The following is a 120264-nucleotide window of genomic DNA, read 5'->3' on the forward strand; positions in this document are numbered from 1 at the left end:
CGCTCTAATGCGGCACGCCATAGCCCCATTCAGACATTGCTGAGTGCAGCAGCACTCATAGTTCGGGCTCCAAAAGCAGGGGAAGTCCCGCCCCTCTGCTGTCACTCACCCCCTCCTGCCAGGCATTTATGGTTATGGCACCATTGGTGTGAAGGGGGAAGTGACATAACCATCATGGCTGGCGCTTCTGTGAGCAGCAGCCTGCATCGCCCAAGGTTGCCAATCATGGAAATGCTGGCCATTGTGGTTATGGTGCTTCCCCCTTTACACAAATGGTGCTGTAAGTGTGAGTGCCCAGCAGCGGGTGAGTGACAGTGGCAGCATGGGTCTTCTCTCTTTCAGAGCCTGCCCTCCTTCCCTTACACTCTGTTCAGATGCCATGCAGGGACTTCACACAATATTTGCGGTGCAACCTGCTTTGCTTTCTGAAAGTAGCCAGCTTTTTCCTTCATTCATTCAAACAACACTACAGCCATCCCTTGCCAACCACGAGGGTTCTGTTCTGGGAAAACCTTGTGGTTTGCCAATTCGCGGCTGGTGAGCCAATGAAAATTATTTGAAATGGGGTTAGGGGAATCGCGGTCGCGAAAGTCTGAAAGATAAAGAAAAAATGCAAAGAAAATTGCCCCAAATCACCCAGAATCTCTTGAAATCACCAAGAATCAGCAAGAAGTGAGGGGGAACCTCCCAATCACCCCCAATCACCCTGGAACCCCCCCAATCACCCTAGAACCCCCCAAAATAATGAACCCCACCAAATCACAAACGATCTCATCAAACTGCGGATACTCAGATTGGGACTGGTGAGACCTGTCACAATTTCCCAGTTGTGGATACCCAAAACTGCGATTGGGAAAACTGTGGTTGGCAAGGGGTGACTATACTGAAAAGTAGTGGGTTATTCTCTGAAAGAAAGAGCTGGCCAGCAGGTGGAACTGCAAAATTCGCATGAGGTCCTTGCTTGGAATCTGAACACTGAGATTGTGCTGGGAACGAGGACAGAAACTGTGCAGGAGTGTATGGAAGTTGAGTAAACGTGCTTTGAATCTGCATGCATGTTTTTCACATAGCAGTTTATTGCCATCTGAAAATGGCCTAGGTCTTCCCGTACTCTGTGATCCTTTTCAAATGGATTGCATATACTCATTTGTGGTGACTGGTGGATTGATGCTTTGGGCAAAGGCAGAACACGTTCAAAGATCTAATACAATCAAATGTAAGCTGTTTCTGGGCTGTGCCACAAAAGAACCTCCCTGTTTATTGAAAACCAGATGTGTCAGGTATACCTTTCTCTCTGGGATGTTCTCTTTCTGGATGTTGGGAGGTGTTTTTTTGGTGTATGTGTGTGACTGTGTGTGTAGAATCACCCACACATATCTTCTCTGCCTATCCCTTAGCCTGAAGTGGTACAGTCTAAAAAAACCACTTTAGCACTTGATTCTACTCATTGAATAAACTGGTCCATATAAAGAGGTGAAAAGGTGTGGTTAGCACCCCTGCTAAGCAGAGGCACCTTTTAAAAGTGATGATTCTCTTTATTATTAAGCAGAGGGAGAGCAACTGGCCCTATCCATCCCCAGCACATCATCCCTCCAGTGGCTGTTGCTGGTATCTGTCTTTTTATATTGTGAGTTCTTTGTGGATAGGGGTCCTATCTATCTATCTATCTATCTATCTATCTATCTATCTATCTATCTATCTATCTAATTTCTATGTAAACCACTTTGGAACTTTTGTTGAAAAGCAGTATTTAAATATTCATCATTGTAGTGGTAGTAGTAGTTTTCCACTCAACTCTGGCAAGCAGAATTTGCTTTTGAAAACCAGATTAGTGGCAAGTTGCGAGTGTCAATATTCTTCTAGTTACTGCCTCTCTCTCTTCTATTGCTCTCTCGCTCTCTTAGGGCCAGGGCAGGTTAAATCACTATCTTGCTTCTTTCCCCTCTCTGTACAAGTAATGCAGCCAGGGTATTTGGGCTGCTTGCCCCGTTATAAAGGGCAGTTTTATGATGGCAGCACTGAGTGGCGAAGATGATTTGGGCATAAAGGAGGGAAGGAAAGCGTTCTGTTGAGCATCTGGCTGATCTATAAATATTTGCCATTCTGGAGTAAACTCATAAAACATGGGCCATTAATAGGGGGTTTAACAATGTTTTATGAGCATAGATAAAAATGAAGACATGAAAATCCTCTTAGACAGACAAGTTACTGCTTGATGAGGCCTTTGGAACTGTTCCAGTGGTTCCAGAGAGCCTAAAGGCAGCAAATTAATGACGTGTGTGAACAGATAGCAAAAGGATAGGCTCTAGTTTCTAAAATATCATTATGCACATCAGGGCCTGTTTTGACAATGCCGGTTCAGGAATCCCTTATCTTTGGGAGTTCTTGATGCAGAGGAGGCAAGATGTAAGCCCGTTCAGTCTGACCTTTCATCCTCATTCACACGCAACATGCATTCTCCTTGTGCATCGCTATCTACAAGAGTTGTTTCAGAGATGACACAGCCAACAAATATCCCTCGTATGTACATGATGATTAGCAGGTGAAAGAAAGAATGGCCATTTTCAAGAGTGTTGCAGCTTGCAGTGTAAGGGGTGGTGTGATGGTTAGGGGAGGGGTTCCCAGCTTGGGGCCCCAGATGTTGTTGGACTACAATTTCCTTTTTTTAATTAATTTTTTTATTGACATAAGAAAATAATACAGAAATACAGAATACAGAAAAAGAAGAGAACTCGAGTACAGTAGATACCATCTCATATATATTTTGTACATCAAACTGGAAAACAACACTTCTTCCTAACCACCTATCAGCATCTCCTCCTAACCACACATTTTCTAATTAGAACTTTCAACCACCAATCTTAAATCTTCAAACAGAACATTCAACTGAATAACTAAATATCAAAATTAAACAGTATCAAAATTAAAAGAAACCCGTTCAAGGATTCATTAGCAGAGAAAATCCAAATCTTGGATGAGGTATCCGACCCTGTGACAGATTATAACATATAAAGGGTTCCCAAGTACAGGTAACTTGGAAAATTAGAATATCGTGCAAAAGTCCATTAATTTCAGTAATGCAAATTAAAAGGTGAAACTGATATATGAGACAGACGCATTACATGCAAAGCGAGATTTGTTATAATTGTGATGATCATGGCGTACAGCTCATGAAAACCCCAAATCCACAATCCCAGAAAATTAGAATATTACATGGAACCACCCATTACATGGGTGTCAGATGTTTGGGCAGAGGGTGCAATTTCAGTGTTTGCCCTAGGTGCTATTTTCCCTAGATACGCCTCTGGCCAGGTGAGTGGTGGAAGCAATTCCCCGCCACAGGGGCTGCTGGGCGGCATGGAGCACCAGCTCCGTTTACACTTAAAGAAGCCGCCCGCCGCCCCTCCGGAAGCGCGTTCATGGCCCGCGCCTGAGAACGATATAGACTTCTCTGAGCTCTTTCAAGGAAAGACAGGTGTACACATGTAGGAACTACTATATGTAAAATGTTAAAATGGAATTTAATAATGGTGATTAAGAGCCAGCATAGTGTAGTGGTTAGAGTGTTGGACTAGGACCGGGAGAAGACCCGAGTTGAAATCCCCATTCAACCATGAAACTCACTGGATGACTCTGGGCCAGTCATGTATCTCTCATCCTAACCTACCATAGAGGGTTGTTGTGAGGATAAAAATAAACATGTACACCACTCTGAGTTCCTTAGAGGAAGAGCGAGATATAAATGTAAATAAATAAATAAATAGAATAAACCTCTGAGTTTGGGTCCTCGGTTTCATCATGCATGGACCTGTGCTACATCCTACAGCCAATGTCTGGCATTCAGCTTCCTACTGGCCTTCAGTGGGTCTTACTTTCCTCCATCAAGTGGGATGCCAAGAGAACCAGTCATCCCAACTGTTATCGCCCTGTGGAAGTTTCAGGATGAGTGCCAGTTGACCATGGCACTTGCTCTAGGTAAGCAGCTGCGGTTACCCCTCAAAAGGAGCTATTGTTTCATTACATCACAAAACTGGCTCATGGAACGCCAGGGTGAGCAGAATATGTTTGCGGTATAGAAGAAATGACTCGTTATGTAACAATTTCAGTATCCCGTGCAAACAATACTCAGCAGGACAGCATAGCAGCCTGACAATAGAGTTAAAGACCTTTTGCCAAATAATTTAATCCTAAAGAGTTTGTAGGCTTAAGCACTTCCTGGTACATTTGGTCTGTGGGAAATGGAACACCTCATACTTACATTTCTAAATGATGGAATAGTTCTTAGTGTAGGGGAAGGAAAGCTTGTAGGGTGTGGGAAGGCAGCAAAATTAACCATGAGAAGAGAAGCAACATATACATAACACATTTATATCCCACTCTTCCTCCAAGGAGCTCAGTGCGATATACATGGTTATCTTTATCCTCACAACAACCCTGTCAAGTAGGTTTGGCTGAAGGGTACATGACTGGCTCGGAGTCACCCAGTGAGTTTCATGGTTGTATGGGGATTCAAATTTGGGTCTTCTCAGTCCTAGTCCAACACTCTAACCACTACACCAAAGGAATAATCCTTATCAAAGCGTGTGAGTGAACTGGCATTATAAATAGCTATTGTGGCCAGAATTTCGTACACAAAACACTGAAGACAACCTATAATTTCAAAAATAAAGGAATGGCTCAAGAAAACATAAGATTTGGTTCTTACTACTCAATTAGCATAACATTTTGCAAGTCAAAGAGAGAGAAAATAAAAAGGGGACAAGTTTGTCAATAATTCAGGACCTGCTATTAATTTCTGCAAACTCAATCAGTTACAGATATAACAACTTCTTGTTTTTATGTTATTATAGTTACTTTTAAAAAATTGTAATTGTTTTGATTATTGTATTTCTCCTTTATTGTCATAGTAAAAACCCCTGCAGGACTTTAATAAATAACATGGGGCAAGCTTGAATGATAAAGAGGACTTTTAAAATATAGATGATTCAGGCTTTAATTGTTTTGAAAAAGTTGTCTTTAAGTAAGGTAAAGTAAAGGGAAAGTGTGCCGTCAAGTCGATTTTGACTCCTGGCGCCCACAGAGCCCTGTGGTTTTCTTTTGGTAGAATTCATGAGATCTGAATTCTATCCTCTGCTATCTAGGCAAAGAAGCACCTTTCAAATGTAAGATTCTCTTACGTTTCACAGCAGGAGAGCAAATGGTCCTATTCAACCCCAGCACAGCAACTCTCCAGCAGCTGTTTCTGGTGTCTGCTTTGTGGTTCGTTTTAGATTGGGAGCCCTTACTGGGGACAGGGTGTCATCTTCTTCTAATTCTTCTTTTTCTGTGTAGACCACTTTGAGAACTTCTCATTGAAAAGTGGTATATAAATAATATTAGTAAGTAAGTAGTAAGTATCCTGTCTCTTTGGGATTATGGCCTAACCACTGAGGCTCAGTCTATACATACAGAAAAATGAGGCAAGAGATAGAATGGGCCTGTAGGTAATGGATTATATCTTTCAATGCTCCCTGTGTTTAAAAAAAAATGCCCTGAAAGTACACAACGATCACAACAGAGAACAGGTTGGACTCGGATCTTCTCTAAAGTGTTGAAGGTTTGTTTCCTTGCATGGAGGGTTGCGTCTTCCAACATGGCAAAGCATTCAAAAATGGTGTCCGCCTACCTGAAGCTTAAAGTGGTACAGGGTATGCTACTACCTCAACATTTCACCACACCCTCTTAGGGCGACCTTAACCCCCACCGCAGCTCTTTACTTGTAAAGGGGAATCCTTGCCATATTGCCCTTTATGAGTATAGCTGTCGAGCCCCTTGAGCTGGCTCAGTAGCAGAACTGGAACGGGCTGGACTTGATCAAGCCTGAGCCTGAGCTGCCCATGGCAGCTCAAATCTGGTCTGGATTCAAGCTGGACCAGGCAATCTGGTCACATGCACATCGCTACATCCTCTGTCTTGAGCCCTCTTCAAGGCATTTTAAAAACAACAGCACTGCACAGGGTTACGCTGTTGAAAGCAGGTCTAGAAATCCTGCCTGGTGCATTAATCACCCCCTCATCCCTACCACTCATAGTTACAGCAAATACCGTAACTGTGATGATGGGCACTGCTGCCATAGGCAGTCTGGATTGCTCCAGGCTGCCAATCACAAAAGCACCTGCCATAATAGTTATGGGAATGAGTGATGCTGTGGGTGGGACTTATGGACCCACTCTCAATACTGTAACCATGTACAGGTGTTTAAAAAAAAACATCTGAAGAGAGCTTTTCTGTATGGGCACAGCAGGCCTAATGTAGTGCACCCAAGGGGGTTGGGGGCAGTGGTTATGTGTCCCGCAAACAGTCGCTTCCCATGCCACATGAGGCACTTTTAAAAACGGAGGGATGGTTCTAGCACAGTTTTTGGGACGACATGGGTTCTATTGCAATAGGTCAGAAAATGCGCTGGATGTACATAAACCTCAGGAGTGCCTCAGGTAGCTCTTTGAATTTGGTCTATGAAAACTGTGTCATTTTAAGGGGATGAAAGAGACAATTCATAAAAAACTGAAAAATCTCAGATAGTGGGTAGGCGCACAAAGAGAGAGGATACATAGGGAACTCTGAGAGAGACCCACAACTCGGGGAAATTTTACCTGCCCAGAAATCTCCTACTGGTGATTTCTTTAAGACAAAACAAGTATAGTAGCTTCCCACTTCCCATTTAACCCTCATCCGGATTTGGGGGTAGAGGAGAGCTGGTCTTGTGGTAGCAAGCATGACTTCTCCCCTTAGCTAAGCAGGGCCCACCCTGGTTGCATATGAATGGGAGACTAGAAATGTGAATACTGCAAGATATTCCCCATAGGGGATGTAGCAGAAGGTTTTTGCTGCATCTTTCTGGGAAGAACAGAAGGTTCCAAGTTCCCTCCCTGGCAGCATCTCCAAGATAGGGCTGAGAGAGATTCTTGCCTGCAACCTTGGATCAGCCGCTGCCAGTCTGTGAAGACAATACTGAGCTAGATAGACCAATGGTCTGACTGTGGGGGCTTCCTAGGTTCCTATGTTAGGGGTAGATTTCCACCCCCACCTGCGTAATGGTGCATATTTAAACAAGCAAACCACTGCACTCCCAGCTATGTTCTTTTTGTCAAACTCATACCTGGACTCTGGTGCATGATATAACCACAAGTATGACCCCTCACCATTTATGAAACCACTTAGACTGGTGGTTTATTTAACAAATATGCCAAATAAATAAATAAATAATGTCTTTGTCATTTATAAAAATAATAAAATAATAACCGAGTCAGATGGTTTGATGTGACAACATCACAAGTGATTTATAAGGTTTGATGACAAAGCCACACGGCAGAAGAGTACGCCTTGTCCACATCCTTGGGGATCAAAAATCGAAACTTCTCCAGCAAAACTAGACCAGGTATTACTCTGGACACCTCTTCCAATGACCCCACATCAGCCGTAGAGTCCAACTCATGGTGAATGTGAGTGACTTTACCCTCAAAGTGCTGTGCAAATGCGCCACAGCTTGCTACTGAGGGTTCTAATACTTCAAAAGGCCCTGCACCACCCGGAAAAGCCAGTCCTCCTGTCCAGTTGAAGAAACCAGATCCAGATTATGTCCCAATTCATGTGTTGGACCAACAGCATGTTGGGACAGCCCCATGGTTGTCATGGTGGCCATGAAGTCCTGAGCCTCTCCAGACAAGGTAGCCTCAGCATGGGTGTTGAAATTACCCAGAACAATCATTCAGGGAGTCCTTGACATCAGATCTGAGACGACTTCTGTGAGCTCAGGCAGGGAGACAGCTGGGTAGTGGGGTGGCTGGTACACCCAACAGAATCCCCATTCTGTCCAAAGAGCCCAACACCAGTACAAACATGAACACTCTGAACTGGCACAACTTGGACAGGGGGCCTAGAGAGGAACATGGAGCTTTTGTAAATTACATCAACCCCTCCTCACCACCGGTCCTCCAGCCTATGCTGATGCTGCACTAAATACCCAGGTGGACACACAGCTGGGACTAATATCTCCCAGCAACCCCGCCCCAGGCCTCTGTAATGCAAACCAGGTCCTTATATGGATTCTTATTAGTGTGGGGTTTGAAGTATTCATTTTAATTCAGTGAACCCATGGTGCTGCCCAACTCCGCAGAAACTGTGCTTGTGCGATACTGTTTAGGTGCGGGGCCCACGAGGGCAGCTGTGCAACTGCTGTCAGAAGAACGGCTTGCATGCCATTTAAATGGGTTTAAATGCCCTAATAGTGCAGCGGGGAAATGCTTGACTAGCAAGCAGAAGGTTGCCAGTTCAAATCCCTGCTGCTACTCTATTGGGTAGCAGCGATGTAGGAAGATGCTGAAAGGCATCATCTCATACTGCATGGGAGGAGGCAATGGTAAACCCCTCCTGTATTCTACCAAAAGAAAAACACAGGGCTCTGTGGGCGCCAGGCGTCGAAATAGACTTGACGACACACTTTACATTTACCTTTAAATGCCCGTTTGGTGCCAAGGGTGGGCGGTGCATTCCAAAAGGCACAGATCCCTTCAACAAACCCCCTTGAGGGTTGTGGCCAACGGCTGCAACCCTTCAGAAGTTCTGATGCCTTCCCCACAGTCTGGTGATGCCAGCGCTATGTAGCTTGCTGGAATGCAGCCTCAGTGGATCAGGAATGGGAAACATACGTCACTATTGTGCTCAAAAATTATTTTAAAACTAATCTACATAATATGCAAATTAGGCACCCAGATTTAGAAAGCCATAATACACAACCCTATGTGGCCTGAAAATATTGGAGGGGGGGAATCAATGGGATTACTTGGAAGTAGGAGGTCCTACTCATCTTCAAAAAAAACCCTCATGACTTCAGATGTGGGTTAAAAATCTAATTTATTAAAAAAAAACCAACTCCACAACTTGTCATTTTAAATTCCATGCTGTTTTCCTTTATTTAAAAGACACATCTTTTGAAATGAATGTGAGTACAAAATATGAATATTTTATTTCTTCTTAAATACTTGGTGAGGTGATTCAGTTTGTCCTCCTTCCTGTAAAAAAAAGAGAGAGAGAGAGAGAAAGAAATTTGGACAAAAGCTAAGTAAAAATAGACATTTAGAAAGAAATAAGAAATACAAATAACCTCACCTGCATTATGTGTACATTTGTACCAACCCTAGCTCTGATGCAACAAAATGGCCTCCTCAACCTTGCCCCCCTGCTGTTTTTGGCCTACAACTCCCATAATCCCCAGCCATAGTGGCCAATAGCCAGGGATTATGGGAGTTGTAGGCCAACATCTGCAGAAGGGCTGAAGTGGAGCAGCCCTGGTATATAGGAAGATAGGAAACTGCCTTATTCCAAGTCAAGTCATTGGTTCTCAGCATTGTTGGTTTGCTCCACTTCAGCCCTCCTACAGATGTTGGCCGACAACTCCCATCATCCCTGACTACTGGACACTGTGGTTGGGGATTGTGGGAGTTGTAGTCCAAAAACAGCTGGTGGGGGGCAAAGCTGAGCGGCTCTGGTTTACACTGACTAGCAGTAACTCCAAGGTTCCAGGGAGGAGTCTTTCACAGTCCAACCTGGAGATGCCAGGGCCTGGGCCTGGGAATTTCTGTAGCTGCTGTAGAGCTGGAGCAGGAGATCCCAACCTTTGTTCCCATGGCGCTCACTCATTTGGGAGGGAGGAGGGGAGCCGGAAGGAGCTCTCCCTTGCTGTACCTCCACGCAGCAGAAGCTGCTTTAAGGTGAAATGGGGGAACTTCCTTCCCCACCCCAACCTTCCCAGTCCCCGCTGCAGCCATCTCGTTCCGCCGTGCAGGCAGCGGCATTTTGATGTAAAAGGGGGGGACTTGCCTCTCATCCCCCAGTCCCCACAGCAGCAGCCGTGCGGCCTTCACTGGCTGCCCCCTATTCTCTTGCTGCTGCAGCATTTAGAAGAAAAAGGTGGTGGTGGGGAGCTTGCTGGGGGTGGAAAATCCTTGGCCGCCTGTGGGCAGCAAAAGGCTTAATCCGCTCCTGATAGTCTGGGAAACATATCAGCAAGGATTCATAGGAACATAGGAAACTGCCATATACTAAATCAGACCCTTGGTCCATCGAGCTCAGCATTGTCTACACAGACTGGCAGCAGCTTCTCCAAGGTTGCAGGCAGGAGTTAGCCCTATCTTGGAGAAGCCAGAGAGGGAACTTGGAACCTTCTGCTCTTCCCAGAGCAGCTCCATCCCCTGAGGAGAATATCTTGCAGTGCTCACACTTCTAGTCTCCCATTCAAATGCAACCAGGGCAGACCCTGCTTAGCTAAGGGGACAAGTCATGCTTGCTACCATGAGACCAGCTTCTCCTTCAAACCAACAACTTCTTACTTCCTAGGCAAGCTACTTCCCTGCTGCACCATTAGGTGGCTGACCCCCTACTACATAGTTTACCATTTTCTTCTTTATGCCCATGCATATATATATATTTGGCTTCTGAGGTTATGGTTCATGCATCTAATAAAGGGGGATCTAGTCTCTGAAACCTTATGCCACAAAGAAATCTGTTGGTCTTTAAGGTGTCAGAAGTCACTTGGATGTTTCTCTGTCAGTAGTTGCTGTTTTTCTTAGCAGAGGTGTCCTCTTTTCTGACATCACAAAAATACTTCTTTGTAAAATGGTATCAGTGCCAAACCCCCATAAACTAGACTTTCCCACACTTAACATACGAAAAAACACTTTGCATAATGAAATTACCGTATAATCTCTGAATTCCTCGCCTATCGTCAGATGGAAGGCGGAATGTATTTGGGTTTTGGTATTTATAGGTAGGATACATCAAGGAACCACGGACATTTGAATGACCTAATCCCAAGGAATGGCCAAATTCATGTGCAGCAACAAGGAAGAGGTTGATTTCTGAAACACAGAATAGAAGGTTGATGAATGGTGAATATTAGTTACGTAACAAAAAATGGAGTTTGTGACTTGGAATAAAGTAGCTTCCTATCTTCAGGGCTGCTCAGTTTCAGCCCTCCTGCAGATGTTGGCCTACTACTCCCATAATCCCTGGCTATTGGCCACTGTGGCTGGGGATTATGGGAGTTGTAGCCCAAAAACAGCTTGGGGGGCCAAGGTTGAGCAGGCCAGCTATATACTCATTTTGTTGCATCAGAGCTAGGGTTGGGACAAATGTACACATAGTGCAAGTAAGGTTATTTCCCTGCTGTGGTGTGGATTTAATGTTCACGATGAGCTAGAATATCCAACGATTGCTATAATTTGAACTCACATTTTAATAATTTTGTTTAACTGGCATGATAAAACTGGAAGCTCCATATGTCCCAAAGGATGGCTATCTAGAAACTCTTGTATACAAGAAAACACTAAAGAGGTTAGACTTGGGCATGGTCTTCAATGTGGGATGTTTAGGGACTGTGCATCCTGTATACAAGGGGATCCGAGTGCGGCATATGCTTTCTCCCTCTCAGTGATAATGTTAGAAAGTGATGGAACCAGTGAAACTTCACTTTGGATGGAAGTAGCATGTTTGCTAAATGATACTCATGCTATGCTGTGGGTGGTGGGAAACTGGTTACATGATCCATACTTTGACTGGCTTTGTGACAGATAGAGCATTGCTGCATATCCTGCAGATGTTTTAATGCCCATTAGTGACACTGAATATGCCAGAAGGTCCACTGAACATTCCAAAACATAGAGCAATTGAAGGAGAAAAGCAGACCTGAGGATGTCAGTATCCCCATGGATGTATTAAGAATGTTGCATAGCTGTATATTCATGCAACAAATCAAATGGTGTTTCAGAATGGATAGCCTGCAGTTCAAACATTACACAGGCAGCGGCCTTATACCAAGTCAGAACATTGGTACTGCTAGCTCAGTATGGTCAACACTGTAGAATCCAAGGGAAAGAGTTGTGGTATGCAAGGACAAGGCAGTGGAGTGGAATCAGGAATATTAATAATTTAATGAAATAGATATTATGTACAGAGAGGCAAGTGCAGACTGCTTATCAGTGCTCTTGCTGCTGGCTATTCCTTAGACCTGCCTCTACTCCAGGACTGGAATATAAGTTACTAAAGCTTATAGATTGTGAGCCCTTTGGGGACAGGGATCCATCTTATTTATTTGGTATTTCTCTGCGTAAACCACCCTGAGCCATTTTTGGAAGGGCGGTATAGAAATCCAGTGAATGAATGAATGAATGAAGCCCCATTCAAAAGCTAGCCTGGATCAAGGAATGGATTAACCAAAAACACAAAAAACACCAGACTAACTGAGCAAAGAGGCATCTTCTAAAGTGGCAATTATCTTATAAATTGGTAAGCTGGAGATGCAATACACATATTTAAAAGGACTCCCAAGTATTTCTTTAAGACCTTCAAATGTATTGCATAAAAACAGATGATAAAACCTTGTAAAAATGTTGTTAGAAATGTTGTTAAAAGCATAATAAAAACAGATGTTTCGGCGTCAAACGCCAGCCTCAGTGTCGTTTCTACTTCTTCTGTGGATCACCTGCTTATATGGTTCAAGAAAACCATATTTACACAATAACTTTGAAGGTCTTAAAGAAATACCTGGGAATTATCGTATATTTTGCAGAGGGAGAGCAACTGGCCCTATCCTGCCCCAGCATGGCATCCCTCTAGTGGCTCTTCCTGGTGCCTACATTAGGAGCCCTTTGGGGACTGGGGAACATCTTATCTATTATTTATTGAGCTCTGGTCCTTCACCAAGACTGCAATCCCAAGAACACTTACTTGGGAATTAGTCCCACTGGAGTTGATGGGACTTACTTCTGAGTAAACATGGAGGGGACTGGGCTGTTCTAATTTATGTACAACCCTGAAGGTATATGAATGATAGGTCAAGTTTCCCGAGGTTAGTCATGGCAGTCATACTTAGCCACTCAGCTTGGAAACTGTAAACTGGAGTTAGCACCATCTGCAACTGATGGGCAGAGATGTCATGCCTAGGGCCACATCAGTGCTGATGTACTTCCCAGGAAATGCCTGCTTGTCCTTAGAGGGGTATGTTTTCTTCTCTCAGTGTTTAGCTAGCTAGGATAGAAATATATAAAATAATGCATACTTTGGAAAGATATTAAATATTAATTGCAGTGTTCATAATGATAGAATACTATGAACGCCCAATGAAATTAATACATAGCAGAACTGTTCATCAAGAAACAGGGAGGTGATGCTCTAGGCACTACACATGTTTTTATAGAGTGGCTTTACCATTGTTGGTTTCTGACCAGGTTTCATCTTCATCAAAATGGGCATCTCCCCCTGAGCCTGATCCAGGGGCATAAGCATGGGCCAGAGTTCCACCTTCTCCGTCAAAAGGGCTGTAGTCGCCATGGTCTGAATTGAAAAGGAAAGACAAGATCTCATTATTGCAAGAGATCCCCAAATATAAACGTGTTGTGTTCAGCATCCTGAAGTGTACAACTTGCTTATATTAATAAACAGTGGCAGCAGCTCCCAAACAAATTTCTCTGAATTTATTTCTTAAAGTTTAGTTCCTTGAATTAAATATTTCAGGCAGGAGCCAAACGTGCAGCCCTTCTCCGGCTACAATGGGAAGGGATACATCAATGCTTCTTGCACTGCCACCTGTTCTCTATAGTGGTGCCGCTGTTCACTGTTCTCTCTAATTTTTTTCCATCTGTGTGCAGAATGAGTTTTCTTCGGGGTGGCAATATCAAGGCAGTCTGTGCACACGTGTGCATCCAGAGTGGAGCCTTCCTGATTCAGCCTGAGCAGGATCTAAAATGAACTGAGCGGACATCAAAAATCTTGTGAGTGCACGCACGTGTGCAAGTGAGTTTCCTTACCCTTAGAGGGAACACTGCCGCTGTTTCTGTGTCTACAGCACCCGCTCTGCAAGTCATTCCCATTCTCGTTAGATATGCACACAATATAGTCAATATTCTACATTCACATTGTATCATGACCCTTGAGTAGCTAAGCACAGTGAAGTAGTAGAAGTCAAGTATTTATTGCTAATTGCTCCTTGGGGTTTTCTTCTGTAGGACCCCACAAGGTTCCAGCCCACGTTATTTATTATGGTGTCTTCAGTGTAGAAATAAAAGGCCAGTGGATGTGATCATGGAGAGATTGGCAGAAGGTATTTTTACTACATTGATGACTCTCAAATCCCTTTTTAAATTGTGTCACATGCACCATAAGTTATTGCAAAAGTTTTTCTGTGGCTTCCTTCACACCACACCACACCACACCACACCACACCACACATAAATGGTGGGACAATGTGAGAAGGGTCAATGAAACGATTTCTTCCTGCGTGAATGTCACCTGCCTGGCTAGGCTGCTGCAGGAACATACTGCTAGGTGCATCCCCCACTTCCCTGAACGGTGAAAGGTTCCAGGGGCATAGCACTTCTCGGATTCTGGCTTCCTCTGGAGGCAAGATCACTGGACAGTTATGGCATCTTTGTAATCGGGGTGGCCCTTTCATGAGGCAAGATGGGGCAGTCGCTTCATGTGGCAGATTACTATTGGACCTTCAGATTATACTGGTGGACAGTAGGGTAGATGCCTGGCACATCAATCAAATGGGAAAGGCCATAGGATTGGCTCTGCTCATGTAGTTTCTTCATTTATGCTCGTTCCTCAGTGCTGAGGGACTGCGCCATGAGGAAGGGGCACTCTGTTGGCACAGGTGCTGGCACAGGTGCATGTCAAGTGAGCCCTCACAATTATAATGTGGCCTGTGTAATCTCATGGACTGGATCCTGTAATGATCCTAGGTCTCTTACATCCTAGAAGATGGTTTGGTAACTGACACTTTGCTCTGGGGTCCGTCTCTATCCCCTTCAGGACAAGGTCATGGTGTCAGTCTGACCCATAAAGATTAAAAGTTGCTTTGAAGTACAGGAGGGCCTTGTTAATCACGGGTCCAGCACTGGTGGTTTTGCGTATCTGTGGTTGGGTAATAGGCACCTGTGGTATACACGAAAACCTCCCCAGGAGGAGGAAGGTTAAATCCGTGGGTTGGGGGTGGCTGGAAATGACCTCAGAGGTCCCCTCCAGCCGCCATTTTGAGTTCGGCAGAGATTGGGCGGAGATTGTGAGCCATTTTATGGCACTTTTTTTTTTTAAATGCAGGGAAAAAAACTGTAATTTTAGGCCAATATTTGGCTGATTTTCCTCCTCTTGGGAGGCATTACTGGAATACAGGGTACCTGTGGAGTATGGTAGGGCACTTTATTTGGAGACTTTTCATTGTTTTTAGCTCACTTTTTGTCCATGTCCCAGCCCTTTGAAACCTAACCCCCAGATTCCCATTGCCCTAATGCCATTCACAGTTGCAGTATCCACGGCACTAGCTGAGAATGGAACCCCCATGGTTTTCCTATCTATTCATTTTAATTAATTAATTAATTAATTAGTATACCGCCCTTCCAAAATGGCTCAGGGCGGTTTACAATTAAACCGCCCTGAGCCATATATTCATATATGAGAATTAAATATATATGAGAATTAAATATATGAGATATTATTCTCAATATATGAGAATTAAAACTGCAGACATGATATTGCCTCCTATTCCATCATGGCCACTATAATCTGCTGAGGCTTTTTTACAGCCACATCACCACCAGTGTGGATAATCACTCCTCAAAGATGGAGCAGTTGTGCTTTGGTTTATGATCTATGGTTTATGTGACCACTATGTGGCTCTTCGATTCATGTTTTTCATGTTGGATTTTCTGTGCTGTGGGGAAAAACAGGGATGGATCATGGATCATGGGGATACTGTGGGATAACCCTGGGATATGGATGCAGTCAAGTAGATCCCTGTGAATTGTGCATTAACCACCAATGGTGATTCCAGAATAAATCACCATCTGGAAGCACCCAGTCTCATACAAACATACAGCATAAACAGGGAGAACACACAGAAAGATGGAACTGGTGGGATGGCTACTTCATTCTGCTACAACCTTCCTCTGAAGATGCTTCAGCACCAAATCCTATTTTACGAAAGGTATATCCAGATATTTTTTTTTTAATGGAGCAGGTTTTTAATGGCTGGGAATATTTTTGGTTGCATGTTTTATCGGTAAGGTAATTGTCAGGCTTCCCTAGCAGGTAGACATCAATACGAAAAGTAGGAAACAAAATCAATAAATCTCAGCAGCCTTACCACCAGATGCAAAATGGATTTCTATATCAGCAGGTCCTGTTGTTCTGGAGAACCGCAGCGGAGTCACATCACTCCACACTTGTAATGCCCTTGCTATTGCCCTCTCCACCTGGTCTCTAGGCATATCTGGGGTGTAGTTATTAATCCTTTAAGAAATAATACAAAAAATAATACATTAGTGTTTTGGAAAATAGTATTGCGCATTTTTTTTTTTTTGCATTGATGAAAATGGCAAAAAACATACAACTAACCTGTATGTCAATGAGTCCTTATTCCAGCTTGGAGATCCTGGAAATGTACTGTAACCCAGGACATCAGGAACTCCACACCTAGGCTGATCCATTACATCTTGGGTTTCTATATCAATTACTCCTGTTACAGATAAGTGGAAAAACTCCTGCATTGCTTTGATTCGTTCTTCCAGGTTATGATGGACAGCTTTCTCCGGAAAAAACTTGTCAAGGTAACCCTGGACAAACTAATAAGAAAACAAATTAGCCTAATTTGTATCGCTAACAGGGGCAGGGCCACCATTGGGCGAATGGGTTCAAAGAACTGGGGCTGCCACTAATCAGGGGCTGTGAGCGCAGTCCCAGACATGCCCCCTGCGTCTGACATCAGAAGCGAGGGCATTATTTCAGTCCTGTTGAGCTGCAATCAGCCCGTCTGCGTTGGCAGTGCAGCCGGAGTGACTCTCTCTGCCTTAAAGGCAGGGAGAGAGCCACTCCTGGTCTCACTGCCAACATAGTGGGGCCGAACGATTTCCCTCCCAAACGGGGCAGTGTGGCCCTGTTTAGACTGGCCTGCCCTGCATTGGCAGTGCAGCCGGAATGGCTCTCCCTGCCTTTAAGGCAGGAAGAGTAGCTCCAGGCCATGCTGCCCAACACAGCACGGGCCGATCTCCCTTCCAAATGGCCCTGTTTGGGAGAGAGACCACGTCCCCCCACGTCTGGTGTCAGATGCAGGGATGTGGCTAGTGTCAGATGTGGGGGGGCGGGGCCAGGGGGCTGTGGCGGTGGCTGCACATGGGCCACCGTCAGCCTCCCTATGCTCCTGATCTCTAATAGGCTTATTGCACACCCTTCAACATTTTACAGATGAAAATAAGGATACTCATGGGTACTTGTAACACCTCCATAAAATTTATTTATTGCGAAAAATGTAAATTTCTTCTGACTCCCACCCCCACCACAATAGCAGCAGCAGCAGCAACAACTAGTGATTTGGGATGGACCCCCCCCCCCCGCCACAGTGGAATTTTCTTTCAGAAACAGAAAGAAAAAGCTGGGAAATGTTCATTTCTTCAACACTTCTCATTCCTAAAAAATATGAATTAATGTTGTAAAACAGTGCAACACAATGAATCAATAGCAGAATTGGGGAAATTGGGCAGATGGTTATCCTAATGATTTGCAACAGAGGTGTAAAACCCCAAACATACATTTATCCAAGTCAAATCAAAACAAAAGCTCAAGCACTTATTCCATCTTGTAGGCAAAGGAAAGCAAAGGGGAAGAGAGATGGTCTTGTGGTAAGGTAACGTGTGCAGTCAACTTGATTTGGATTCCTGGCGCCCACAGAGCCCTGTGTTTTTCTTTGGTAGAATACAGTAGGGATGTGCAAACAGGTTTGATGTCAAACATGTTCAACATTGAACCTGTTCGGTTTGACAATTTGGGGTCGAACCGAACCATCCCCTGTTCAGTCCGACCCTGGACCGAACACCCCCTGACTGTTTGGCAGTTCGTGGACTTTCCCTTCCCCTTAAATTAAAAAAAAAAATCTTTTAACCTTACCCCCTTTGGGGAAGTTCTTGGAGGCAGCGGGGGGGGGGTCTGCAGAGGTACCCCCCGCAGTCTCCCTTGCAACTCCCAAACCCACCCGTTCAGCTGGCTCTTCAGCCCATTCGGGCCTTCCCCCTCCGATGCAGTGGCCATTTTGGAGGTTGCCATGACTGCCGAAGAGCCGGCCGAACGGGTCAGTTTGGACTGCAAGGGAGGCTGGAGGGGGGAGGGGGAACCTCCGCGGATCCCCCACTGATCCAACAACTCCCCTGAAGGGGGTAAGCTTAAAATGATTTTTTTTAAAAAATAAAAATTTTAAAGTCCGCGAACCCCTGCCCTAACTGAACCAAACTGGGGGGGGAGGGGTTGGCGTGTTGAGAGGGTGCTGGACCAAACTGGCCCAGTCGTGTTCAAATCCGGTCTGGACTCAAACCGAACCGGGCCAGCCAATTCCGTGCACACCCCTAGAATCCTGTGAAGTATGAGATGACGCCTTTCAGCATCTTCCTATATTGCTGATGCCCGATATAGTACCAGTGGAGATTTGAACCGGCACCCTTCTGCTTGTGAGTCAAGCATTTCCCTGCTGTGCCACTTAAAGTGCAGTAGCAAGCATGAACTGTCCCCTTTGCTAAGTAGGGTATGCCCTGGTTTGCATTTGAATGGGAGACTACATGTGAGTGCTGTTAAAATAGAGATGAGAGAGACACTCCTGCCTGAAACCTTGCAGAAGCTGTTCGCAGTCTGTGCTGATAATACTGAGCTAGATGGTCCGGCTTGGTAAACAGCAGCATCTCATGCTTCTAAAACAACTTTGATTAGTTTTGGTTTCATTTCCAGTGAATACACACAGAGCAGCGTCTGCTCTCCTCTGTTGAGTTGGGTAGAGGTTGGAAGTGCTTGGATAAAACTAGTGCATTGTGTGAAATGCTGTTGTGTATTGTCTTCTAACATTTACAAGTATTCTAATCAAAATAATTTCTACATAAAGGTTTCAATTAGTTTGAATATAACATTAAAAACTTATTTGTGCTTTACTGATTTCTTTCCTAACAAAATATCTCAGCTCAAATCCTATGGCTATCAAGAAAACATTTCAGACATTTACAAGCACAAAATTTTAACATGAGGTACGTTTTATTTATTTATTACTTAATATACATGTGAAACTCTGAAAATTAGAATATCGTGCAAAAGTCCATTAATTTCAGTAATGCAAATTAAAAGGTGAAACTGATATATGAGACAGACGCATTACATGCAAAGCGAGATAAGTCAAGCCTTAATTTGTTATAATTGTGATGATCATGGCGTACAACTCATGAAAACCCCAAATCCACAATCTCAGAAAATTAGAATATTACATGGAACCAAGAAGACAAGGATTGAAGAATAGAACAATATCGGACCTCTGAAAAGTATAAGCATGCATATGTATTCAGTACTTGGTTTGGGCCCCTTTTGCAGCAATTACTGCCTTAATGCGGCGTGGCATGGATGCTATCAGCCTGTGGCACTGATGGGGTATTATGGAAGACCAGGATGCTTCATTAGCGGCCTTCAGCTCTTCTGCATTGTTTGGTCTCATGTCTCTCATCCTTCTCTTGGCAATGCCCCATAGATTCTCTATGGGGTCAGGTCAGGCGAGTTTGCTGGCCAATCAAGCACAGTACACTGTATACTTTTCAGAGGTCCGATATTGTTCAATTCTTCAATCCTTGTCTTCTTGGTTCCTTGTAATATTCTAATTTTCTGAGATTGTGGATTTGGGGTTTTCATGAGTTGTACGCCATGATCATCACAATTATAACAAATTAAGGCTTGACTTATCTCGCTTTGCATGTAATGCGTCTGTCTCATATATCAGTTTCACCTTTTAATTTGCATTACTGAAATTAATGGACTTTTGCACGATATTCTAATTTTCCGAGTTTCACCTGTATGTCAAACACCACAACTGGAAATTCATAATGTTCTGGAAAACCCATACCAACTGTTCTGGTTTTTGTTTGTAAGCTGCTCTTACAATAATTATTGCAATTAATATTATTGTTGTAATTATTATAAATAATTATTAACAATAATTATTACTCTAAGGGCAGTTTACAAACAAAAATTAAAACTGTGAACATACAAAACATTACTTTTCAAAGGCACAATAAAACAGCTCTATCTATCTATCTATCTATCTATCTATCTATCAATCATTTTAAAGGCCTGGGTGTGTAAAAAGACCTCCACCTGGAGGTTTTACGCACAACAGTTTTTACTGCGGGTTTTCCAGGAGGCTTTACTGTGAACGTAAAGCTGACTCAAAAAAACCCTGAAAATAGTAGAGTTTTTTTACTCCAGAGATAAATCAGGCTTCACTTGAGTGCAGTGGAAAATCTGAATTGCACATGTGGATTGCTCTCTGATAACTCGCAGGGACTTTGGGGGAAATCTGGCCGATATGTGTTCTTGCACCCTCCCTTCCAGAGGAGATGGGTCCTAAAAGCAAAAACTTCGCGGTAGAACTGATGTGCATAAAACTTCCTGGTGCTGGGAATATAAGAGATTAGGGGTGAGATGAGGTGAGGTGAGGTGAGCATCATCAACATCATCACCATCATAATTATTATGGATAATAAACCACCTCATATTGGAGACTGAAGCAAACAACTTCATGGCTGAGACAAGAATTGAAACAAGAATGTTCAGCTCATAGATCACACTTTCAACCAATTCACCTTCTGCCCTGCAATACTACACTTGCATTTTGGGCAGTATACAAATATATTGAATAAATAAATAAATAAATATCTACATGCCAGCTACCTCCATGTATTCCCCCCTGCCTTTTGTTGCACCTGCAATGATTAAACATAGCATGCAAACAAAACAAAAACTACAATAACAAAACACACACACACACACACACACACACACACACTCTGCATGCATCATACAAATATCCCATCAAGAAGCACAATAATGAGCATGCTTCCTGAAATATAGCAGTGGGATACTTACTACCAGACAATTCTATGGCAGCAGGTTATGCTTTGATGGCTGCTTACCTCTATGGATTTCAGACCCTTGCTGTGTAATAACAGGGGTTTGCGAACCAGCGGCAAGGCAAAGCTGAAAGGCAATAAGATCACAATGCAAAGAAGGGTCATGTGCCTCATTGTGGAGGTCGTCAAGCAGCCTTCACTAAAAGTAGAAAGTCTTTGGTCTCCGATATCCTGCAGCCCAGGAGGGCAACCTTATATATGCCTGACCAGTGAACATGTTGCAAAGATCCAGGTGACTCACTTTCTAGTGTTGGCATGTGCTTATGTGCATATTACAGATTTTTTTCAAGTGTCACCATTCCAAAATGATTATGAGGAAGCATTAAATGATGCCCTTTTTTGTTGTTGACATTTCCACTGATGTCACACCAGAGCAAAAGGTTCTGTTTTCCTCCCCCATTCCATCCCTTCTTTCTTCTGCTGAAACCAAAGGATATAGGGAAGTTGGCTTCTTGAAATTCAGCTTATACATCTACCGCACAACTCCACCTTCTTTCCCTTGGGCAATTTTCTTTGTTTGCCACTGAGACTCATTGCAACATTCTGGTCTGTGTAGACAGCTAGTTAGGCAGAGCAGATGACTTGTTAATCATTTAGGCTTTGTGTGGGTAAAAAAGTGAAAAGTAGCACATAGATAACATGTACAAAAGGTTTCTGTCAGAAGGTTTCTGTCAGGAGATCCACAATTTGTCAAGCTGTTACTAATCCAGAAGGGGCTGGCTGAGATTAGTAATATGCTTCCTCTCAAAGGAAACTTCACACATTACCAAGGGCACCATTAGGGGGTGAACCATGGGGCACAGCCCCCCCCCCGCCCCGTGAATTGCTGAGAGACCTGAATCTCATCAGCCACCTCCTTCCTGCATGAGTTCTTCTAGAAAGGAAGTGCAGCCCTGGGAGGCACTTGCAGGGAACATGGGAGAGACAGGGGCGGAGCCACCATTGCGCAGGGGTGTTCAAAGAACTTGGGCCGCCGTGCTTAGGGGCCGCGCCTGGTGCCCCAGCCACACCCCCCGCGTCAGACACAGGGTGTGTGGCCATGATAGCAAACAGGGCCACGTGCTCCGTTTGCAAGAATATTTCAGCCGGGATCACCTCTCCCTGCTTGCAAAAGCAGGGAGACATGTTCCCGGCCAGGCTGGGAAGGAACCCAGTGCGGGGTGAAGCCTTCCAAAAACTGAGCCGCATGGTGCTCCTGGCTGAAAGTTACTTGCAAACGGGGCATCCCCCCCTTTGCTAACATGGCCATGCCCTCTGCCTTTGATGTCAGATGCAGGGGGTGTGGCTGGACAGGGGCCATTGGCATCCTTGCTCTACCAGTGGGGAGAGAGCTTCTAGTTTCACCTGGCTCTCCGCTGCTTCCACTTTCATAGGTGCTGTATTAAAAGAAACCTTTAAAAAGTAATTATTCTTGGTGGTTATGATTGAGTTTACTTGTCAAAGTGGGGGCTGTGGTCCTGGGGCCACAATCTTTTAATCTATTATATTAATTCTCCTGGGTGTGCCTTGGAATGTGCGTCCCAGAGCCCAGCTGATTGGCTGGGTAGTGGACGGGCCTGATTGGCTGTGGCGCACCTAGGAGGATTGGTCACCATGGCAGCAGCAGGCCTGGTCGCGGAGGCCAGAGGCAGTGGCGGGCCCAGTTGGCAATGAGGGTTTACTGTCGAGTTGCCATATTCTGGCTTTCCAAAGCCGGGTGCCTGATTTGCATATTATGTAAATTGGCTTGAAAATAATTTTGCGTATGCAAATTAGCAGCTGCATTTTCCAGTAGACTTGTATTTGCTCTGGTTATATCTATCAACAATAGTTGGGGGAGATATCTTTGCCTGACCATTTTCCTTGCCATAGTAACAGCAGCAATAGAACAACAACAAAAAGCACAGCTTTTTAATTAAGGCTGCAATTCTGTTCACTAATATTTGAGAGAAGATCTGATTGAAACCAATGGTCCTTCTAATTAGGCATGCATTGAACGTAAAGTCAAGCAAGTCTTTAAACATTATAATACACAGCCTGGTAGGCAGGCAGTGATTTACATCAAAAGCAAACTATCAACTGCCCAATAGATATCCCATGCTGAAAAAAACAAAGGCAACATTCCTCAGTGGATTACTGTACTTGTGAACCCCTCCCAGCTAGCCTCCTGTGCTACCTCTCTTAATCCAAGTCCAGTGGTTGAGCGGAATAGTGACTACACACTTTGCTCCATAACTCCACTTCTACAAGGACTAGAGCTTAACTTTTTTTTTATTTTTTATTTTAAAGAAAGCTGAAATCCAGGTGAAACTGGGTGGGCAATCTGGGTGAGATGCTCAAAATCTGGGTGAAACCTGAAATTCCAGGGGGGCATGGCAACTCTAGGTTAAGGTTAATGGCTCTGACCCTAGTCAAGATGGAGGAGGTCATGCAAGGTCTTGTAAGTAGATTTGATCTGATCGGAAGGACTGATGAGCTACAAGATAGCTTAAGATAATTTATTTTTTATTTTCCTTTGTAAACTGCTTTGTGAACTTTGATTGAAAAATGGTTTATAAATACTTGTAGTGATTAAAAAACAACAACAACTCCTTGTTCCCCCTCCCATCCAATGAGGGATTTGTGTTTGGTCAGTAAAAGAGATAACTGGGTATTTTTCACACATGGCTTCATGCCCTGGGGTATCTGAAGAGTGAATCTGCTTCGTAGCAGATTCACAGATGTTTAATTCGGGGGATTAAATGGACAGTTTACATAGGGCCGGCTCCTCTTCGCAATCCCTGCAGATCTTTATCCTGTGCGCGTTCCTACAGCTTGCTCTGGGTTTTTTTCTCCAACCAATCCCATCTCAGAGGAGGAGGCGAGAGAGCTATTTTGTTGTTAGTTTGACAGCTGGTTATGGAAAACTGGCATGACAAGCAGACGGATCAAACAACAGAATGCTTAACCTTAACCCTGACCCTGCCTTTGTGAGTAACTGCCTTCATCACCTCATGTCCCCCCCACCATCCCAGACAATAAGAACATAAGAACACAGCCCTGCTGGATCAGGCCCAAGGCCCATCTAGTCCAGCATCCTGTTTGAGGGCATGTCCTCTCTCCTGCTGTTACTCCCCTGCAACTGGCACTCAGAGGCATCCTGCCTTTGAGGTTGGAGGTGGCCTATAGCTCTCTGACTAGTAGCCGATGATAGACCTCTCCTCCATGAAGTTATCCAAACCCCTTTTAAAGCCATCCAGGTTGTTGACTGTCACCACATCTCGTGGCAGAGAATTCCACAAGCGGATTATGCATTGTGTGAAAAAGTACTTCCGTTTGCTGGTCCTAAATTTCCTGGCAATCAATTTCATGGGATGACCCCTGGTTCTAGTGTTATGTGAGAGGGAGAAAAATTTCTCTCTATCCACCTGCTCCACACCATGCATGATTTTATAGACCTCTATCATGTCATGTCTATAGATCTGTATCACGTCATGATAACCCATGGCAGGGTTAGGGTTAGGGTTAGGCGTTCTGTTGTTTGATCCATCTGCTTGGCAACTTGTCATGCTGGTTTTCTGTAACCAGCTGTCGACTAACAACATATCATTTAAAAGCTCTTTGTCAGGAAGAAAAATGCAGCTTTAATCAGCTCAGACACAAAGGGCTCTGGTTACATCGGAACCTGTAGTTGCCATTTTGCATATGTAAAGCCTATGTTAAGACCCACATTTTGCAGTTTGTGCTTGTGTTTAGCCCAGGGATTTCTCCCTTCCCCTCCCCTTCTGGACTCCCTCCACAGAATTCCACCAATCTGTCACAACCTCTCCCTCGCCCAGTGCTTGCAATTGCAAATTACTTAGAGCAGACCACACCAAACACAGCTGTCAAACTCCCCTTAATTGAGTTTTGAATAATGCTGCATTTCTGGCAATGGCCACTCCACACATCTCGGGAAATGCCCCATGGCATACTAGAAGGCTCATTTTTTCAAAACAAGACAAAACAACCCTGCTGCACATAGGATTCGTTTTTACCCCCGACATAATTTGGGCCAAGCTAGAATGCGCAGCAGTAATTTGGGGAAAAGCAGAATCCTGTCTGTAATGGTCCCTGATAGCCTGCAGTGACTTCGGGGTAAAATATGTGGACTGGCACACTCCATTCTAGAGGAGATTTGAATTAAAAGCCATGTGTGCAAAAGCCTCCAGGCAAGCAAGGTCAATATACAGAGAGCCAGATTGATTCTCTTACTGAAGGCTGGAATGAATACTCTAAAAGGAAAGCTGGAGCACCTTATGATGCGTGGTTCTGCTCTCTGGGAACTCAAAGGGATGTGCACGGAACCGGCAGGGGCCGGTTCGATGGCAGGAGGGTGGTGGCTTTAAGGGCGGGGGAGGATGCACTTACCCCTCCTGCCGCGTTCCCCCCGCTGGTGCATTTCTCGCTAGAAGCCCATCGGGGCAGCAGTGTACCTCCCTGCCACCCCGCTCCGATGTTATCCGGAAGTACCTGGAAGTAGCAGATGTGACTGCATGTGTTGCTCACACATGTGTGCATGTCATGTATTTCATGCGCATGCACCCGACATGCGTGTGTGATGTGCGCACGTGCGAGAGTAATGCGCACAGTTGCAGCTGATATTTCTGGGTACTTCCGGAGTGGCAGGGAGGTACACTGCCACCCCAATGGGCTTCTAGCGAGACATGCGCCAGTGAGGGAAGCGGTGTGTGTGTGTAAATGCATCCTCCCCCACCTTAAAACCACCCCCCATTATCAAACCCTCAAGCCGGGCAACACTTGAACTGGTTCGGAGGCCTGTAAAAGGGCCTCCGAACCTATTCATGCACATCCCTAGGAACAAACGTAGCCAGTTGCTGTGCTTGAAGGAGTGCTCTGCTATTTTATACTGCATTTTTCAACCTGTATTTTTGCAAATAACACAAATGTTACAAAGATGCCTGTAGTGTTAGTCAGGCTTGAGGGAGGACTAGGCCTCAGTTAGATTAACTGCTTGGAAGGCGGGCTTCTCAAAATAAAGAAGAAAGCCCGGGAGAATCAAATCCCTGTGGCCCAATCCAGAGTGAAAGGGAGGGTTTACTGGACAACAGCAGGGGAGGTGTGTGTTAGAGTTCAATTCCTTGGAGGCCTCTGAGTGAGGTCTGCTCAGCAACTACTGTAGGAAAAGGGGAAACTAACACCTTTGGGCTGGTAATCAACTGGAAATTCCTTACCTTGAAGTAAGTAGGAAGGATAAGAACCAGTTTAGCTAGATGCATCAGGGAATTTACAGTGGTCCCTCTACTTACGAAATTAATCCGTTCCGAATGCACATTTGTAAGTCGAAAAATTCGTAAGTCGAAAAGCGGTTTCCCATAGGAATGCATTGGGAACGGATTAATGCGTTCCGGAGCCTAGAAAAAAGACCCAGACCCTCAGTAAGGCTTGCAAACTGCACAGGAACATTTCTTTTCAAGAATAAACAGGCAGTAAACAGGCAGGCAAGTCAAGGAAACCGCATGTAAAATTCGTAAGTCTAGGAAACTCCATCTAAAAATTTGTAAGTCGAGGAAACCCCATCTAAAAATTTGTAAGTCGAAAAAACCGCATCTAAAACCGGATCTAAAACTGCCGTTTGTAACTCGAAAAATACTTATGTCGAGTAGTTTGTAAGTCGAGGGACCACTGTATTTTTGTTTAAGTGCTTGGATCTGACTGCATGGTTCTTGTAGTTCCTGGGGAAGGGGTGTATTTGAATGGAAGCAGAGATTGTTGATGTCACTATAGCTTTCCGGATCATCCAACTATTAATAAATCCTTGTTGTTAGATAGTGTCACTCCTTATTGGGTCTCACCCTAGTCACATGCCTAAGGCCTACGGCTGCTCAAGCCTTTCTTGTAGGGAGAAAGGCTTGAGCAGTAATTAATTAATTACTGCTTGAGCAGTAATTAATTAAATTACGAGGCTATTCTCATGCGCACGCAACACAGGCTAGGGAAGCTCAGCCTGGGTTAGGCTGTGTGTGACAACTGCTGGGAATGGGCCTGACCCTGGCGGGGCAGTGCTGCCTAGCCCTGCTTTGAAACCTGGCTCTTATCCAGGCTCGAGGGAGCCCTTAACCTGGCCTCTGGGACTATGTGTTTGCTGGGGCTAAGTTCAGCCCCTGTAGACACAGAGTCAGGCACCTGGAGTGCCCATCTCCTGGGGGAATCTGCCAATGCATCCTGCACATTGCACAGTGCATTGTGGGATATCTGGAGGCTGGGATGCAAGGCAGAGCATCTGGGAGTGCGGTCCATGCTCCCAGCAAGAGTACAGCATTTGTCTGGGGGGAAGGTGAGTACAACCCACCCGCCGCCCTGTGCGCCTGCTGCCCCATCCACCCGGTCATGTGAACTACATCTATATGTGCCAAAGTCCCATCTAGATCAGTGAGGCTTATATTTGGAACCTGAACAAGTCTAAGTTTAGTTGGATTGGTTCCATGCAGAGATACTCTTACCCCTGGACTTCGGGGCCAAAATCCAGGGCCTCCACACACCCTGGGGGCCCCAAATCCTCTTTAGTTTGCTGCAGGTGCTGTGGTCACCCAGCTGAGCATGATGATGCTTAATTTGCAGGGGCGGTGGCCCTCCAAAGGTCTTTAGGTTCAGTCTCCAAAATTACCTAGGTGCACCTCTGGGTCCATAGAGTAAAAAAACTAAATGATGGTCCAGTGTTGTAGATTCTGTGGTCTTCAAGATGAGTCTCAAACCTAAATGGTTGAATTCTAGTGGCAGGGACAATTCAGATCAGGTTCAGTCAACTTTAATTTCAGTCAACCTCAGTGCCGCCCTGAGCCAAGATAACCTCTTAATTTACATAAAGCTAAGCAGTGACTGCTTATGGTATATCAATAATCTTTGAATAATCTTGTGAGAACCAGACAGTTTTATCTTCCCACATCCTCTTAAAATCTGTGAGAGAACACAGAAAATCCTTCCTCATGAGGAAGTGCTGATGATTAAGTTACTTGAGAGAGAGAAAACACACAACAATGCTCCCATTCAGCTTGGTTTAATTTTAGAAAGTTTATTATTAATTATTAAACGGCACGTTATTAAGCAGTATATGATTAACAGCTGCAGTGCTTTATCCATTTATTTGTATGATGCTAAACCTCTTTAATAGTGGATAGAGCCAGCTAATGAAATACCACAACAATTCATTATTATCATTGGTATTTCATCATAAGAGAAGCATACTCCACTCTGATGACAAGTTTCCTTTGTGTAAAACACTTCAGTGTAGGAAGAAACTAGTGTGGGAAAGGAAGCCATGCCTAAGTTTTCATATACAGGGATAAATAGTGCTTTGGTTGAGGCATGCCTTTGGCACTCCTGCCCCCCATGATAATCAATGGAAGTTCATGTTTGTAGCTAGTATCCAGATAACCTGTGGAATTTTGAATAAAAGGTTAAAGACACTATCTCCCCCCCGCCCCGCTTGCTCACTGCAGGCAGTCCATCCCACCAACAGTGAGCCACCACTCCTAGCTTGGCACCCCATTCAGGTAGGTGCCCTGAATGACTGCCTAGATAGCCCACCCCTAAAGTTTGTATGGCCATGAGAGAACAGCTTAACCTGAGTGCTGTGTTTTCACATCAAATTCTGAAGTTTCAAATTTCAGTTCGGTTTATGACACTTTATGAAAAGGAAATATGTGAGACAAGTATGAGCAGCATAACATATACACATTTGCTGAGATTCATCCTGAGGTTCTTCAAGGGCTTCATTTCTTCTTTCCTGTGAAAGGAATACATGGATATTCTTACACAAATAAATAGAAATCGCTAAAGAAAAAGAGAAATATCCACACAAATATTGTTGGACAATATTTGCTCAACAGCAAGGTTCAGGTTACCCCCTGTTATTCATCATGATTATATTCAAACTAGTCATGAGCAGCACCACTGAAATCAATGAGACAAGTTAGCCATGGGTAACTTAAATCCCATTAATTTCAGTGAGACTTAGTCACGACTTTCTTTGGATACAAATCTGTGTGTATTATTTTACTCCTTGAATACTTAATTTGATTTTAAGAGTCAGCTTAATTATTCCTTGCTTATTTACCTCACAGCCTATTCCCAAGGACATGTTCTAGAATCCACTGAAATCAGTTGTGTCCTTTGTATTGATTGCAAGTGGGTATGCCATAGGGCACTTCTGCATGCACCCTAAGTATGATAGTATATATGCTTTGTATGCAGTACATGTTTTGTATGTTCTGAAGCTATGGGTGCCTCTGAGTACCAGTTGCAGGGGAGTAATGGCAGGAGAGAGGGCACGCCCTCAACTCCTGTCTGTGGCTTCCAGCGGCATCTGGTGGGCCACTGTGCGAAACAGGATGCTGGACTAGATGGGCCTTGGGCCTGATCCAGCAGGGCTGTTCTTATGTTCTTATAGTAGATGCAGCCAGTCAGTACAGACAAGACTGAACTGGATGGATCGATGGTCTGACTCTGCATGAAGCAGCTTCATATACTCTTCCACAGTTCAGTGGTAGAGCAGAAGGTTCCAGGTTCCATCTGAAATCCTAGAGAACCCCTGGCAGTCAGAACTGTTAGGCAGACCAATGACCTGACTAAGTACAGTATAAGACAACGTCACATAGTTTTGAGCATTATATACTATAATAACTTAGTTATATTGTTTGTCTGCATATATCTGTGTACACCATGCTGTTCTGGGTGAGTCTTTTCCTCATCTTAAGTAACGTCTGTTCCAAGTAATTAGAAAAAAAGACATCTAGAACCTGCCGAAGGGGAAGATGTGATCAAATTACCACCCCACCTGTTGCTAATGAAATCAAGTCAAGAATGGCCCATCTTGCAAAACGCTTGGTCTTCAGAGGCACACTAAGAACTCTTAAACCACAAAAGACACATTCATTCTCTCTCTGCCACACATATACCCTAGGTGATGAGTGCCATGCCATCACCATCAACCATGCTTTCCATCTATATGCTTTGTGATGGATCAAAGAGTGTGGATCCACTTTTGATCCACTTTTGTGTGGATCAAAGAGAAGATCCACATGCTGTAACTGGGCCCAGAACCCCAAAGTTGATTGGGGCAAATTGAGTTAGTTGGGTATGGGGCACAAGGCTCCAAGCACGATTTATCCTGAGAAACAGAATTTTTACATTGGAGCTTACCATATAATCTTTGGATCTTTTGTGTATCATCATTTGAGAGCTTGAATCTCTGTGGGTTCTGATAGGAATAGGAAGGGTACATCAAGGCTCCACGGACACTTGAATGTTGCAGTCCCAAGGAATGACCAAATTCATGTGCAGCAACAAGGAAAAGGTTGACTTCTAAAGTTCAGAGATGGGGTAAGTGAAGGAAAGCAGGTGAGTGCATAAATTTGTTAACCGCCCTGAGCCATTTTGGAAGAGCAGTATAAAAATCAATTATTTATTTGATTGATTGATTGATTGATTGATTGATTGATTTCTATACCGCCCTTCCAATAATGGCTCAGGGCAGTTTACACAGAGTAATAACAAATAAATAAGATGGATCCCTGTCCCCAAAGGGCTCACAATCTAAAAATAAACCTAAGACAGACACCAGCAACAGTCACTGGAGGTACTGTGCTGGGGGTGGATGGGGCCCATAAACAAACAAACAAACAAACAAACAAACAAACAAACAAACAAACAAACAAACACAAATATAAAAATAAATAAATAAAAATTTTATATATATATATATATATATATATATATATATATATAATAAATTGGCATATGGTACCTTGCTTTTCTTGACTGTGATAAAATCAATTACTTAGGCTTAACGTAGCCAACTGATGAACATTTTTCTGGCATAGACACATACATACTTACATCAGTGGTACTGAAGTAAGATAGTTTGACAGATGAAATTGCTGGCCACCACTGCAGTGTAATTGAGTGGGGAAGGGAAATTCCCCAAATACCTTCAGGCATCAAGGGATGGCAACGAAGACCCAGGGTGAGGGGCGTGTGTGTGATCATGGGCCCTCAGCTCATCTGTATTGGTAAGGAATAGCCTTATATTTAAAAAGATTGAGCCCAGTACTGCCCAATTTGCTGGGCAGCAGTTCCTCCCATTCCTACCACATGAAGCTCTTCAGTTGAAAACACCACTTTATACATGCATGTATTTATCACACATGTATTTATTTATTACACATATGACCCCTTGTACACATCCACTTGGGTTGTCATCACTTCCTGGGTACCTGGTACATGCTTTAGCTTTAGCATACAAATCTGGACCACATGAAGCAGCCACAGTGTGGTAGGGAGTTTCTCATGCTAATATCAGAGTTCCTCGCACCTGGACTGGGGCTCTGTGCACAGCCTGCATTGACCTGCACATGCTGTGTGGACAGGAGGAGGATTTGGACAGGTACTTGGGTTCCTTTGGGTTGACTCCAAGGTCTGCTTTTCAGTTGCTTTGGTTGGCCCCAATAAAGATTTCACTACAGCTGTGGCTTTTGGATATGGGTTTATAGTTTTCAGAAGAGAAGATCTCCTTGTTCTGTGTTTTCCATTGGGGTTGAGATATAGAATTAATACCACTAGAGATGTATAATTGGTTTTTAAAAAAAACCTCTTTTCTCACCGCGGCATGCAACAACACACAAGTAGACTTCCAACCGAGAGGGATTGTGGGTCCCCCCAGAATGCCCCACGCACCCACGTGGGGCATCCTGGGACTTCCTTGGGCCAGGCGTCCCCCGATCCCCGCAGCCCCCACCAGCTCCGTGGCGTAGTCAGTAGTCATGTGGGCGGCCCATCCGGCCACCCAGGGCTCCAGGCATGATCATCTGCGGGGAGAGCAGGCTAAGCCCGCTCTCCCTGCAGACCTCATTGAGGCGCTTCACAGTTATCGTGTGAAGCGCCTTCTTGATTTATTTCAGTTGCTCTTGCTTAGAGAATGGCAAGTCTAGATCATGGGAGGTAAGAAGTAAGGGCGGGGCCCTAACAAACCACAATAGGGTGAGACAAGCCATGGTTTGATTGGCTGTGGTGCCAATCCAGGTTTGTTAAACAAGCCTTATTTAAAATGAATGGTGGCTCCACATAATGTCTGTACCCATACATTGAGTTTGACAGGTTGTGGTGCTGACCTGATAAGCTGAACTTCTATATTTTATAAGGAATGCTTACCTCTGTTGTATTCTGACCACCTCTCACTCTCATCAAAGTGGGCATCTCCCCCTGTGCCTTGACCAGGAGGAAAGGCATGAGCCAAAATTCCCCCTCTTCCATCAAAAGCAGAACTGTCACCATGGGCTAAATGTAAAAGGAAACAAGAGATATTGTCAGTGGCAAATTTTCATTGAGCTCAGGCTTGATTCTTGGATTGTTCAGATAGTCCGAAATCCCAATTGCTCTTTGACTATTTTACTGTGCATGTTGTAGTGGTGTCTGTAGCTGAATAGTAAGGCAATGCTCTCCATGTAAAAGGCCTCATATTCACTTCCTGGTATCTCCAGATAGGGCTACGGAAGACCCCATCTGAATCCCCAAAGGGTTGCTGCCTGCCAGTGTAGGCAATATTCAGTTGGATCTATGGTTTGCCTAGTAGACTACAGCTTCATATGTAATCTACACTGCCCCCCACCCCACACCAACAGTGGTGTCAGCAGTGTGATGAAACCTCTGGATGAGATTCAAATTTAGTGCACTTCCACAATTAATATTTCCAGAGCATTTTGAATGTTCTGCTGACAGGAATGGAGGGGCATGTGTGAAGGTTGGAAGCTCTCACTGTCATGGCAGCCAAAGTACTGCTCGGTTGTTTCACAGTTGTTTCATGGATTGCAGCAGACTGCCAGCAGATGGCACTAAGGAAATAATGTGGCGAGGCTTCTCAGTGTGGATTTCCTGTTCTAATTTCCACGTTAATTTGTGCTGAACTTGAAATATATCAGCATCTGGAAGGCCCCCGAGTCAGGACTTCCTCCTTTTTATTGGGATTGACTGGCTCCAAAGAGCAATAATTTCAAGGACAGAGAAGTTGGCTTAGATCTGAGAGATGAAAAAGAGCCAGGCATTCTTCTTACATGCTTAGCTCAGAGATGTTTCCTTTGGTCCCTGACACTGCCTCAGAAAAGGTCACATCCTATCTCTGTGTGTATTTATGTTAACGGAACATATTTTTTGCTAGCTGAGAAATATAGGCAGCCTTACCACCATATGCAAAAGAAATTTCAATATCTGCAGGTCTTGAAGTTTTCCTGAACACCAGTGGGGTCACATCACTCCACACCTGGAATGCCTGCTTTATTATCCGGTCCACTGTCTGTGAAGGCAGGTCACGGGTATACCTATTGATCCTTGGAACAACACAGTAAAATGAAATATTAATGTTCATGAAATAGCATTGTTGTTCTTATTCGTCTTTTGAGCAACACAACACAATGCAATGTAATATAAATATTCAGGAAATAGCATTGCTGGTTCTTGAGAAAAGCTTGAATATAACTAACCTGTAAGTCAGCACATTTCTTCCCCAACGCGGTGCAGATTGCGAGGCTCCTGCTACATCTGGGACTCCACATCTAGGCTGATTCATTACCTCTTCAGTTTCTTTAGTGAGTGTTCCTGTTACAGTCAGATGGAAGAACTTCTGCATCTCTCTGATCTGTTCTTCAAGGTGTGGACCTCCTTTTAGAACGGATGGGTAGAACTTGTCAAGATAACCCTGGAGAAAGACATGGGAAAGTCACTGTAGAGTGCTGGATATAGGTATTACAGCTACACAAGTTGGAAACTGGCATAAATTATTGTCGCAGACATAGGAACATAGGAAGCTGCAATATACTGAGTCAAACCATAGGTCCATCTAGCTCAGTATTGTCTTCACAGACTGGCAGCAGCTTCTCCAAGGTTGCAGGCAGGAATCTCTCTCAGCCCTATCTTGGAGAAGCCAGAGAGGGAACTTGGAACCTTCTGCTCTTCCCAGAGAGGCTCCATTCCCTGAGGGGAATATCTTGCAGTGCTCAAACATCAAGTCTCCCATTCATATGCAACCAGGGCAGACCCTGCTTAGCTATGGGGACAAGTCATGCTTTCTACCACAAGACCAGCTCTCCTCTTCCCTAAACAAATGTTGTGTGCACTTGCCTGGAACTGGCACATGTGACTGAATGTTCTTTATTTCTGCTCTAAGTGAACATTTTTTTTTAAATGTTTATATTCATGGTTGGCCTATGATATGCTAGTATTGCAGAATCTTTGGATATGCTAGTGCTGCAGGGTCTGATGGCACATGATACTGCCATCTTGCTGAAGCTAAGTAGGTCCAGGTCTGGTCAGTGCCTGGATGGGTGACCGCTGGGGAACCATCTGTATGCCAACATGAATTCCACAATGGAAGAAAAATTGAATATTTAAAAGGTTATTATTTAAATATGACATGCTGCCTACAAAATTTACATCATCGTGTCCTTTAAAAGAAAATAGTATTTTTTCAGAAAGACTTGGAAAATTGCCTTCCATGGGCTCCCTCCTACCTGGTTGTACTGAGGGAGAGTTTCTCCACCATGAATGAGCACAGAAGTGGTCTCAGGAATCTAGGACCTCAGCATTTGCTCAGTGGTACCAATCCCCAATGCCAGCTCCACATTCATTACACATGGTAGAGAACAGTTAATAAAATTTGGTATTACATACCTGTAGAACCTGCTGTGCAGTGTGTCTGGGATCCACTGGGACAGCAAAGCTGTGAGACAGAAAAAGTGCAGCACAGAATAGTATGCTCTCCATTGTGCACCTGTTGAGAGGTCTACAGTAAAGAAGACGCCTTTGACTGTGATATCTATGAGCTAAAGAGGACACATTTATATAGAAGCGTCTAGCATGGAGTACTAGCCCCCTCATGACTCACTTTGTCACATTGTTTACAGTTTTGTGAGTCTGTGTAATCCCCCCACCCCCCGAAGTTCTAACTTCGCAATAGAGGAAGTCCTCAGGCATACGACACAATTTGTTCCTGAGAATTGTCTGAAGGAAAAATGTCTTAACTTGGAGCCGATGTTGTCATCTGACAAAAAATAGACCTTAGCTTTTCAAGAAACCCTGGTTGGGACTTCCTTTTAAACCTGACTCTGGGTATCGCCAACCAGCCACGGGTTTCCTTCCCAGCACTCTAATGGCGTTGCCCTGCTGCTGTTGCCATCTTGAAGGGATGTGCTTATGAACATACATTATTGTCACTTCATTTTCAGAGAGCAAAGCACTCAGTGCCCATCTTGCCGTCCTGTCCCTCTTCTCTTCTGATTGCTAGGAGGGGGAAGCAAGGGACAGAGTAGGGAGAGGGAATGCCCTTGTTTGACTTTGCCATTTGAAAGGTGGACAAGCTTGGGAAGGAACGTGATGATGTCCCTTTTTGCAAGGCAACTTCTTTATTGGATCAGAGACAGGGGGAGGGGCAGGTCGAGAGCACGGAAAGGTGGCCAGCAAAGGTGCTCTAACCCCCGGACCTTGGGGCCCCGGTCCGTGGCCTTCAAGGTCTGGGAGGGCCTCTAAATGGCCGGGGGCCTCCTACAATCACCCTACGCCTGCCTGCCGTGCCATGGCTAACCTACATGCCATTTGTTTTTAAAAAAACAAAGCTGCCATGTGGCTGAAGGGTGGCTGCAGGGAGGGGCTAGCCAAGTAGTCAACCTCCTCCCCCCCTCTGGTGGCAGCGATGGGGGGAGAGACTGCTGCCCAGTGGCTGCTGTGAACTGCGAGGAGTGCCTTGCAGTTCACAGCAGCCACTGGGCAGAGAGGACGCGCCCACCAGCTGCTCCCCCCATTGCCATTGCCACTGCCACCGCTGGCGGGAGGGAGGAGGAGGTCAACTACTGCCCCCCCCCGGAGGCACCCCTCGACTGTGTGGCGGCTTTGGTTTTTTTTTTACAAAACTGGCACGTAGGTTAGCTGCAACAGGAGCCCCACAAAAGTAGGTTTGGGGGGTCTCACGGTGTGTGTGGGGGTGTCTCACAGAAAGGCTGGTCCAGGTGACAAAGTCATCTAGGTGCTCCCCTGGTGGCCAGCCAGAAGTGCCAAAGGCATGGGATGGGAGCAATCCCAGGTGGGTCTGTGCCGCTGTCTCGATGATTGCAGCTCCAGAAAGAGAACAAATCCATGGTTATGGCACCATCTGTGTTTGGATGTAACACTGCTTCCAGAAAGCCTCAGATGATGGCAGCAAAACTCACTATGAACCAAAGGTTCAAGTTGGAGTTTGGCAAGGCAAACCACAGGTTGCTTTTGCTGTGAATCCATGGTTGCACGCACTTAGATGTAATGGAGTTCCAACTTCTGCCCTGATTACTTCCGTTTTCATGTTATTTGTGAATGTGTCCATTTTTATAAATGGTTTGGTTCCTGAACCAAATCTGGATACCTTCAGGACCTTTTTGAGGGTAATTGCCCCAGGATCAGGGAACTGCTCCAAGTCTCACACATGCTGTGTGTGTGGGGCAGGGGTTGGATCCAAAATATGGCTCACTATTTGAAATGAGCATATTGATTATTTTCATTCAAGGCAATAAAACTGATCAGTTAAATATAACCACTGAATCAAGTTATTTCAGCCTTTTGGATTATTACATTGATACAGGATGCTGTGGTTTACATACTGCACAATTCTACACACTCAGTGGAACATCATTTTTGTGCACTGGCTCACGAGCACTGTTGTGCACATACAAAAATGGAGTTGCACCACACTGTCACACAACTCCATTTGTGTGCTTGTTGCACTTGTGTAAACATTACGTTACTTTCTGCCATGTGCACAATGCTGTGCAGTATGCCAGCTAGAGAGAAGAAAGTGGGAGGCTCAAATGAACGTTCTACCTCTGGACCTCTCAAAGTCTTAAAAAGGCCCAATTTCTTTCTGATGCTCTCAAAGTTGGTGATGCGTCAGTCACAGATGTGCAGACAGGCTGCAGGGAAGTTGATGGAGGAGAATGGGAAGTGGCACACTCTTGTCACGCACTCTCTTCCTGGTCCTTTCCCCCTTTTCTGTGGGAGGAAGGGAGGCAGTTTGGTAGTTCAACTTCATCTCCTTCTCCTGGGCAAAGCTTAGCCAGAGAAAGAGGAGGGTGGGCAGGAAGCACCATGTGGGCTGGGAACAGGCCAAGTTCATTCCCTCTAACCATCACAGCACAGCATCTGAGTCTGGAGCAGCAGCAAAAGTGGTAGGTGGAACTTCTTGGATGGGTGAGTCAGCCAATCCTTCTGCAACCTCAGATGCAGCAGCCGCCTCCACCAGGACTGCTGGTTTTTATGGCAATTAAGGCTGTACATGAACCAAGATTTGTGCACTGGTTCGGTGCCACGGGGAGGGCGAGTGAGATCTTTAAGTAAAAGGAGAGCAGGTCCTAACGTGCTCTGCACTGCCACATGCAGCTTCCTGCTGCTACAGCGCTTGTCTTACGTACCCCCATGTGGTGCCAGCATGCACATGATGTCCACGCACCAGCACACATATGACGTTTCCTCTTCTGAAGTCCAACACATCAGCACAATTCTACACACTCAATGGAACATCATGTTTGTGTGCTTGCACAACTTCATTCTCTCTCATACACACATGTATCCCTTTACTCTCCCCCAATGAAGCTAAATGTCTGTTAAAGGGGGAACGTTAAGTGCTGGACATAGGGGCATCTGTATTGGACTTCCTTGGCAGAGCTCCACTCGCATATCATTGTCATATCTCAAATCAAAGACAGTGTAAAAACTAGTTCCCAGCCTTGACTAGGAGAAAAACAATTCCATTCAGTCACTAAGTTACTACAGTTCTTTTTGGATTCTCAGAGGAGACCCCAATTCTAAAAAGGGGTTGCCAGCTTGTTTATATCATACTCACCTTGCATGGGCAGAGAGCTGGTCTTGTGGTAAAGAAAGGGAAAGGTTGTGCCGTCAGGTCTGTGCCGACTCCTGGTGATCACAGTCATGTGGTTTTCTTGGTAGAATACAGGAATGGTTTACCATTGCCTTTTCCTGTGCCATATGAGATGATGCCTTTCAGCACCTTCCTATATCACTGCTGCCCAATATAGGTGTTTCCCATAGTCTAGGAAACACACCAGTGGGGATTTGAAACAACAGCCTCCTGCTCAATAGGCACGATGCCTCCCCGCTGCACCATTAGGTGGCATTGGCCTTGTGGTAGCAAGCATGACTTGACCCCTTTGCTAAGTAGGGTCCACCCTGGTATTTGAGTGGGAATTGTGAACACTATAAGATATTCCTCATAGGGGATGGGGCTGCTCTGGGAAGAGCATCTGCATGCTTGCATGCAGAAGGTTCCAAGTTCCCTCCCTGGCATCTCCAAGATTCAGCAGAGAGAGACTCCTGCCTGCAACCTTGGAGAAGGTGGTGGCGGCAAATGGAGCTGGCAAGCGGGGAGAAAGGAGGCAGCAATAGGTGTCAAAGGTGGGGAGCATCTTCAAACCTTGCCCCAAAGTTGCCTCCAGCCTCAAAGTGATGCACATACAATTAAAACGCCAAAATAAACAGGCTTCTGGTTGCGGCTCCTGGTGGTTCTTAAAGGTGTAGCAAGTCCAATGTACATAAGCCTCCGGAAAATGGCCACCAGGAAGAAATCGGCAGCTGATGTGGGGGCGGGATTCTCCTCTCCTCCACCGAAGAGCCACAGATTTAAAAGAGCTAACGGAGCAAAGAGGCACCTTTTCAAGTGGTGATTCTCTTTATATTTAGCAAGGGGAGAGCAACTGGCCCGATCCACCCTCAGCACAGCATCCCTCCCGTGGCTGTTGCTGGTGTCTACCTTATGTTTATGTTTTAAGATGGTGAACCCTTTGGGGAACGGGAGGCATCTTATTTATTTGTTGTTTCTTTTTCTATGTAAACCACTTTCAAAACTTGGTTTAAAAAGCGGTATATAAATATGCTTAGTAGTAGTAGTAGTAGTAGCAGCAGCAGCAGTAGTTATAGTAGTAGTAGTAATAGTGGGCGGCCTCTGCCTTCCATCTGTTCTTCTTTGCAGCAGCTCCTAATGTCAGCAAGCCCTGATGGGGCAAGATGGCAACAGTCCTGATCCCCACCCAGATGTTTTAGCTGCTGCTCTGAGAGACCTGATGGCAAGTGTGGAGAGTGTAATTGTAGGTCCCTGTTTGATAAACAACCTACTACTCATTGATTAGAAGGAAAGGTCATGCATTCCTTTTTTTCATTCACTCTGATCCAACTAGGGAGGGATCGCATGCATGAGGGAAGCTGGATCTGGTACAGCACAAACAGGAACTGCATTCAAAATTCTTCCCTCCCTTTCAGATGCTGGAGCTCCATGTGAAAAGTGCAGCTAGAAAGTTATTATTATTATTATTATTATTACATTTATATCCCGCTCTTCCTCCAAGGAGCCCAGAGCGGTGTACTACATACTTGAGTTTATCTTTCACAACAACCCTGTGAAGAAGGTTAGGCTGAGAGAGAAGTGACTGGCCCAGAGTCACCCAGCTAGTATCATGGCTGAATGGAGATTTGAACTCGGGTCTTCCCGGTCCTAGTCCGGCACTCTAACCTCTGCACCAAGCGATAGATTCTAACTTGAATGAGAATTTCTGTATGATGGTGAATTACTGGTATTGTACACCAGGGGTTCCCAACTGATCCCCAGATATTGCTGGACTACAACATCTATCATCCACAGCCAGCTCAGGAAGTTGGGGATTGTAGTTTGACCAGATCTGGTGACTCAAGGTTGGGAACCACTTCTACACACTGTTAAAAAAAATTTTTTTTAATGTATGGATCAGTTTATTCTAGTGTTGAAATCAAGTAGATTTCAAGCATAGTGAAAGGGCATGTGAGCATTTTCTAAAAAATGGAATTCAATGTTTAGCACCACCACAAAAGGCAGTAGTTGTTTATATCCTTCTGTGTTTCAGTTCCTATATTTTGGTAATTATCTAGAAATTGCTAATTCTGTTGATGAGCTGTTGCGAAATGGGCAGAGAGACAAGCTGGTTTTAGCTCCCTCTTCCTGCTGAGCAGCTGAGCAGTGGAGCAATGAAATTAACCAAACAGAAGCCCCAGAACGAGGCTCCACAATGAAAATATTTGCCATGCATACCCCTGCCCCCTGCTCAGAGGCTTCTATCGTTAAAGACTTCGTAGAAGGGCAGGTTCTGCTGGGAACTGTTTTTAATATCGCTATGAGAAAGGAAGAGGGAAAGAAGAGAAAAATGACAGCTGGTGAAATTCTTCCTGTCAGGAAGCATACGGAACAGGGCTTTCTAGTTACAAATATGAATACGATGAATATTTATATACTACTTTTCAACACAAGTTTCCAAAGTGGTTTACAAATAAATAAATAAATAAATAAATAATGGTTTCCTGTCCTCCAAAGGGCTCGGAATCCCTACTTTTTGTTACAGCTTCCCAAGGGAGAACCAGCAGTTCGCATCAATTGCTAGGTTTCATCAGAGAACTTTATTTTTTCAGTCTTTTCTTTTATTTTTGACAGGTCTGCTGTTTTTTAATTGGCACTATCCTTTAACAATCACTTATTTTGCCCAGTATAGGAGTTTCCCATAGTCTAGGAAACACACCAGCAAGCCTCCTGCTCAATAGGAAGGTTGCTTCCCCGCTGCACCATTAGGTGCCATTGGCCTTGTGGTAGCAAGCATGACTTGACCTCATTGCTATGCAGGGTCCACCCTGGTATTTGAATGGGAACTGTGAACACTATAAGATATTCCCCATAGGGGATGGGGCTGCTCTGGGAAGAGCATCTGCATGCTTGCATGCAGAAGGTTCCAAGTTCCCTCCCTGGCATCTCCAAGATTCGGCAGAGAGAGACTCCTGCTTGTAACCTTGGAGAAGCTGCTGCCTGTCTGTGTAGACAATACTGAGCTAGATGGACCAATGGTCTTCTTCAGTAGAAAGCAGCTTCCTATATTCCTATGTTCTCCTGCCATGTTGCCCAGCATGGCAGCAGAGCCCTACCCCACTGGAGCATGGCAATCCTGGGCAAAGGCAGGCAGTGGTGGTGATGGTGGGGGGAGGCAGGAGGCAGCAATAGGTGGCAAAGGCGGGGAGCATCTTCAAACCTTGCCCCAAAGTTGCCTCCAGCCTCAAAGTGATGCACATACAATTAAAACGACAAAATAAACAGGCTTCTGGTTGCGGCTCCTGGTGGTTCTTAAAGGTGTAGCAAGTCCAATGTACATAAGCCTCCGGAAAATGGCCACCAGGAAGAAATTGGCAGCAGATGTGGGGGCGGGATTCTCCTCTCCTCCACCGATGAGCCACAGATTTAAAAGAGCTAATTTGCTGGTCAATGACTGAATAAACTTTTAACTTTAAAAGAGCTAACGGAGCAAAAAGGCACCTTTTCAAATGGTAAATTTTTAAAAAAATGTATTGGTCAGTTTATTCTAGTGTTGAAATCAAGTAGATTTCAAGCATAGTGAAAGGGCATGTGAGCATTTTCTAAAAAATGGAATTCAATGTTTAGCACCACCATAAAAGGCAGTGGTTGTTTATATCCTTCTGTGTTTCAGTTCCTATATTTTGGTAATTATCTAGAAATTGCTAATTCTGTTGATGACCGGTTGGGAAATGGGCTAAGAAACTGCTAAGTTTCATCAGAGGACTTTATTTTTACAGTGTTTTATTTTCTTTTTTGACAGGTCTGCTGTTTTTTAATTGGCACTATCCTTTAACAATCACTTATTTTATGGTTACTCTTAATTGATTGTTGCTTTCAGTATGTTTTTACTTTTGAATATACCTTGTTAAATTGGTGATTTTACATCTGAATTTTTTGCAAGTCACCTGGAATGTTTTATAGAAAACACGATGGTTCAATACAGTAAAATAAGGAGATGCAGAAACACCTTGCACGCCATCTTGCCCTGAAATTTAATATCAAGAATATCATTGTAAAATATCAACTCTACGTGGTCTGTTTGTTTGAAGTTGAGTAACTGTACTTACCTTTTGACCACAAACCAGGAAAAAGCAGTAGTCTTTTGTCCACTTAAATCTGCCTTGATGCTTCATAAAAGAACCCAGTTCATTTTATGATCATCACAAGCCTCTCCCCAAATCCTTGCAACATATCTCATTCCTTCGTTTTGACTTCATCATTCTTACTGTAAGCTAAACATAATGGGGAAAGCACTGATGAGCAAAACCAAAGACCTAAAACCTTTACTTAACAATATGGGGCATCATCCATCCTAATAGAAGCCCTGGGCATCCAACTATAGAGCAAAGCCCTATGGATGGGGGATGCCCGGGGGCGGGGGTGGGGCGCAGATCACAGGGGTGAGCTCCATCTCTAGCCTCTTTGTATACATAGTTTCTTACAAACAAAGTCCATGTCTGTGCAAACTGTATACATGTAGGGAAGAATTAGCGAAACATAGCTTGACAGAGCTCGCAGATGAAATCTGGAGGCCACTGATTAAGGTATGTATATAGATATAGATATAGATTATACTGTAGATATAGATATAGATATAGAGTAAAGGTTTATTTAAAGACGTTACACACTTAGATAGAAAGCCTGAACCCTGTACTAGCTACCTCTTTATGCAAGGAAGAAGATGGGAGGGAGAGTGAGAGAGAGAGAGAGAGAGCGCACAGAGAAGGAAGTGTCCTAAGGATATCAATCTATCAATCAGAAGAGACTTAGAGCATAGTGAGAATTTGTTTATTGTTAAATTTTTATACTTATATCAACTTTCATTAAAAATAATCTCAAGGTGTTTCACAAAACATTCAACATAATATAAGACTATAAAAATTGCACAATAAAAGAATGGCTGTCTTTGCAAAGCGAGAATGCTCGTCTCTGCATGGTGCCAGGGTATTCATGTGCAGAGTATTTAGCTTTGGCCAAAGCTTCATACTGGCCCAATAAACAATTTATTTATTTATTATTCATTCGTTTGTTTGTTTGTCATTCATTCATTTGTTCATTTTCATTTCATTTCACTTCATTTTTTAAATCTCCCATTCTAGAAGGGCTCAGGGTGGTTAACACAAAATAAATTAAAATACAGTCATGCCTTTCCAGCCGTGAGGGTTCCATTCCAGGAAAACTTCACAGTTGGCAAATTTGCAGTTGGCAAGGTATTAAAGTCAATGGGACATTACGGGGGGGGGGGGGTTGTGGGGGGAGGTTCTAGGGGAATCGTGGTTGTGAAAAGACTACAAAGTACAGTTAAAAATAGAAAAATTTATTCCTGAACCCCTGAAAATCACCCCTGAGCCCTCAAAATCACCCTGAACCCTGGAAATCACCCCTGACCCCCAGAAATTACAATCCCCCCAATTACCAAAAAATTTCACCAAACCGTGGATACTCAGGTCATAGTTGGTGAGAAATGTCACAATTTCCCATTTGTGGATACTTAAAACCATGATTGGAAAACCTGCGGTTGGTGAGGGATAACTGTAATGTAACATTTAATTGTTTTAAGCATAACCATAACATTAAAACAGTTATAATTAACATAAAACTCATTTTAAAAACTATTTAAAACCAATTAAATGTTAAAAGCCAGGTCGAAAGGATGGATCTTTAGGGCTCTTTTGAAGGCCTTCCAAGATACTAAGCCTCTTATACTCATGAGGAACATGTTCCACAACCTAGGGGCAACAACTGAGAAAGCCCGGTCCCTGGGTGCCACCAGATGAACTGGTGGCACCTGAAGACAGAACTATCCTGATGATCTTAATGAGCGGTGGGGATCTTGCAGGGAAAGGCATTCTCTCAGTAGACCTGGGCCTAAGCCATTAAGGGCTTTAAAGGTGATAACCAGCACTTTGTATTTCACCTGGAAACATACTGGGATTAGTCAGGGAGCTGCACTTAGGGTTGATGGGGGACACCACTGGCCCCAGTTAGACATAGTATACCTAGACTTCCAAAAAGCTTTCGACAAAGTTCCTCATCAAAGACTCTTGAGAAAACTTAGCAGTCATGGGATAAGGGGACAAGTACATGTGTGGATTGCTAACTGGTTGAAGGACAGGAAACAGAGCAGGGGCGTAGCAAGATTGGAGTGGGCCCAGAGACAAGATTTTAAAATGCCCCCCCCATGAAGTAAAATTTACACACACACACACACACACACACACACACACACACACACACACTATGTGCCACAATAGAACATAATCCTTAATTATTTTTTAAAGGTTTTGTAAATTGTGGACGATTTGTTGTTGTTGTTGTTGTTGTTGTTGTTGTTGTTGTTATTATTTATTATTATTTATTTATTCGATTTCTATACCACCCCTTCATCAGTGTAAACTGTGGTGGTTTACATAGTTAAATAATAAAGAAATAAGATGGATCCCTGTCCCCAAAGAGCTCACAATCTAAAAAGAAACATAAGATAGACACCAGCAACAGTCACTGGAGGTACTGTGCTGGGGGTGGATAAGGCCAGTTACTCTCCCCCTGCTAAATAAAGAGAATCACCACATTAAAAGGTGCCTCTTTGTCAAGTTAGCAGGGGTAGACGATGCAAGTCATTTAACAGTGCTAGAGAAAGTCATGCTGTTCTGGTAGCTCCAGCTCTTAACACTCACATCAATTTCGGAGGATGAATACAACTGAAGGAAGCCCGGCTGGGTGTGCGGCTGGGGGAGTTAGTCATGTGACTTGCCTCTGGGGGCCCCCAAGGCAGTGGGCCCCCAGACAACTGAGCTCCCCTTGCCCTATTATAGTTACATCCCTGAAACAGAGGGTAGGTATAAATGGAGAGTTTTCACAATGGAGGGAAGTAAGAAGTGGGTCCCCCAGGGATCTATACTGGGACTGGTGCCTTTTAATTTATCCTCTCTAATAAAAGGCTTGGTGTCCGTCCGTGGATGTCACACACAAAGGGGGCATGGCCTGGTCTGCCAAGAGCCCGAGCGAACTCTCAGCTTGTTATTTCAGGCAGTGCCGACTGCCCAATAGGACATTTTCCCCTTTCTCTCTTTCTCCAGAAAGGGAGAGATTCTTACATCACAGTTATATTTGTGGGGAGTTATTGAGGGGATATAGCTAATGTAACTCTGCTTTTAAAAAAGGATCGTGAGGAAGCCTGGAAATGACAAGATGGGTAGCTTAATGTATGCTCCAAGTAGATTGATGGAAAGCATAATTAAAGATAAAATTATTAAGCATATAGAAGAAGAAGCCTTGCTGAAGGAGAATCACCATCAGTTCTGCAAAGGTAATTCCAGCTTCATCAACCTTTTAATTATTTGATTTGAGAGTACTGGCAGGCGTAAGGATACTGGTGGTCTTGTTCACACTCTATGCATGGACTTTCAAGAAGCTTTTGATAAAGTCCCACACCAAGGAATCTTGAGTAAACCTCGCAGTTATGGGATAAGAAGACAGGTCCTTTAATGGACTAGCAACTGGTTCAAGAACTGGACACAGAGAGTAGGAATAAACTGAGTTTTCCCAATGGAGAGAAGTAAGTAGTGAGTTCCCCCAAGGATCTGTGTTAAGACTGTGCATTTTAAACTTTTTCACAAGTGGCATGGATTTAGTGCTAAGTAGTGAGGGGCCAAGTCTGCAGATGACACCAAGCTATTCAGGGTGGCAAGTGTAGTTTAATAAAAAGAGGTGTAAAGTGCTTGGGACAACCCCCCCGCCCCCATGCCATGTATACACTGATGGGGGATGTTGGTGACTGACCAGGGAAGAGAACTTGGGACTGAGTTGGATGGTTCAAGAAAAATGTCAACCAAGAAGCATGCGGCAATTGTGAAAAATGCAAATTCCATATTAGAGAAAATTAGGGAACTTTGAAAGGATAGGAATGCATTTGCAATGAGTGCAGAAAATTACTTGAAACAGGAAAGGAGGCACTTTTTGTCAATCACAAAAACTAACTGCAAATAAGGTAAGTCAAGGCTTCTCAAAGTTGGCTCTCCAGATGTCCATCTACAACTACAACAGATGTCCATCTACAACTGCTATCATTCTCATGTGGCTGAGGATGATGGGAGTTGTAGATCAATGGCTTACATACTGCACAGAGTAGACCTTGCCTGTCCTGCCTGCCAGAACGTAAGAAAGACCTGGGCTGCTGTGTAGATGGGTCTCTTCTGCTCCCACACATGGTTACTCAGTCGCAGGCGGCAATGGTATCTCCATTATTCCCAAAGGAGGTACTGCCCCAGCCTGCAGTTGATCAGACATTTGCTAGAGCAGAACAGACTTGCCTAAGCAACAGCGTGAGAATCTACTCCCATTCTGTATTCTCTGTGTGGTATGTAAGCCCAGCAACATATGGGGACTCAGGGATGGCCCATGGATTGGGGGCACCTCAGGCAAAGCCTGGCTTTGGCACTCCCCCACCTCTCCACTGGCTGGTTGGCTGACTCCAGTGGTGTGTGTATGTGACTTAGGCAATCAGCACCCCTTGCTGCTTGGCACCCTAGGCAGCTGCCTACTTTGCATACTGGGTGGTCCAGGGGCATAGCAAGGTTGGAGTGGGCCCAGAGACAAGATGCATCCCCCCCACTGAAGCTCAGCTCCTGAAGTAAAGAAATCAGCTCATGAAGTAAAGAAATCATGAAGTAAAGAAATTAAATGAGGCTGAATAGTGGTAACAAAAAGCATAGTAAAATTTATATTTTTATATCTATCTATCTATCTATCTATCTATCTATCTATCTATCTATCTATCTATCTATCTATCTACACTGTGTGTGTGTGTGTGTGTGTCTATATATATATATATATATATATATATATATATATGGTAAATTTGGCCAATATGTGATTGCACACCTCCATTCCAGAGAAGATGTGAACTAAAAGCTGGGTGTGAAAAACTTCCTGACAAGTCACTGTTAGATCATTACACAATCTTTGTTAAATTGTATAATATGGAAGCACATTAAGCCTCAGGACTGAGTCAGATTGGAGGACAAATGAAGAGCGTATGTGATACTTCTGAAAATTATTTTCTTTCAGAGTAGGGAGGGACAAGCACGCAAGTATGAGGAACTGAAATGAATGGAATTTGGAATCAATATGTAGAAATAATACTTGGGGTTGATTCACCTGTATGTGTCCATCACTTGTTTCCTTCTGGAAAATCTGCAGCAGAATGTCTACACTGAAAAGCTTTGTGCTTGAGGTGATGGAGGCTGATGTTAAAATTTTGTCTGTGGGATTTGTCGTGGAGTAGAGAGAGTGGACAGAGAGAAATTTCTCTCTCACACACACAACACTAGAACTAGGGGTCATCCCATGAAACTGAAGGTTGGGAAATTTAGGACCAACAAGAGGAAGTACTTTTCTACACAGCGCATAATTAACCAATGGAATTCTTTGCCATGGGATGTGGTGATGGCCACTAGATTGGATGGTTTTAAAAGGGGCTTAGACAAATTCATGAAGGACAGGTCTATGAATGGCTACTAGTCTGGTGGCTGTGGGCCATCTCCAGCCTCAGAGGCAAGATGCCTCTCAATACTAGTAGCAGGAGAGCAACAGCAGGAGAGAGGGCATGCACATACCTCTTGCCTGTTGCTCCCCAGTGGCATCTGGTGGACCACTGTGTGCAACAGGATGCTGGACGGGATGGGCCTTGTACCTGATCCAGCAGGGCTGTTCTTATGTTCTTATTTGATCTGTGCTGGTCATTCATACATGATGGGGCTGTCTTCAGAGGTTTTGCTGAACTTGTACAGCTCAGAACTATGAGTTTTGAAGGGCTTGTGATATTTTCCTCAAGTATTTCAGTATATGATTCAGGTCAAACTTGAAGATGGAGACAATTTACTCTCTTACCTCCTTCCCTTCCATTCACCACGATCCCTTGAAACCCCTCTCCATTTCCTTAAATCCCCCTTACCTGACTGGTGAAGTCAGTCGTGACAGGCAATCACAAAGAGAAGAAAAGAAGAAAGTTCTCCCTCCTCCTTCTCTTCTCTGGTACCACAATGCAAGGTCTTGGTAGCCCTTGGGAAATATAGTTTTTCTGATGGCTGCTAACACTGCAACAGCCCTTGGGAAAACATTTCCCCAAAGCACCTGGGAAATTATGTCCTGGTGCACACAAAAAGGGGAGGAAAAGATGTTGGAAGTTAAGGACTATACGCTGTCTCTTGTCTCAAAGACAGTGGAGGACAGACTAGTGAGTCAGAGGGCTAGAGGGTCAAGACATTGGTCATCCCTTCTCTACTGCTCTGACACTATCCCTTTGAAATATAGATTGGTACTCTTAGGGATTAACTTCCTTCCTCTCTCCCTGTTCCTTCTACCTTGCAACATGCAAGCAAGCTCCTCTCCCTGCACCATGTGTGCAGAGAAGATGCAGAATCCATCTGCATCCAGCTAGCTAGCTAGATTAGAGATCCTAACTCCTCACTTTCCTATCTAGAATGGAGTTCTCTAATAAATGCCATATATATTGATTTGAAACTATGAACTGGCTCCAGGTTACTTTACTCTCAGCATATACGCATGCCTAACTAAATTTCCGCTGTGTTGTGCCTCTGTGCACTCTGCTATAATGAAAAAGGGTTTCTCTACCAGAGAGAATTCCCAACAAAAGAGAGACTCCCTTTCCTCTTCCTGTAGCTTCTTGCTGCCATTGGAGCACTGCTCTTATAAGCAGAGCTTAAAGGAAAGCAGGCAGTTAAGGATTAGGGGCAGTTGGGATGGAATGGGCCTGGGTGGGTGGGAAGGATGGGATTTGGAGAAGGACTAATGGGGATGGAGATAGACCCAGTTCTTCCCTTGAAAATCATCTCCAAACCAATCCAAAACGAGTTGTGGGGCTGGGGGGGTCTCTCCAGGGTTGTAGCTAGGGGAGAGGGGGTCCATGTTCACTCCTCTCTCTGGCAGCTTCTCGTAGTGAGGGAGATAATGAAGAAGATAGGGAGGGGTGGAGCTGGGGGGCCCTTAGGAGCTGGGCCCCCCGGGTTCTTTGAACCTATCAGCTCAAGTATAGCTACACCCCTGGGTCTCTCCCATCTTTAAAAGCAAGTGATGAACATGGATTTTGAATCAGCTGTAGGTGGTAGGGAAATTCACATTTAAGGAAGATTTCTGGCATTCTTTAGTTGACTGGATCTCATGGAAGTAGCTTCTTTTTGCTGCATGCTTTTTATGCCATGCTGAGGAGGTATCCTAAACATAACTACAAAGAAGGGCACACAATTTCATTGACAAACATTAACTATAGGAAGCTCATCCTAGAAACCCAGGAACATAGGCATCTGCCTTCTACCGAATCAGACCATTGGTCCATCTAGCTCAGTTTTGTCTACCCAGACTGGGAGCGGGACTCCCAGGTTTCAGCCAGGAATCTTTCCCAGCCCTACCTGGAGATGCTAGGGAGGGAACCTGGAACCATCTGCATGCAAGCATGTAGCAGCCCCATCCCCTAAAAGGAATATTTTACACTGCTCACATGTAATCTCCCATTCAAATGCAAACCAGGGTCGACCCTGCTTAGCAAGGGGGTCAATTCATGCTTGCTACCACAAACTGCCTTGGGGTTGTTTTTAGCGAAAGGTGGTATATAAATCTAACAATAAATAAATAAATAAATACCAGCTACCCTTATACTGAGACGAACCATTGGTCCACCTAGAACAGAGTTACTGTCTACTCTGACTGGTGATGAGTGTCCAGGGTCTTAGGAAGATGCATTTCCTACCACTGCTGCCTGAGATCCTTTTCACTAGAGGTGCAAGGGGATAGACCTGGAATATTCTGCATGCAAGGCATGTTTTAAACCATTTGCAGAAAGATCCTTTGTAAAGCTTAGAGACGTAAGAAAAGCTGGATGCAGACAGACTCAGAATCTTAACCACACTAGCAAAAATACCAGTTGCTTAAGATAACATAAGAATAAAGCTGTTTGAGGAAAGGATTAGTAAAGTGATCAACCATGTCTGCAATGGCTTTTTGAGGAGTTCTGGTGCTTTGAAACCGTAACTGCTCCGTGGAGCCTAATTGGTTCCAATGACAAGGCTGTAAGCGATCACTAAGACTGCACCACCCAGGAGGAATTTGGCCCAGTGTGTCACAATGCCTCTGTTTTCTGCGCTTGCCAACTCGTTTGCATTCATTTTGACTGTTATGTGACTCAGCTCTCCTTTCAGAAATCATTTGAAATGTCCCTGCTTGCTCAATAGGCAATCCAGGAATCAGATGGAGATTAAGAAAGTATTTTTCTTGCAGCCATGGGCTTGCTGGCACTGAGCACGTATGGTAGCAGGAGAAAAATTGACTCAAACGTCTACTGGTAAAATAAAGAACTCCACTCAGAACTTTTACTGGCCTTGTATACACTCTTGTTTTAAACTGGACCTGTGGGTTGGAGCTCCCATTTTCTAACATGAAAGATGAAGTCATACACTGAAGGGCAATTAAAACTTTTATATCATTTATTTATTTATTGAATGTATTTATGCCTCACTGTTAAAAATATGATTTTCTCAGGATGACACACCAGCTAACTGAGCAAAGAGGCACAGTTTAATGTGGTGATTCTCTTACATTTAGCAGGGGGAGAGCAAATGGCCCTATCCATCCCCAGCAGAGCACCTGTTCAGTGGTTGCTGCTGGTGCCTACATCCTCATCCTCATCATTTAAGATGGTGAGCCCATTTGGGATGAGGAACCATCTTATTTATTTACTATTTATGTTTCTGTGTAAACTGTTTTGAGAACTTTTGTTGAAAAGCTACAAATGACTGTTTGTAGAAGCAGGAGCACTAACAGTAGTCGTGATACTTAGTTACAGTGATAGCTATGAAATACATATGCATAATAATAACATTTTTAAAAATAAGTTAAAACAGACAAAACAGATATTTAAAAACTGATAACTTAAATTAAAACATAAAAAGTCCAGCTTGATAGATAGATAGATAATCTGATTAGGAATGTTTCCTTCCTTCCTAAAAATGGAAAGAGAAGAAGTTTTGCCTGGACAGAGAATCATATAACTGTGGTGCCAACACCCCAAAGCTGCCATTTTAATGAAGCACCAATATGGTCGGGCGGGTGTTGGGGGGCAGGCAGGGTCCAACCTACCTTCCCCCAGATGACCTCTCTGCGCCCTGGCAGTGTGCAAACTGTACGCATACGCAACCAGCACTGGCCGGGAGCGGTGCGGATGACTCCCTGTGCTGCTCCCGGAAGCACTGGCAAACACAGGCGGAGACATGTCATCCCGGCCCCCAGAAATCCCACCATGCACCGCGTGAGTGCACGGTGCATTGTGGGGAACCCCCAGCAATGGGCGGGTGCCTGCCAGTGTTTCAGCACTGGCTGAAAGCAGCTGGTGCTGACACCCAGCCAATTAAAGGAGGTTAAGGAAGTGCTCACTCCCTTAACCTTGTTTAACAGCCCGGCTTCTTAGCCAGGTTTGACGCCGAGGTGCCTCACAGGTGCCCCGCGGTGAGCGCGGCGGTGGCGGATCGCGTGGCAGTGGCAGGCGGAGGCGGCGAGAGTGAGTGTGGCGGCGGGGGGCGGCGGCGGATCACCGAGTGCAGCAGAGCGACGCTGAGGACTGCCGTCTGGCCCGGCATCGCTTCCCAACTGCACATTCTATGAACTGCGCAGGCACGCCTGTGCAGTTGGGAAGCCGCCCGCCACCGCTGCGCTCACTCCCGCCGCCACCCAACACCGCTGTGCGATCCGCCGCCGCCCGCCACCACAATCCCAGGGGCACACAACAATCCGCCGCCGCCCGCCACCACCGTGCGATCCAGGGGGGATCTGGGGGTCGTGGCACTTTTTGGCGCCCCCCATGTGACCCACCAAAGTGGCGCCCAGGGCACGTGCCCTGCCTGCCCCCCTATCGTTACGCCCCTGATTATTGGGGTGCCAGTGAGGTAGCATTAAGTTCTCCTGCTCTCCACTTTAAAAAAAAGGAAAGAAGGGAAGGAAGGGGCAAGCATTGGGAGTGGTATTTGGTGCCTTGCCTCAGGTGCACAGAGGTGCACTTGAACCAACATGGTTCAGTACATAGGATGAGGCTTAAATGTCTTAGTAACAGCAGAACAGTGTTGGAGGAAAACAATGGAGTCCATTATATTGGTACTAGGGCTTTTCAGCTCTTGCCATTAGTATGATCCAGCTCATCAGAGGCATGCAGGAGAACCCCTGCGATACAAATAGGAATAGAGGTGGGACTCCATCTGGTTCCTTACGCAGCATGCCAAGGGCTTTTTCTTTTCTGAAAGTGCTCAGGAGATGGCCTAGCATCTCAGTGGTGAAAAAACAGCAAGCTTGTTCTTTTCAGCCTAGGCTTGTCTGAAATCTGAAGGAGTGCAAAAAACAATGAGGTCAGTAGACATTTTTCTGAGGTTCCATCTGGTAAATTACTGTTTATATGTCTGCATTTGGACAAAACCCCACAGAGAATCTGACAGTTCCTGCTAGCACTGTGCCAGAGAGAAGGGTTCAAACAACGTAAACATTCATAAAGGCAGCTTTTAATACCTAGGTTGAAAGATCAAACCAAGAGGGACTTAAATCTTTAAACAGTGCTGTTTAACACCATGGACTGGCTTTATGGCGGGGTAGCTTTTGGGCTTTTTTTTTTTTTTAAAAAATTTGCACACTGTGCACTCAGCAGTGCCCGAAACCTACGCAAGCTAGTAATGTTCCATTTATTCTTTCTGTGCTCAAGCAAGACATAGCACACGGGAAAAGATCGTTCTAATGTGCATTGGGCTTGTGGTTAGAAGCGATGCTGGACAGATAGTTTAAATTCTGAGTCAGGTTTTTGGTTAAAGATGCTTAACCACTATCTGCAAGGGAGCTCTCTGAATGAAGCAGCCTGCCACATAATTGTTGCTCTTTATTCTTAAATATTCTCTCTAGTATATAAGCAGGGCTGTTCGTGCTTCATGGAAACCAAATAAATAAATAAATCTGCCTGCAGAAATTGAAAGTCCACTCCAAGAGAAGCTGAATATTGTGTCCTATATAGTATACATTATGCAAACTAGGCCAATGTGCATGATCTCTGCTATAATTCTGCTGTGTTCACTGTTCTGCATACCTTATTCTGCTTTTGCTGACTATAGGATCATGTGGAGCTTTGGCTCTAACCACTGGCCATTTTAATCACCCCCATACCCTTCAGTTTCTGATATTTCATGAGAGGTCCACACATTTTCAAGCATATATTTACAGCCATGAAGACTAGAAACTTGTGCTTTTTTAAAAGGATTTATTTATTTTATCTATTGTTAAATTTATATACCACCTTTCATTAAAAGAATACCAAAGCAGTTCACACAAAAATTAAAACAAGACTATAAAAATTACACAAAATATAAGCTAAAAGATATTTAAAAAACAGATCTGACTAAAAAGATTTAAAATACAAGCATAAAATAACCATGCAAAATACATAGAAGCAGCAGTAGAGACAATTATATAAAAGCTTGGGTAAAAAGCCAAGATTTCAAATGCTTTCTAAAAACTGTGATGGAGACCGAGGAGCAAATAGCCACTGGGAGAGCATTCCAGGGTCTGGGGGCAGCAACAGAGAAGGCCCTGTCCTGTGTGCATGACAGCCAAGCCTCCCTCATCCTCGGCACCCAGAGCAGAGCTCCCTCAGATGGCCTCGTCAAGCAGGCAGCAACCCTTGGGAGCAGGCGGTCCCTCAGGTATCCAGGGCCCAAACCGTTAAGGGCTTTAAAGGTCAAAACCAGCACCTTGAATTGGACCCAGAAACAAACTGGTAACCAGTGCAGCTCTTTCAAAATAGCAAAATGGGTGTGATGTGCTCTCACTGGGCAGCTCCAGATAGAACCCCAGCTACCGCATTTTGCACTAGCTGCAGTTTCCAAATATTCTTCAAGGGCAGCCCCGTGTAGAGCGTGTTAACAGTAATCCAGCCATGACATGACTAAGGAATGGGTAACTGTGGCCAGATCTGCCTTCTCGAGAAAGGGACGCAGCTGGCGCACTAGCCAAAGCCGTGCAAAGGATACCATTGTCAGCAGAGTTCTGCATCCTATGTTCTGCTCCTTTTTGTGTTCTTGAAGAATTGTGGCATATGCACAGCCCTGGATATAAAAAAATGCCTTACAGGACAATAGTTTATCTATCCCAATACTATCAGTGAGGGCTGCTGGCAGCTCTTCCCTGCCTCAAGTAGAACTTGGCCTTACATAGAACTTGCAGTGGTCACTCATCAAACAAATGTTGGTATAACTTAAAATATCCCCATAAAGGATTGTTGCAGTAACAGCTGCCTCCACAGCATTGCTTCTTCATATCTATCTTCCTTATTTAATAGGGGCAATTCTTTAGTGCCAGCAACCTCCAAGCTGCAGAGCATCCTGGGAAAACATCCCAAGGTAGGTTGAAGTGCAGCTGATATCACCCTGATACAGGGGTGGTCCAAAACCTTTGGTGCCTGAGATGAAGGACAGTATGACACCTCCCACTATAGGAACCTAGGAAGCTGCCTTCTACCGAGTCAGACCATTGGTCCATCTAGCTCAGTATTGTCTAACCAGACTGGCAGCGATGTCTCAAAAATTGAAGGCAGGAGTCTCTCTCAGCCCTATCTTGCAGATGCCAGGGAGGGAGCTTGGAATCTTCTGCATTTAAGCAAGCAGATGCTCTTCCCAGTGACCCCATCCACCAAGGGGAATATCTTACATAGTCTCCCATTCAAATAAAACCAGGGCTGACCCTGCTTAGCAAAGGAGACATTTCATGCTTGCTACTAGAAGACCAGCGATCCTACCCACTGAGCAGCCACCCACTACGTGTGGGCGGGTGCTCAGCATTCTCAGGGTGCTGAAGCAGTGGCATACCACCAAACCAGGCAGTGACCAGGCATTCTTAGCTCAAGTTGGGTGGGATGGGGAAAGAAGATGAGCCCAGTGGGGTGAGGGGGGATTACACAGTGTGCTTCAGTGGCAACAGTGGATGGTGGGATGGTTCCTGTGGTGACAGGGACCCTGCAATTGCTGCTCCCCAAACCCCTCCCTGCACCTGACCCTGCCTCATGGACAGGCTGTCCCTCCCCTAATAGCAGATACCCAAGAAAAACAAAGAATTGCTCCATCAGAAGAGTTGCTTGTAATCAGCTTAAAAACAGTGGCTTGGAACCAAATAACCACATGAGGACTACCACATGCCCAAGAGAGCTTTACACTTGGATTTCTCAGTTCCCCTGTGCTGCATGGAAAACCTCTTTTGAAAGGGAGGAAAGTCTGGACAGTGTTTGTGATGTGGCACGGGAATCTGCCACTCAAAAAGAGGAAGGGAGCAATTTTTCCCGCTGTGCTCAAGCCCTTGGGCATGGTTAGAATAGCTCTTTGGATCCTAGCCAGTACCTTGTCAGACTTTGGTTTGGGGATGACAGCCTTAAGCACAGTACTAGCATTTAAGCAATAGATTAGCGTTTACTGCTGACAAAATCCTTTTCATAATTTTCACACGCAAGGTCATTCACACAATCAAAAACTGTGTTCTACATGGATTTGGGAGCTGTGTGTGCTCCCAGTTTCCAGTTGTGTGGGAGCAAGGTAGGCAGGAATCCTGGTAGCTTTTCCTCCTACCTTGCTTCCACACCATCATTTCTCCCCAGGTTTTCCTCCTACCTTTCTAGTACTCAACAAAGCTATTCCCATGATCACTAGAAACCGGGCTAAGGGAGCCCAGCCTGGTTCCTAGTGACTATCAGAACCACTAGGCTCACAGGCTTGCGATGATCTATTTCAACTGCACAGGCATGCTGGAGCGCCTTGCAGTTATCAAGAGCTGCTGGGCTGAACGGATAGGCCCAGCAGTCACTCCAGCTGCCACTGCTGGTGTGGGGGGTGGGGTGGGGAGGCAAGACAAGGCGAGGTGAGGCCTGCTAGGCTCACCGCCCCCCGCCCGGCCACCACACCTTGGCCAAGCACATGGCAGCTTAAGTTATGCAAAAAACCACGGAGGTATGGCATGGCGGGGCAGTGGTGGGGTGGGTGTGGTGTGGCTGCAGGAGGGCCCCCAAAGGCATGTTTGGGGGGACCTCGGGGGGGGGGGGCTTGTGGTCCCGGAGCCCCAATGACCTAGGTGCACCTCTGTGGTCATGTAGTCTTGTAGAACTGAGAAAAACATTGAAAAAGTGCATGTAAACATACTGAGCAGTCCACTGAAAACAACAAGATGCTCTTTGGAACTCCAGTTGTCTGAAATATCTTTAAGACCGCTTCTGAAATGTGAGCTGAATTGTTTGCCTTATAAAACCCAGTTAGTCAGGAGTTGCAGTGGGTGGCGGACACTTCAATGACATTGAGGCTATTCACATGCGCGTGCAAAACCGGGCTAAGGCTGGGCTCCCTTAGCCCATTTTTGCACATGTGTGTGATCCGCCAGGACCAGGCAGATCCCAGTGGCAACACGGCGGCACACCTGCCTAAATACTCACTGTTTTGATTGTTTTTAATGTTGTTTTAGAATATTGTTTAAAAAATTTTAAATTGTTGTGTTTTAAATTTCTTGTTTTTGTTTTTAACTAATGTTTTAATGTTATTTTTATTTTCTTGTAAACTGCCCAGAGATGTAAGTTTTGGGCGGTATAAAAATATGTTTAAATAAATAAATAAATAAATAAATAAATAGCCACCCAGTACAACGAAGTTAAGGACTGATCACTGCTTTAACCTCTTTTCTTTGCTCATTTGGCAGCCGCAGGGGGAGCCTAGGGAGGGGAGGGGCATCCCCATGATCCCATGATGCACTGCCCACTCACCCAGTGCATCATGGTATTTCTGGGGGCCACATCCTGGCCCTGGCCCTCTCCGCTGCCTCGTCACACAAGTAATTGTCTGGGTGCACAGGAAGCGTGCCCAGCCACGCTGCTGTGGCCATCTGCGGGGAAGGTAGGTTTAGCCTGCCTTCTCCACAGCCCGTTCTGGAGCCCTTCTCACGGATCATGAGAAGAGACTCATTATTTTTCATGAGCAGACTGTAAGCAGCATCTCTTTGAGTCGGTGATTCTAAAAATGTATACCATTTGCCAAACCGCCAGTGGGTTTTTATTTATTGATAAATAAAATGGGTTTATGACTCTTGCCTCACTCTGTGCAGGACTGACTGTGACATTCAAGAGACCTACAGAAGAAACGAGATGTGCAAGGAGGTTGAACAGAATCAAACACAGGCAGGACTGGCCTTGAAACTCAACACAGGGCTGCTGTCCTCTCCTTGTAAGATTTTCGTAGACTTATCTGTGTCGTTCTCCTGTGACTCCTTACTCCAGTTAGTGATAGTGTTTTTGCAGCCAGATTGATAGGTGGATACAGTTTAAGGGCCTAGCTAGACAAAGTGACAGAGATTCGATCTCCCATCTCTTTAACTTTAGCAAATAGCAACCGCTATATGTGTATGTTTTCCTTAATAGGGCAAATAAGAGCTATGGGGTGAGTGGGGAGCATTTTGATTGGGAAAATGGCATCTCTCCCCTCCCACACCCAGTGCTGCAGTCCCAATCTAGTTTGGGCCTCTTAATGATTATTGGCTGACATTCAGATTGCCAGTGCAGTGAGGGAGCAACCGAACAGAATTTCCCAACTAACTGCTCCATTGCAGTGGGAAAGTGGCAATTTTTGACACCCTCCCCTTTTCCAGGAGCCCTCTGTGCCATCTGAAAATCTTTATTATTGTTTATTTATTTCATTTAACATATTTTTATACTGTCCAAAACTTACATCTCTGGGCAGTTTACAACAAAATAAAAACAGGAGAAGTAAAACATTAGTTAAAACAAAAACAAGAAGTTTAAAACATCACAACAATTTAAAATTTTTATAGCAATATTTTAAAACAGCATTAAAACCATATGTCTCCAAGGGCTGAGCAACCCTCTGGGACATATTTTCTCATGGCACAGAAGGCTTTTTAGGGAAGGTGAGTTTGGCAAAAAGTGCACCAGAGCAGTTAGTTGGGAAGTTCTGTTAGGCTGCTCTCTTGCTGCACCGGTACATCCTTGCTCTGATTGTCAGGCACTATTTGCTAAGGTTAAAAGAGAAGGGAGACCTAACAGCAGATTATCATCATCTTGTCCAGGTATGCTCTTAATCTTTAAACTTTTAGAATCCTGATCTTAAACTGTGAACGCTGCAACAACTTTTGGTTGAGAGATTGTAACTAATATCTCAGGTACTCTCATTCACCACAACAGGAGAAACTGCAGGGACACTGCTTGTGCAATTGCACTTAAGCAGCAGCCTCCTCACTGCCTTTCAAGCCTGCAGCAGTGTCACTCTCATGTTGGCCAACACCACTCAGCCCTTAGAAGAGAGGAAGCTGCCGTATACCTACTCAGACCATTGGTCCATCTAGCCCTGTATTGGCTATACTGACTGGCAGTGGCTCTCCAAGGTTTCTGGCAGGAGTATCTCCCTATCTGGCATCTCCCCGTAGGAATCTCTACCTGGAGATGCCAGGGAATGAACTGTTAATGAAATTGTTCCAGAGTGCTGGCTTCTCAAATCGGGCTTTTGGGCTAACATGGGGAATCAGTGTGATTATGTGGAACAGTTAATTACTGTATCAATTTGTGCAAAGTTTTGGTCTGGAAATGAGGAGAAGACAGGAATATGTTACAATCAGATTTATTTAGGGATAGTAGGACTACAGGAAAATAAAAAGATTTGTTAGGCAAGGTGAGGAGGCAATAAAATCTTAACTAATAGTATTAACTTGAGTCTCACATAGAAGCGTTTTAGCTTAAGGTCCGGATGGTCGATTAAATCAACTTAAGGCTTTGCTTGAGAAAGGACCATGATGTAGACTTGAAGAGGAAAAAGAAGAGAGCAAAGATATTTTAAAGGGGATAGGCAGTTAGTATTACTGGTCCCGATCCTTTGGTGTGTTGGATATATTTGCAGGTTGGGGTGCACAGCTAGACTTCCTTGCAGGGGGAAGGCAGCAGAAAAGTGGGAAGAAGAAAGGGTGAGGAACAAAGAGCTACCACTCAAACCCTTGAGAACCAGCAGGGCAAAGATCCATGTGGAGTCTGATTCCAATTCTGATCCCGAGGCCATGTGACTGGGCCAGGGGTATTTGTACTCAGAAACATATCCTGAGGCAACGCATAAGTTAATCGCCCTGACTGGAGAGGCTGAAACTTGCATGTAACAAAGCAGTTCATGTTTACATGAACCAATCAAGTGTGTGTGATCTTTAAGAAACAAAAGATGGAATGGCTGGTTGAGAGGTGTGTGTAGCGTATTGGATGGATGAACTCAAAAACCTTATCGGAGACCAGGACATCTCTTCCTGAGAGAGAGAGATGTTCCCTTTTCTGTTAACAACCCTACCTCTGGGTCCTCGCCAGCTCTTTAACATGATGATAGGAGCAGGGGCAAACCAAGGTAACTTGGACTCCTGAACTGCCCAGCCATGAGCCCCCCCCCACGCAAGGCCCCCCAAAACCTCCTTTGGAGGGCCTGCCCTGCCAAAGCTCCATTTTTTTTGTTTAAAAACTCTTACCGCAGCGGAGGAGTGGCTGTGGGGGTGGGGAAGCAGAGCAGTCTTTCTCCCTTCTCCTCCCCTCCCCCAGCGGTGATGGGGTGTGAGCAGGAATGACGCTGAGCCCATCTGTTTGGGCCAGCGTCTTGAAGCAATTGCGAGGTGCACCTGTGCAGTTGAGATCATTGCAAGCCCGTGACGTCACGGGCTTGCAACAATCTTTATACTGTGCAGTTGCACCTCACAGTTGCTTCAAGATGCTGGCCCAAATGGATGGGCCAAGCATTGTTCCTGCTCACACCCCACCACCACTGGGGGAGAAGGGAGAAGGACTGCTCCGCTCCCCGCCCTGCAGCCACCCCTCGGCCACAGTAAGAGTTTTTAAACAAACAAAAAACCGGAGCTTTGGTGGGGTGGGTGCGGAGTGGCTCAGCTGCCGGAGGCCCCCGGCCCTGGCCATTTGGAGGCTCCCCTGCACCTTGGAGGTCCGGACTGGGTCCCCAAGGTCCGGGGGTTAGTGCACCTCTGGATAGGAGTCTGGGGGTGTGCCATGCTTATCTGAGTAGTTGTGAAAGCGATTAGCAAAGCTAATCCCGTCATGAAGGGAGTTAGCTATTTTGTTTGTGAAGGTCTCTTTGACCCAGGTCTGCTTGCTAGCTTCTTCCCTTTTTGCAAGAGAGGCCACGGGGGTGTCCCTGTGGCCGTTTGTTATCCTGATCTTGGGCAATGCAGCCCCATGTTTGCTTGTGCCAAGCAACCAAACTGCATTGTTTGCCAAACACGGGCATGTGCAGAGTTCACGATCCGGTGAGCTCTGGTATCCAAGATGGAGGTTGCAAGCCTGCAACTCCAAATCATAGAGTGGGGTGTTGTTTTCAGTCCCAAGACAAGCTGTTTCTGTAACAGAACCTGGGACCTTCTTCTGCATGCCAGCTTGCAGTTGCTTTTCCATTGAGCTATGGCTCCATCCCCTAAGGGGGATATCCTACAGCACTTACATGTAGTCACCCATTCAAATCCAAACCAAGGTGGACCCTGCTTAACAAAGGGGACAATCCATGCTTACTACCACCAGACCAGCTCTCCAGCCCTTACTGTTGTCTACGCTGCATATGGAGTAGGAAGCCTCAGAAATATCCATGCTACCTTGAAACCAAGCAGATTTTAATTAAAAAAGCATTCATGTGATGGCATATCAGTTAAATTAATTTATTGTTCATTTAATGACTTAGGAAAGAAAATAATACATTGAAGAAATGACAGCCTCTAATACAGAACTGTAGGGAATATCTGTGCACCACTGACAAATTTCCTAATGCATGTTCTCGTCACCATTTAATCACACCCACTGACATTCACATAGGTGCCCAACTGATTAAACATTCTATAATCCAAACAATCTGAATAACCAGTAAGAGGCTCATATTGAATGATTCAGACAGAACCCCTGGAATACTTAAAAGCACTTGAAATTGGTTTTTTTTTAAAAAAAGTTTTGCTGTTTGCTTTGCAACATTTCATCATGATCAACATTTCCTTTTATTTTCCTGAGAACTGAACCTTGTAAACTGTTACGTTTTCTATACTCTCTGTTAAGCTGCAATCCTATGTATGTTTACTTAGGAGTGAACTTAGTGGAGTTATTTTTGAGTAAACATACAAAGGACTGGGCTGCAAATATGCTTAGTTATGTGGTTGGCTTTGACTGCTGCAAAGTTGATTGAAACTACGTGGTCATTCACACACTCAAAATCTGTGTTCTACCCAGCTTTGGGAGCTGTGTGTGCTCCCATTTTTTGGTTGTGTGGGAACAGGATAAGAGGAAAACCTGGGTAGAAGTAATTATGCGGAAGCAAGGTAGGAGGAAAACCTGGGCAGCTTTTCCTCCTACCTTGCTTCTACACAATCACTTCTACCCAGGATTTCCCCAAAATCGGGAACACACATAGCTCCCAAATCTGGGAAGAACACAGTTTGTGATTGCGTGAATGACCTCTACCTTTCATACCTCTGTGCTAAGGTCAGGGCTGGCACCAGAAGTTGCCACATTGGGCACCTGTCAAAGGCTTAGGGTCTTCTAAAGCATCCACTTCTGATCTCCGAGACCACCTTTGTGCCCATGGCTTTTGGATGGTACTGTCAGAGTGACTCTCTGGGGGCCCACTCAGGTAGGAAAGAGCCCATAAAAGGCTCCCTAAAACCTCGAACTAGCCCTGGGTGAGATTACCATGTTTTGTGCTTTCGTTGCCTAATCTATTTTTGTCCTTTATCAATATTGCACATTCCGCCCCCCCCCCGTTGCCTAAAAATATTGTTTGTTTGTTTGTTTGTTTGTTTGTTTATAAACCGCCCCATCCAGAGGCTCGGGGCGGTGTACAACAACTTTTAAAAAGACATAAAACCCACAATTAAGACAATGCTAAAAACAATATAAAAACAATTCAAAAATGATTAAAATTATTTAAATCCAATTCAAATACATTACAACAACACTTTACAAGCCTTGGAAGACCAGGCCAAATAAATAGGTTTTTAGGGTTCTCTTAAAGGCCGACAGTGAGCCTAAACTGTGGATATCTGCCAGGAGTGCATTCCATAGACCAGGAGCAGCTACAGAAAAGGCCAGGTTCTGAGTCGCCACCAGACGTACCGGTGGTAACCAGACGTACCGGTGGTAAAAATAACACAGCAACTGAGCCTGCAGTCAGTGGGAGCTTCCTAGGGTGAACACTCTCAGTACCTTATATACATTTACATTTACATCTAAATATGTTAGTAAAATGGCTTGCAATTTGCAAGCACATTAACATCTTGAGGCTATTCTCATGATCACAGGAAAAGCAGGCTAAGGGAGCCCAGCCCGCTTACTTGTGGTCATGGGAACCACGTGGCTCCCGGCAGTTAGTCCGTTTCAGTCCCTAACCCAATGAGGTTAGTGGAGCGAGTGCTCTGCTAACCCCGTTTGACTGAGGGGCTATTCCCACGATCAGGCAAAATCAGGATAGGGGAGCCTAGCCCAATCTTGCCTGATCGTGGGAGCCACCGGGCTCGCAGGCGAGCCCGGTGGATCCTAGGCGGTAAACCCGCCTAAGTACCCCTCCCCTAAAACTGGGTTTGCAGAGCGAGCACTCCACAAACCCGGTTTTCAAGATCGTGAGTAGCTGCGGCGCAACTCCACGCTGCAGCTACTCACAAGTAGACCCCCGGAGGGGAGGCGAAAAGCCGCCTCCCGGCTCTGGGGGTCTCCCCAGTATGCCCTGTGTGCTCGCCCTGAGCCATTTTGGAAGGGCGGTATACAAATCAAATAAATAATAAGAATAAGAATACTGGAACTTTCAAGGGCCCCGCTCCCCCCAGCCCCCGCCGGCTCAGTCACAGAGCTGGCAATCGTGTGGGCGGCCGATCCAGACGTCCAGGGCTCCCACTTGCTTGTGTGCAGGGAGAGCGGGCTTAGCCCGCTCTCCTCACTCTGTTGCACAAACCGGGTCTCACTGATCATGAGACCCAACTCTGATTGTGTGCCGCCACTGCGTGGCTCCATGCCGAGTAGAGCAGCCTCCTGGCATGGGGGTCTCCCCAGAATGTCTGGTGCACTCACGTGGGGCATCCTGGGACTTCTGGGGGCCAGGCGGCCCCTGATCTCCACAACCCCAACCAGCAACGTGATGGAGCTGGTATGACTACCAGCTGATCCAGCCAGCCAGGTGCTTGTACCACATCGAGGCACTTCACTTTGATCATGTGAAGTGCTTCCTTATCTCTTGGTGACTATGCTATCCCTAGCTCTATGAGATATCATTGCCCATGTCACAAGGTGGTGGCTACATTCCGGCAGCAAATAAAGCCTTTCAGGCTAAAGTGATACCTCAGCTGCTATATGGGATTCAGGTTAGACCGCCAAAAGACTTACAAGCTTTAGAAAAAGTCCTATCGGGCTTTCTGAGATCACTGTTGAGGGTACCAAAATGCGTCCCGAACTCCTTAATACGGCTGGAGACTGGGCTATGGAAATTGGAGACCAGGGCCTGGCTTCTTATTATCCTGTATTGGATCAAGACTTATCTTTACCCGGTAGGACTTATACCTCATCTCCTTGCCGCTACCCCACAACCCCATTGGTGTATGGCGGTTGAGGAAAGACTCCGGAAGATGGGCTTCTGCCCAGCACAATTGTTAGAACAGGGCGAGTCAATGGCAAGATCCCTAGTTAAACAAAGGCTTAGGGACATACATTTCCAGGAGGAAAGGGCCTCTGTAAATAGACTGCTACAATTCCTAAGCACCAAGAAAGATTGGGTCATAGCCTCTTATTTCTACACAATCTATTCACCAAAGCTTCGCTGGGCGTTTACAAGAGCTCGCTTGAATGCTCTACCCTCAGCGATGTTAGCAGGGAAATTTGAGAGAAAACCCTATGAGGAGAGACTATGCCTCTGCGGATCTGCTCCCGAAACTTTGATGCATTCACTGTTACATTGTCCACTTTATACTGATGAAAGATTTATTTTTATCTCAGTACCTGAAAGATCTCAAAAGCCACTCAGTGGAGACGATTCTTACATGTTTGTTAGAAGATAGGGACCCAACAATATCCCTGGCGGTTGCTAAATTTTGTTACACATTGACCAAACTAAGAGAAGCTAGAGCACAGCAATCGGTTACTGTCAAAGTTTCCTGATTTTATGTATTTGATAACATTTTAGATTTTGTTTCCATTTTGTTTCCTCTTTACTGTGTATATTCTGTGTCTATTGATGTTTGATCTAAGATTGTAAATAAACAACTAACTAACATTGCCCATGTTTTCCTAGGGGAGAGTTCCCCCCACATTTTCTGAGACAATAATGAGGTTTTCCAGGGGTTGGGATTCTCTTGGTAGTCTTGGAGGCCATTCACACGATGGGAGAAAATTGGGCTAGCTTCCGATTTTCTCCCATCGTGTGAACCACCAGGCTCGGCTGCAAGCCCAGTGGTTCACAAGCGGGTCACCTGCTTCTGTAACCCAGTGCTTAAACTGAGTGCTCCACAAATTTGGTTTAAGCATTCATGAGTAACCGCAGCGCGGCTCCGTGGCTACTCACAAGTAGACCCCTGGTGGGAGACTGAAAAGCAGCCTCCCCACATATTTGTCACAGGTTTCACTTATTTCTGGACAACATCCAGACATATTAGTCATGATTAAGCTCCATTGAAATCAATGAGACAGGTTAGTCATGGCTAAGGTAAGTCCCATTAATTTCAGTAGAACTTAGTCATGACTAACTTAGGCTTAATGCGGCCCATTATTATTATCCTTAATGCATCTGGAACTGAGTTTCTTCTTGACTTTTGTGGTCCTCAGTATAAGGAACAGAAAGCTCAGGAGGCAAGAGATTTTTTCAATGCCTAGTGAATTATGTAGATATTGTATAATTCTCAGTAAGACCTGCTCTTGGACATGGTTAAGATTTAATGCAAAAAAGAAGAAAGAAAGCAGTTTAATTTCAGGGTATTTGTTGTGATTACTCTTCATATAGGTCGTAATAGCTACAGCAATGATATCAACACTCTCCTTCCTTTTTTTATTATTTATGTATTTATTTTTACATTTATATCCCGCTTTTCCTCCAAGGAGCCCAGATCTCCTTGGAGCTCTGTTATGTTTGTTTATGTTTATCCTCACAACAACCCTGTGAGGTAGGTTAGGCTGAGATGCGTGACTGGCCCAGAGTGACCCAGTGAGTTTCCTGTCTGAGTGGGGATTTGAACTCAGGGTTGGCCTGCATGCAGATTGATTTAATTATCCATAAGCAATAGTCACTATGGGCATGATCATGATCAGAGAAACACATTTGGGTCATTGATTTTATACCCCCCAACATTTCAGTGATGAAAACAGGGGCATGCTTGTAACACCTCTATTAACATACTGAGGATAACTTCATGAAGTTTTACGAGGCATTTCCAAAAAGACAAAAAGAAAGACAAAACAGAGGCAGTGATTTTACCAGGGATGGGTACCCAAAATTGGACTGTTGCTGGAAAAATAGGGACAGCTGGAGGGTATGTGATTTTGATAGTAGAATGTTTGTTTATTATGTCCACTTTAGATACCATCTTTTTACAAAAAATATTCCCAATCCCACAGCTGTTCACAAATAATAAACAAGTTTACGATTTTTCAAAATAAAACTGTAAAACATTTGTCCAGCACAATCCTAGGCATGTTTCCATCGCAGCGTATTCAGTAGGTAATAACACTCCATAATTAGTGTGTTTAGGATTGTACCCTAAAGCATCTGAAACAAGTTCAGAGGAAGTCAACGAATATAATTCCAGTTACTACTACCACCACGAATATTTATATACCACTCTTCAACCAAAGTTCTTAAAGTGGTTTACATAGAAAAATAAAGAATACATAAATAAATAAGATGGCTCCCTGTCCCCAAAGGGCTCACAATCTAAAAAGAAACATAAGACAGATACCAGTAACAGCCACTGGAGGGTTGCTGTGCTGGGGTTGAATAGGGCCAGTTGTAGGGACATCAAAAACGTTTCAACTCGAAATGGGCATTTTGAGTGTTTCATGCTCAAAACAAAATGCCCTCTGAATAAAGGCTCTGTTTTGAGCTCGGAGCAAAACAACCTCACTTCAGTTAGAAAAGTTTCAATGTTTTGAGCACCATTTTGGATACTTGTTTTTCTCTGGCTGTTTTCTAGCACTGGCTTCCAACTGGCTTGCGATCGCCTTGCTTCTTGGTTGGCTTGTTATCATACAAATCAAGTGTTGTCATGGGCAACTGTGCCCCCATTGGCTGGGGGCAGGGAGGAGGGACTGGAGAACACAAAAGGAGGGCATTTCAAAATATATTGAAAGCAACTGGGAAGAAGAGAGAGCCATTATAGCGTGCCTTTGTTGAAGAGGATACATCTGGATGGAAGGAAGGTAGGTAGGTTTGATTTTGTGGTTTTCTCAGCACTGTGGTTTTCTCATTCTGTGCTATTGCTGCTACAACTATGGTTTTGTTGGATCACAGATTGACAAAGACAGAACTTGGGTGCCCTCCTTCCTTGAGTTGTGGTTTTGTTTTGTTTGTGAGATAGTGTTGGTGTGTGTGTAATATTTCTTGGTGATTGCTGTGATGAGCTCCATGTCTGGCCTTGAGACTAACTTGTGCTTCACTCACTGCTCTGTTATGTTCTGCAATCTGCATTGTAAGGTGTACTCAGTCAAAATGTGGCTGAAGTTGCTCAAGTTGAGCTTATGGCTATGCTTGCTGCTAAGGGTGCTGCTGTGGCAGCTGTTGCAATGCTAGGAAGTAAGGAGTTGTAACTGTGTGTGAGAGAGCAAATTGTGCCAATGCTGTTACTGCAGCACAGGCACTGTGGCTGGCAGTAGACTCTGGGTCAGTGATTAATTTTTGGACTGTGTTTGAAATGTGTGTTCTGTGTGGGGAAGGACAGATTCCCTTTTACTGTGAGCTTCTGCAGTGTTTTTCAAAGCAGGGTTGCAAAATGCATTGCAAATTGCAATGCAAAACTTGTGTGTGCATTGTGAGTGCAGTTTGTTCCGGCCATAGGGAACAATGGGGAAACTCACCCCTTTGTTTTCCATGGGTAGCTGCTAGGGACACAAGTGGATTGTGTAGCAGGGCATTATGGGTGGGCATTATTCACCTACCACCTGACCCACACAGAGGTGCTCTTACCCCAGATTTTGGGGCCCTGGTTCACTGCCTCCAAATGGCCGGGGGGGGGGAGCTGCAGCAGCCACCCTATGCCCTCCCTGCCAAACCTCCACTCCCCCCATAATTTCAGCAGCTGAAGTTGGGGAGGGGACAGAGGTTCAGCATGGCACAGCAGGCATGGGGTGGCTGCAGGAGCCCCCCCCAAGGAGGTTTTGGGGGCCCCTTGTGGTGGGGGCAGTCAGAGTGCCCCAATTACCTACCGTGTTTCCCCAAAAATAAGACAGTGTCTTATATTAATTTTAGCCCCCCAAAATGCACTAGGGCATATTAGTGGTACATCAGAAATTACTGCTAGGTCTTACTTTCAGGGTAGGTCTTACGGGGAAACAGGGTAGGTGCACCCCTGAACCCAGGGATAGGGAGTTAAAGGCCTTAAGACTGGAACATGTCTTAACTATTTAGAGCAAGTGCTTTGGTTGAAGATGTAGGTGCTCCTGAGGAATACTCACCTGTGATCTGACATATCATATGGCAGTCTCAAATAGGGTGGGTTCAGACAACCCGCAGAAAGTAAGTAGAAGTGAACGGGAACTTCCCAGTACGTGATGCTTCCACTGTGTCATCTGAAGCTGCCAGTATTGGGTGTACAATGTTGGGTTTCCTCCACTGTCTGACATTCTCCCAACATTTTTAACCAACATTTGAAGTTGGATAGAGTATGTCGAGTGAAAGAGGGAGCTGACATTGTCCACCTGACATTGGCAACATGAAGTGAACAACTTCTTACTCCTGTTGGGAGTGTGCACTCTTTTCCACACCCTACAGTTCCTCTGCTTCCTACTTGGTAAGTATTTTCAGGCTGTTGTTGGAACCAACCCAAAACAAAACTACATATGCTAAATCATTGTAAACCGCTTAGAGAGCTTCCAGCTATAGAGCGGTATATAAATGTAAGTGCTATTGCTATTGCTAAGTGCTATGTTTGATGCAACCTCAACAACCCCCATAGCATTCATAACCCATAACTGTTGTCAGACTGAGAATTACATATGGAGCATCAGACACTTCTTAAGGCTAAAGTGGGAGAGAGAGTTTTCAAATTTAGCAAGAAAGCAAGGACATCCCACACAGTAAGGATCACCTGAGAATTCTCTTTCTACCCTGCACCTGTCAGATAGACGTTTAAGAGAAGAGTTACTCAAATGTGGGCATATCCATAAAATGTATGGGCTAAGCAATTCTTTAATGTCTTTGATATGGAGTGTGTTATTTATTTGAACTCATTTCTCTCTTCCCCCTGACTTTAATGATGATGATGATGATGATGATGATGACGACAATCCTTTGGCATCGTTCTTCAGAAGAAAAGGTCACAGGAAGTGAAAATCTTCGGTGCTGCCTGAGATGGTATGAGTTTTCAAGATCTCCCAGGTTGCTGTGATCATCCAGTGCCTATTTTAGTTCAGCAGCCTACCCAGGAGCTGGATTTCACAACATTCACCACATCTTCCTTTTCCTTATCATATTTATAGGCTTTGGGGCCCGAAAAGAAGTAAATGAATCCTAAAAAAAAACCAAAAAGAAAAGGAACTAAAAATAGGAATTATTAGCCTGAAGACTTAAGATTTGAGAAACGCAACTATCCTTTCACCTATTTAACCTTCAATCCATGTCATGAAACAAAAACTATTGTTGCGGTCATGGGGTATTTATGTATTGCATACATCTGTATTGCGTAGTTTTCCATTTTACCGATCCTTCTGTATCTGTTGTGCCTTGTATATTTGTTATTATTATACATTTATTATTATTTTACATTTTGTATCCCACTCTTCCTCCAAGCAGCCCAGAGAGGTGTACTACATACTTCAGTTTCTCCTCACAACAACCCTGTGAAGTAGGTTAGGCTGAGAGAGAAGTGACTGGCCCAGAGTCACCCAGCAAGTATCATGGCTGAATGGGGATTTGAACTCAGGTCTACCCGGTCCTAGTCCAGCACTCTAACCACTACACCACGCTGGCATAACTTTATTTATATGCCAAAGGTGGAGGAGCCCATATCCTTGAGCTCACCACCTCCCGCCAAAGGACAAATGTGAGGTAGGGGTGAGATGGCATAACAGCCTGGAAACAGAAAGATTAATTTATGAGCCAGGCCCACAAATTTTGGCCATTGGTACCATGAAGGAATGAGTCCTTCCCATTTTGTTTTGTGGTTTGTTTTTCTTTAGTTCTGTTTTCCCTCCAGGCTCTGCAGGGGTTAAAAGGTAGCAACTTCTAACAGCCAAGGCTGAGGTAAAAGTTGTCCGCTGTAGAGTTTTGGAGGGAAAGTTACAATTAGACCTGTAAAGAATATTCTCTGATACATTTAATAGAAGGGGTAGAATAATTCTCTGAAATATTCTCTCCTATGCTAAATAATGCAGGATAATATTCTTACAAGTCTAGTGACAATGTGTTGTGATTGGTTCTCTCTAGGCAGAGACAGAAGATTCTGGCTGCCTGAGGGAAGAAACTCCCTGATTAGTTAATGTATCCCTTTGGAAGTCGATAAAAGGTTTCCCCCCGTTTTTAAAAATGGTGACGGAAAAGCAGTGCAGTTTGGAGCTCTCCTAATTAGTTTGTTATAATCTGGTCCACAGAAGTGGAATTTTTATTGTTTTTGTAGTTATATCTTTGTTTTTTAAATACATCCTTTTTTTTTTTACTGGAAGCTGCTTTGAAGAAGCTCGGACCTTGCGGAGAATTATCTAAGAGAGCTGCTGGCTGCAAGGGGAAAGAAATGAAATAGGATGAGCCCTTCGTTAGTAAAGCCCTCAAAAGCAGCAAAACAGACACGGATGGCCTCCTACTATTAAAAGAGATGGTGAGTGATTTGGCTACTCATACCTCACCCAACAGATATGAGATGTTAGGATAGGAAAATCATGGCCTGGCTATCAGTTAATTAATGAGGTTGGGAAGATGCAGAGCAATAGAGATCCAGACTCTATCACCAAGGTTTGTCAGTCAGAAGACTTAATTAATTTGGTGGGAGACCAAGCATCAACCTAGCTCCTATAAAGATCATTTAGCCCAATACCGTTTTCTCACAGCAACAATTAATAAGTGTTTCAAACAAACTGGACCACATTAAGATGGTGTTTGATGCATTCACACAGAAACAAATGGGGGTTCCTCTGGCTAAAAGTGAAATTAATCTCAGAGTTGTGGAACACGGAAAATCAACGGTAGAGCCCTTGGAACAGAGCCAGTAGCCCTGAGAACACAGGAGTTAATGCTTCCTGGAGCCAAGAGAATGAAGCATTGGCAAAGCGATTTCTCCAGAGAAATTGCATCACACTGCAAATTGCTTTCTTGGAGATTAATAGAGGATGATGGAGTTCAAGGAAAGCGATTATATATTCACTGAGTCAGCTTTTAAGATGGAAACATCATCCATAGACCTGTTGAATTGGGAGAGACTCCCAAATACATTCCTGGGAATGCATCTCCTATTAACTTTTGACCAAGCTCTGATCCCTTCAATCTTATTGAAAATGAAAAGATTTCTGTTTCTGTCATTTAAAATATCACCAATTGCTGTTTACAAAGAAGTGAAGGTCTGCCAAAGACTAATTAGAAGAAGTAATGCAGCTCCTGGCCAGAATGGCCTTGAACTACAAATGCCTACTGGAAAGATTCCAGAATCTTCAGCTTTATCTGAACTGCTAAAAGAACAAGCCACAAATCTACAAAGTCCTGTTAACCCCCTCAAGACTACTCTGCAGAAAGAGCAAGAGACAATTTCCTCAGGATTGAACACTCTCAAATACAATTTGGCTAATATTTTTGAAACAGCTGAACCGCTCAATAATCTCTTTCCTGACAAAGAGACGTTGGGGCTGTTCTTACAATCACAAAAATCGGGCTAGGAAAATCCTAGCCTGATTTTTGTGATCATAAGAACCATCGGGCTCGGAGCCAAGCCCGGTGGTTCTGGAGCGGCTAAACCGCTCTGGTAGCCCGCCCCTTAGTCTGGGTTTGCAGAGCGAGTGCTCCACAAACCTGGGCTATCTGCTCGTGAGTTGCCGCAGTGCGGCTCCGCACCATGGCTACTTGTGAGCAGGCCCCCAGCCGGGAGGCTTAAAAGCAGCCTCCCCGCTTGGGGGTCTCCCCAGTATGCCCTGCGCGCTCGCACAGGGCATACTGGGGCTTCCGGGGGCAACGCAGCCCCCGAGCTCCCCAGCCCCCGCCGGCTCTGTCTTGGAGCCGGCCATTGTGTGGGCGGCCGATGTGGCCGCCCAGGGCTCCCTGATCGCTCGTGAGCGTGGAGAGCGGGCTTAGCCCACTCTTCCCACTCACCCATTAGAACCGGGTCTCCCTGATCGTGAGACCTGGTCCGTTGTCAAAGAAGGTACATAAAGTACAGGGGAAACAGAGATAAGATCAGCAACCAGACATAGAGGCACTTCACACAATTGGTGTGAAGCGCTAGATGGGGTTTGTGTGGGGAGAGCGGGCTTAGCTCGGTCTCCCTGCACATGAGCAGCCACTCGTTGCTGGGCAGCTGGAGCGGTTGCTCCGGTTGGATGCTCCCGTGCCTGGCCGCAGTTCTGTCGGGAGCTCCGGGGGTTGGGGAAAGGGGAGCGCTGCCATGTGGCGCCCCGTCCCCTTGAACGCCAGGAAGGCACCACACAAGTGTGCGGTGCCTTCCTGGGGTCCCCCCCCCCCAGTGTGCCAGCCACGGCTGCAAGCAGCCACGGGTGACACATGATCAAATAATCAAAGTTAATGGAGTGCTTGCACCATTAACCTCATTTAGGGTTAGGGGTAGTTAGGTGGGCTAGCTGCCAGAGAACCACTGGGCTCACCTGCGAGTCTGGTGGTTCTCACGGTTGCTTGAAACCGGGCTAAGGGAGCCCAGCCCAGTTTTGAGCAATCGTGTGCATAGCTTCAGAGAGAGAGAGAGAGAGAGAGAGAGATACACACAATATAGCTGAAGACAGAAAATCCACTTTAGATAAAGAATTGATTAATATACGACAACTCAACAAAATTGATTGTACAAAAAATTTGATGGATTTTTAATTTGCAACTAGTGGAACCCTCTTAGGGCGACCTCCTGAAAACACTAGCCATTGACAGCATCAAGGCAGTAGAAACTTCTATGGAGTTGCATCATTCACCAGAGCTAACAACTGGCCAGGCTCAGACTATGAATTCATCTTCAAAACCAGCCAAGAGCTTAATTATTACATCTAATTTATCTACTCCCTCCGAGGAGGATGCAGGCTTATCCTCACCAAGAATAACAAATTTGTCTAACTCTAATTTAGAACTCAATCTGTCCATAACAGAAGAGGCCCAACAGGAACGTACCAAAGCATCAGGTGACATTAATTGCCGGAATTGACTCATACCGCAAAAGTAGTCTGGGCTCAAAGCCCTTACCTATAATGTCAGGGGTATGGGTGACCCAGTTAAAAGAAAGAGAGTATTACATGCAATCCTTCGATAAAATCCAACAATCACTATGCTGCAGGAGACTCGTGGAGGGGGAAATAACAAGAAGGGCACTTTTACCCAGCCTTTATTAAGGCAAAAAATTGTTTCTACTGGTTCAGCTAGAGCCAGGGGAGTAGCCATTTTATTAGCTAGCTCTTTCAAGCTACAACAGGTTAAAATTAAGAAAGATCCAAAGGGGCGTTTTTTTAAAAAAGGGCGGATTTAATAACACAATGTTCACTATTGCATCAATTTACAGTCCAAACCAAAAGCAACTCAACTTTCTCCATAATACGTTATTTACATTGATGAATTTCTGTGAAGGCTATATAATTGTGGGTGGAGACTTGAATCAGATTGTTGACTGCAGATGAGATAAAAGTACAGTCTCCAGATTATATGGGGGGAAGCAAGTCTCCTCATTAGGAATGCTTTTAAATAAATTTTCACTTGTAGATGTCTGGAGGGAGGTTAATCCCTCAACTAGGAATTACACATACTTTCCCCCCTACACAATACACAAAAATTGATTATATCTTAATTACTGATATCTCAAAATTATCAATAATTTCTGCTGATATTGGATCTATAGGACTATCAGATCATGCCCCGGTTTCAGCATCTTTCAAGTTCATGAAGGCTCAAAAGTCTTTGCCAATTTGGCGGTTAAGCCCGATATTTCTGGACAAACCTTATATTGTAATGAGACTCAGTAATTCCATACTGCAATATTATAGACATAATGATAATTGGCACACACCCAAAGTGATCAATTGGGATGCAATGAAAACTTGCCTGAGGGGAGAATGTATTAAAGAGACCATTTTAATGAAAAGGAACAATACTGAAGCTCTTAACGAGCTCTTAACACAGATCAAAGACTTGGAAACAAAACATAGCCAAGTTTAAAGCAGCAGACAATCCATTTCTGAGTGCTACTTTTAAGAGTTGGGCAAAATGGCATATGAGTTTAGCGCCTCCTTATTAATCTCTTATTCTAATTTTTTGTCACCCCAAATTTGTTGGACTATTGAAATAAACAAACAAACAAATATTAACATCTCCTCGACTGTTGGAAGCTACTGAAACTGCTAGGGAAGGTAGCAGTGCGGGAGTTGGTCCTACTGGAGCTTGCTAGGCATCGGGAGAGAAGGCTAGCAAGCTTGTTTGTTTTATTCATTATTTGTTCATTAATTACATTTTTATACCACCACATCCAAAGGCTCTGGGTGGTGCACAGCAATGTATTTTGTAATTTGGACTTTGTACTCTTGCCAACTGAACTTTTCAACATTTGTTCCTGTACTGTTTGTTGAATGTTTGCAACCTTTTATTATAGTAAACCAGTTCTTTATACTATTTAATGGGTGTCTCTGTCAGCTATTTTAGTCCCACCTCATGCCTAGCTGCCTATTTGATTTACCACACAACGGAGTTTTGATATTGTTCTTGAAAGGCCGAGGGTACAGAGAGTGGGAGTGGAACCAGGCCACAAGCTAAAGATCTTATTTTGGTGGCAGTGGATGGTTAGACTGAGGGTCAGCTGTGGCCAAGCCCTCACAGGTACCATCTCGGGGATGAATGCTCATAGTTTGAATTCTCATAGGGATGAATGCTCACAATTTTGACCACATCTATCCCCCTAGAGATGGCAAATAGGTAATAGAATTGTTGCATTTACAATTTTCTCTGTGTTATCACCAGTGGTGCACCTAGGTATTTTTGTGCCCAGACCACCCTGTCACAAGGCCCCTCTGCATTTTTTTGGGGGGGGGCCTCCCGCCACCAGCCTGCTCCCACCCCGCCACTGCCCTGATGCGCTGAACCGCCAACATTTGCCATAAATTTAGCCACCAATGTGCACGAGTGGAGGGTGGGGGGTGAGCAGAGCAGGCCTCCCCCCTCCCCATGAATTTTTGTCCACTGCTATGTGAACAATTCCCTCATTATCACTGCATTTCTCCAAGATTGCTTCTTGTATAGCCAAATGCCAGTGATCACCTATTTCCATGACTGGATCAGACATATTGTGAATCTTTAGGCATGGCGTCAAACTATTTAGTAGTGAATTTCTTCAATCTAGTTGAAATGCTTGCCCTTGCCATAATTTGGATGGTATGACTAACATTTTGTCACACAATGCAGATGGATGTATCAATCTCCAAACCAAGAAATCTGCACCTACTCGGCTCACTCTGTTTGGCTCACCCTCACCCCCACCCCTGGCCATGCACATTGGAGGCTAAAATTAAGGTAAATTTTGACGGTTTGGCATGATGGGGCAGTGGTGGGGTGGGTGCAGGGTGGTGGCAGGAGAACCCCCAGAGGCCCCCCTGGACACTTGGAGGCCCTCTGGACCTTGGAGGCCACAGACTGGAGCCCCATGGTCCAGGAGTAAGAATGCCTGTGGTAATCACCTGTCTTTAACCCTTACTACAAACAACTGGGGTAAAATTAAGGTCATTTTTGCATTGAGAAATGGGTTAGGGTCAAGGTAACATTGAACAAATTGTTGTACTCACTCTATGGAGTATCTTTGGAGGACATTCCTGCCAATTTTCCTTTCCTTTCCGTTGATATCAACAATTTTTATAGTGGTTTTTGTACTTTTAAAAGTTTTTAAAACACCATTGCAAATTGGGCTGCTGTAGGCCCAAATGGTCAGACAGATAAAAGCATAAGTCGCTGAAAGTCTGGCAATGCTACCACTTATTTTCCATCTCTAGCAGTCAAAAATCACAATTCATCCCCCCAGATGGTTATGATCACCCAAGCTGGTACATGTACTCATCACCACAGGGGTATATTGCAAAAATGTTGCAAAAACAAGATGTGAGATGAGATCATCAAGATGAGGCTAAGGACACCAAAACAGATGTAGCTTCCAATGCTACATTTGCAAAACTCTGGTCAAACATGACTGGGCAAGTCCTGTAAGCAGGCATTAGTCCATTTATGGCAATGGGCCAGGGGTACATTTGCAACCAAAAAGCAGCGGGAGGGGGGCATTCATGCCTAGGATACAAAGTTACCTCTGGCACTTTTTCATCTGCAGAGACCCAATCATTTGTGGTAACTTCCTGATATCTGGAGGTATTGCTTGACATCCTGATTAAATTTACACAAGGAAGTCCCACTGAAATTAAAAGGGCATTAAAGGGAAAGTTGTGCTGTCGAATCAGTGTCGACTCCTGGCGACCACAGAGCCATGCATTCTTTGGTAGAATACAGGAGGGGTATTCTACCAAAGAGGAGAATTCTACCAAAGAATTTGCCATTCTTTGGTAGAATACAGGAGGGGTTTACCATTGCCATCTCCTGCACAGTATGAGATGATCCCTTTCAGCATCTTCCTATATCACTGCTGCCTAATATACGTGTTTCCCATAATCTGGGAAACATACCAGCGGGAATTCAAACCAGCAACCTCTAGCTCCCTAGGCAAGATACTTCCCCACTGCACCATTAGGTAGCTGCAATGCCTAAATTGTCCTTCTAGTCTAATGGGACTTAGGAACATAATAACATAGGAAGCTGCCATATACTGAGTCAGACCATTGGTCCATCTAGCTCAGTATTGTCTACACAGACTGACAGCAGCTTCTCCAAGCTTGCAGGCAGGAATCTCTCTCAGGCCTATCTTGGAGGTGCAGCCAGGGAGGGAACTTGTAACCTTCTGCTCTTCCCAGAGCGGCTCCATCCCCTAAGGGGAATATCTTACTGTCCTCACACATGTGGTCTCCCATTCTTATGCAACCAGGGCAGACCCTGCTTAGCTAAGGGGACAAGTCATGCTTGCTATCACAAGACCAGCAATCCTCCTCCTATACTTCCTCAGGTAAATTTATTCAGGATGTCAGCCGCTGTGTAATAAACTATCAGCAACAATGTCCTAAAAGGACAACACAGGAAAAATAAACCCTTTTGCACAAAATGTTTTGTGGGGGTTGAAATTTGCCCCATGACTGCTATTGAGGGTTAAACAGAACCTCATTTTAGAAGCTACTGGGTATGAGTATGGATAAGCTGATGCTGAGGCATGCAGGACATATGATTCTTATCCCTGTAAATAGCTTAATTGTCTTCATAGAGTGCGAGTTGCATTCTGTGGACCAGTGTTTCCTCTAACAGGGATCCCCAGATGTTGTTGACTACAACTTCCAGCATCCCCAGCTTCAATGGCCTTTGACTGGGGATTATGGGAGTTGTAGTCAATGACATCTGGGAACCCCTGTTAGAGGGAACCCTGCTGTGGACCACAGTGAAAACCAAGACCTACTCCTGTCTGATGCTCCTGCTTTACTCCATGATCTAAAAGTGGCATTCCTTTGAGGAATTATTGTTATGATGTGGAAAATACTCACCGTTTACCTCTACTGCTGCGTCTATTCTGCCACTGATTCCTGAGAACTCGTCCTCAATGCTCTTTGGGAAGTCCTTCTCCATTTTTCTCTTTGCTTCATCATAGCTTTTAAGAGAGAGAAGTGTATCATAAAGGGGAATTCCAAATCTATTTTTGTATATCTGTATCTGTAAATAGAAACCGGCTGACTTGACCCACATTTAAGAGGCATTTGCACTGACCAAGATGTTCCTGGAACTGCAGGAATATTTCACTGCAATGACTGAAATCTATTTTTGTATATCTGTATCTGTAAAGAGAAACAGGCTGACTTAACCCACATTTAAGAGGCATTTGCACTGACCAAGAGGTTCCTGGAGCTGCAGGAATATTTCACTGCAATGACTGAAATAGGCAGAGATTCCCAGTCTTGGTCCCCAGATGATGCTGGACTACAAATCCTATCATCCCCAACCAAAATGTCTGGGGATGTGGGGATTTGTAGTCCAACAGCATCTGGGGACGAAGGTTGGGAACCCTTGCAACCGAATTAAAGACTTTGATTGACATCTATAATCAAAGCATACCAAAAAATTGCCTTGCTGAATTAGACCAATGCGGTCGCTTTTCTGTTTACCATTGTATAAAAATTGGCTTGTTGTATTGGATAATCTGGTCCAGAATTTTGTTTTCTGTAACAGCCAGACAGATGCTTCTGAATGCTCAAAAGCAAGGCATGAAGGAGGTGATAGCTAACACATGTTGTCAGTCTTCAGGATTTAGCATTCAGAGGTATACTGCCTCTGTCCATGGGGGTTTCATTTAGCTATCATGACTAATAGCCATGGCATTGGCTGCCAATATGTTTCTGTGTGAAATACAAAGTGCTGGTTATTACCTATAATGTCTTTAATGGCTTGGGTCCAGGGTACTTAAGAGAGTGCCTTCTTTGTCATGAACCCTGTTGCCTATTGAGATCATCTAGGGCGGTCCGGTTACAGTTGCCTCTGGCTTGTTTGGTGGAGACTTGTGGCCAGGCCTTCTCTGTGGCTGCCCTGGGGCTTTGGAATATGCTCCCTCTTGAAATAAGAGCATCTCCTTCTCTGCTTGCTTTTAGGAGATGTCACTGTTTTAGGAGACATACCCTCAAGACATACCTGTTTTCTCAGGCTTTTATCTGAAATTTTAAAAACCATTTAATGTGTTTTTATCTTGCAAGATTGTTTTCTTTTGTGTGTGAATTTCAACTGTTTTATAAAATTTTAACATTTGTTATATTTTTAAATTTGCATACTGCCTAGAGATGTATATATCAGGTGGTATAGAAATATGATGAATGAATATGAATGATCAATGATTATTTTATGTATATAAATATGTCCTCATAAATTTGTATAATAATTTAATAATTATTAAATTATTAAATAATTTTAATAATTTGTTTTAATAACTATTCCATACTATCATTTTTTATTGTGTCTTGTGTATTTTAAATCTGTGTTGACTGTTAGATATATTCAATTTTGTACACTGCCTAGAGATGTACATATCAGGCAGTATAAAAATATGAAAAATAAATAAATATAATCCTTTTCTAAGCGCATCTAAGTCAGGGCCCATCACTTCATCACAGAATCACAGAATTTTAGAGCTGGAAGAGAGTTCAACCCCCCTGTATCAAACAACTACAGCATTCCTGACAGATGGCTTAGCATCTTTATAGGCATTTCAATAGTCTGGGTGGTTAAATGTTAATTTAGCTGATATGGTATTTAGATGATATGGTATTAGAGAGCAGGGAACCAATTCTGAATGCAGTGTGAACAAAACATTTTGCAGCTGATAAGGCGGGGGGAGGCTTGTAGAGTTTAAAAAGAAACAAGACCACTATGCAAAAATAATTAATATCACATCTGGTTTGACTTTAAGTGTGTCTTCGTGAAACTGAATAGACAAGGATGGATGCAAAGTCAGATATGGATCTTATCTGGACTTGGGTGAAACTATGAAATTGGCCTGATGCCCTGATCTTTTCCAGAATTAACGAAGTAATGGGCCCAATGTCCACAATTGTTCACATGCATTGCACACCTGAAAGAAAAGAAAATGCACAGAAATGGAAGGAACTGGAATTTGAAGGACCAGATTCCAAATCAATGGTACAAATTCTCAAATTTTGTGAACTACCTGGAGCCTTTGGAGTCGGGCAGTATATAAATAAAATGAAACCAGAATACAGGAATATTGAACATGGAGCACTGCCAATTTGCAGAAGGCTAATGAGATGGAAAAGGGGGGAATCCAGCCATCCTTAAAAACAGGCAAAGAGAAGAACATTTTCACATACATCAAGAGCCTTTTAGAATTCACTGCCAAAAACACAGAAGAAAGAGCAGACTTATTCTCTCTTGCTCTTGGGAGAAGGACCAGCAATGAAGCTGGCAGAAGCAAAACAGTGAAGCTGATTGCTCAGTCAAATGGCAGGACATAGAGAAAGAGAAAGATTACGTATAAGAAGAATACAGAAAAGTAAAGGCCCAAATGGAGCTCTGTAAATAAAGACAGAATTAATGTCACATTTCATTTTATCTTTATATAGATGCCATTGATGATGACACACGGAAGGCACCTGAGAGGGAAAATGTGTCTGTGAAGGATAACATTTCTAAGCAATACTTTGCTTTTGTATACCTATATGATCGTAAGCACAGCTGTCTCAGTGTTCCTTTTAGCTAAATATTTCAAGCTCTGGATAGATGAGCTAGAGGCTTTGTTTGTTGTCTCTTATTGTTTATTGTCATACAGTGGCACAACAAGCATAGTGTTTGGGCCTATATCTGTGAGTTCAAATCCTAGTTGGTTCTCTTTTGCTGTAGTGGTTTCCTGCACAGAGTGAGGGTTGGTCTCGAAGACATCCAAGGTTCCTTCTAACTCTAAAATTCTATGATTTAGCCGAGTGTTAAAAATGCTTGGGCACACTGCCACACCAACACGCATACCGTGTGTGTGTGTGTGTGTGTGTGTGTGTGTGGTGGCGGCAAAGCTGCACGATTTTTATTTATTTATTTTAGCCTCCTTTCCCCTCTTTATTCTTAGATCATTTTTATTATTCTTATTTGTGGCTGTCCCTCACATCCCTGCTGATTCACCCCATAATGCACCAGGAAGAATGAATTACTCCTAGTGCATAAGGGAATGAGCCAACTCTAAAAGTGGGGAGCTTAAAACATGCTTTCTTATGCCCCAGGAGGAACGTGTTCTTCTTAGTGCATTATGGGGGAAATCATCTTCAACAACAGAGAGTTCAAACTCCCATAAGAACAGCCCTGCTGGATCAGGCCCAAGGCCCATCTAGTCCAGCATCCTGTTTCACACAGTAGCCCACCAGATGCCACTGGAAGCCACAGGCAGGAGTTGAGGGCATGCCCTCTCTCCTGTTGTTTCTCCCCTGCAACTGGTACTCAGAGGCATCCTGCCTCTGAGGCTGGAGGTGGCCTATAGCCCTCCAACTAGTAGCAGTTGATAGACCTTTCCTCCATGAAGTTATCCAACCCCCTCTTAAAGCCATCCAGGCTGTTGGCTGTCACCACATCTTGTGGCAAAGGATTCCACAAGTTGATTATGCACTTTTGGTGTTCACTCAGCCTGACTCAGTAAGACATACTGCTCAATGTCCCATGGCACGTTGGTTGGGAAACATTGATTTAGCACATCATTTGTTAAAGTGCTGAATAATCCCTGCATGCTAACTGCAATTCAACAGACCCTCCAGCAAATCTATTCTGCAGCTGAACCTACTTCTAGACTCCTTCATTGGGTGACCCTCAGGTTCTACATTACAATAGAGAAAGAAAATCTCTCTCTCTCTCTCTCTCTCTCTCTCTCTCTCTCTCTCTCTCTCTCTCCTTTTGGCTGCTATTTTATTATTTGAATTCTTCTTAAATCTTTATGAAGGCAATAATCAAGGAACCTGTAATATTCATCTCCTATAAAGAAGAGTGTCTTCTTTTCGTCCTTCAGGTAGACGGCTGCATCTATGTGCTGCACATTCCCAGAAAACCCAAAGTCTCCAATGGTCCGAGGAGGGCCCTGCATTTGGAACCCACGGGTTGTCCAGTAATGAGGTCCTGGCAAACAGAAAAACAGTGAGACATTTCGCTTGCAATAAATCTTTAGCCTGAATCTCAACTTCTCACATGCAGATCTAAAATAAAGGTCATAAATCAGAGGTTCTCAAACTCAGGTCCCAAGATGTCTATAACTCTCATCATCCTCTTGGGGCTATTGTGGCTGGGGATGGCAGAAGTTGCAGTCCATCAACTCCTGGGCAACCAAGTTTGATATCTTCTATCACAAAGCAACAAATATCACTGTCTGCCTTGCCTATTTGAGGAGACACTGAGGCGCTTCACACGATTGGTGTGAAGCGCCGGGAGGATCAGTGTGGGGAGAGCCGGCTTAGTCCGCTCTCCCCACACATGAGCAGTTGCTTGTTGCTGGGTGGCTGGATTGGCTGCCCAGACGAGTGGCTGCTCTGGTCAGGTGCTTCTGTGCCCAGCCGCAGCTCCATCAGGACCTCTGGGAATTGGGGGAAGGGGAGCGCCGCTGCGCCCCTGGCCCCCTGGATTCCCCTCCCCCCCCGAGTGTGCCAGGTGCAGCTTCAAGCAGCCGCGGCTGACACACGATTGAAAAAATGAGGTTAACGGAGCACTTGCTCCATTAACCTCATTTAAGGAGAGGGGTTGTTAGGAGGGCTAGCCGCCAGGTAACCTCCGGCCTCACCTGCGAGCTTGGTGGTTCCCACAATTGATCAAAACTGGGCTGGCCTCCGGTTTTGATCAATCATGTGGATAGCTTCACTGACATTTAAAAAACAACAACACCCCACTTCCCATTTGTGTGTGATAAGTTACTACCTTCATTCAACTTTATTGCCATAACCTAAAAGCCTTGATAAGTAACATGGCATCAGCCCGCATATGCAAAATATGGCCATATATTTTTAGGTATATGAAGTTGGTTCTATCAGGGGATTAGCCGTAGCTCAAAATTAGTTAAAGGCCCACTGGCTACACCCTGAGGTACACCTAGGTAATTTTGGAGGCTGGACCTAAAGGCTTTTTGAGGCCCCCTGCCCCCCACTGGAGGCCCCCTCCTCTGGAGCCAATGGCACGGCATGACGACCACACCTCCTGGGACAGACTAAATAGAATTTGGGGGCCCTCGGGGGTGTGGAGGCCCTGGACTTTGGCCAGGAAGTCCAGGAGTAAGAGTGCGTCTGGCTACACCAACCTGCCCCATCTCTGGTGGTGCTACTTGACTATCTTTCAACACTCAACACATCAGATTAATTGAAACCTAACATTTCCAAATGTATCCCCAGGGTGTTATTGATTCCTATAAGCCAGGGGTGGGGAACCTTGGCTCTCCAGCTGTTTATGAACGACAACTCTCTGGGGATGATGGGGGTTGTAGTTCAAAAACAGCTGGAGGGCCAAGGTTCCCCACCCCTGCTAGAAGCAAATGTTCCGTCCTGTGTTATGTTGGGGCAGATCAAATGGTTGGGAAAAGGGCTGGATCAGACACTGAGGCTGTTGACACAAGCAGCCCTATCCGGGATTGCACAGCCCAACCCAGGTAGGGCTGCTTGTGTGGCTGCTTGCTGGGTAGCCCAAGATTTTCCCCTGGGCTTCTTCTACTTAGGTACAATTGTGCCCTTGCCTAGGTACCCAGTTGTATGTGCATAGGTACACACTCTGCCTGAAGCCCAAGAAGACACAGAGCCAGGTGCCTAGAGCATCTGGCTTGCAGGGGAATCCCCCAATGCACCATGCTTTTCATGTGGTGCATTGTGGGATGCATGAGGCCACAGCCTGCTTTCCTCCCACTCCTTCGCCACTCTTGGAGCTGCCGCATGCCAGTCATGTAGGCATGTGGTGCTGTCAAGCCCAAGAGCAGCTTGAATCATGTGGGGGAAGGCAGGATAGTTCCTGCTTTCCCACCAGCATGGCCCCAGCCAGGTAAGCATGGGTCCTGTGAACAACCTTAATACCTTTCCCTAATCTGACTGGATCAGTCAGCAGACCAGCTCAATCAATGAGATGAGTGAGACAATGGCCACATTTGCACATAACGTGAAACTGCAGTTAAACGGGGCAGAGGTTGGAACTCCGTTACGTCTGAATGCATGCAACCACCATTTCACGGCAAAGGCAGCCTGCAGTTTTCCTTACCGAACTCCAATTTAAACCTTCAGTTTGTAGTGAGTTTTGCCGCCACAGCCTGAAGTTTTTAGGTGGCAGCACTATGTCTGATCGTGGATGGTGCCATAACCATGGGTTTGTTCACTTTCTGGAATCATAACCATAGAGGGGGTGGCACAGACTCACCCAGGATCACGCCTGCTACATTCCTGTGGTGCTTCTCTCTGGCTGCTTCTCCAAGCACTTGCCCTGTCTCAAATCCCACAAAACAGTTGACCTGTAACAGGGATGCTGCCACATCTCATCTCAAGCTTGTCAGCCTGTCAAATGGCAAAGTCACACAGGGGCATGTCCTCTTCCCTCTCTGTCCCTTGTTCCCCCCTCCTGGCAATCAGGAGCAAAAGTGGACAGGATAGCAGGAGGGACACTACATGCTTTGCTCTCCAAAAATGAAGTGACAAAAATGTAAGTTCATAAGCATGTGCACTTGAGGTGGCAACATAAGCAGGGCAAACCCATTAGAGGGCTGGGACAGAAACATATGAATGGGGCTACCCAAGTTGGGTATATAAGGCAGCCCAATCTGGAATCCTTGAATGGTTTAGGACAATTTTTTGTACAGTGATGTTAGGGAAGGGGTCCCCAGCCCTTCCCCTTTGGGGAATGTGTGTGGTCCCTAGGCTTACTCATAAGTAGGGCCGGGCAGCAGGATCAGCATTGCCATCACTGACAGGGGAGATTACTCCTCTGTGTTGACAATGGATGACGAGCTGAATCACTAATGTGCAGTGACATCCCCTTATCCTATAGACCAGGGATCCTCAATGTTGGGCCCCCAGATGTTCTTGGACTTCAACTCCCATAATTCCCAGCCAAAGGCCACTGGGCCTGGGGATTATGGGAGTTGAAGTCCAAGGACATCTGGGGGCCCAACGTTGAGGATCCCTGCTATAGACTGCTCTCTCACAAGAATTTCAGGCCATGGAGACATGCATGGGGGCCAGACAGCAGATGCCACCCAGCCAGGTTGCTCTATACAAGCAAGCCATGGGTACCCCGGCAACAGCTCTCCCTTCTTGCTGACTGCTGCGGAGAAGCCATCAAAGTGTGCCCTCTGCCAACCCATCTGCCCCTTTGAACATATCCATCTTTGGTTTTGCCCAGAATGGCGACCCCACTCTCCTGGGGTTGCTGGAAATCAAGGCTCCCCTCTCCCAGAGTTCCTTGTGGTGGTAGATCTGTATATGACACAATGCTGGTCCAAACCCGGGAAATTTGAATGAGAGTAGACATCTGCCCCCGGTCCTGGTGTTTCCTCAATCCGCCCACCTGGCTATGCTTGGATACATGGAGCGTCACCATCTCCTTTCAGTGTGTAAAAGACTTCCCTGGAAGGGGGGGGGGTCACTGTGCAAAAATTTCATCATTACCCAGAGTGAACCGCATGCAAGTGGGGCCCCCTTTTGGGGGGTTAGCTTAACTCATGAGCACACAGTCCAATGGAAGACTGAAAGTTTTTGAACCTAAGGTCCTCCCCAGTAGATGGGCCCTCTCATGAGGCTGATAGTTCCCTGGCAGCAAGCAGTTACAGGGCAGGAGTGTGGTTTGGGCTCCATGGATTGCTTTGCCAGGGTGAGCCCTCACAAGAACATCCTTGGTCACAGCAGGCCAGACCCCAGGATCCTTTGCCCTCCCTCATATACACATTCCTTTCCCTGCCATGGGCAGATGGACCATTCCACAAAGGCATCATTGCACTCAGCACTCCCCCTTGAAGATTGTGGCCAATGGCTGCCACTCTTGTGATGTGCTGATGCCTTGTGCACAGCCTGGTGATGTGAGCAAGCTACGGACCTTGCTGGGATGTGGCTTTGGTGGATCAGGAAGAAGGAGGGTCTCCACTACCCTGAAACCAGAGGTTTCTGGGCTGTGGTTGGATGAACATCTGCAATACGATTCACAAAAATTAAACACAGGTTCAGCAACCTCCAGTTTCATGTTACGTGCAAATGCGGCCATGGAATAGATGTCTTTGTTGTTGGATGAATGTCCAACCATTTGCAATTAACCCATTTGCCCTAACCCTAACTGCAGGTTTGGCAATCTCTGGTTTCACAGTATGTGCAAATGAAGCCAGTACCTCTCTCTGATCTGGCCAATGCATATGGGGTGTTCTTTCCTTCCTTGCCCTTCCCACACACCAGCCCCATGTCTGTCATGTTCTGATGGCCACTTGGAACCATCTATATACAGTATTTTAGTAGTGAACTCAGGTGGTGGTTGAGTGCCTATTAGGCTGTAGGGATGTGCAAACAGGTTTGATGTTTGACCTGTTCAATTTCAAACCTGTTCAGTGTTGAACTGAACCATCCCCTGTTTGGTCTGACCTCGGACCAAACAGCCCTGACTGTTCCGGGGTTCGTGGACCTTTATAAAATAGTAGTAGTAATAATAATAATAATAATAAGAAGAAGAAGAAGAAGAAGAAGAAGAAGAAGAAGAAGAAAGAAAAACAAGTTAAAATAATTGACATAGCAATACCAGGGGATAGCAGAATAGAAGAAAAAGAAATAGAAAAAATAACAAAATACAAAGATCTACAAACTGAAATTGAAAGGCTGTGGCAGAAAAAGACCAAAGTAATCCCAGTGGTAATTGGCGCCCTGGGTGCCGTTCCAAAAGACCTTGAAGAGCACCTCAACACCATAGGGGCCACAGAAATCACCATCAGCCAATTACAAAAAGCAGCTTTACTGGGAACAGCCTATATTTTGCGACGATATCTATAATAACCAACGGTACTGATGATAAAATCCAGCCATCCCAGGTCCTTGGGAAGGACTCGATGTCTGGATAAAACAAACCAGTCAATAACACCTGTCTGTGTAAACAAGAAATAATAATATTTGTTGTTACTTACCCCCTTTGGGGTAGTTGTTGGAGGAGGTGGGGGGGGGTCCGCGGATGTTCCCCATCCCCCCCGGCCTCTCTTGCAGCCCAAACTGGCACGTTCAGCCAGCTATTTGGCCCGTTTGGGCCTTCCCCCTCCGGTGCAGGGGTCATTTTGGAGGCCACCATGCCTGCGCAGTTGGCCTCTGTATGGCCTGGGTCATGCAGAGGCCAATTGCAGGTGCGGCGGCCTCCAAAATGGCCCCTGCGCCAGAGGGGGAAGGCCCGAACGGGCTGAAGAGCCAGCCAAATGGGCTGGTTTGGGCTGCAAGAGAGGCTGGATGAGGGAGGGGGAACCTCCATGGATCCCCCTGCCACCTCCAACAACTAACCCAAAGGGGGGGTCAGTAAATATCTATCTATCTATCTATCTATCTATCTATCTATCTATCTATCTATCTATCTATCTAGTCCGCGAACCCCCCCGGACCAAACTAAACCAGTGGGGGGGGGGTTTGAAGGGGTGCCGGAGCAAACTGGCCCGCCACTTCCGTGCACACCCCTATTAGGCTGGAAGCAAAGCAGAAAGACCTCAAATTAAGGTAGGGGCTTGTACATTTGTATGGAACTCCAGGGCATGCAGAAGTAAATAACACTGTACATTAAAAGAGGAGTCTGGAGGTGGACAAGAGGGTTGGGTGATGCAATATTTTGATACCGGTCCCACCGGTGGCTAGCCTACTTTTGTAGCCCTCCCCTAAGGAGGGCTATGGCCCCCGGAAGCTCCAGTATGCCCTGCACAAGTGCGCAGGGCATACTGGGGAGACCCCTGGAGCCGGGAGGCAGCTTTTTGCCACCCCTTGCCTCCCCTCTGGGGGTGTACTCCTTATCGTGAGTAGCCATGCTGCGGCTCCGCGCCACGACTACTCAGAAGTAGACCCCCAGAGAGAAGGCAAAAAGCCGCCTCCCGGCTCTGGGGGTCTCTCCGGTATAACCCTGCGCGCTCGTGCAGGGCATACTGGAACTTCTGGGGGGCGTGTGGCCCCCAAGCTTCCCAGCCCTTGCCAGCTCTGTCACGGAGCCGAGCCAGCAATCATGTGGGCGGCCGCCCAGGGCTCCCGCTCTGATCGTGAGCGGGGAGAGAGCGGACTCAGCCCGCTCTCCCTGCTCTGCTGCAGAAACCGGGTCTCACTGATTGTGAGACCCAGCTCTATGTAAGTAAAGTGCCTCAGAAAGTGGTGTGCACCTGGAGTCAACACAAACACATTTACTTGTTATGTTTATAGTTGTCAACCTCCAGGATTGTTCTGGAATCTCCAACAATTGACATGATTCTCCAGGAAACTCTTGAAAACAACCCTGGAGATCTGAATGGCTTAATATTGTGAAAAACACTTGGGGGAAATATTGGGTTGGGGAGATTTTTTAAAGAATAACTTCAGTCAACAGGTCACTCTAGTGACACCTAGGCCCCCCCCCTTTTTATTTAAGGTCACAAATGTTTTTTTAAAGTAACTAACCCTTGAAAAAATATGCAACTCCTCTTTCGGCTACTTCATAGGCAGCATCTACATTTGACATGAGCTGAGGGAAAGAGCTTGTGATGGAGAGAGGCCGTACATTTGTAGTTAGCTGAGCCTGCCTTCTCCAGAAGAGCCTGTTTAGGGGAGAAGAAGGGAGGAAACATAATGAACAGATGGAGGCTTGCTTCACAGGATGTTTTCAAATGGTGGAATTCACTCCATAGTCAGTAATTAATACCAACCCACCGGTCCTGCCCAAACCCCCACCAAATTTGCCTGGTTAATATTTTTGTTTTCAGGCCTGTTTCCAGAAAAGCAAAAGGCAAGATTAGACTTTCCCTCTTTTTTTAAAAAAGAAGGCTATATGCTTTAGGTGGATGAAAGTGATCCCTTTTTTGCTGGCAGACTTGTAGTTTTCACCAAGCCTACCAAAAATGCAGAGCTCCCAGACTGCCACTTTGTAAGTGTGATTGAAAGTAAGTATAAGGATGTATCGGGGCAGCTTCCTAGACATTTTGCGTGGATGTAGAAGTACCTACCTGTGTGCAAAATACATGTTCACAGGTACTGTTGATGTTCACCTGAATAGATCTAGAGCAGAGAACAGCATCTTACCTGCTTATAGCTGCTGCCTTTCCCCTGTCTGTACTCAGTGGCCACCTTCAGACATAAGGTGGAACTGCAGATCCAATGGATCCATGTTTCCGTCCCCCCGACTGCTCTCCTGTCCATATTTGGACAAAATGGAAAGCTCCTTCTCAACAGTCTGGCTGCGCAGGCTTCCTTCTTTCATAAAGGACAGCCTGCATAGCCAATAGCTCCAGCGAGGGAGAAGCTTCCTCCCTCAACTCCGATTGGGAAACAGGCAGACTGTGGTGCTAGTGTTTGGGTGTAACACTGGGACCGTGGGACTGGAGGTCCAGGTAACGGACCTCACTACAAACTGAAGGTACACTTCTCTGTGTGAGGAGGGAAACCATAGGCCCATTTTTTTGCCGAAACTGCAGTTGCCCACATTCAGATGTGCAGTTTCCAAAACCAGAGGTGAAGGGACCTCCACTTTCATTTTACGTGTCTTTTTCCATACAAGCTGAATATGGATAGGCAGATGTCCGCATTCAGCTGTATATGGACAATCTATGTATGGATAGGCAGTTGCCTGCATTCAGACATGCAGTTTCCAAAACCGGAGGTGAAGGGACCTCCGCTTTCATGTTACATGCGAATGCGGCCTGTGTTTTCTTCCATACAAGCTGTATGGCTTCCATACAAGCTGTTTAGGCTCTGATCATACCATTGGGGAATTTGCTTCAGAGCCTCCCTGACTGTGTAGACAGAGCATAAGTGTCTATAATGTACATGTGGGTTCTTTCGGGCAGTATACTAAATGTAATACAGAGGATGGGTATGGAGACTCTGAGGCTGCAAGTGGATGCAATCAAGAGTTGCCAACCCTCCAGGATGTGGCATGAATCCCCAAGTGACTACTGAAACTATAAACCTGGAGATTTTAATGGCTTAATGTTTAAAAAAATCTTGGGGGAAAATATTGTTAAGAATAGCTTTAGAGAATTGGCAACCCTATAATTGCCACCTCTGTGTAAGTTCAGACAAAGAGCTTTGCATAACTTTTGCAAATATCTATTAATTTTACCTTTAAAAATGTGCCAACTGGAAGCACAAGTAATTCTGTACCTTTGAAAGTCATAATGTACCTTTGAATGTCATGGGTACCAAGTCAAATAAAGCCTGGCCCTTTGCCCTCCTGTGGGTATTCCTCCAATGAGATTGACCCACATATGGGATACCCACACTTTAGTTAACATTCCTCATTGCAGATTTTGTAAATATTCAATAAAGTGGCCCTAGTTTTTTCCAACTATGCGTGTCATGTCGTTATTTGGGCCTGAGTTTGCAAACTACCTTACTGAAAGAAGAAGACCTGTATGTATAAGGACTGGGAAATACCGAAAGCACTGTGATTAATCAGCTTTACTAGCGCACCTAACATTTAACAAAAGTAAATGTTCCCTGATCATCTGTGGTCTCTTATAGACATGAGCTGTACATTTGGGAAAAATCTAAATCATTCTAAAACAGGAAGCAGAAAAAGGAACATCCTTTTGTGAAGCAATACATCGTGAAGCAATACAATATTCCTAAATATTATGTTCTATTTTTTGCAAAAGAGGAAGTTTATGTTGAATGGCCATATTTGGAACTGATCACTGGGAGAAAGTTTTGTTTTGTTTTCAATTGAAGTTGCTTTTGAAAAATGAAACTACTAATATACTGTTATGGCAGGTTTGATAAAAGTATAGCTTACCTGTCCTTGAAGAAAAGAAGTTCTTTCCCCAGCATTGTGACAGCATCAAATGAAAATCTAGAGTCACAGTGGTCTGGATCAGCTGGAGTTGGTGGTTTGGGAAGAGGCTGATGAGGTACTTGTGGTATCCTGGATCCAGATTGTCGTGGCCCTAGAATACAGTACACCATCTATTTTTAAGAGTACTGAGAATTTTTTATGAGAATTACATTTAATTCATATATTGATTTATTTCCCTTTTATCAGAATTCTGCCTAAACGTTGTTGTAAACTCTAGTGTGCATCATTTAATATGGGCCAATGCTGAATATTTTGTTTCCCAGATAGAAGACAGAGTATTGTCTTTCTAAAAATAACCCACTTTGTTCAAATATTCACCTTTATAAAAACTCTATTTGGTGCTGGTGGCTGACATACTGCACAGTTTTCTGTGGGAATTTTGCACACCATAGACACTGCTATGTCTTCTGAATGCAAAAGGCTAGAATGCAAAAGGCTTGTGCTAGAGTGCACTTGTGCAAACAGCGAAATTGGAAATAATGGTTGTGTGATCACACAGCTCCCTTTTGCAGTTTCAACATTTGTGCTAGTGCTCTCTAGCACAACTTGCATTTGGAAGATGAAGCAGCTTCTGCAGTGCATAAAACTCCTATGGAGCATGTGACCCATTGTTAGCATTGGCTGCTGTTGCTTTTTGGCCATTTCCCCACTTTGGCTTATCCCCCCCACCTTCTTGGATTAGGCACATGGGTAACCCCAGCCAATCAGGGACCATGTGTTATGTATGTTCTGTAGCCAATGGGATTTGGTATGTGATTATATCACTATGGGCAAATGAGGGCAATTCAAAGGGAGTGCATATGTGGGCCATGTCAAAAATAGGTAATTTAAAAATTTTAACAAGTAATGAGGCAATTCTCATGATCGCCAAAAAGTCGGCTAAGGGAGCCTAGCCCGCTTTCTGGCAACAGTGAGAATCACTGGGCTTGCACTCAAGTGGGTTACCCGCTTACAGAGCCCTCTCCTAAGCCCAGTTTAGCGGAGCAAGCGCTCCGCTAACCCGGGCTCTATGATCGTGTGTTGCTGTGGCAACTCATGAGGAGACCCCCCGACTGGGAGGCTAAAAAGCATTGGGGGGTCTCTCCAGCATGCTCTGTGCACTTGCGCAGAGCATGCTGGGACTTCCAGGGCCACACAGCCCCGATCCCTGCAGCCCCTGACGGCTCCGTGACGGATCTGGCAGTCGTGTGGGCAGATGATCCGGCCGCCTGGAGAGGGCTCAATGATCGTCTGTGGGGAGAGAAGGCTTAGCCCACTCTTCCCACAAACCCTCTGGAGGCGGGTCTCAATAATCGTGAGACCCACCTCAGTGTTGACCAATTGCCAAAAAAGGGAGGTGTTTTCGATGAAATCAGAATTGTTCATGAAAAACTGTAGATAGTTTTACCTTCGCTCTCCTATCTAATTATACATAGGTAAGCAGATGCAGAAAACTTGTAAGGATGGTTTCATGCACATGCATTGCGCCTTGTTCTTTCTGTGTGGTGCACTTTATAGAGACAGGATATGGAGAAGGGGTAAATATGCTCTGTTCCGTCAGTTAGATCATTTACTTATTTGTTATTCAGAATATTTACATGTTACCCTTAATGATAATGTTCTCAAAACAGTTTACGTGGCATAAAGAATGAGAAGATGGTTCCCTGATCCAAAAGGGACCCACAATCTAAAAAGGGATATAAGAGACGCAACAGAGTGAGCCCTTTCTCATGACCAGTGAGAAAGGACTACCCAGTTTGTGGGGAGGAAGCCCGGAAGCACTTACCTCCCTGCACATGAACAGTCTGCCTTCCTTGGGCGGACAGATCGCCTCTCCTAACCCTATTTTCAATGGAGGTCATAGGTGGGTTGCGTGCAAAACTGGGCTGGGCACCCTTAGCCTGGTTTTGTACATGCATGTGAATAGCCTCAGAGTCTCTTATAACTGGCTAACTGAGCAAAGAAGCACCTTTTAAAAGTGGTGATTCTCTTTATTCAGCAGGGGGAGAGCAACTGTCCCTATCCATCCCCAGCACAGCATCCCTCCAGTGGCTGATGCTGGTGTCTGTCTTATGCCTCTTTTTTAGATTGTGAGCCCTTTGGGGACAGGAAGCCATTAAATTTATTTATTTTTACATCTATTAAACTACTTGGGGAACTTTTGTTGAAAAGCGATATATAAACATTCATTGTATTAGTCATGTTTTATACAGAAGTAAGGGAATGGAACTGAAGGCAGGAGAATGTAGGCAAATAATATTTGACAATAATATTCATCAATAATATGTACAATAATACCCATCCTAGCCCTTTCTACCCTCTCCCCCTTCCTGACAGCTTTCCTCTCCAGCCCAGTGGGAAAGTGGAGACCTTAAAGGGTACAGTTCTCAGACCTGGAGCTAAGCACTTTCCTGCTTCTTTCACTTTTTATCTGGTGTGTTGCTTGTGTTGGCAAGTGGGAACTGGGGATCACGAGGTTCTTGGCATGGAGGAGCCAGTTCCTTGGAGGAGTCTAGCTCAGGGCATGCTGGCTAACATCCAGCCTGATGAAACATTCATGCACTTACACTGTGCTGATGCTGTGGGACAAGTATGACTCTCCCCTTCTCTTTGAAACTGACTGTGAGACCCAAAATGATGTCCCTGAGGGTTGTGCAACCCTCAGGGACATATTTTAAGCAGTCATAGTGGACTTCAGAAGGAAGGGGAGATCAATAGAAGTCACCCCTGCTGCATAACATCAGTGCAACATTAGCACCACAAGCACTTTGTCTGGATATGGACCCTGTTTTTCAAGGGCCCAATTCAGGAGTTCTAAGTTGGATGGGCTCCTTCCTGTCAGGTTCAGTCTTAGTGTGAAAATCCTTCATTGTGTTGGTTCATCCAACTTGGATGACTCCTCTCCATCTCTGTCCAAGTCATTACTGCTGCTTGAGGTTTGGGTCATGACAACGTTTATACATGCATGATTAGCATCAAGAAATGATTTGTATGTGTGAAGCAGACATTGTGGATGAACCACTGCAGGTAGAATGTTGATACCACCCAATATGAACACAAACCACCATATTTAAAAAGAGTCAGTCAGCTGAGAGTGATGAGAGTTATTCTTTGCATATTGATATCTTATTGAAATGCTTGTTGATATGTGAATTGTTTTGAATACGATTCTGTCTGTAGAAAGATCACCAATACATTCTAATGAGTAACCATTGTGAGTAACCAGTTCATTAAATGCATTTGTGAACCTACCTCTAAGCTTCTCCAAACTTGTGCATAGCAAAAGTAGTCATATATTAATTCTGCTTGCATCCATGCAATGCAATATTAATTATCAAAACACCCCAGTGTCTCTTGCATTTTCTTGTAGATTATGATACCGAAAAGGAACAATCCTCTCATTCCTTTTGTTATATACGCTGCTTTCAGTACTGTTGTTGTTATTGTTACTGTTGGAAAACAGTATTTAAAATATTCCAGATAAATAATAACAATGTATTCAAACACAATAGGACAGGGGAAAAACAGAGGGGGAATCAATGAAAGAAATATAAAAATAAAATAAAATAGGAATATTAGAAATGTAAAAAATTAGAGGATGGATAAGCAGTACTTTACTCTTATGTCATTACCATATAGTGCTTGGATCCCCTTTACGTCATCTTTGGGGAGACGGAAGCCAAATGGATGTTGATATTTGTATGTTGGATACATCAAAGCTGATGGGTCAGTAGAATGGGCTAAGCCAAGTGCATGGCCAAATTCATGAGCAGCCACAGTAAATAAGTTAAATCCTATACAATACAAAACAATATCTTCAACAACAGCATATCATTCTGGACAGAACAGAAGTGGAATACACAGATCTGTAGGTTCCCCCATTTAGCTTCTGACAAACAGATGTATGCCACAATAGGATGGAGTTTCTTATCTGTGAACATATGAAGTTGCCTTCTACAGAGTCAGATCATTGATTGGCAGCAGCACTCCAGGGTTTCAAATGGATTTCTTCAAAGTCCACTGTAGAACATAGGAAGCTTCGTCATACTGAATCAGACCATTGGTCTTTCTAGCTCAGCATTGTCTGCACTGACTGGTAGTGGCTTTCCAAGATTTTAGGCAACAGTCTTTCTCTGTCCTACCTGGAGATGCCAGAACCTGGGAACTTGGTGGTAGCACATGGTCTACCACCAAGCTACAGCCTCACTGTGGTTGGGGGCAAAGGGAGCTGTTGGCCAATAACTTCTGGGGACCAATGCTGGAAACAATACTGGAGCAGGAAGAGCAATGATCCAACTATAAGGCAACTTCATCTTGCTTTGATAGTAAAGATTTGCAATTTAATCCAGCCTTGAATCGAATCACCTTCAAAGTAAAGGGCCCAATTTCAGTGAGAGAGGGGAAAATGGGCCTCAAAATGGCATTTCCCCCAGGGAAAGCTGGTCTACCAATTGGGGTTGGTGGGTAGACAAGCCCTCCACTCCAGACTTGGAGCATCTGCCCGCCTTGGAGGACTGGTCTATCCAGAAAAATGGACCTCAAAATGGTGCTCGAATCACTCAAATCAATTCGAGTGATTAGGGGGTGATTTGTTGAGACACCCACCTAAGCCAGCTGTTTTCAACAAAGATAATTCTGCCATTTGATTTGAGCTCCAATGAATCACAGAGTCTGATTCATGCACACCTCTACTTGATAGACTCATCTCATAAATTTGTCTAACCCTTTCTAACCTTCTAAGCTAGCAGCCATCACAGCAGCTTCTGACAGTGAATACTTTAAATTAATTATACATTATGTGAAGACATTTCTTTTCTCTCTTTTCAATCAACTGCTAATAATTTTCAGTGGAATGACCCCAATTTCTAGAATTATGAAAGGAGGAGAAAAACGTTTATCTATGCACTTACTCCACAACATCCATGATGCTGTCAATATCTCTCATGACCCCCACTAGTCACTGTTTTGCTAAATTAAAGCATTTACAGTGCTTTAGGCCAGGGATGACCAACCTGAGGCTCCCCAGCTGCTGTTGGACTGCAGCTCCCATCATACCCAGTGACAACTGTGTATGGGGATGATGGCAGTTGTAGTCCAACAACCTGTAGTCAGGTTGGCCACTCCTCCTTACCCTTTGCTCCTCTGGTCATTTTGGCTGCCTATTTGTGCATCTTTTCCATTCTGCAACCCCCTTTCAGAGATGGAGGGACCAGAATGGTAAAATCTAGTGATGTGCACAGTGAAGCGATCACAGTGATCTAGTGAAGCTGCGGTTTGGCACTGGGGTGGGGGTTCCTTTAAGGGTGTACTTACCCCTCCCGCCACTTTCCCCCCTCCGCGCGCCTTTTTTAGTTAGCAGTTGGGGCAGCAGGATTCCTCCCTGCCGCCCCTTCCCCCACTCAGCTGCAAAAGGCTTCAGGAAGCCTTTTGTGCGTGTGTGTGTGGCTACGTGCGCGCATGTCGCAGAGATGTGACGTGTGCACACAACGTGCGCATGCGCAAAAGGCTTCCTGAAGCCTTTTGCAGCCGAGTGGGGGAAGGGGCGGCAGGGAGGAATCCTGCCGCCCCAACTGCTAATTAAAAAAGTGTGGAGGGGGGAAAGCAGCAGGAGGGGTAAGTACACCCTCCCCCCACCCTTAAAGGAACTCCCACCCCAGTCTGGCCGAACCCCAAACCGCCCATGTCCAGACCAGTCCGGAGGCCTGTAGAATGGCCTCTGGACCGGTCCAGAGGCCATTCTGGACTTTACTAGTAAAATCTTCCGCAATGCTGCCATGAGGGCTACTCACTGCTCAAGAGAGTACTGCAGGCTTAATAATATTTTTATTTGGGTGTTTTATAGCTGCTTCCCTAACAAATACAATGTACTCTTATGCAGATTTAACATCCATTTTCTTCTCCCTTTTCTCCCATTTTCTTTCTGACTCCATCCCATACACTCTTGACAAGATCCCTACTGGGACAAACTTCCAAACAACAAAACATAAAAGATTACTGGATAAAATAGTTTTTTCTAACTGTCTGATAGTTTTAATGGGTATTTTAATCTGATTTTTTAAATGTTTTAACTGTTAAAATTTCTTGGTTTGTTTTATTACTGTAAACTGCCTAGAGACTTTGATAGTGGGCAGTATACAAATATGTTAAATAAGTCAATAAAATAATAATAAACATTGGGGCTGTTGCAAAATGAGCTTTGCTGGTCTGTGAAGCTTTTGCATGAGATCCTATTTCTCAGAGGTCACCTCAAATCGCCTTTAAATTTCTCTTTTACTACTTCTGTGAATGCATGGTCACTGTGAATGCAGAACAGGAAGAGAGTGAGAGATTTTTTCTTAGAATTTCCAAGCCAGTGTCAAACTGTCAGTGTAAAAACACTGCTGTGGAAATTCATTATATCTTGTAAGGAAAGCAGGGGCCAGCAAGCATCTAGAAGAGGGCAAGGATCACCCATAGTGGATGCACTGGGTTGCAGGATTTCTTTCAGTTGACATAAACTCCATACATTGCAATGTATCATGACAATATGGCTTCACAAGGGACAAGAGCGCTGAAATTTCAAATGGGTCTTTTCTCCAACGGTCAGTGCATTTCATGGGAGCAACAGCAAGAGAGAGGGCCCCTCACCTCTTGCCTGTGGGCTTCTCAGAGGCACCTGGTGGGCCACTGTGGGGAACAGGATGCTGGACTAGATAGGCCTTAGGCCTGATCCAGTAGGACTGTTCTTATGGTCCACTCTGTGCCACCACATTTGGAACAGACAGCCCCTTCTGGGTGCTTTTGGGTCATTATGCAATTTTATACATACCATTCATCCCCATTGTCCACTTCTCTGCGTTGTCAAAATGAGTGTCTCCACCCAGTCCATCCCCAGGTGCAAAAGCATGCGCTAATGTCCCCCGTGGCCCATCAAATGGGTAGGAGTCCCCATGATCTAATATACAGTGCAGGAACATAATGGAAGATGGTGTAGTAGTTAGAGTAATGTTGCATTATGACACCACTCTTGCTCCAAAAGCTTTGGGTCAACCCCCCCCCCGCCTTTTTGACTCAGCCCTATTTGAATGGGGCTGCCATATGTCTAAAACAGTCTTTAATGGATATACATCCAGTAGTTAATAATGTTGCCTGATATCCTGACTAAGAAAGCACCAATGCTTCTGAAAATTTCAACTAACTCAACTCCACTGCTACTCAGAGGTGGGGGGAAATTTGAATTTCCTCCCCTTGCCTAGTGGCACAGAGTGTTTCCCCTTGCCTGGGAAATATTCTGTGCTATCCAAAAATGTATCCCTGAGGGTACCACAGCCCTCTGGGACATATTTCCAGGTAGGATTGCCAACATTCTGTTGCCCGAATAAGCGACACAATTTGGGGTGTGTGTGACTTGGGGGGCCATCTCAGGGGCGAGGCTGCTAATACTGTTTTTCATATCTTCTATACCTCATCTGACCTCTCAGGCTTTTTGATGTGATAAAAGTGCAAATGTTATTTTCTTTCCCTTCCATTTCTCAGAGTTCTCATTTAGTATCCTTTAATGGTTCCCTTCCTTCTGGTTCCTCTTCATTTTCTCCTGGTTCATCCTCTTTGTGTTGGTTTTCTTCTTTTTCCAGTATCTTGTACTCATATCTCTCTTCTGCCTTACTCTCTTCCAAATCTACTACCTGTCCTTTAGATCCAATTCCTTTCTCCTTTTTAAAATCTATTTCAACTACTACCATTCTCTTCTGTGTATTTTTACTCTTTTATTGAAATTTGGGGATTTCCCTTTGGAATTCAGGCCATGTGGTAGACCTCTTTTGAAAAAGTCTTCCACTGGTGTCAGTCAGAGACAAGGCAGGGCCAGAAGTGAAGAGGAAAGGGAGCATGTGCAGTTTCTGTTAGCCCAGGAGAGCTGCGTGTGCATTTATGGATGCAGGCAAAGCCAATACTGTTAACCTTTCTATTGCCCCCACCATGTAGCTAAGGATTGGCCTGCCCAGCGTTGTGCAGGACTGCTTTGGGGTGGTGCATGCTGCCCATCTGCTGTCCACTTGCCCTGGTGGGCAGCACCGAAGCTACTGATAGTGGCAGAGCTCACTCCCACGGCTCAGTCAGCATTGCTGTCACCACTGCCATTGCCTCTTTGGTAGGCTCATAGCAGCCCTTCCCATGTCTGGACCCTGCCAACTCCATTGTGCTGCCCACAGCTACCCAGATCAGAGTTGCCAGAACCTAAAGGGTATACTCGTGGGTCAGATGGGCCATTAGCCAGAATTTGGATTTTTAAAAGCCAAATCTGGCCACCTAGACCCAGATACGGGGGAAAGAGTGTCCTGGATGGGACAGCCACTTTCCCCTGGAATTACGGAACATCCCAGCCAATCCGGGACAGGTGGCAACCCTACCCTGGTGCTTCATTAGTCAGGGTGTCAGCCATTCATTCCATCAGTTTACCCAGGTTATTTTAGGGCACAAATGGACCTACTCTATTAAAAAGAACAAATAAATGCTAGACATCTCCCATGGTGAACTTTGGTTATAGCAATTACCTCCACTTTGAAATGAGATCATGATATCTGCTTCTCCTGAGTCTGCCTTTACGAAGTTCAAAGGGGCAGCGTTGCTCCAGGCTCTCAGCCCCATCTCCACAGCCTTGTCAACTTCCATGTGACTTAGGCTGGGTGTATATTTGGATACTCTGGCGGGAGGAAAAGCACATTTCAGGATGCAGATATAAATGTATGGGAAGAAGACTGGAAGGAGAGGATTTGAACATATGAAGCTGCCTTATCCTGAGTGAGTCCATGGGTCCAACTAGCTCAATATTTTTTAAACTGACTGGCAGTGACTCACCAGGGTTTCAAAGGCTGGCCTTTCCCAGGTCTACCGGAGATGTGGGAGGCTAGATTTGGAATCTTCTGTACACAAAGCCTATGCTCTAGCACAGAGCCAGTAGTGTAGCCACCACTGAGAGAGAGTGTGCAGTGCACCCATGTGCAGGTGCTTGGGAGCCAAGCTTGCCACCTCCCTGCCCCACTAGGGTGCTCATCCCCACCTTTGTGTCCCACCCCATCAGGCTGCATTTGCCCCTACTCCATGCCAGTGTGGCCCTGATCCGAGTGAGAACAAGTAGCCCTTCAAGCAGGCCTGTTATCGCTAGCAGTTAGGATGAGCGTGGCCCAGCAGGTGGGTAGGTGGTGAGTGAAATGGGTGGATTATTGAGTGGCATGTGAAGGGGGCAGGGTGAACAAAGGGGAGAGCAATGAACAATGTGGCAAGTGAAGGAAGACCACACTTCATATTCTGCCCCTGGTATGCCAAGTTGAAGACAGATCATCCTGGAGAGAATCTATGTGGTCGCTAAGAGTCGACACTGACTTGACGGCACTCACTCACTCAATGTCACTCCACTGAGCTCCAGTCCCTCCCCTGTGACCTAACATTTCATCACTCTTTCAGCACAATATTTCTGACTCTTGGGAGGAGGGAAGGGAATTGGGTCTTGCTTGAATATATGTCTGCTGGCATATATTCAAGCAGTAAAAAATTTCAAGAGGATTTGTAGTGGCTGCTTCAGGGGTTCTCAAAGTTGGGTCCCCAGATGATGTTGGACTACAACTCCCATTATCCCCAGCCATCAGCCATTGTGGATAGGGATGATAGGAGTTGAAGACCAACCACATCTGGGGACCAAACTTTAAGAACCCTTGGGTTACTTTTTATTCCCCATAATTACAATAATAGGGTCGTCACCGCAAGCCAAACAGTTAGACTTCTTCAATATGATTTGTGTGTTTGCCATTTCTAGAATATAGACTCATTTTATTCCAAAGTGAATTTCCAGACTCAGTGGGTGGCACAAGCCCATAGTGGGTCAAAGAGGGATTATATCTATATGGCACAGTGCATGGAGTACATGCAGAAGGTCCCTAATTCAAGCCCTGAGTCTCTAGGTAGGACTAGGAGAGACCCCTCTGTGAAACTATGGGGAGCTGGTGTACCCAGAACTATCCTAAATGGACTGATGGCTTGTCTCAGTGGAAGGCAGCTACATCTTCTTATAATGTCCAGAGAAACTGCACAGATGCATCTGATCTGAGACACTCACCGCCTTCGTACATAACGCCGAACTGGAGACAACTATGTCAGGGGTTTGGCTTTGTGATTGCCTGAATGACTGAAACCATAATTTCGACCCTAAGTTTTCAGTCCAAAACTTCATAATATGAACTTTCAGCTCGTAGTGAGTTTCGCTGCCAAAACCTCAGGGTTGAAAGCAGCATCATGTCATCCAAATTCTGCTGCTGTTGTAACCTGGGTTTTGTGCTCTGGCTGCTCCAGAAACCATAGAGAGGGTGGCCCAGAACAGCCCAGAAACATGTCAGTTCTGTGCCCGGTTACGGATGCCACCGGCTTGTTTGGTGGCAACCCATGACCGGGCTTTCTCTGTGGCTGCCCAAGGGTCTTGGAATATGGTCCCTACTGAAATAAGAGCATCTCCTTCTCTGTTTGTTTTCAGGAAGAACCTCAAGACTCTCCTGTTTTCACAGGCTTTTAATTAGAATTGATTTTAATAATTTTAAAACTTGTTTTAATATCTATTTTGTTCTATTGTTTTTATTATGTATTTTAATTTGTAACTTCAAATATTTTAAACTTTGTACACTGCCTAGAGATGTACATATCAGGCAGTATAGAAATATGATAGATAGATAGATAGATAGATAGATAGATAGATAGATAGATAGATAAGCCTGCTGTGCTTCCCATTGGCATCCTCTCTGATCAGTTGCCTCGCCCTCCACAATCTTCGCACTCCTCCTTCCGTTGCCTAGCAACAGAGACGTCGCATTGCCGCATCCCAAGCTCCAATGCATGTAAAGAGAGAGAACCACATGGAGGAAATCCCACTTCCCACTGTGTTTTATGCCCCCGCCCCTTTGTCAATCCACACAAAAAGGATGGGATGACAAGAAGGGCACAGTGGGAGAAGTCTCCAGAAATAAAGGGCTGCAGAAGTATGTGCACAAACACTTGGAACCCTGGTGACACCAGGAACTGGGCAACTTGGTTTCTCCCAACAAAGATCACACATGGCAGGGGAGTGATACCATGTCATTTGGCAGAAATACTGATGTGCTGACCCAGTGCAGAAACCTGCGGAAACCCTGTCCATAGAAACCTTCCTGTTGTCCGGTCATATAAAGAAAGAGACAAAATGTATCCCCACAAATCTCCTGTCTGTATTTGTCCATTTGCTTGTGTTATTTGAGCAGCCTGCAATGCACACCTTGGCACGCTGCCCGGTATGCAGGACCTTTAACTGCAGTTTCCATACAAGATGTTTTGACAGCTTCCCTCCGAAGAAGGGGAGGGGGCACATGTGCAAGGAACCCTTTCACCCAAGCAAGTGTGGCTGCCCAGCAAGGCTTCCTTTCTAAGGTGTTGCGTGTGGAGTGTAGTTGGGTAGCAGGGCATTGATTGCCCTGAATGCTTGGACAGTGCCTGTATTATTAAGGTTCCACTAGACAGTGCTGCTCCCACCAACTGTATAGAGTAGTGCCCTAAACACTGCATGTATATGTATGTGTATCCAAATGTTCAGCCTTGGCCCTCCCAGCTTAGAGGTGCCCCAGACTGGTGCGGTAAGTAGGCAGTTTGAAAGTTTGAAAGTAGACAATGATCTATCTCAGGTGTTTCCCTACACTTCCCACCTGATATCACCTGGACACAGGGAACGGCCCTGAGTCCTTGGGAGACTGGAAGGGTTGAGTTGAGATGGGAAGTATGTTCCGGAGTATGAGTTCTATTATTAACCAGAGATAACTGGAGCCCCCGAGGTTTCACACTATGTCCAAAGGGGGCTACTGAGTGGAATTTGGGGTTATAATTGACACAGTGCACTTCCATGGGATGGAGCCGCTTTTCATTATAAAAATGTTTTTCTTCATTAGAATTGCTCCACCTAGTGGAGTGAATGTGTAAGCCAATAAACTTCCAGGGCGGTAATGGTCTTCGTGTTTGCAACAATAGTTTAGCACCATCTCAAAGACTGGCCAGTTTATTTCACCATAAGCTTTCATGGACTAGAATGCAGTTCATTGGATGCATGAAGTGTCATTCTCAGTTAGCAAGTATCCATATGCACATATGATGGGACAGAAAGAGTGAGCACACTGCATCACCAACATAGCGACTTATTTGATGGGACAGAAAAGACTAACAACTCATAAAAGGTGGGGTCAAAGGACTATGGGATGGAAGGGATACTGTCAGTACCATGATTATGTAAAAAATAAATTGTAAGAGTGACAATTTGCAACAACAGTAATAGCAGCCTTCCTAAATGTGCTAAATCACTAAAACAGAAGCTCTCAAATGGAGGTTCATGGACCACTAGTCCACTAGTGGTCCGCTCGCTCAATCCAGGTGGTCTGGCGAACAGTTGTAGAACAATCGACAATATCTATAATTTGCCTTGCACTTGATTTGGTTTATTTTATAAGAGTTATGTGCTTTGACTTGTAGAACAAGAAAAGTTTAAGTGGTCCACTGAGACTCCAAGCAATTTTTAATTGCTCCGTGGGAGGAAAAAAAGCTTGACAACTGAACTAAAGTTTTGAAAAAGGACCCATGGTTCCCTCTTAGTGTTTGAACAGGTGGAAACGGACCTTTGACCAAAGCCCTATTCACACGATGAGGCGATTCTCATGACCGCCCAAAAGCGGGCTAAGGGAGCCTAGCTCACTTTGGGGCTATCGTGTACTGCAACGGGAGCCGTGCTTTTCCCGGCTTCAAACCTCGCTACGTACCCCTCCCATTAGATGAGGTTAACGGAGCGAGCGCTCTGTTAACCTCCTCTTTTTGCTCATGTGTTGCCATGGCACATGGCAACACATGAGTAGACCCCCCAACCGGGAGGCTGCAAGCCTCCAACAATCCAACAATCTTGACAATAATAGAGAACGTTAATGTACACACATTTCTAAATTTCAAAGAACGAAAGGCTTCACACATTCACATCAAGGAAGTACAACTGGAGGTGGTTGTTCAGTTCCTGGGAGCCGCAAGCACAGCCGAAGGTTGTTCCCAAGATATTCTACTCACACCTACCACTCGCACGGGGCATCCTGGAACTTCTGGGGTTTGTGCGGTCCACAATCCCTGGAGCCCCCGCCGGCTCTGTGATGCAGCCGGCGGTTGTGTGAGTGGCCGATCTGGCAGCCCAGGGCTCCCTTTTGATCATCTGCGGGGAGAGCGGGCTAAGCCTACAAACCCCCTTACAGCGCTTCCCACTGATCATGGGAAACGCCTCATTATGTTCAACACATGTACAGTCTGAGTCCAATGTGTGCACATGCACTTCGTTATGCTTGTACGGTCAGGGATGGTCCAAGACGCTTCACTGCCTGAGGCAAAGGACATCATGGTGTCCCTTCTGTCTGCAGGTGGTTGCTCAGTATTCTCAGGCCATGCTACTGAGGTAGCAGTGCTGGCATGCGATGCCCCCAAGCTTGGCAGTTGTGGCACGGGTTTCAGACTGGGGGGAAGCAGGGCGTAGAGGGGAAAGTTCACAGCATACCCAGTGGGGTGAGGAAGGGTGGTGGCAGCGAGTGGTAGGGACCAGTGTTCCCTCTAACAGGAATTCCCAGATGTTGTTGGTTACAACTCCCATAATCCCCAAGCAAAAACCATTGCAGCTGGGGATTCTGGGAGTTGTAGTCAACAACCTCTGGGAATCTCTGTTAGAGGGAACACTGGTAGAGAGGCCCATGAAATGGCACATATTGTGGCAGGGGGGCAGTGCTTGCTGGCCCCTCCATCCCTCCTGGTGCCCATGTGAGAGATACCCCTGTACATTCACATATTATGTTAAACACATATACAATTCTACCTGTACCCTGCCTTTGATGGGGCCTGTACTCAGGTTTACTTTAAAATGAACATATGTACAGCCATTCACAGAGACACACAAATGCACAGACACTTGTGCACATGTTCATCACCTACATCATCATCATCATCATCACCACTTAGATTTTTATACCACCTCACCCAGTTGGCTCTAGATAGTTCACAAATATAAAAACAGATTTTTAAAAACCAATTAACTTGTTAGAACAAAATTAAATTTAGGGGTGTGCATGAAACCACGGAGCTGCAGTCCAGCACTGGGGTGGGGGGTTCCATTAAGGGTGGGGGGGGCTTTACTTACCCCTCCTGCGCTTTCCACCGTTGGCGCCGTAATTATTGTAAAAATCCCGGCGGCAGGATTCCTCGCCGCCCGCTTCAATCGGTGACGATGGCTCCTCCGTGGTAAAAAAAATTGGGCGGCAGGATACTTCCCTGCCGCCCCCTTAAATCTTGCCCCGGACCCGACCGCTCGCTCTCTAGAAATGGGCGGGCAGCAGGGGGATGTCCTCCCGCCCCCTTCCCTGCTGTCTGCAAAAGTCTTTAGGAAGCCTTCTGCGCGTGCACGCGCAGAAGGCTTCCTAAAGACTTTTGCAGCCCGGCAGGGAGGGGGGCGGGATGTCGTGGTATCACTCCCCTGCCATGTGTGATCTTTGTTGGGAGAAACCAAGTTGCCCAGTTCCTGGTGTCACTGGGGTTCCAGGTGGCAGCTGGAGATGGACCTCTCCTGAGGACGTTAACGTGCAGTCGGGGTCATACTGAAGAAGGCTCTCTCCCAGGTAACCCGGTCCTGAGCCATTTAGGGCTTTAAAGGTAATTACCAGCACTTTGTATTTTGCCTGAAGACATATCAGCAGCCAGTGAGTGCAGCTCTTTTAAAACAGGTATAACTTAATGTCTGAATTGACTCAAAACGGCTATGGAATGTGAGAGACAGAATGGGTAACTATCTTTATGTAGCTGAAATGCATGAGATAAGTGCAATGATAAATTTACATCAGCAATAGTAACAGGAGTTAATTCCATCTTCCCAGCTGACCTAAGATACTTAACATGTGTAGTGAGAAAAGAACCACCACCCGCTGCCTTTGTTCAAGCCCAAAGACATAGGATCAAACTTCCTGATCAATTCTTGTTCAGCTGCGTCATGCTGGAATCTTGCTTCATGGTAAAAAGGTAGCTTCAGACATTTATTTATCATATTGCCCTTGTTCTAAGTTGCTCAAGGTAGCCTACATTTAACCCCTTTAATCCACTCAACAGCCCTGTGAGGTAGGTTGGGTTGAGAGACAGCACAAGGTCATAAGAACATAGGAACAGCCCTGCTGGATCAGGCCCAAGGCCCATCTAGTCCAGCATCCTGTTTCACACAGTGGCCCATCAGATGCTGCTGGAAGCCACAGGCAGGAGTTGAGGGTGTGCCCTCTCTCCTGCTGTTACTCCCCTGCAACTGGTACTCAGAGGCATCCTGCCTTTGAGGCTGGAGGTGGCCTATAGCCCTCCAACTAGTAGCCAATGATAGACCTTTCCTCCATGAAATTATCCAAACACCTCTTAAAGCTATCCAGGTTGTTTGCTGTCACCACATCTCGTGGCAGAGAATTCCACAAGTTGATTATGCGTTGTATGAAAAAGTACTTCCGTTTGTTGGTCCTAGATTTCCTGGCAGTCAGTTTCCAAACCCCTAGTTCTAGTGTTATGTGTGAGAGAGAAGAATTCCTCTCTATCCACTTTCTCCACACCATGCATGATTTTATAGACCTCTCTCATGTCTCCCTGCAGTCGGATTTTTTTCTAAACTAAAAAGCCCCTGGTGTTGTAGTCTTGCCTCATAAGAAAGGTACTCTAAGCACCTGATCATCTTCTGTACCTTTTCCAGTTCTACATTGTCCTTCTTAAGATGTAGTGACCAGAATTGTACGCAGTACTCCAGGGTTCATACTATAAAATCATGCATGGTGCTGTCATGTGGCAGCACCATAGTTTTGTATAAGGGCATTATAATATTAGGAGTTTTATTTTCAATCCACTTCCTAATGACCCCTAGCATGAAATTGGCCTTTCCCACAGCTGCCACACATTGAGTTGACACTTTCAATGAGCTGTTCACCATGACTCCAAGATCCCTCTCATGGTCAGTCACTGACAGCTCAGATTCCATCAGCATATACAGTACTTGAAGTTGGGGTTCTTTGACCCAATGTGCATCACTTTACACTTGCCAACACTGAACTGCATTTGCCACTTTCACCCACTCATCCAGTTTGGAGACATCCTTTTGGAGCGCCTCACAATCTGTTTTGGATTTCACTACCTGAAAGAGTTTGGTATCATCTGCAAATTTGGCCACTCCATAAATGTTATGTATGAGCCAGGCATTCAAACCCAGACCTACACTCCACTCCAATTTGGACTCTCTATCCAGAACAGACTACTGGATTTACTACCTGGATTTACTGGCTGACGCCTGACTGTGGGAGCACTAGTGCAGCGAGAGGATCAGAATAACAGCACTTCCAGACTAACTGCACCAGTACACTGGGAAAGAGGAGATTTTTTTAATGACCTCCCCTTTCCCAGGAAGCCCTCTGTGCCACCAGCAAATATGTCCCTAAGGGCTGCCTTGTTACCCTTCAAAGAAGGGCACAATGAAAATGTGATAAATAAAAGCCTGGAGCTACCTTTTTACTCAGACCGTGCACTAAACTTGAGCAATAATTGTCTCTGATTTGATATTATTATTTCTTGTTTACACAGTCAGACAGGTGTTATTGACTGGTTTGTTTTATCCAGACATCAAGTCCTTCCCAAGAACCTGGGATGCCAGAATTTTATTGTCAGTTGTTATAGATATCGTCGCAGAATATAGGCTGTTCCCAGTAAAGCTGCTTTTTGTAATTGGCTGATGGTGATTTCTGTGGCCCCTATGGTGTTGAGGTGCTCTTCAAGGTCTTTTGGAACTGCACCCAGGACTGCACCCATAAACACCCAGGTGTTTATGGCTTGTATGGTGTTACCGCCATTGAGTTTGGACTTGAGGATTTTTCTAACTCTCCTGATGTATTCACTTCCAATTTTTCTTTTAACTTCAGTGTGTGTGATGTTATCAGCCTGGAGAATGCCCAAGTATTTGTAATGTTCTTTCTCTTCCAGCTTCTTGATCTTGCTTCCATTGGGCAGTTCTATTCCTTCTGTTTTTCTTATTTTTCCTCTGTTCATTATTAATACAGCACACTTGTCTAGTCCAAACTCCATTGCTATATTGCTACTGAATATACGGACAGTGTTTAGCAGTGATTCGATTTCTGACTGGGACTTTCCATACAACTTCAGATAGTCCGTGTACAGCAGATAGTTTATTTTACTTGATGTTTTAGATGTTTGGTATCCGAGGCCTGTTTTGTTTAGTATTTGTGAAAGTGGGGTCATGGCAATTACAAACAACAGAGGGGATAGTGAGTCCCCTTGGAAAATGCCTCTTCTAATGCTAACCTGTCCAAGTGCCTCGCCATTGATTGTTAACTGTGTACTCCACATGCTCATTGCTTTTTAAATAAACATCTGAATGTTTTTGCTGATACCAGTTGTTTCTAAACAGTTTAGTATCCATGTGTGAGGCAATGAATCGAAGGCTTTCTTGTAGTCAATCCATGCAACATTTAGATTTGTTTTTCTTCTCTTGCAGTTTTTTAAAATCATTTTGTCAATCAGCAGCTGGTCTTTTGTGCCTCTGGTGTTCGGGAAATTTCCTTTCTGTTCAACTGGAAGCTGTTTGTTAGTTAATAAGTGTTGCATCACTTCATCTACTATTATTCCAGTTAATAATTTGAACATGGTTGGCAGGCAGGTTATTGGTCTATAATTACTTGGAATTGCACCTTTTGCTGGGTCTTTCATGATGAGATGAGTTTTCCCAGTTGTTAGCCATTGTTCAATATAACCTCCTTGCAAAATGTGATTGAACTGTTTTGATAGTTGTTTATGAAGGCTTGTTAGGTGTTTAAGCCAAAAGCCATGCAGTTCATCGTCGCCTGGCGCAGTCCAATTTTTAATTTTCTTTGCTCTTTCACTTATTAATTCTGGTGTTATTATTAGATCTTGCATTTGTTGGTTACATTTTTGACCTCTTTCATCCAGCCGCTTTTTTATTATAATCTATTGGATTGTCCCATAATTTCCCCCAGAATTCCACTGTTTCTTCTTTATTTGATGTTTCTAGGTTTCTTGCAGTTTCTCCTTTAGTAGAAACGTCTCTGATTTGACTGGAATTGGAGATTCTGCCTGTGTTGTGTAATTCTGGCTTCGTATCTGCTAATCTTCTTTGACACTGCTGTTATTTGCTGCTTTATTATTTCCAGGACTTCTCTAATTTTCCTTGAATCTAGGTGGTATTTTTGGATCAGATACTGTTTGGTGTTTTCATTCTTCAGCTTCTTGTCTTTCATATCTTTCAATTTACTAGCATCTGATCTAAGCCTGGAGATTTTATTTTCTAATCTAATCTTCCATTTAGGTGATGTACTGCTTTCTTTTTTTACAGGTCCACTGATCTTATATCCGATCTCTTGTGTTGTTATTGTTGCTGCACTGTACATTAGCTGGTTTGTTTCTTGCAAATTATTGGTTGTTATTTCTGCAAGTGCAGCACTGACATCTTTTAATGCCTGAGCGAGTTGTTTTTTGGCAACTGTTTTTAGAGCTGGAAGTCGAACCCTGGTGGTTGTTTGGTTCATGTGCTCAGTTATTTTTTGCTTTAGTTCTTGTTGCTTTTCTGTTAAACGGCATTTGGGTTTTTGAGGTGAAGGCAAAGGGGTGGTTGCCTGGTTTTGATTTTGAAACAGTTCAGTAACAGTGGCATCCTCGATTTCCAACACCTCCTCCACCTCTGCCCGAGCAACTTCTTCAATTGGTGGTAATTCTTCTTCCATATCTTGAGCCTGTGTTGCTCTTTGCAGTTCTTCCAGCTCAGCTCCTGTGAATACTTTATTTCTTATTATGTATCTTCTCTGGTCTGCTAGCCTTTGTTCTGTTATTTCTGTGTCTGGATGCTTCTCTTTCCAAATTTGGTACATTCTTTTTAAATAACCTCTTCTAGTTGGACTAGACTTGTAATAGCAGATCATTATTTCCTTGTTGGCATTTTTCGTATATTTTTTTCGGTTAAGCGATGTTTCTTCCAGTAACTTTGCTGTCTTCAGCCCTGGTTGCTCAACTGATGATCCTGAGTCCTGTTGCCCACTTGCCACCAGATGTCCAGGGACTATAGCACCTGGCGTGGTCCTTGTTGACCCGGGTGACGACCGATCCGGTATAGATTTATTAAAGTTACGTCTCACCATATTGTTGATGGGAGAGGCACTCTTTGTCTGGATCCTCTGGTGAGACCTGTCCAGTATGGTTGGACCTCTGGCATAGCTCTCACCTTCCTCAGAGCACACAAGCCCCACAACCACGCCAAGGTAGTGCCTCACTGGGGGCACTAATAATAATAATAATAATAATAATAATAATAATAAATATTTCTATACCACCCTTCCAGAAATGGCTCAGGGCGGTTAAGACAGAGAAATAACAAACAAATAAGATGGAACCCTGTTCCCAAAGGGCTTACAATCTAAAAAGAAACATAAGATAGAGGTACTGTGCTGGGGGTGGATAGGGACAGTTACTCTCCCCCTGCTAAATAAAGAGAATCACCACATTAAAAGGTGCCTCTTTGCCAAGTTAGCAGGGGTTTGATAGTGCCCTTATTGACAGCATTTTGCATTGTATGTATTGTTTTTGATGCAAAGTTGCTAAAAGCAGATATTTTCTGTTTCGTATTACTCTATAGAACTGCATCACAGCATTAGATGGTGCTTTTCATGCTTTGTTTTCAGTTATTTATGTCCCAAAACATGTTTCTCTTTGAACCTGGTGATGTGCCTTATATGGGAAAAACTGAGCAGGGAAAAGGAGAGCACTTGTGTTATTGACAGCTCTAGCTGCACATTGCTTCAGTGCATCATCAAGCTTGCAGATGCTTAGAGCAGTGGTGAATCCAGCCACCATTGGGCAAGAGTGGGGGGACAATTGTCCCTGGGCCGCTGATGTCCAGGGGCTGTGAGGGCACCCCTCTTGCCCCCTCCAACACCCAGCTGGCAAACGAAGCGCTCATGGGGTGGGAGCGTGACACAGAGCCCTTCACCTGCCCCCAGTTGATGAGTACATTGCTCACTAGCTGGCTGCTTTCTTTCACTCCCTCACTCTGAGCAAGGAAGAGGGGCAAAAAAACTCCAACTTCACATATATGCTGATGGGGTCTGAGCTGTCAGTGACTGACCAGGAGAGGGATCTTAGGGTCCTGGTCCTCATTGAAAGTGTCAACTCAGTGTGCAGCAGTGGTAAAAAAAGGCCAATTCCATGCTTGGAATCATTAGGAAGGGGATTGAAAACAAGACTGCTAATATTATAATGCCCTTATGCAAATCTATGGTGCAGCCACATTTGGAATACTATGTACAGTTCTGCTCACCACATCTTAAGAAGGACAATGTAGAACTGGAAAAGATACAGAAGAGAGAAACCAAGATGATCAGCAGTCTAGAGCACCTTGCTTATGAGGCAAGGCTACAGCACCTGGGGCTTTTTAGTTTTAAAAAAAGACGACTGCGAGGAGACATGATAGAGGTCTATAAAATCATGCATGGTGTTGAGAGAGTGGAGACAGAAATGTTTTCTCCCCCTCACATAACACTAGAACCAGGGGACATCCAATGAAACTGATCGCCAAGAAATTTAGGACGAACAAAATGAAGTACTTTTTCACACAATGAATAATTAACCTATGGAATTATCTGCCACAAGTGGTAGTGACAGCCACCAGCCTGAATGGCTTTAAGAAGGGTTTAGATAACTTTATGAAGGAGAGATCTGTCAACGGCTACTAGTAGGAGAGCTGTGGACCACCTCCAGCCTCAGAGGCAGGATGCCTCTGAATACCAGTTGCAGGGGAGTAAGTAACAGCAGAAGAGAGGGCATGCCCTCAGCGCTTGCCTGTAGGCTTACAGTGGCATCTGGTGGGCCACGGTGTGATACAGGATGCTGGACTAGATGGGCCTTGGGCCTAATCCAGCAGGGCTGTTCTCATGTTTTTAAGAAGCACCCAGCCAGTGAATGAAGTGCTCATGGCTGGGAAAGATGGACTGCGGTCTGCCTTTGCCGAAGAAGCCACAGCATTTAGTAAGCATGAGCCCAGCAGCAGCTGCCACCGAGGTGACTACCAAGCATCCCCCATGATGCCAGCCACATCCCCTGTGCCAGCGTGTGTCTGGCACCAGTGCAAGATGCATGGGCACATTGGTCATGCAACATGCAGCCAACCTCTCCACGTCCCTGGCTCAAAGCTTGCTGTTGCTGTATCTTTGCTCTTTTTCCAGACACACTGCTTGTGGAGAGGGATGGAGAAATAGTATATTAGACTCACCATACTTGCTTGTGTTCCTCCTCATGCCCATGCTCAGCTTGCAGAGCCTGCCTGCCTCTTGTTACTCTTCCACAACCGCCACCAGCGCCCTGCTTGCCAGCCTCTGCATGACTTTAGGTCTGTCTGAAAAGGGACTTGGCTGCTCCTATGCTCTGGCTCAACTAAGTTGGTGGGATGGTGGCACCTTATCTATGGAGAATAGGCCCCGCAGTGAGGCTCGCCTGGCATCATCACTTTATACTTTTAGATGTCAGCTGAAGACCTTTGCTGTTCACTCAGTCTTTTAAAGACTTTGGGGGGGAAACTTTTGAAAAAAGTTTTAAGATGTTTTGTATTGTATTTTGTCTTTTTAAAATTTTGTGTTGCAATTAGTTTGTCTTGTTTTATGTGTTTTTATTATATATTTGTAAATTGATGTGGTGTTATGAGCTGCTCAGAGAACAATTTGTTATGGAGCAGCTAACAAATAAAGTTGTTGTTGTTGTTGTTGATGATGATGATGATGTTGATCTGTGCCTTGGCATAATTGCTGCACACTCCACTTGCCTGTGTCCACTATTCTGCCCACACTCTGCCTGCACCTTGCTCCACTGCACTGTAGCACACTACAAGCAAACTTCTGCCTCATTGCCTGCAAGCCCACCAGGCCAGCCTCCCCATTAATTCAGCTCAGACCCCTCAGTCTTAACCAGACAAAGTAGAAATGTGTGTGTGTGTGTGTGTGTGTGTGTGTGTGTGTGTGTGTACCTTCTTCTCCCTGGCACAGATAAGCCTGCAGTTTGGGGAACAAGGTCCTCTCGGGAGGGGCTTCAAATGCCCTCAAGCATCCAAGTAAAGCAAGGATGGAAGAACCTATTCAGTGCGAGGATAAACATAACCATGTACACCATGCTGAGCTCCTCAGAGCAAAAGCAGGATACAAATGTAAAAATAAATAAATAAGTAAAAGCAGAAGGATGAAAAGCGGGGTGGTGGAAAGTTTTGCCTGCTTCTTAGAAACTGCCACTTTTGCATAAAATGGGGGTTAGCATCAAGTCCTAAAAGGGGTCCACTATCAACCCTAACAAGGGTCTACCATGCCTGGAAGTTTCATCCTATTGTGATTTACAATAATACATTTACAGACATTATTTCTAATGGGCCATTAGATCCTATAGGACGATGCATTGACCTGATGCTGATGCATCATCCGATTCTCTCCAGGCTCAATTAATATCGAGCGGACAATACAATAATCATCTGCATCAGATCAGAATCAGACTGGATCTGATAATTTGATTTGTGCACAACTTTACTTTTTAACCATAGCGCAAGACTGCAGCTTGAAACAGTGGAACTAGGATGCATCAGGAGACTGGATTCATTACAGTATGCCTCATTTGTTGTAATGGGAACTTTTGCACAAGCTGCAAATCTGTAAACCCTTGTTTTTGGCACAACAAATCCATCATCTTGTGCTAGTGCAAGTTTGCCCAATCTGCATGTCATTCTTTGCTTGGGATGTCAGCCATCCAAAGAGGTCAGTTATGGATATCTTTCACAATGAAGAACATTCAGGCACTGAAGTACTGAGTGTACATGGTTCAATAGGGAGATGAAACTTAAACTGCCATTAAGAGGGGATAATTTCAAACATCTCATTTCAAGTATTGTTGCATACCTTCCAACATTTTCCAGATGAAAATAGGGATACACTTGTAACAACCAATTTTCATGCCAAGGATTACTGTCCAAGCTCCCACTTCGCCCATGATTACCCATTGCTGAAGACCAGATTCTACCCACTACATACTGTGCACGGCAAAGTGCCTGAGTGTGGTGCAAGCACTGAGATGCAGGTGCACTAGAGATAGGATATAACCATCCATCCCTTTGGGGATTTAAATTCTAGAGACTCTGGGGAGGGAGCTGAATCCTCCCTCCCAGTAAACTGCCTTGAGAACCTTTGCTGAAAAGCAGTATATAAATATTCATAGTAGTAGCAGTAGTAATAGTAGCAGCTGAATCCTGAAACAAAGAACTCTAGGAACTCACATTAAAATAATAATAATAATAATAATAATAATAATAATAATGATGATGATGATGATGATGATGATGATGAACAAGGCATCGGCAAGAGGCAAAAACAGGGGCAAAAGAGGGATAGTGATTTGCAAGGGACAGGTTCCAAAAAATAAGAGCTGAACCTGATAAATAAGGCCAGGCAGAGCCTTTGTTGTGGAAATCAACTCATTACCTGTATGTCAAGGTACTTTTCTTCCACTTAGGTTCTCCTGGGAAGAGGCGATAGTTGGCTACATCAGGGACGCCACACCGCGGCCTCTTTATTACATCCATGGTCTTATAGTCCAGTTTCCCAGTGACCTGCAGGCCAAAGAAGGCCTGCATTTGTTGAACCTTCTTTGTCAAGGCATTGCCACCGCTGACCATCTCTCCAAGTTGGTGTCCTCCCTTTGGTGTGTAATACTTGTCGAGGTATTCCTAGAGGAAGAGAGAGGCAAGGGAGCCATTTCATTCCCCACTCCTGGTTTGGGATGCAGATGATTAAAGCCAAAGTTGGCACAAGATATTTGTCTCCAGAGGAGGAAAAGACATATTTATATTATGTACTGATCTGATTTGTTTTAAGAATGTCTGCCCCACCTCTCACCAAAGTCTTAGGTCAGCTTACAAGTTAAAAATGAAAACACAACAAATAAATTCACTGAAGTGCTAGGAAAGCATTGCAGAGATGAAACAACAGTTAAGTGCTAAATGAGCAAAGAGGAACCTTTCAAAGTGGTGATTCTCTTATGTTTAGCAGGGGGAGAGCAACTGGCCTTCCCCAACCCCAGCACAGCATCCTTCCAGTGGCAGTTGCTGGTGTCTGCTTTATGTTTCTTTTTCAATTGTAAGGGGATCATCTTATTTATTATTTATTTTTCTATGTAAACTATTTTGCAACTCTGGATGAAAAGCAGTATATAAGTAGTAGTAATAGGAACATAGGAAACTGCCATATACTGAGTCAGACCATTGGTCTATCTAGCTCAGTATTGTCTTCACAGACTGGCAGCAGCTTCTCCAAGGTTGCAGGCAGGAATCTCTCTCAGCCCTATCTTGGAGAAGCCAGGGATGGAACTTGGAACCTTCTGCTCTTCCCAGAGCGGTTCAGTTCCCTGAGGGGAATATCTTCCAGTGCTCACAAATCAAGTCTCCCATTCAGATGCAACCAGGGCAGACCCTGCTTAGCTATGGGGACAAGTCATGCTTGCTACCACAAGACCAGCTCTCCTCTCCCGTAGTAGACCAGTAGTAGTAGTAAAACCACTTGTAATTATTAGCAGACAAATGCTGCACAAATGCAAAGATGGTGGGCTAGCTAGTTCCACCAAGTTCCAGAAGAGTGTTGTGGTGGTGCAACTGAGTTTGCTTGTGCAGCTTGTGGCATGCCTCCTGCTCTGAGACCTCTCCCTCAGCCCATATACCTTGCAGCCAACTATGCAAAGCCATCCACTGTCCTTGTTGCATAAGCTTCACGGGTGGACCAAGAGTGCAAGAGACTGAGTGACTTTGAGAATCAGCTCAGCTATGTGACCTTTTGCTTCTTTGTTGCACAAGTGCAGTGTTAGTCTGGATGTCAGTCACACAAGTTAAAATGCCTGGGAAAATAATAATTTAAAAGTCTTCGCGGGCATTGAAAAGACATGAGCAGGCACAATTCCATGGGCATGGTGCCACAACCAAGAAGGTCCTCTCCCTAGTGACCACCTGCTCCAGCTCTGATTCATGTGGACCGATTTTGCTGTATTAGAAGAAAACACATGAAGACCCTTTGCCTTGAGTAGGGCCTACAGATGAGACACAAGGGGCATAGGAAGCTGCCTTATACCGAATCAGAACATTGGTCCATCCAAATCAGTACAGTCTAAACTGATTGCCAGTGGCTCTCAGGCAGGAGTCTTTCCCAGCCCTACCTGGAGATGCCAGGGATTGAACCTGGGACCTTCTGCACACAACACAGATGCTCTACCACCCAGCTACGGCCACAACCCCTTTGTAAAATAAAAGGCATTCTTCATAAAATAATAACTTTCTCACACCAGCCGGTAGCCTACCTCTTCCTTCATGTTCCTTTCATAGGTTCTGACCATTTTGTAAAACCCACATAATATTTCCCAACCATTTCCCCAGAGCTTTGAGTAGCTGTGGAGGTTAGTAATACTGGCTGATATGCAGACTAATGAAGTTCCAGTGCCTCTCATGAAACACTGGTGCTGCACATGTTCAGCGGCTGCCTTCCAGACTACAGCAGTGCCCATGTTTCCTGTGGTGGAGGGTGGATTTTCACATCTCCCCTGTCACCCTGAAGCACTCCCTGAAACCTGGAAGTACGTCCCCGAGGGTCACATAGTCCTCAGGTACCTACTTACAGGCCACAGGGAATGCTGCTGGGGCGGGGAAGATGGGCAAAAATTGCACCTCCCAACACAGTAGTCTGCAGCACAGTGTTGTATTCTATCTAGTTATCTTTGTTGTTGTGTTGTCTGGATGTTTGTCCCAGACTTGGGGATCCTGTAGGGAATGGGGGTGGGGTGGAGTCAGAAAGAAAAAGGAAGGAAAGGGGAAGGAGAAAAAAAATCAGTTGCCTCTGAATAAAGCCGTAGTTAAACCAGCATAATATATCTTTGTGTTTACAAGGGGAGCAGTTATAAAACACTTGGCAATGAGATTTTGAACCAGCTATGTGTGTTAACCTGCAAAGGTTATGAAAATCCCTGCATCTTGCCTTCATTGCGTTACTGGGCCTACATTCCTGAACTGCTGCATTCTAATATTGCACCTGCTGATTGTTTATGCAGTTTTCTGACCTACACAACCCCTGAAGGTACTTTCCCCCTTATCAATCCTGAAATCTGTTGTTCACTGGATGCCCACTGCAGCATGGCTCAAATCCCACCACCACCTTTTTTTTCTTGTCCACCCCAGGAGAACCTGCTCTTCCCTGGAAACAATGGAGGTTCTATTTCTGCATTTACCTGCTCACTGTACAGACTCCTGATCTTACTCCAGCAAAGCAGAAGGCTATATTGCTTCACTGCCTGGGCTCTGAAAGCCAAAGAATATATAATTGTTTGCCCTTTCCTACCAACTTGGGAGGGAATGCCAACCCTTACGAAGCTGCTCTTCATGCCTTAGTTGATCATTACAGTCCTACTTTGAATGGGATTGCCGAATGTTACAATTCGTATTCTAGATCCCAACTTCTTGGCGAATCTATCGATCAGTATGCCATACACTGTATGCCTTAAGTGTAACCTGTGAGTTCGCCAACTTTACTAATGGACTGATCAGGCATCAGATTGTTATAAAAACAAACTGTTCCAAGCTGCATGAAAAACTGCTACTGGAAGGGCAACTTACTTTGGATAAAGTTATGGAGATGGATAGGAGGGTGGAAAATGCTCTTCACTTTGCCAAATTGCTCTCTTTGGCATCCCAAAACTAACATCCTGAAATCCTACAGCAGAATGGAAAGTGTATGTGTCACAAAAAGGAGTCTCATTGGGCTGGAAACATCAGAAATAACTCTGGATAGTGTTAGACCCAAATATCACGGAATCTGTATTACAGGTGATGGAGCATCCATATGCTGATATGATTGCTGATTTCTCAGACATTTTTGCTGATACTCCTGGCACTGCCATGCATTTCAAACATAAAATTCAGATGGAGGCAAATGCAATACCCCCCAAACATAAAACAAGGACTGCACCCATAGCACTGTGCCAACCACTTAAAAAGAAGCTTTTAAGACTACAGCATGCTGACATCATAGAGTCTGTTGATTCATCAGAATGGGTCTATCCCATTGTTCTTGCATGGAAATCAAATGGTACATTTCAAATGTGCATAGATCCATGAACTCCACTGCTGAAAACCCTGCTCTCACTTCTTTTGATGCCAGTAGGCACACTATTGCAACCACTTACTTCTGAATAAGGTTTGGGAGCTGTCTTGACCCAGCAAAAAGGAGAGAGAGAAGTTACAGTTGCTTTTGCTTCCAGAGTGTTCTGCATCTGCTTCAGAGAAGATGTATTCTGTCACTGAAAAAGGAAGCTCTAGCATGTTTCTGGGCAGTGAAGCACGTCAGGACTTACTTGTGGAGTAGAAAATTTACTTTATGGTCAGACCATAAACCCCTATCTGCTGTATTTACTACTCGGGGATCAAGTTGAGCAACCTCAAGAATAGCCAAAGATCACCAGATTTATGGATTTAAATAATTGCACTTATAGCTTCATCCACTCATGGAGTGATCACGTCTTCTGAATGGAAAGCGGCCCTCAGTGCTGAACGAGTGCTTACTGAACTTAAACCTCACATAACTAGTGGATAGCCATGCAAAAACAAGGTACTGAACATCTTCTAACATACATGCATGTAGTGAGTGAGCTGTCCCTTTTCATTGAGCTAGTACTCTGAGGATTCATCATTTGGTGAAGCCAACTTTCTTACAAGCAAAAGTGATCAAAATTTCCTACGAAGGTCACCTGGGCATTAGCTTCACTTTCCCCATCCTCTTGACTCCAGTCAAGTATCCCAATGGTTCCTGGGGAAAACTTGATCTGGATATAATGGGGCCTTTTGATAAAACAAAAGATTTGTTATTGTGATGGTGGGTTACTATTCCAGGTGGCCAGAAGTTTGATTTGCTGACAACATTACGACAAAGTGATTCAGTTCATGGCTGAAGTTTTTGTGATAGAAGGTCTTTCTAAAGAACTAGTGACTGACAATGGGACACAGCTTACCTCATCTGAAATGGATCAATACTTGAATGACCATGGGATAAAACACAAGACTATATATATTTTTTGTACCATCCTTGAGGGAATGACTTAGTGGATCAAATGAAGAGCTTAGTGAAGGAAAGTTTACAACTTGCTGCTACTCAACAACATCCCTGGAAAGAGGCAAGCCACAAAGCTCTATTTGCTTATCAAATTATTACTCATTCTACTACACTACAGGAAAATCACCTTTTGAACTGCTGAGAGGAGGCAGAGCTACCACCAAACTTATCCAGTGGCAGCAACTGATAAGGCTTTTCATGTCATTTCACCCTGCAGATGCAGAGATTCATGATTGGGTAAGGGAGAAGCACCAAACATATACATTGCATGTGGAATGGAAATGGGGTGAAAAACAGGGGACATTTCAGGTGAGGGACTTGGTTTGATTATGGTTGCCTTATAAAGAGAGAAAGAGATCTTTCCAATATTCTGGACCGAAACCAATAATCAAAATCCAAGGAGATTCTGTCATATTGGATGATGGAAAGTCATGGAACAGTTTGATACTTTCCAGCATGCATACTGTGAGACAAGACGGAAGGAAGTCTATCTTAAGAGAGGAACTGAAGAGGAATTTGATCTTGCCTCCAGTTTTGACCTCACAGATGAGGCTGATGAAAGTGATGGGCAACCCTTGGTGTCAGAAGAAAAATCACAAACAGCTCCTGTGCCAGAGAACTGAGGAATCAGGAGAAGGATGCAGGACAGGAGACCACCTCAAAGACTTCAAGACATTGTCATGGAATCATTTCAATTTTAAATCATTTCAATTCTAGTTGTTATAAAGGGGAGGATATGTTGTATTCTCTCTAGTTATCTTTTATGTTTTGTTGTTGAGAAGGTTGTCCCAGTGGGGATCCTGTAGAGAGTGTGTGGGGTGGAGTAAGAAAGAAGAAGGAGGGAAGGAGGAAGGAGAAAAAATGGAGTTGCTTCTGAATAAAGTCTTAGTCAAACCAAGATATATTTTTTCCTGTTTACAAGGGAAGCAGTTATAAAACACAGTCATACCAGGGCTTCATGAGAAGTCCTGGTGCTTTGTTAGTCTGCATTTCAACCACTGGGCTTACCAGTGGCCAGAGGCTACAGATAATCCACACATGAGAAAAGATATTAAGCAGCTGTCAGTCTGTTTCCATGCGAAGAATGCAAGTCTCAAGCAACCAAGTTTATGGCTTCACAAGTCCAAACCTGCTACCTGCCCGAGATAAGCAAATAGCACAAGGCAGCTGTCCCCACCTGCTCTTTAACGCTAGAATTATTGGTTTAACTTCTTAACAATAAGATCCCCATCCCAGCACCACTGAGCTGGAGGCAAGTTCCACTGACAGAAGTGAAACTGTGTTCCAAGTAGGTCTCATGCATCCTAGCAGCACAATCCTTTGCGTAATTACTTAGAAGGTAAGGCACACTTAGTTCAGTGGTACCTGCTCCCAGTGCATGCAGGACTGCAGCCTCAGACATTAACATGTGCAGAGCATCACCCACCTGGGCAATATAGAAGTCTTTCCAGTTGGATGTACGTGGCAATGCGAAAAGTGCAGGGGCCGCAGCTGAACACTTCAGAGAAAGGACCAGAAGCAGAGGCAGGCAAAACATACAAAGGAGCTCCATTTCTTCCCAAAGACAAAAGATGCTGGCTTGACAAGACCAGGCAGAAGGACCCTTTGCCCCTTTTATAGAGGAAAGCGGGTTTGGGAACTCTGAGCCAAAGTGACTCATGTCTCACAGTAATTACACAGCTTCAGGTGTTGATGAAGGGGTAACACACTAGTCGTTAGATACAGGGAAAGTTGAATTCCTCCCGTCTTAGGAAAAGCACTCCCAGGAAAGGAACACAGTACAATGGACTGGATCTAGAAATGTGTGAGCAGAGCTTGCTTTTATACTTCCCCACTCCTGCTGTAGCTCCTTGTGTCCCTGAAAAGCCACTCCTGTGGGTCAGCAACCTTTCAAAATGCAGCAGGCGGGGGAAATCACTGGGAACTCTACAGCGTTCTGGCTTGTTACCCTGCCCTACTGTCATGACTGTAGTTGCCCCTATATGACTGTATATGTCTTTTTATAATGTTTATAATTTTTAATGGCTCTTATAGGACTTTATAATGCATTT

The 120264-nt window shown here is 44.8% G+C and overlaps 3 protein-coding genes and 1 long non-coding RNA gene across 5 annotated transcripts; 1 reads left to right on the plus strand and 3 right to left on the minus strand.

Annotated features, from left to right (window-relative positions):
- Nucleotides 1-8875: 8875 nt before the first annotated feature.
- On the minus strand, nucleotides 8876-21069 carry LOC128351375 (matrix metalloproteinase-18-like). The gene is made up of 6 exons (XM_053310871.1): nucleotides 21021-21069; nucleotides 16429-16655; nucleotides 16178-16323; nucleotides 13243-13368; nucleotides 10734-10895; nucleotides 8876-9050 (listed from the first exon to the last, which is right to left on the minus strand). The coding sequence occupies exons 2-6, from the start codon at nucleotides 16578-16580 to the stop codon at nucleotides 9034-9036; spliced, it is 603 nt and encodes a 200-aa protein (XP_053166846.1). The 5' UTR covers nucleotides 16581-16655; nucleotides 21021-21069; the 3' UTR covers nucleotides 8876-9033.
- Nucleotides 21070-28038: 6969 nt separating this feature from the next.
- Nucleotides 28039-34883, minus strand: LOC128351373 (matrix metalloproteinase-18-like). The gene is made up of 6 exons (XM_053310870.1): nucleotides 34695-34883; nucleotides 33509-33723; nucleotides 33210-33355; nucleotides 32184-32309; nucleotides 30177-30338; nucleotides 28039-28761 (listed from the first exon to the last, which is right to left on the minus strand). The coding sequence occupies exons 1-6, from the start codon at nucleotides 34785-34787 to the stop codon at nucleotides 28748-28750; spliced, it is 756 nt and encodes a 251-aa protein (XP_053166845.1). The 5' UTR covers nucleotides 34788-34883; the 3' UTR covers nucleotides 28039-28747.
- A 33470-nt stretch (nucleotides 34884-68353) lies between these two features.
- MMP20 (matrix metallopeptidase 20) lies at nucleotides 68354-119765 on the minus strand. The gene is made up of 10 exons (XM_053310869.1): nucleotides 119640-119765; nucleotides 113555-113799; nucleotides 98489-98637; nucleotides 96766-96891; nucleotides 93590-93751; nucleotides 89919-90069; nucleotides 87590-87726; nucleotides 80948-81104; nucleotides 77000-77103; nucleotides 68354-68711 (listed from the first exon to the last, which is right to left on the minus strand). The coding sequence occupies exons 1-10, from the start codon at nucleotides 119763-119765 to the stop codon at nucleotides 68611-68613; spliced, it is 1458 nt and encodes a 485-aa protein (XP_053166844.1). The 3' UTR covers nucleotides 68354-68610.
- On the plus strand, nucleotides 68706-79553 carry LOC128351376 (uncharacterized). Of its 2 annotated transcripts, none has more exons than XR_008319740.1 (4): nucleotides 68706-69248; nucleotides 69863-70014; nucleotides 74781-74888; nucleotides 78907-79553. It is a non-coding gene; the product is annotated as an uncharacterized LOC128351376 (long non-coding RNA). The 2 variants fall into 2 exon arrangements; XR_008319741.1 differs by lacking the exon at nucleotides 78907-79553 and adding an exon at nucleotides 78095-78269.
- Nucleotides 119766-120264: the final 499 nt, after the last annotated feature.

Source organism: Hemicordylus capensis, chromosome 3 (genome assembly GCF_027244095.1).
Source record: "Hemicordylus capensis ecotype Gifberg chromosome 3, rHemCap1.1.pri, whole genome shotgun sequence".
Lineage (NCBI taxonomy): Eukaryota > Metazoa > Chordata > Lepidosauria > Squamata > Cordylidae > Hemicordylus > Hemicordylus capensis.

What these genes read in the sequence shown, in the direction of transcription:
- MMP20 (XM_053310869.1), bottom strand. Translation starts at nt 119,765, where the DNA reads ATGGAGCTCCTTTGTATGTTTTGCCTGCCTCTGCTTCTGGTCCTTTCT. An exon ending in AAGACTTCTATATTGCCCAG is followed by an intron (nt 113,800 to 119,639) that starts GTGGGTGATGCT and finishes CTCTTCCTCTAG; the next exon opens with GAATACCTCGACAAGTATTA. An exon ending in ATAGGAGATGAATATTACAG is followed by an intron (nt 77,104 to 80,947) that starts GTTCCTTGATTA and finishes CTCTCTTAAAAG; the next exon opens with CTATGATGAAGCAAAGAGAA.
- LOC128351373 (XM_053310870.1), bottom strand. Translation starts at nt 34,787, where the DNA reads ATGGAGAGCATACTATTCTGTGCTGCACTTTTTCTGTCTCACAGCTTT. An exon ending in CTGCACAGCAGGTTCTACAG is followed by an intron (nt 33,724 to 34,694) that starts GTATGTAATACC and finishes GTCTTTCTCCAG; the next exon opens with GGTTATCTTGACAAGTTCTA. An exon ending in AGAAATGTGCTGACTTACAG is followed by an intron (nt 33,356 to 33,508) that starts GTTAGTTATATT and finishes TGTTGTTCCAAG; the next exon opens with GATCAATAGGTATACCCGTG.
- LOC128351375 (XM_053310871.1), bottom strand. Translation starts at nt 16,580, where the DNA reads ATGCAGGAGTTTTTCCACTTATCTGTAACAGGAGTAATTGATATAGAA. An exon ending in AAGGACTCATTGACATACAG is followed by an intron (nt 16,324 to 16,428) that starts GTTAGTTGTATG and finishes TATTTCTTAAAG; the next exon opens with GATTAATAACTACACCCCAG. An exon ending in AATCCATTTTGCATCTGGTG is followed by an intron (nt 13,369 to 16,177) that starts GTAAGGCTGCTG and finishes TTTTCAATTCAG; the next exon opens with ACCATGGCGACTACAGCCCT.